At 40.7% G+C, this 144179-nt stretch overlaps 3 protein-coding genes, 1 long non-coding RNA gene and 1 other non-coding gene across 7 annotated transcripts in view; 2 read left to right on the forward strand and 3 right to left on the reverse strand.

The window, feature by feature from the left end:
• Window positions 1–24423: 24423 nt before the first annotated feature.
• Window positions 24424–24495, forward strand: trnaa-ugc (transfer RNA alanine (anticodon UGC)). The gene has a single exon. It is a non-coding gene; the product is annotated as a tRNA-Ala (tRNA).
• A 3693-nt stretch (window positions 24496–28188) lies between these two features.
• smarca2 (SWI/SNF related, matrix associated, actin dependent regulator of chromatin, subfamily a, member 2) lies at window positions 28189–69003 on the reverse strand. 2 transcript variants are annotated; one of them, XM_067520862.1, is made up of 34 exons: window positions 68847–69003; window positions 66866–67123; window positions 66455–66584; window positions 65706–66116; window positions 65089–65190; window positions 64074–64323; window positions 62374–62500; window positions 62058–62231; window positions 61659–61832; window positions 60973–61143; window positions 59820–59870; window positions 59226–59356; window positions 58106–58163; window positions 57732–57826; window positions 57380–57527; window positions 55644–55807; window positions 52938–53004; window positions 52739–52849; window positions 49999–50241; window positions 48362–48475; window positions 47638–47742; window positions 46724–46810; window positions 46401–46447; window positions 45282–45448; window positions 43770–43933; window positions 42622–42849; window positions 42202–42279; window positions 41509–41727; window positions 39964–40187; window positions 34836–34941; window positions 33122–33223; window positions 32271–32397; window positions 31620–31753; window positions 28189–30243 (listed from the first exon to the last, which is right to left on the reverse strand). In XM_067520862.1, the coding sequence occupies exons 2-34, from the start codon at window positions 67091–67093 to the stop codon at window positions 30208–30210; spliced, it is 4773 nt and encodes a 1590-aa protein (XP_067376963.1). In that variant the 5' UTR covers window positions 67094–67123; window positions 68847–69003; the 3' UTR covers window positions 28189–30207. The 2 variants fall into 2 exon arrangements, with proteins under 2 accessions (XP_067376963.1, XP_067376964.1); XM_067520863.1 differs by lacking the exon at window positions 68847–69003 and adding an exon at window positions 68421–68607.
• Window positions 69004–73764: 4761 nt separating this feature from the next.
• Window positions 73765–84903, forward strand: LOC137136802 (uncharacterized). Of its 2 annotated transcripts, XR_010915625.1 has the most exons (4): window positions 73765–74139; window positions 75701–75738; window positions 75843–75988; window positions 77541–84903. It is a non-coding gene; the product is annotated as an uncharacterized lncRNA (long non-coding RNA). The 2 variants fall into 2 exon arrangements; XR_010915624.1 differs by having other exon boundaries at window positions 75843–84903.
• Window positions 84904–132960: 48057 nt separating this feature from the next.
• dmrt2a (doublesex and mab-3 related transcription factor 2a) lies at window positions 132961–137598 on the reverse strand. The gene is made up of 4 exons (XM_067521950.1): window positions 137422–137598; window positions 136386–136794; window positions 134731–134833; window positions 132961–134304 (listed from the first exon to the last, which is right to left on the reverse strand). The coding sequence occupies exons 2-4, from the start codon at window positions 136758–136760 to the stop codon at window positions 133214–133216; spliced, it is 1569 nt and encodes a 522-aa protein (XP_067378051.1). The 5' UTR covers window positions 136761–136794; window positions 137422–137598; the 3' UTR covers window positions 132961–133213.
• A 6553-nt stretch (window positions 137599–144151) lies between these two features.
• Window positions 144152–144179, reverse strand: part of dmrt3a (doublesex and mab-3 related transcription factor 3a) — a 3966-nt gene continuing 3938 nt past the window's right edge. The window contains exon 2 of the mRNA XM_067521951.1: window positions 144152–144179. This exon is cut by the window's right edge and continues 1962 nt beyond it. The gene's annotated coding sequence lies outside the window, so the exon portion shown is untranslated.

Here is a 144179-nt window from a genome sequence, read left to right on the forward strand (position 1 = left end):
TTTTTAGGCGCACACACACACACACACACACACACACACACACACACACACACACAGCAGACACCTCCTGCTGTCAATCAATGTTTCTTTTCTCAAAGCACAGCCATCACTTTCTTCCTCTACTGTATCAAACTACTGAAACAAGGGAGAATAATTGGAGAGGTACACACACACACACACACACACCACATTAACTTCTGCTTTGATGAGTCTCAGTTCAACAGAAGTGAGACTCGTGCCCAGTGGAAACAGCTTTAAACTGTGCCCAAATCGTAAAGGAGCTAAATTAGTGGGCCCCACGCAGAGTTACAAGTAGGTCACGTCTGATCATTTTACATGTCACCTTGTAAACAGAAGATGAAAAAGCGATGCTACCACATAGGCAAGTCATCGTTCTGGACTGCTGTGCTGTGCATTTCCTTTCATATTGTAAAACCCGACTACAGGCAACGTTGACAAGGCAGTTAGATGTTGTTCTGTCATGGTGTTCAGTTTAGTGTGTTTGACTAGTCTTGCTGCACACGTGGACTGTGGCAGAATAGTCAACGCAATAATCCCCTCAAAGTGTCAGGGCCAAAGCAACACTGCAAGAGGGATGTGAAATGCGAGTAAGTTGTATTTTGTAAGAAGCAACAAAAGGAGGAAATACAAATTTAAACAGGGACTAAGCTGAATAACAGTGAACGCAAAAGCCAAACTAGGCACATGAACCAAGGAATTAACATACCAAACTCTGAACACAACAACTGACGGTGAACTAGAGCTCATGAAAACTGAGGCAGAATATCAAGGTGCATACTTATACAAAAACTGAGAGGAGGTAGACAAGGGGCGAGGAAAAGGAAACGGGACAGGGAACAATCTAGAAAATGAGCGTGTGCACAGCAAAGCAGGGTGGGAATCGACGGGAAGCAACCGGGTGAGATTTAACAAGAAAAAAAAAAAAACAAAGCTACAAATAGGACAAAAAACTACAACCAAAACTCAGATTACAGAAATCCACACGAACAAGAGTCAGGAGTCCAAAAACCACGCGCTACATAAACAGGAAGACATGGTGACGCGTGGATAACGATGACAATGATCCGACAGGGGAGAGCTGGGTTTAAAGAGGGAGGGGAACAGGTGAAAACAATTGACAACGTTGACAAGTGGTAAAGGTGGAGAAACGAACTGGGAACAGGAAGTGGAGAAAAGGGCTACAAAATAAAAATCCAAGACACAGGAAGTGAATGTGAGGGACAGATCATGACACGAAGCCTATTCTACTGTGAATTTACGGCAAGAAATATTCCCCAACGAAGACTTAAATGGACTTGTCAGCGTTGCCGAATGAAAACAAGTAATATCATATCAAAATCAATGGCTTCCACCTTGTCCCTTTTCAGGGGTTGCTATGGCGGAATGTGTCCCCCCGCGTTGATTTGGTATGAGGTTTTACGGAAGATGTCCATCTTGACGCAACCTTCCCCAGTTTCTATCAGGGTCAGGACCAGCACTGCACGGATGGGGGTGGGAATCCTGACACTTTGTCACGTGGTCAGTAAGAGCGGGGCGGGGACCTCTGACCCTATGGTCGGTAGGAAGCCACTCTACCAACTGAGCTACTGCTCAGTGTAATGTGACGTATCCTTTCAGCGAGCAAAAAGAGCAATACACCTGTAGATATAATCAAACCACGGAAAGTAAGTTCCCGTAGGTGAACTCTAAGCATTTAACGGATGCAAAAACATGTTTGTTTGTGAGGGTAAAAGAGTCAGGAAGCAAACGACTTTCAACAGGTGGCATTGGGGGCAGCTAAAGGCAGAGAAAGAAATTAGGTTGAGGAAAACAGCTCATAGTCAATCAGGAGATAGTTAACCAGACCAGATGGTAAGTTTTTTTTTTTTTTTCTTTTTTGACTGAGCTGGATGTAAAAGAGTGGAGGCTAATGCTGGCAGTAAAAACATGGCTGATGCCGTAGCCAGCTTCAGTCAGAGGGTGGTGGTTAGAAGAAATGTGTGTGACTAAGATCTTGTTGATTAGCCTTATTTCTACAGTAACGTAGACTCGCTGGATTCCAGACACTCAGATTTAACCCCAACCTCATTTAATTTTCCCAAAGATGAACTCAACTTTAGAATGTTTGCAGCAAAGAAAACATGGCTGTTAGGGGAACTTCATTCAAGAATACAGTCTTAGGCATCTTCAAATCTACCTCACTTACAGTGGGAAGCTTTCTGGCAGGTACAGGACCAGTAGTCGGGCAAGAGAACATCGTTTCCTGGTCACCCAAGTCCTTCTCTGGTGTAAACAACATTTGACGCGGGTCTCAAGTCAGCAGAGAACATTGCTCGGAATCAACGGCCCTGCTTCTCATGTGGATTGATTGCTGTGCTTCGTGGAGGCTGGTTCACACACACACACACACACACACACACACACACACACACACACCTACACACACACACACACACACACACACATTAAACATGGCCTAAAAAGCTGCTTTAAAATTTGCATCAGTAGCTCGCTCGCTTGGTCAAGCAAAAGGTACCATGAATTTTAATTTGACTGTAGCACTACATGCCATGACCTTAAAAACAAAGCACAGGCTTCCTCTGCACAAGCTGCTGACTGACGTGGGCAGAAATGTTGGAAACGTGCTGCTTGAGCAGCGGCAGCGGCAGCCAGCCGTCACAGCGGTTCCCTTGTCAGCTAGAGAGAGAGAGAGACGTCTACTTTATCGGACTCTGATAAAGCAGCTGGAACGTGTGAATGCTTTAGGAAGGGAAATGTATTATTTCTAAGGGCAGCACCTCTTCGAATTTAAGGTTTAATGTTTTACAAGTATGACGAATTTTTATTATTCTTGTGCAAAATATAAAAAAAATCCATGCACCTGAGGGGCAAGCTGTAAGACGCATCAACCCTACATCTTCATTTAAAGGCCCTTCCCCTCCTGCTTGAGGACGACTGTGACGACACGTCACGAAGACTGATGACTGAAACCGCTGGGGCATGGATTGCTTAACTTTAAAGCAGCAGGACGTCTCAAATGCTGCTGGAGGCTACCTGGTGTTGTCCCGGTGCCGTCACAAAACAGCAGCAAGAAGTCAAAGCAGCCCTTCTGCACTTCTTGATCCCCTTGGAGCAGTGTGTGTATCAAGAAGACATAAGAGCAGTGCAGACTTTGCCTAGGGCCCAGCCACAGATAACCATCCATACGTGATCTTTTACTGCTCGTCCTGTTCAGGGTCGCAGGGGTCGACAGTGGCCAAGAGGCAGGGTACACCCTGCACAGATCTGTCGCTGGGCTCATGCACACAATCATTCACGCCAATCTGCAGTTTAGAGTAACCAGTTACCTCCACATCTTTGGATTGTGGGAGGAAACAGGAGTAACCACAGAAAACCCACACAGGCCTGCAGGCGGCGGCATATAAAAAAAAAAAACAGAGGGTCAGGGCAGTAGGCGGGTTTCAGCCCCTGCTGTGAGGAGAGAGTGATAGTCGCTGCTTACCAAGCCAGTAAATGTGGAGCATGAAGAGCAATATTATATATTTTTTTTCCTTCCAAGCTGATAATGATACCTTAGTGATCCTGGTACCAGCGTTGCTGCAGGGAGGTTTTTTGTTTTCCTCAACAGCTGGTGATTTAGTAACTGCACAGCTTTGAAAAGGAGTCTTCCTCTCCACTGTGGCCTAGCGCTTGCTCAAGGGATGATTTGTTGAGTTTGTGTAAGGTCCCGACCCGACTAAGTAAAGTGCCTCGGGAGGACTGTTGTTGTGAATTGGCACTAAATCACACCGAACTAAACCGCTGTACTCTACCTGAATGCCCCCAGTGCAGCAATATGCCGTTGCAATATTGAGAAAAACGACGGCTTAAGAACCAGAAGAAGTGCTTCCCAGCCGGGATTCGTGTCTTTCTTCAAGTGCATTACGCGTTTGCAAATGGTAGAAAGGGGCCGATCTAATATTGTCCTTTGTGTGGGCTCGGTCGTCCTTATTTAGCCCTCCCCAGACCACTATCTGACCTTTGAGAAGTAGCCTCATGAGGACGGAATGGTCACCTCCTTTCCCAAATTGTATATTTACCTAAAGCAAGGAACATTTTTACATATTACTCACCCAGGGCGGTGCTGTATACTTAGACAAGTGTTTCTGCATAAATTAATAATGTTCGAGAAACAAGGGCTTTATTAATTCCTGGAAGTGGGAGGCAGTGAAAATGTCAAGCAAGGCTTCTTTTATAAAAGCCTTTTTCTGTCTACGATGAAAACGCGACGTGAAATGTGTTTGGACAGGGGCTGGAAACGCAGTGCAACAACCGACTTTCACGTTAGGTTTGACACGGTGTCACTGGGGTGTTGATACAATTACTAGTGCAAATAATTTCAGTACAAAAAAGGATGGAAATATTTCCATTTTGCTCATTACTCTAGACTCCAAAACCCAGAATCACAAAGTGAAAACATGTTTTTAAAGAACCGAATTCTCCCATTTACCAAACTATTCCCACTGATTGCTGTGACATTGCCCAAATTGGGGTCAGGTGGGTCCTGTTTGCTTTCATTATCCTAGAGATGAGTCCACCTGTGACAAGCTGAACTGATTGGACCGTTTAGAAAGATGCGCTTGTTCATAGAAGGTCCCACAATTCGTACTGCGTGTCAGGACAGGAACCAAGTCCAAGGAAACTCTCTGACCTCCTGGTGAGGAATAGATCAGGGCTTTTCTGAAGCTGGCTGTTTCCAGCAGTCTGAATAATTTTAGGCTAAGAGGGAAAAAAAAAAAAAATTCTCTTATGTTCCAAAATTAAACACTTTGGACAGAGCACTATGTCTGGCAAACACAAGACCCTGCTCATCCCCTGCTAACAGGGATGGAGAGGCTGGTCATAACTAAAGGAAGACTAAATGTGCTCCTAGTGCCCCCACTGAGGCGAAGCAGGTGTCCATCATTATCGTTGCTTCGTAGGATTTTTTTTCTTTTTTTTTTTTTTTGATTTTTAACAACATTTTAAACATTTAATATAATAATTATGGACATTGATTTCACATCTATCGGCACAAACATTAGTTGTCTCTCTTTAAATCCAAACCTGCAGTACATCACAGTGAATACAAAAAGTAAAGTCAGACCAGGGTCGAATTAATTTCGTGTGGAAGAAGTTTGTAATGAGTCACCTTATGTCATCTGGATCATATTCAAATTGCAATGAGTTATAAGGGAACAGGGAAAATATTTCATTGCTCACCTCCCACTGCAGTAATTATCTTGTGCGGATGTGGTTCACAAATTGACGTGTGGAGCTTAGGTTGGCCACAGTCTCTTTGGCTGCCTTCCCATAGCAGGACGTCCCTGTTTGGATAATGACACCTAAAACCTGGTGGACGGTTTCAAAAAGGAGACGTGGAGAAGCTGAGAAACAAATTCAGGTCAGGTGAAGCCTCTCTGATCATGGAGGGAGGGAGTTTTTTTTCTTTGTCTTTATCAGCACAGTGGTAAAAATGTGAATATTTCACTCCCTCCACCTCCACCTCACCTCTGACGTCATACATCCTCTCGCCCTCTTTATGATCTCCGGTGACTTTAATCACGCAACCCTCTCCAAGACCCTCCCCACCTTCACACAGTATGTGGATTGTCCCCCCAGCTGGGCAGCTCTTCTTCTCATAGCACAGCAAACTGAGAAAACACAAGCAAATTCAAAAGAAGGCTTAATTAGTTTGACAACACAGGCGCAGCACTTTTTAGTGTCCCCCACCATAGTTTTAGATGTGTAGATGTATTTTGAGTTGCTCCCAGACACATTTCCGTTGTGTTGTAGCTTTTTGCAACACGTTTCTCAATTTGAATGTGTTGTGGCTTAATGCTGCGCCTGTGTTGTCTGTTTGCGTGCGTTTTCTCACGTTGCAGTGCAGTGAGCTCCCAGGGACCATCATATTAATGCTGACGTTTCCAATTACGTTTAAATGTTTCCGATTTACATGTAGCACAAAGAAAAGTTTCTCTATAGTTACTTAGAATCTCGACAGTTAGACCAATGTCGCTGCGGGGGAGGAGTGTGTATCAGCGTCAGGGTTACATGAACTTCCAAGGCGGATAATAACGGTCATAAAAAAACCATTAGCGCTTAAGATTTGTTGAGCAAAACTTGACCTAACTTGCCAGAAGACAGATCGTACAATTTCATGAAATTGGGTGGATGGATATGTTGTGTTATTCAAGTAACTGAGTTCATGTCAGCGCTTGGTAAACGGTTTTTGACAGGCACTCGCAGCGATTACGGCCTATCAGGTTTGGTACTAGATAACACTATGCTCCCCTGTTTATTTTGTACTTGTTTACAGCCCAGTCTTGACTGATCAATATGGAAGCGAAGTTGACATATTGCAGCAACGGCTGCCAAAACATGCAACATTTGTGGTTGGCATCCTCAGCAATTACGATTAATCATAACCCTGTTTGACAAGTGAGACAAAGGTCATATTCGTGCTTTATTATCTGTACTTTAGGAGAGTATGTGTCATTTTTAACCTTACCAGAAAAAAAACAGAGGAGGAGAAGATTAACAAATAGAATAAAATGTAGCTCATGCTAGATACAGGCTGCTCTGGCTCCGTGTGTTGCTCCCAAAGGAGAACTTCCCCTGACTCCATCTTTGGACCCGACATCTAACAGGAGACAGACAGGCTGGAAGCAGGGATCGAGGGGCTCGGTGTAGCTTGTCCTAGTTCTTGTTCAGCTGCAATAACAGCAGACAAAAGTCGAAGAGGAAAACTGAAGGCACGACTCAAGCAGATAATACACGATTCTCCGTAACAGCTACATTGTGCCACTGTAAATAAGTTGTTGATTGGATTAAACAGCTTTGTGTAAATGTGCAAATGCGGGCGATTAGTGGAAACCGCATCAGAAAATCTCTGAGGTTCAACTCTCACATTTTCTTCAATTTCTCAAGTTGTTAAGGGGTTTTCACTGGCAAGAAGGCAAACGCGTGAGTGGGTTTTCTGAGGAAAGACGATGAAGAAACCAATCCCACGTGGAGCCAGAGTTGTGCACACGGTGCCAAAAAACATCCTCTCACTTACAATGATAACAGCATCTCTGACAGGGAGTCGTGGATTTGCATTTGTGAGCCTCTGCTGAAAATCTCAGTCTTCACATTGAGGTTGCTTCTGAATCGCAAACACAGACTCACCGCAGACTGGGCAACGCGTCTCGCTGCCCCCTTTCCCTTTGTGCTGATGTTGGCACAGGACGGCCGTCGGCAAAGCAGCTTTGCAGGAAAGTCCAATATTTGAATATTTCACTCTTACTCGACAGCAGTGTGGAGCGGCTGAGCAAGCAGACAGACGGGACTGTAGACAGCTTGTGCAGAGAGACGGCACACAAGCTGTCAGCGTTAAACTAATGCTCCACGTCTTGCTGTGGGAAGCACGAGTTTTAGAGGTAGTTACACAAAAGTGTTGCATTTGTATTTGTCATTGCACTGTAAAACTCTTAAATTATTTTTTGCTTTCTTTGGGTAAAAGAAGACATGAAATAAAGACAAATGTCATGAGGACGTACAAGAGGCGCAATTTAGATGAGGATTCTTCTTCTTCTTTTCCTTTCGGCTGCTCCCTTTCAGGGGTCGCCACAGCGAATCATGTGCCTCCATCTAACTCTGTCCTCTGCATCCTGTTCACTCACACCAACTAACTTCATGTCCTCCCTCACTACATCCATAAATCTCCTCTTTGGTCTTCCTCTAGACCTCCTGCCTGGCAGCTCCAACCTCAGCATCCTTCTACCGATATATTCACAGTTTCTCCTCTGAACATGTCCAAACCACCTCAATCTGGCCTCTCTGACTTTATCTCCAAAACATCTAACATGAGCTGTCCCTCTGATGTACTCATTCCTGATCCTGTCCATCCTCGTCACTCCCAAAGAGAACCTCAACATCTTAAGCTCTGCTACCTCCAGCTCTGCCTCCTGTCTTTTCTTCAGTGCCACTGTCTCTAAGCCGAACAACATTGCTGGTCTCACCACCGTCTTGAACACCTTTCCTTTCATTCTCGCTGATACTCTTTTATCACACAACACACCTGACACTTTTCTCCACCCGTTCCAACCTGCCTGCACTCGCCTCTTCACCTCTTTTCCACACTCACCGTTGCTCTGAACCGTTGACCCTAAATACTTAAAGTCCTGCACCTTCTTCACCTCTGCTCCCTGTAACCTCACCGTTCCACCTGGGTCCCTCTCATTCACACACATGTATTCTGTCTTGCTGCGGCTAAGCTTCATTCCTCTGTTTTCCAGAGCAGACCTCCACTTCTCTAGATTTTCCTCCACCTGCTCCCTGCTCTCACTACAAATAACAATGTCATCTGCAAACATCATAGTCCAGGGAGATTCTTGTCTAACCTCATCTGTCAGTCTGTCCATCACCAGAGCAAACAAGAAGGGGCTCAAAGCCGATCCTTGATGCAGACCCACCTCCACCTTGAACTCCTCTGTCACACCTACAGCACACCTCACCACTGTCTTACAGCTCTCATACATGTCCTGCACCACTCTAACATACTTCTCTGCCACTCCAGACGTCCTCATACAATACCACAGCTCCTCTCTCGGCACCCTGTCATACGCTTTTTCTAAATCTACGAAGACACAATGCAACTCCCTATGACCCTCTCTGTACTTCTCCATCAGCGTCCTCAAAGCAAATACTGCATCTGTTGTACTCTTTCTAGGCATGAAACCATATTGCTGCTCACAAATGTTCACCTCTGCCCTTAGCCGAGCTTCCACTACTCTTTCCCACAACTTCATTGTGTGACTCATCAGCTTTATTCCTCTGTAGTTGCCACAGCTCTGCGCATCTCCCTTGTTCTTAAAAATTGGTACCAGTATGTGGTACCACCAGGATGTGGTGAATTATTTGAATTCACTACTTCCAGCTGAAAAACGATGACATCACTCGGAGGAACCTTTTAGCTCAGATTATGTCATCTTGTTGCTCACGCTATAGAGTTTGTGATCAATGTCAACCCGTTTTTCCAGAGCTCCTTGACATCATCTGAACTCCTAATGATGAAAAACTCCTCCGGGTGACGTCATCTGGAGGAGTTTTCCAGCGAGATGCAGAGAAATCTTCTACTATAAGGAAGTCAGAGGGATGTTTTAAAGCATTTAATGTACATTTACACCCTAAACTAAAGCCGTACAAAGCAAGTAAAAAATGGATGCAGTTGCCCTTTGTTACCCACTTAATCAGCTAGGTTTTAATGTTATGGCTGATCTGAGCTGATTCATAATTCAACATGAGGCTTTTCTTCTTGAGGGAGCTGTTACATAACCACACATCTTGTCATGTAAGACTTATCGGTGCTTGCAGCAGCTGCTCATAGTGACAGTGCTGATTGCTGAAGGGAGATTATGCCCCCCCCTGCCTGTCTACAAGAAAGACATTACAATGGACAGAAATAGGGAAGTGCAGCTGAAGAATGAAGTCTTTGATTAAAATATTGAGGGAAAAAAAAAATCATCCTTTGCAGTTTAATTAATGCATTGAAGTAGATGTTTCGGGCTTTGATACCTCAGTTTATTGTGAACTTGGTGAGAGGAAATGAAGCTGTATAAATCGGGCAGAAATAAGGCAGTTTCTGTCTTAATAATTTGATTAGATCACGACTTGTAGAGAAAACTCAGGTGCCACAGCAGAAGAGCAATAATGATGACATCAGAAGTAAAAGTGCTCGAAAAGAATTAACCTAGAGTACAAATACTGAGTCGAATTTCAGTCTAGTCTGTTGGTTTCCTACCAATGTTGAGACAGAACCAAACTGAATCTTCTGAAGCTTCGACCTTTACCTAACTGTACTGCAGACGCCATAACATAAAGATAAAGAAAGATGTGTCAGTGAATGCTTTGAGAAAAGTGCTCTGCTTTGAGTGAGCTTAGAGGTTGCAGTGCAAAAAAGAAAAAAGAAAAGAAACACATGCTTAAAGCTCACTGCACGTGAGCAACTGTTTTCCAGTGCAAAGATTAAGTGATTGGTTGATGATTACACAGCTTAAAGCACCTGTGAATCTGGTAATTAGGAAGGTAAAGGGAGGCAAGTACACCAGTCATTATTATTAGTAGCTAACGTGGTTGGACAAGTGACGGTCCCTGTCTGAGCACCTCTTCCCTCCTTCAGTGCTATGAATACCAGGACGAGGCCACAGAAATCCAGGCAGCTGCATGCATTTTTGATGTGGATGGGTCAATAATGCTGCTGGTTTCCATTCCCACAGCTTCCGTGACCCACCGCCGAAGCTGTGGCGGAGGGACTGGAACTATTCAGTGCTCTTGTATTGCAGAGTTTTTTGGTTTTTTTTGGTGCCGTATCTACCACTAACACAAAGCGACGTGGATAAAATCCCGACATTTGGTCTGCGGAGAGCAGGAAATAAAGGAAAGGGAGTCCGCTGAAAAACCATGCTTGAAGTTTGGACTGACTGTACTCGTATAATCTAGAAAAGCTATATTTTCCTATGTGCAAATAAACTACACCTGAATTTCATAACATGACTGGTTGGAGATGAAGTTGATTTGTCCAACGGCTGAGACAAAGTTTCCCTTTGCTGTCACATTTATTGTTTATTGGAAAAGTATGCACTTTGTCTGCTGAAACACTCTGGAGGGGACGTTTCTTCTAGGAACAGTCCCTAGAAACGTCCCAATTCCATGGCCTTGAATCCCAGGCGCCTAAATGTGAGACAATCCCATCCACCCACCACCACCTGTACTCTGTCCTGTAATGTCACTAAACAAACGCAGATATAATTCCTGAAGATGCAGAGCTGGTATCAAACACTATTATTTGTCATATCACACCTTTCTATGACAAACCAACCATGTGTTTCCTTAAGAAACAGGTTCACAAAAGCCCAAAATGTGCTAAAGAATATCATTACATCTTGCATGTCCCTCAGCCACTAAAAAAAAAAATAAATAAAAAAAATCCAACCTTTGATTAGTACATTTTTCTGTCTCATCAAAACAAGTCATTGAAATGATACAGTGACACGATTTTATCTACATCTACAGATTTTATGTCTCTGATGGGAATTAACGTGACGTTTGGTTCATGCACCTGAAGAGAACAGGGATTCGGGAATACATTTAACTTTAGGGACGTCCGTGTCCCCAGAGTATCTGATGCTGTCTGTATGAAGTAGCTTGCATGAGAACAATCGCAATTCATTATGCATACTCGAGTGTGTGTGTGTGTGGGGGGGGGAGGCTTTTGACAGATCCTTGCTGCATGTCTTTTCATTTTAGCTTCAAGTGTTTGTCTAATTGTCTTCTGCAGAGGGACGCACGGTGCACTGCTGGAATACAAATATGTAGATTAAACCCAAGACAACAAAGAGAACTATAGTGCTGGGAATAGTCTACATCATTTCAGTAATAATGGCAATTGAAACGAAAGTTAAAAACATGAATTTGTCCCCGCATTTAAAAACTTGAGACATGTCAAACTTTAGACAATACGTACACACACAATGTATATTTAATGGTGTGTGTCAGTCAGGAGACTCTTTATGTTCAATTTTAGCAGAGGTGACGGCGAGAATGGAGATGTGTGAAGAAACTTTGTAACTTTACCTAAAACAAAAAGCAGTCAAACAGTATTTACCCGAGTACGTCCCCTTTGGACAACTTCATGTTTAAACTCAACTACATTAAGTAGTGTTAAGTATTACTTTATGAAATGCACCATAAACCACAATGTTAAAAAAAACAAAACAAAAAAAAAAAAAAACAACAACCATACCCAATTAAAAGTGATGCATTTATTTGTTTTTTTTAATATTCCTTTAATTAGTATGCATGTTCCAAACCGTTTCCTGTGAATCACTGAAGCCCTTCGAACCCTTTAGTTCCACCAGGAACAGCTGCAGTCTGCGCTTGAAAATCCAACAGGTGCATCGCAGCATGTTCCCGAAGCATCTCCAGAGTGGCTCATCACTCCGCTGAAGATACGAGCCCGTCTGGTTCTCTATTTTTGATAGAGGCCACTTGAATTTTATAAATCATTTAAGTCGTTTGAAAAAAATAAAATAAAAAATAAAAATATAAAAAAATAAATATATATAGATAGATATAGATGCTAAAATAAAAATTTTAGCATCCTTGAATTTTAGCATAGCAGCAGAAAAAAAAAAAGCATAATTAAATAATTAAAGTAAAAATCCTTGCAATAGTATTTGGATAAAGTACTTAGTAATATCACGCTAACACCTGATACCTAGTTGACATCCACTAAAAGATTAGTATCTCTTTTCCTCAGTTTGTTATCTTGGTTTGTTCATTTTAAGTTTGGAAACATGAGTCAAATGTAAAGATCATGTTAATCGGTGTTGGCTTAGTCTCCGAGAAGATACTTTGTAGTATCTGCATTTTTTTGCAGATATTTGTATTTTTTTCTTTCATTTGCTTCATTGTCAAATATTACAGAATACTGCACAGCTGTTGTGGCTGATCGGTGTATGTAGAAGTTGAAGTGATACCAGTTACATCTAGATGCCTTCATAGGGTTTTCTTTAAATGGCGCAGAGATATTGCTTGTTGCCAAAAAGTGTTAAAATGAAAAAAAAAAAATCAATTTTTCTGAATCTCCCCTGTGCTGTTGGATGATATTGAGAAGATTTCCTGCTTTGCCTCCACCTGCACACAGTTCTCCATCAAATCCTGGTTACGGGGCTTACTGACAAACAGAATTTAAGATTCAGAGAGAAAAGGAGATGGTAATGTTTCTCAGATATGTCCCATTATTCAACATGGACAGTGACTTATGAGTGAGACGTTTGATTTCAGTCTCTGAAAGTGAAGCTCACTGATGCAAAAAGAAAACAGGAAGGTAAAGTATCATGTTTTTTACTACTTGTGTGAAGCTATGTGTTATTTGTTTATCTTATGTCTTTGATATTTGTTATTTTAAAGTTTCAAATTTTTCATCCATTTTCTAAATGGCATTATGCTCCATAACTTCTATGGGGAATATTGCTCCTGAGCGAGGCTCATCCTACTGACCAATGAGAGTAGAGGAATGATTTCTGATTGATTTGTAGGTTTATTATCTATATCTATATATTTTTTTGTTGTTATTTAATAACTCTGACCCCCTAAAAGCAGGACAGAGTGTAGTCGACAATCCTTTGTGGATGTCAGTTTATGTGATGCTGTCTCATTCTACTGAGGCAACATGGCTAGAAAAACCAAAGACCTCGTCCTTTGAAGGATGCAGCCCCCGGAATGAGACAGCTTTTTGCGTCTAGCCGAAGAACATTTTATACATAACAAATGGGAAATTCCTCAGAGTTTGCAATGACAGTGTCAGATTTTATTTGAGGTTTGTGTGAGCTGTAAACATGTAGGCACTTTTGCAAAAAAAATTCATTTCTGGCATTTGAATTATTATATTTAAAGTTCATATCACATGATTAACTGAAGTAGCTTTTCTAACCCTGCTCTGTAGGGATGGTATTGCTCAGGTGGTGAGCGGTGCCTGGTTTCCTCCAGACATGACACTTGGCAGTCAGGCCAAAGCATCTTTGAATTGTCAGACCAGAGACTTTTGTTTCTCATTGTCTGAGACTCCTTCAGCTGTCACGTGTCTTTTACTGAGTGATTTCTGTCTGACCACTCTGCCATACAGGCCTGATAGGTGGACTGCTGCAGAGATGGTTGTTCTTCTGGAAGGTTCTCCTCTCTCCACAGAGAAATGCTGGACCTCTTTCAGACTGACCATCGGGTTCTTGGTCACCTCCCTGACTAAGGCCCTTCTCTCGATCGCTCAGCTTGGCCGGTCGCTCTAGGAAGAATCCTGGTGGTTCCGAACGTCTTCCATTTGCAGATGATGGAGACCACTGTGCTCATTGGGACCTTCAGTGCTGCAGAACTTTTTCTGTACCCTTCCCCAGATTTGTGCGTCGATACAACCCTGTCTCAGTGGTTCTACAGACGATTCCTTGGACCACATGTCTTGGTTTGTGCTCTGACATGCACTGTTAACTGTGGGACCTTATACAGACAGGTGTATACTTTTCCTAATCATGTCCAATCAGCTCAATAACACGTGGACTCAAATCAAGTTGCAGAAACATCTCAAGTATGATCAGTGAAAACAAAATTTGTTTTCCCCCCCCATTTATTATTTTTAACAAATGTGCAAAGATTTCAAACAAACCTCTTTCACATCGTCATTGTGGGGTATTGTTTATAGAAATGAGAGGAAAATAACTAATTTGATCCATTTTGGAATAAGGCTATAACATAAAAGGTGGAAAAAAAGCGCAGTGAATACTTTCCAGATGCACTGTATGTGCTGCAAAACATGCTGCAAATTATTTCTAGCTGGGGTTTGTCTGGCACATTTCGAACTGACACAATGCACCTGAGCATAGAGCTTCTGGATGTCTGACAGCACCGACGGAACCTACTGAGCAACACGTAGTGGAAAAGCTCTAATTTTGCCCTGTTGTTTTGCTCAAGTTGAACACTGCTATAAGCCTTTTCCTTTAAGGGCTCACAACTGCATGGAGGGTGCACTGGACAATGAGCTTGATGTATTCGCTTCTAGACCAGAGCGCCTTTCAAAATAAACTTGGTTAGTTTGTTAGTTGTGGTTTTCATGTGGAGCAGCATTTGCTTTCAGAGTCTTCTTTCACAGTCCTCATGTGATCTCCGTGAAAATCGTGTTTCTGCAGACCCCAGAGGATTACAGGAATGCAGATAGATGGTTTGCCTACATGCCTGGTGAATATTTGGTCAGCAGCAAATGTGTGGCCAGGCTGCAAAATGGACCTCAGTCTTCTGCTTACAGGCAGTTCAGCTCCTGTGAGCCAGTCAGAAACTCCTTTTAGCACTTTCTCTCACTGCTTCTTTCCACATGGATCTTTTCCTGAAGTGTTGTGTGATAAATATCTGTTTGTTTACTCTAAGACAGAGTAAAAATACTTGGGAAAAGCTTGTACTTGGCACATTGTTGCCCCTTTCAAAAGGAGACATTTGTGATGGGACCGTTTTGTTTTTTTTGTTTTTTCACAAAACATTTCCACTGATTAAAATTGTCTCTTCAGCCTGTGCAGACTGAAGACATTTCCACAGTTTCCACACAAAAACATAAATGTGATTTGTTTTTGTCAGATCAAAAGCTTTTTTTCCCCTTTTCAGTGTCACTTCCAAAATATAGAAGTATTTTTATTCTAGCATAGGATTTTACAATGAACATGCAATAAGCTCGTCAGTAAAACATTTTTTTTTTCCCCCCTTAAGTCTTTTGCCATATTTTCATCTTTTTTTCCCACCCATCCAATATTTGTAACTACTTATCCTGCTAAGGGTTGGGAGGGGCTGGAGCCATTGGGTGAGATGTGGAGTCCACCCTGGACAAACCGGAGTATCCAGAAGAAAACCCACACAAGCACAGGGGAAAACATGCAAACTCCAAACACGAAAGGCCTCGGTTGGCTGGGGATTCGAACTAGGGACCTTCTAGCTGTGAGGCGGCAGCACTAACCACCCCACCACCTCTTTTCATTCCTTTCACCATCTCTGTCCTATTTATATTACTTCGCTGGTAAAATGATTTACTCGATGCCAGACTTGCAAAAACTGCACATAGTACAAAAAATTCTCAGCAATGTTGCCAGATCAGGTATTTTTGTCCAACATCCCGTTTTACTGCAGCGTTCACAAATTTTTAAGTTTAGGTTCGGACGCCGCACATGGTTAAGGTTACAGAAAGATTTTCATCCGGCTTAATAGGGGTAGATTCAGTGCCTTTTACACACAATGTGTTTGTGAACCCAACTTCATTTATGGCCTCAAAAACCGCTGGTCTTGGTCTTTACCTCCTTCTAATGTTATTATTCAGGCCTTGTGAGCAGCTTTGACTCTTAACACACATGGGCACCTAATGCAGACCAATTATCGCTCTGCGGCATCACTTAAGATGAATTATGTTCTCGCTTAGTTTGGCTGGAAAATGTCACTGTGCCCAAACACAAAAGGAACCTTAATGCTTTTCACCTTCCTCACTTCATGTTCTGTGCTACAGTTGAGCGAGTTAAGTGCAAGGACCCAAGTAAGGAGACTGCAAGAGGAGGTATAAAGAAAAGGGGTATTTGAGGAATTTGGGGGGGTGAACACAACTACAAAAAAAAACAACACTCCACAAGGAGGCTAAACAACTTACAGACAGACTGAGAGAACAAAAGGGAACAAAAACTACATCCATCCTAAAGTAACATAAACACCCAAAAGGGGAGGACAACTTAGGTTGGGACTGTGCCAGGGGAACAGGGAAATAAACGATACACAAACAAGGGGAACGTCAGGCAAAACGGCAACAGGGTGCACACATACAGGACAGACAGGACACAGACTAGACAGAACAGGGAAAAACTAAACCACTGACCAAAACTTGACAGAGTCCAAAAACGGGGGAACCGGCAGAGCAGGGAGGTGAGCGTCCAAACGGGGGCCGACCCAGGAGCGTGAGCAGAATACAAACTGCTGGGTATGAAAGGACAGGGGTGAAACAGGTGAAACAAATCAGGACAAACGAACCCAAACAGACTGACAGGAAGCGGAGCAGGAGGAGCAACAAAATAAAAGCACGAGACAGGAAATGAAGCTGGAACAGGACCGTAACAGTTCTGTGGATGAAGCTTTTCCAATTCTGTTTCCCAGATGCCGTGACTGTCTGTGACATGCACTAAAGGTCTTGAATTAAATAACGCCTCTTTCTTTGTATGTCGGCGTTGACTCACCATTGATCTGCTAGAGGTAAAACTCAGCGCCCTCAATTAGGCCTTTTGCCTCACACTGAACATGCTTCTCTTTAACAAGTATACAATTTGATAAAGGAAAGACTAAAGCAGTTTTAGGTAATTGTGTGTGTGTGTGTGTCCCATTTTAGAGTCATAAACACACTGCGTCTGTACTGTGGAGAGGTTTTCTGCACACGCTACTAACGATGGTTCTGGCTTGAGCATTGTGAGCATTTGGGGCACGAGGAGCCAGAAATCGAACCACAAAAAAACCCTGTGATTAACTGGGGTTTTCTTCTACTTGCCTTTCATATAGTAGCTTACATCTGTCCAGGAAGTAAATATAAAGATAATAAATTTGAGTACAGTAGTACACACAATCATAAATATGCCATTGTGAGTCTTGCAGTGAAATCGGAGTGCAAAGCTAAATTGATGCAATATTCTAGTATTCTGATAGTAAAAGCTAAAACCCGACTCAATACGTTTCGCCGTCACTGAAATGTCATGCGCCGATTTTTTAAGAAGGCTGCAATTTGTTTGAACAGCGAGGGCTTACTGGGACAGTTGTCTCAGCTCTGCTAACAAAGTCCAATCAAAACTCATCTTCATTACATCAAAGCTCAGATGGTACAGCTGCAGGAGAAATTGTTATCAGAGCGTTGAACCACTGAGCCAACAGGCTCCGATCGTCTCTTTGAACAACCCAGCCACCTGCTTCGGCTGCCATGTCTTAATCCCGCTTCCCTTTCAGACTCCTGAATTCCTCTTGAGCACATCAGGGTCAAATGGTTGAATGAAGAGATGACTTGAACAGCGTCCACACGCCAAACTTCCTTCTCACTTTTTTTTCCGTGCCGTCTTTCCTAGCAGCTCTCTCTTTGAACCCGCTGCTCTCTTTAAGGTGAGCGGAACTGAGGCTGCAACACGGGAGACGAGTGATGTTTTAGCTTTTCTATTCGCCAGACACGGGGCCTTTTGCAGTACATGTCATTTATTTCTAACAGGGTCAAAGCAGGCAGTTACTTTTTTGGTTTGACAGCTTCCACACTCAACCGTTGTAGCGACAGGAAATGAACAAATGTCATTTTAAAACCACTGATGCAATCATCCAGACAGGCCCAGGATAAACTCACATAATCCCCTGAGTAGATGCTGCACGACATGAAATGATCAAGGTGGAGAAACAGTACCATCTTGGTTCTCAACCATAAAAGTGAAAAGAATCTCACACACACACACACACACAATTAACACCTGCACATCAGCAACAATAAGCTGCTAATAGCATTTTACAGCAGTTGCCTCAGGTCTAAAGGTAATGGAACATTACAGAAATGTACCGGTAAGAAAATTAGCCGTGATCCATTTTTCATCTTCCTTGTACCGAGATTTTGTAGCTGCCACAGTTGACTTAGTCAGGACATCGTGATGCTGCGGTAGATGCCACACAATTTCACAAAGACACTTCCCTGCTGATTTCCCCCCCTGCTGCATGTTTATGACGTTGCTCTCGTGTCCCTGACCAAATGTCATTCCCCTCGGACATAATTATCTAATTATCTTCCACACATGGTCGTCTCATCCCACGCTGCTGATAGAAACGACGTGTTCCCGTGCTCCTAGACACCTGCTGGCGGTTGGCACAAGTTGATGTACGAGCCTGATGTACTTTACTGCTCCAGTGGCTTGTCAGAAAAAAAAAATAAATAAAAAAAAGGTAGGGGGGAGTGTGGTGGGCATGTTTAAGGGGAAATTTTTTCTCTCCCTGTCACTTGCAGCAGCTGTGTCCCACCTGCAGCCGCCATCGCTGCCGTTTTACCTCATTACGCTTTGCTTCAAGGCCACAGCTACTGCAGCAGCATCTCAGCAGCTGCTTTTGTGCCGCTTTCTTTTCGTGAAAGGCTGATAAGGAGCCTGTTGATACCCGATTGTCTAAAATGTCCTTCATTTTCCCGTGTTGGTTGTTGTCAGTCCCATTTCACCCAGGGCCACATCTTCTGTTTGAAAAAAAAATGCATGAATCAAATGTCTCAGCATCCGTGAAGGACAAACAACCTGTTACGCTTGTATTTTACAGGAGAACAAGGTCAATTGCCAGAATATTATTTCTTTTTTCTTCCATATGGATGAGATGGATGCGAGCAATGAGGAAAAATCTCACAAATTTCTGCCAGCAAAAAATTAATCTTACACACTGTAGCTCTTCATATGTGGCAAATGTGAACATTTTCACACTTGGACTGATTGGAGAGTTTCCCAGAACCTTCAGGAACAGTTGGTGAAGTGCAAGAGGTGCTGTGCAGACAGGGGTGTGAGGAGATATTTCAGACCCCCCCCAACCCCCCCCCCCCCCCCCCCCCCTTTCTACAGCTTAAACTGTCACGAAACTCCCTCAGTTTAGGCAACAGTCCAAAACATTACCAATAGTAATCTTGGCTCATTCAATTCAATTCAACTTTATTTATAAAGTGCCACTTCACAACAAACTCATGACAATGCACTTTACATAATAAAGTCAAGTCTATAAAGATACGTAGAGAAAGCCCAGCAAATCCCCAAACACACGGCTCCAAAGCCGGGGACACCTGCAGCGAGGGACGGAGACGGAGAAAGTATCCTGGGAGAACTACTTGAAAAAAACCTGGTTGCTGCTCTGGCTGTTTTTAAAACTTGCAAATATCAGCAAAGAGTATCATCGGCATAAAACATCAGAAAAAAAATACGCAGAGTGTTCGGCCGCATTATGTTCGGAGTGATGAAACTTGTATCATTTTAATTTGATAGAGTGATGCAGCCCCCCACAAATTGCAATCTTGGGCAAATACTGCGAGACTTGGCCGAGTGATGGAGGACAGAGAGTATTGCATCTGCTAAATGACTAAATGTAAACCAAAACTCAACAAACCGGGAAAAACTATGCTTGGCGTTTTGCTAGTGGGGAACTAGCAGCGAACAACTAGTTCCTCAAAAATCATAACTCCCCCCCCCCCCTTTTTCACCCCAGTATGGTACAGCCCAATTTCCTCCTGTTATGAAGAGCTTTCAAACCTCCCAGTTCCTGGATGCGCAATCATCTGAACAATGAACTATTCCCAATCACAATCCAAATGTTTTCCGATTTAGAAGTCAAAAAACTAAGAACTACATAAATCAGTTATCCTGTAAGTCCGGAGACAAAAGAAATCCACTTCAAAATTCTTAACAGCATTTATCCATCCAGTGAACTGCCAAGACAGAGATGTAACATCGACCACAGTAACTGTAGCGTCTGTGATACTGAAATCGAGACAACAGAACACGTACTTTTTTTTAACTGCATGTACTCTGAAGCGTTTTGGGAAGATTTCCAACACTGGATTTCTGGCAAAAGTGAACTTCCTGCTCCTCTTAAAAGGGAAAATACTATTTTTGGTATTAATCTGAAGCACATGAAAAGACATATGGTACTTAACGATCTGATGTTGATGACAAAGTTTTTCATACATGCATCCAAACGGAGGGAACGAAAGCTTCTCTTCTCAGTTTTTAAAAAGGACCATGTGGACAATCATCTCCGTTCTTTAAAACTGATGAAGAAAAAAAACAAGTTGTTTATTTTCTCTGTTGGTTTACATTTACCATAAGTTAAATATAATTAGTCTTTTCTCCACCTTATCTGAGTTGAGTTATCAGATATTAATCTTTCCATTGTGCCCTAAATGTAAAGAAACGTTTTACTGTGATGCCTTCATGTTCATAAATTGTTCTGCATCCAATTTAAGGAAAAAACAAAAAAACAAACTCCCACTTCCTGTATGATGGATTCTCATTTCAGGTTCTTGCCCCGGGACACTTCGACGTGTATCCAGGAGGACTGGGAGTCAAACCACGAACACCCTGTGGTTTGTGGACAGCTGCTCTACCAACTGAGCTCAAGCGGGTCCAGATTGGACAGTTGGAGAGAAGCTGAAGATCTCACCTGTCTCATTTATGGTATAATGGGCGAATGCGGTAAGAACAGGTTGTGTGTAAAACATTTACGGACGTTTTACATTAGTTCATGAATTAGTTTGAGAAGGGTCAGTGTCTTCTTGCTCTGCACAGATTTGCAGTTTTCACTTCTTCGTGGCAGCTCCGGTGGACGTTTAAGTCCACGTATGTCATTACTGTGTTTACAGCATCTTGTTTTTATTCATACACCACCAGGCATTTGAAGGGAAGGCACTTAATGACTTGTGTGCACAGTACACACACATCTTACCTGCCTCCATCTTACTTTACATATTGCCGTTGATATGAAAGTCGAACTGATGATACAAACTGTCCCCAGGTATTTGTGAATGTCAAACTCCAATCTGGACAATATGGCACAAGTTCAACACACCTGCTTTTTCTCATAATAAAAAGGTCCAATAAAAACAGACACACACTGACTCACTGTTCTGATTTAATTATAGAAAAACAGAATAACTCAAGTCTGAGACAGCAGACACCAAAACAATCCACGAACGGTTCTTATTGAGTAATTCGACAACGTTCGAGCGGCCGTTTTTCACAGACCTCGATGAACCTGCCGAGCACCTGCCAGGTTCACCTTTACTGCTCATCATTTCTGAGACACGCGGTGCTGTCAGATTAACTGATCACTGCCTGCACATCCCCGCTGCACCAAAGGTCGTCTGGGTTCAGGGCAGAAAAATAGGCCTGCAGTCCTGCTTTAAACTAACTCATTTGATGTTTTTTTTGCTTGGACATTTTCTGTTGTTGTATTTCGGTCTTTTAGTTTTTTTTCTGGTTTTTCTTTTCTGGTCAGTTGAAGCTGGCCAATCTTTTTGATGGTGTTAAGCATCTTTCAATCCAGTTGAAATGTTTTGAAGCACAGATACTTAAAAATGCCACATACGTAAAGTTTTAACAGCAGCTTTTGGAGTTAGTGCTGTGTGGCAGTTTGAAAGAACATACATCGCCTCTCACAACCAACCCCGCTGTTAGTGAATGACCTGTTCTAGCTCCTGAGCCACAGTCCTCAAACTGTTTGAACACTTTTGAGTGTAAGCCAGTAACAGAAAGAACCTGAAAGGGGAGGGGGGGGAACGAAGTGCAAAACATTTTCTCCAGCTCTGGAAATCATTTTTCTACTACAGTAGTAAAAAAACAAAAACAAAATGTGTTTGGTCCCGGACAGAAACATCTGTCATCTGATCTGGGAGGAAAAAGAGAACAGCCGTTGTTGTCTTCTTCACGGCGACTTTTAGGAAGTTCCTGTTTGCTGGGTGTCAGGGGAGGGAAGGCTCCCGGCTTGGGGATCAGCTGATTTATACAAATAAAGTGGCAGAACTGCTACTGGAACCGGCTAGTGGGTTCATTTGGCAATGTAAAGAAATCGGTGATAGAAGTAGCTGGAACAAAATAAATCCAAAAGAGTCAAAGGGCATGTGGTTGGTGGAGATTTGACGCTCTGAAGACGCCACAGCACGATGCCACATCAGCCCTCAAACATCCACATATTCAAATAGATTTTCTATGATGAAAAGAAAATAAGTTTAGTCATGCGTTTGATTGGTTTGGAGCTCTTCAGAACAAATGAAGTAACTTCTTTAATCAAATACCATGGTTAACTGTGTGCGTCTGCTCATTCAAATATTAACTGACTCATATCAGATGTTTAAACTGTGGCTAAACAGAAATGCGTTTCAGGGATTTATTCTCTGCCTTAATTGATGAGACCGTTTAAAGATGTTATGAAATTTGCTCTTCTCTCGATGCAAATTAGCTCAACCGCTGCCAGTGTTCAAGCCTCTCCTGATTCAAACTCCAAGGCGAGGCTCATGTGGTTACGCTAACCCCAGCGCCTGAAGTGGCAGCAACGCTTTCACCATTTCTTATTTTCTATTCACTTCATCACTTTAACTGAGGGAATCTTCGACATCATGGGAGCTGAGCGAAATTTCACTTTGCATTTCATTTTTACTGCACAGTTTACCAATTTATCAAACATGAAATGTATCCTCAATCCACTCAGACAACATTTTGGGTTAGTTTCTACTGAGACATTCAGTTCACAGTTTGGTAATTCAGTCATTTGTCTTTCCGTCAGTAAAAAATGACAGTGCCATACAATACAACAATAGCTCGTCCCTTCAGGCGTCGCCACAGCAGAACGAGTTCGGAACATTCATTTGGCATTGGGTTTACGCCTGTTGCCCTTCCTGCCGCAAACCTCGCATTTTATCTGGGCTGTCTCTGAAATATCGCCTAGATTATTAGTGTTTTTGCACAATCTAGAGACACTTTCAACAGTGTTGGTAAAACTCCAAAAGGTCATTCAGAAACATTTGCGCTTTTATTACATTATCAACTGTATGCTAACACAGTTAGTACTGAGTGGGAATTTCTCAAATGCTTTAAAAAAAAAAAACAAGAAAAAAAAGGAAGCATTGTGAAAGTTTATGTTTCTAATGGACTGTGTCTACAGTCCAAACCCTGCAAATTTGGACAGTTGCCCTATGTTTTAAGGCTTTGTACTTCACTACATTAATTTTGACGCTTACATTATTGGATCATACAGGATCATAAACTGCATAAATTGCAAGGATTTTAAAGTAATTGGACTCTTACCTGTTAATGTTTCGTGTGCAGCTGTGTGTTTTATAAACCAGAGCTTGCACTTGGCTCAGAGTTGGCATTTTAGGCGAAGGCCTAGTTGTCTCTCAGTAAGATTAAGGACATTGCCATAGAAGTGAAGAAGATGATACTTAAGCCCAAAAAAAAAAGCAAAAATGATGAATGTGATAAATGTAGTTGCTTTTCTACAATCAAAAACAGGAAGCCCAAGTTGTATTTCACAAAAAACATACAAAATTCACCGTTTTACTTGTTTAAAAAGACGTTGACTTAAATCTGCCAGTCGAGACACTTTTCAACAAATTAAATATTATGATTGTTTTACTTTGTATGTGTTCACCCATTTTCTAATGAACCACTAAACAACAGTAGCTGTCATGAGACATTATCCCACACATTTATTCTCCGCACTGACGTAAACCTGCTCAAATTGAACCTGTAACTTCTTTTTCGTCCTGTTTATGACTTAATGTGCTAAAGCGCAGAGCTTCTGCGGGAAAAAAACAAACAAACAAACTGCAATTGCTGCTGCTTTAGGGAAATTTCAGCTTAGGTTGGAAAATTTTTGTGTTTTGTTTTTTGTTTTTTTAATCATTTCAGGGATGATAATTCTCCCTGCTCAGAAGAACCTAAACACCTTCTGAACCAACGGCACCATCAAATTAAGACCAGCCCCTCAACAGTGTTGTGCTGCTTCTTCTCCAAACAACGCTGATGTCGACCTACACTTTTATGTTTTAGCTCGGTAAATTTCTGGTGTCTGTGCCCTCAGAAAAGTTATACATTAAGAGATTTTCACTGTGTTATATAATCTTCTCAAAATATCAGTTTCACCGTCTTATAGAACACCGTGACCCATGATCAACGTAAAATATTTACAGTGTTTCTACTCCCCAATGTTGGAGTAAGTATTCACATCCTCTGTTTAAGTAAAAGTGTTCTGTTACACCTAAAAGTCCAGCATTAAAAATGTTTCGAATATGACAAAAATGTGATCAACATGGTTTCAGTAGGGGATGTAGCTCAGTGGTAGAGCGTATGCTTTGCATGTATAAGGCCCCGGGTTCAATCCCCGGCATCTCCACTCGTTTTGGAGATAAAGTCAGAGAGGAGAGAAGATTAAAATGTATCGGCCTCAAAAGATTTAGCTGTTGGATGAGGTGGAGCTCCTGTGAACTATTTTGTATCCAAATGCCGCAAACGATTAACGATTTAATGATGGATTAATCTGCAGATGAGTATATCGATGTAATTGAGTGATTATGTAATTCGATATAAATTCTTACCACAGGCTCTTACTAATTATGAAAGCCGCTGCTTGTTTACCAGGTGCAGCCTGCCTGATCCAGTATGCACCATTTGTATAGGCGTTTTGTACTATTTACTTTGAAGAAAGGTGAAGATCATTGACCCAAAGATTTATTAACCTACTATTAGCTGTAGGTGTCCCCAATAATCAAGGGGAATCTCCCCCTGCATAGCAACAGAGGAGGGCTCGCGCTTGTGGACAGAAAAAAAAAAAAAGATTGTGGCTCTTCTCTCTCCTGCAATATGACTTTTAAATAATTGATTTATCCAAATAGTTGCTGGGTTTTTCTGTCGAGACGAGTCGGTTGACTAATCACTAAAGCTATAATTTAATATTAGTTAAAAACTATTCAAGTCTTTCGCAAAGTAGGAAAGAGGGAAACTTTTTTTTTTTTTTTTTTTTTTAAACAACTGAGTCACTGATTGATAATTTTAACAATGTTCTGGTATGTTATCGACCAACAAACACTGTACTGCTGAATCAGTGGTAAAAGTACAAAATTTTGCTGGATCGTTAATCAAAACTTCGAGAAACCGGACACACCAGCCTTTAGCGTAAATGTCTCGTTGGTACTGAAACCCCATGTCTTCCTCGTGCCTGTGATGTAACCCTCCAGCTTGCCAGAACTCGGCACTGCAAAGAAAAATGAGCCTTTTCCCCGATCATGCGTTAAACTGATAGTGAACCCCGGAATCCCCTTTTCCCGCTCTTCCTTTTAAGCTGTGCAAGAGTTAGCATCGATAAGGCCCGTTTGCCCACCTTGAATGCGGACGGGTTATATTGCCAGATAAACTGGGCTCTCGCATAATAGAGTGCACCTGGCCCTTTCACATCAGCATTCGTGAGTCATGCTGAAGGAAAATTCCCTGAATTAGTTTGGGAGGACGTGCATCTGCTGCTCGGAGAACGTGATGGTGGTGGAGCCTCGGACAAAAGCTACAGAGGACCAGCAGAAATCGCACCGGCACCTGACTTTTTCCAGCTGACATCTCTGGCACTCCGAATGGGATTAACATCCAATTTCTCCCCCCCCCCCCCCCCCCCTCTCCCCTCTCCCCTCTCCCCGGCCCCCTCTCCCCTTGGCTCAAGTCTATCACAACACCTCAGCACTTCAAAGAGGCAGATAAAAAGGGGCGATGTATGGTCATTCTTCAGGGGGTAATTGGCTTTAGTGCGGCTGTGTTTAAAATGGCAGGAATACAAAAAGCAAAGCTGTTTTGATGTGCTGCGGGCTGTGAGCGTCCAGCCGGCTGTACAGTACGACGGCCCCTTCGTGTGCCCTCCAGTGTCTGAGCTGCACAATACAGTCATGATGCTATGAAATGCAGTATGGCCCAGACAGAGAGATCACTGCGGTGGTTCAGACAAGTGTGTGGACATGTCACACGGGGTAAAACTCCTGGGGCCGTATCCTCCAAGGTGCCATGATGTTCACTTTCACTGACAGGTGACAGCAGCCCGTTAGTGAAAGTGAAATAATAAACGCTGTAATGATGCTGTACAGCTGCTTTGGCCAAAGGATTCAGCATCAACATTTTAGGCGTTTAAAAGTAAAGTGAAATGCTAAATGCTAAATGCTCTACACCTGTGTAGTTTTTTTATTTCGACCCATTCACACTCTCACACACTCCCACACCGATGGGGAAGCTGGCCAACACGCACCGGGATTTTTTTGGAGAATTCCTGGTTATTCGTTGTCTATTGTAATTCATTTTCGGAAGCTGATATGTCATAAATGATTGTCATAACCCTCACCACAGCGAATCATGTGCCTCCATCTAACTCTGTCCTCTGCATCCTCTTCTCTCACACCAACTAACTTCATATCCTCTCTCACTACATCCATAAATGTCCTCTTTGGTCTTCCTCTAGACCTCCTGCCTGGCAGCTCCAACCTCAGCATCCTACCGATATATTCACTTTCTCCTCTGAACATGTCCAAACCACCTCAATCTGGCCTCTCTGACTTTATCTCCAAAACACCTAACATGATCTGTCCCTCTGATGTCCTCATTCCTGATCCTGTCCATCCTCGTCCCTCCCAAAGAGAACCTCAACATCTTAAGCTCTGCTACCTCCAGCTCTGCCTCCTGTCTTTTCTTCAGTGCCACTGTCTCTAAGCCGAACAACATCTCTGGTCTCACCACCGTCTTGAACATCTTTCCTTTCATTCTCGCTGATACTCTTTTATCACACAACACACCTGACACTTTTCTCCACCTGGTCTCCTGGACACACAGTATATCCACCTTCCTTCTCTGGATCATGTCAATCAACTTTCTAGCCTTCCCTGTCATAGTCCCAACATTCAGGGGCCTACTATCAGTCCTACACTATTAGCTTTCCTCTTATTTTCACTGTTTTCCACTGTTTTGCCTGCATTCAGTAGAATATGTTTGTAATTAACTATATGGTTGTACACAGTAGTATTATCAGTCTGCAGTGTTAGCAGTGCACGAGAAGATTACAATTTGTTTCCTTTGTGCCGACAGATATGAAGCAAAATAACTGACACATCTGTGAGTAGAAGTAGAGGGTTTAATTTAGGTCATAGTTTAAAAAAAGCCTTTAATTCAGTTTCCAAAACAAAAGCCTTTAAGGTTTAAAAACCTTAAATCTAAAGCAAAGCGCTACATTTTCTCTCTCTCTTATTTTGCACGCTGTCAAAAGACATTAAAACTGAAAGTGGGTTGTTGCAGTGGATTGTGCTGCCGTCTTTTGAATCCTTTTATTGTACTTTTACTCATTGCACCATCTGATCTGCAGCAAACGCTCTGCTGCAACTTTTATTGTTTCATTATGGGAAGTAAATAATGGTTATATTGTTAAAGTAGTGGTGCACAGACACAGACTCCACCTCACCAACACAAATACAAGGATTCTCCCAACACGGATGCATAAACTCAACTTAAAACCCTCTATGGTCTTTAGTGGTTTTCCATCATGGGTTTGTGCATTGTCCAATATAATAAAAAGCTATTTTCTGTAACCAGGGTTTCGGGGGACTGAAGCCCATCCCAGCTGTCACTGGGCGGAAGTAGAGTTATCATCAATCTGACAGTTTCAACCTAAAAACGGAGAAATTATAACCTTGCAAAAGTACAATTCATGGCCGAGTCGGTGCTTGGATTGCAATAAATTGCAGTGATTAATCTGATTGTTTTCATATTCCTGTGCTCAAGGTGACGCCTTCACAATGTTTCTGACTAAGATCAGAGCAAAAGGAGAAAATCATCAGATTTGAGATATGATGAAACGATTACGTTTAAGTAACCTTTTGCAGAATAGCAAACTGTGGCATCTTGTAATTGGGAAAATCGTGGTAATCACAAGTGCTTAATACAATTTTGTAAATAATTAAAGCTGTCAGATAAATGTAGTGGTGTAAAGTACATACTTTATGCAGGGTCCACCGAGGGAAACGGACGGACTGATTCAGAGAGAGAGAGAGAATCCAGAAACTGTTGGTTTTGCTGACAATCTGAGATTTTATTTGCCCTGGGCTATGAGATACAACCACAAAGACACTGTGCAAAAGAAAGCAAAGATTAAGTCACACTTTTAGTTGGCAAGCACAAATTACACAAAACAAAAAAGGTCATCTGCATGTACACAGTATATTGCAGGAGGAGTTCATGCTACAAACAACATATTAACCCATGAAATGAAACTATTACACAGTACACACCTCAGTCCAATTTCATGAATCGGTATGCTGTTTAAAAAATACTTTTATATTGTATTCAATTCAAATCAGATGCTTAAACCCATGACACTGCTTCCTTTGTAATATTTATCTACCGCCTTTTTAATAGTTTTCAAAACTCCAGCAAAGATTACGTTCTGTCACGGTGCATGTGCAGTGCTCCCGCTTTAAAAAAAGCTACATTTACTGCTATAATGGATGCTGGTTTTATTCAACAACACAAGATGTTTACCCACAAATCTGCTGCCTAACGTCAGATATTGCTCTGAAGGCCAGTTTCTCAATCAAAAATAGCCCAAACTACAAAGTTCAAAGTCACAGCTGGAAAGCAAAAGGAAAGGTGCATGAAATGCATGGACTTGACTAAATGATGTGCTGCCTCTATAATGTAAGGTTACATTTTATTTCATATAAGCACTTTCAAAAAAACAAAACAAAAGCATTTAGTATGGCAATGTGTAAGTTGACTTCCATTTTCGTGTGTTTGCTGAACAACAGACTCCAGAAAGCTACAAACCCAATTGGTGGCAGATTTGCCTTTGAAATTCGTAGTATGTTTGGCTCCGTCTGAATGCGTATTATTAAAAAGCGGGTCTAGATCATAACCAGTGATTTATGTTGGCTGAAATGACCACTGTCAACGTTTATCAGTTGTATTGACTTGGCAACCAAACTTACGTCATATTCATTGGCAGGTTATTAAAATCCCTTTCAGGTGACTCGTCATTGTCTCCAGCTACAATTAAATCATCTATTAGTTAATAAACAATAAATTAATTCATAAATTATATTTTCTTTTATTATAAATGACTTTGCTTGTTGTGGCTTGTAACTAGGAGTTAATGATTAGTGGAGAATGATTGATTGGTTACAAAAAAAGATTTCAAGACATCTCTTCATGTTCTGGCAGTGTGGAAGCTAATTATCTTCTTTGATTCGTCTGCAGCTTCACATTTTCAGTTCAGCACTGCAACTTGTCACACATGCTTAGTACAATAGCGATCAGTGCAAAGTTTTAGCCGTGTTTGGCCAAAAATCCAACAGCCCACAATATTTGTATTTAAAGTACAAAAGCTGCGAAACTGAGTCTGATGTCAGAATAGTCGGCATTGTTTTTTTTTTTGCTGTAACGAGACTGAGACGAATCTCTAAATAGTTACTGTAATAAACTGATCGCATCACTGGAGTTGCCACCTTTCGCATTCGGTAAACAATGTGGTGCATTTTAGAGCTCGACAAACCTGCTGGGCCTGGTTTTGGCTGCTAAGCTATGATTGGGTGGTCGCAGGTTTTCAAACTGTTTCTCTAATGCTTTAAACATTTGGCACTGCACAAAGTGAAATGATAAATTCAACAATTAAAACCTTCTGGTGCCAGTGGCTCTAAAACCTAACTTATCCGTGGCCATATAAGATTATTTTCATTACACGTTTATAAAATTTGGATATTATTTCATTTACTAAAAGTGCAAGCAAGTAGAAATAAAGCAAAGTTGCATATACTGTGACCTTTTTTCCCCCTATAGAATCATGTTTTTAAAGCACTGAGTTAAAAATATACTACAAAAGTGTCTTAAAAAAGGATTATAAGCAGACGGTATTGCTGTAGCTTATCGATTAGTAATACATTTTCAAGCTGGTGAGAAATGGGACAACGATATGCACTACACAGACAAATAGTAGGTAAAAAGAAATGCAGAGTATGAACCTGACCAACAGTAATGGAAGATTTTGTTCTTTATGTTTTTAAGTGCCATAAACAATATCCTTGCGTCCCCTTCCTCACTCGTCATCGCTCTTGCTCTTGTCCGAGTGATCCTGCAGATGAGAGAGAAAGATTGAACTGAGGGAGATTTAAAGGTAGAGAAAGAGGCAGTGAAGAGTGTGATTATGCAGTGCTATGGTTTGTTGTCTGTTGAGCATCAGCCAGAATGGGTTCGGGTCATCACAAGCTGAAAAAACCAAGAGTAAGAAATAAAAAATATCTCCAGAGTAAACGGGTCTGAACGTGAAAGTAGGTCCCTTTTCTTCTCTTCTGTTTGGATTTGGCTTCTGAGCTGAAGGTTAAAAAAAACGTGTCAAGGAGAGCGGAGGACCTATAGTGATTAGAACTTGGACGGTTCAGGTTTAAATCTGCAGTGAAGACCAGCTTTTTCCTCTGTATGCTCCCCACCATGACTGACAGCTGAGGGAGCCACTCGCTACATTTACATTGTCATGGCTTTTGGCAATGCTCTGGTTTAGGCCTTGTTTTTGTTGGGCTGCTGACATTAACCTCCAATACTCGGCGGTTCAGTGTTAAGAAGTGGAGAAAAAAAAAAAAAGATTGGTGCACCACAGCAGCAAAGGTTCAGCCTCCAGCTGCCCACTCAAACTGAGAATGGACTGAAAGCCAATGGAGAGGAAACACTAGTGGCTCCTATAGCTTTAGATTCAAGCTGGTGCTCTCAGCCATTTCTAATGACATCCAAATGTATCTTTTAGGCTTCTCTTTACTTCTCTTAGGGCTACTGGTTTGATTTGTTTTTGAATATTATTTTACTTTGACTTCTAACGACTTACATGTCTGAATGTGAAGAGTAAAAAAAAACAAGAGAAAGTGTTCTGGATAGCTGCGGTTCACAGTGACCCTGGTTAGGGGTTCAGTGTCGTTTCCAAGGACAGAAGAAACTTTTATCTTGTCTATAAAAAAAATTACTGCAGAGTTGTTTGTTTGGGAGGCTCAGCAAAGACGAATGCTGTGTTGTTAGAAAATGTCACTTCTGTTGTAAGTTGAATTTGAACAAAACAACTTAAATGAAATTTATTTCCTGTACCTGCCATTCCAGGTGTGAAACGGCTACTGATTGGACATTTCAGGGAAACCAGTAAATTGTGGTCATCAGGGTAAGAAAATTTTAATATTCTTTCTCAAACCGCACTGTTCTTTCTCCATATTCCGAAAGATTAGCGGAGCAAAGGCTGTGACTGAACTTTCCTAAAATAATTCTATAGATTCGTTTCTTACTTTCCCCATTCAGAATTACATGTAAGTAGTTGAGACCTGCTGATTTTGAAACTTTGAAATTGAAAGACTACAAAGAACAGTTTAGCTAAATCATGGATCATCAAAGTGTGTTGTGTGTTAATTTGGTTTTTTTAAAGGAGCAAAACGTGCTCAAGACGGCGTAATGCAGCGGAGGAGTGTGACCTACAATATCATCCAGATCCTCGTCACTGTCGTCGTCGCTGACCACCGGCTTGGCCTTCACTCTGCTCTGCCTCTTCTTGCCTTTGTCGTGGCTGCGTGCTTCCTTACTCAGCTTGATCTTAACCCGCACAGACTTGGCTGAGAAAGAACAAGAGGAAAACAGGAGAAACACATTGTCTTACTTAGCTTTGGTTGTCATGGTTTGGGTTCTTGTATGAAGATTTTCAACAAGGCTTAACTTCCTCTAGGGCCCTGGGGTAACACCCCCTTCTGTCTCACTGTAATAATACTTCAGCATAACTGAAATATTTATTAAACCTCTGTTCCTTCATCCACTTTACCTCTGCACTAATTGAAGCCTCCGAAACTAACTATGAAGTGAAACTTAAGTTAAATTTACAGTTTCAAAGATCAACATTGAATTCAAATGCCCAATTAAAATAAATTCTCCCCCTCAAATTGTATTTTTCATTTGTTGTTTACGTTATGGTTTTTCTTTGTGCTACAGGCAACAGTGCACACGGCTCCCAGAAGGATGACAGCCAAATGAATTTTAAACCGGAGCAGCATTCACTGGTGTTTACACGGTAGAATTATACAGTAATTATGAGTGACTTTGTCTTTGTAGGCAGTTCCTGAAAATGGTGCATCTTACCCTCGGCCTCCGAGTCGTCGTCATCCTCATCATCGTCATCACTGTCATCTTCGCTGTCTTCATCCTTGGCAATCTTTTGCCTGGCACTCTTAAACACAGACTGAAGTACAATGGAGTCCTCATATATCTGCAGGGGGGGGGGGGGGGGACAAAAGACCAGCAGGTAGAATCAGTGCTTTGAATAGCATGATCGACATGTATTACTGGAAACATAAGAGCCTTCTGGACAAAAGGTTAACGAGGGGGGGGGGGGGGGGGGGGAGCTGAAGCATCGGTGGAGAGAACACTTGATACAGAAATGTGAGAAGAGAAGAACTGGCAGATAAATGCTGCAAACAATCATTTGATGGCTGCAGGCAGAGGGAACGAGAGGTTTGGAGAAAAAAATACACATTTTCCTAAACACTTAATGAAACACTGGTGTCCACTAAAAAGCCAAACTCTTTTTGGGTTAGTAAAACTCATTACAGTGCAACAGGTACCTGTAGAGAAATGACTGTTTGGCACTACTTAAAGGTGTTTCCAGACTTTTGTTCTTTAATAATGTGAAATAAGTCTAGAAATGACTGAATGATAAAGGAGTGTATAATAAATATTCCGTGGGGTTTAAATGAAGAATTTTCTTTACGGGAAAATAAAGCAGAATGCAAATACAGTGAGATGAATTAAATAACTCTGAACGTCTTCAGTCTCTGTTTTTCCTGTAATTAGTGAAACAATGTGGTTATTTCCAGGAAAAGACATTTTGGAATAAATTAAGTGGCCAATTAAATTGTTTTTTCTCCCTCCATCCTCAAAATTCTGTCAGCAAATATATGATGACTTATCAGAATTATCAGAGGGTTTCTGACCTGAGATCCTTCCAGGTTGAAGGTCTGGGCATTGTGACAAAGCAGCATCACGTCCTTCTCCAGGTCTCCCACACTTCTGTATTTATGGTTTCTCACACGTTCCTGTCGCCAGGGGGAAAAAACAGCATGATGCACTCATCGTTTCCCTTACTGTCACCATATATTTTCACCATCCTGATAAAACTGAACATGGGCTGCTGTAGTTTTTCTCTTCATACGCAGGAGTTTGTGTTCAGATCGCAGTAACTTTCTCAAACTGCAAAAGTTATATTGCATTTGATTTGCTAATGTTGCATCTCTCCAGACATAATTGATTTATTGCCTAATTAAAACTAAATGTAAATCAAACCAGACGTTCTCTCTGCAAGCTGCATCCCTAAGCACACAGAATTTTTAGTGGAATTAAAACTTTATCTGAAAGCAATTTGCTGAAGCTCGACAGAAAAGAATCTGATCTTTACTACAAATCACATCACTCCTGTTCTCTCCACTGGCTTTGTGTACACACACACACACACAACACATTTCAAAGGCCTTTTACCCTTTAATGCACTTGAGCCCACCATAAAGTACAGTATACTACATGCCACTTATGTTCAGCTTGTTCTTGTCACTTAGCTGTTCTCAGCTTTCACAAAAGTCAGCTGTTACATTCTTTTCACACCATCCATTGGTCTTAAGAAAAAAATCTGAACAGCTTCTTTAACACGGGGATTGTTGAAAACATGATTAATTTAGAACATCAAGTGTTTCTTTAAGGCCAGAGCTGTTCTTCATCTTAAAAAATATGACTTGTGGCTTTTGCTTTGCCACAGATGGTTTCATCATTGCTTCTAACACATTGTCACGGAGATTTACTTGTTTTTATTTCCTCTAAAGCTACAGTGTGCAACATAAGCTAGTGCTAATCTGAGACAATCAGTTCTCCTTGCTTTGCTTCTTGTACTCCGCCACGCTCTGGACTACTTAGCTGAAAAGTAAGTAGTTGAAGTTATCAAATGGCAAATTGAATAAGAAGCTAATAAATATATTAATCGAGCAAAAATGGTCGCTCTTCTCTGATTGGTCAGCAGGCCGAACCTCAAACAAAATGCGTCTGCACCACTGCCAGTGCTGTTCAATAAGTGTGTGTCACTGGAGGCTTCAACAGCATTTCTATACATAAAGATTATGGTCGGAGCATATTTCTATTAAAAACATAATGAAAACACAATAAAACATGTGATAATGCACTTAAAATTCTGATTTGACTGAAACAAGAAATGTTCTGAAACACCGAATCGTAAAAATCATCAATAAAACACCCTTTTCTGTCTTTGACTAAGACCAGAGGACAAAATTATTTGAGACAAAGACACAAAGCTGATAAAACTGAATTGTTACTACTTCTACATGACTAAGCACTTGCTAAATTTAATATTTTTTGTATTTACAAAATAGCATTTGCTTCACCGACCATAGGGTCGGTGGTACACGCCTCGCTGAGAAACACACTGAACCCCTAACTGCCCATCCCCATCCCCAGGGTGTGCAGCGCCGGTCCCAAGCCCGGTAGAAACTGGGGTGGGTTGCATCAGGAAGGGCGTCTGGCATTTAAAAAAAAAAAAAAAAAACGGTGCCTAATCAACATGCGGACGAATGATTCGCAGTGGCGAACCTGGACTATGACAGGATTGTCAGCCATACTGTATGTTTTTGTTCTTGTTCATCATACCTTGATCTTTTTGAAGTCCACAGGTTTCCTGATCAGCTCATAATATTCGGGAAGCTCCTTCCTGGATGGTAGTTGAACAAAGACCTCGCTTAGTTGTCTTCCTGACCTGGAGATGAGAAGGAAAGAGGAGAAAGTCGTTCAGCATCATTAAAACCCCCATTTTAACGTTCGCACAAATGTTAATAGTTGGGGGTGTCTGTGGTGCAGTGGGTTAGAACAGTTGTCCATTAATCACAGGGTCGGTGGGTTATATTAGCATATTCAAATCTTGACATAATCTGTAGATCTAGAATGACAAAACATTTCCAGTACACTACAGTAGAACACTACTACTATAAGGGTCACGACTTCTGATACATTTTTAGACGCTCACTCTGAAAAGTGGAATATCAATGCACAGCTTATTATAGGACGTTTGGACATGAGAGGGCAGAAGCTCCACAGCCTGCAATTATTAGACCTGTACACTTCCATAGCCTCAGGCAGCCACCGGGAAAATAAACAGGTTTAAATGTGTATGTGATATATGCAAATTTATTCATAATCCTTAAATGAGAGGGTGAGTACTAAATATAATGATAACATTTTATCTTAAAGAATAGAAATTACACAATAAAAGTAAAATAAAATATGCCACTTGTCCTGTTTTATGTATGAAACTCTGCTGAGGCATATTAAATCAGACTTTGAACTCTTTAACTGCACTATAATGTTGTAGTATCTCTTTTATAATATGAATAATGCAGCTCAATAAATAATAAATGAAATGTTTGCGCTTGGGGCCAACTTGGCCATTTGTAAGTTAGCAAAGAAAACAAGCAACTGAGTACATGTGAAGAAAACTGTGATAATTCAGAAACAACAGAGAGGCTGTTGAGTGTTGAGCCTCCATCGACAGTGCGGGTTAGATTTATGAGGGGCTCTGTGTAATCAGCTGCATTTCCAGGCCTTTTTAGCCCAGACTCTACGGTTCCTTTAGTAAGTTTAAAGAAATCTGTCAGGGCTCCGGAGGAACATTTAGAAAGAGCAACCTGGAAGCTGGAGAACCAGGTTGCAGGCCTCTAATTTTCAAATGACACTTAAAATTCTGGACCAGTTGGCAAAAGTGAAGAACCTTTTTTTCCTACTCGACAATCACTGCCGTTTCACATATGAGCTCCGAACATTATTTACAGATTCAGCTCCAGTATCAGCTTCTATCTGCACACAGCCTTGTACACATCATCTGGACTTTGTACTAGGGGGCTCACAGGATAAAGTTCGGCTAAGCTCCGGACCACCTCCCTTGGTCATTTGCATTCTCACACACACCACCTCTGGATAAAGCCCGGAGAAGACCATCACGTGAGTGAATGGCTTTGATAAAGTAGGTCTATAAAGAGAAAAACAAACTAGATGCAGAACACGTACGGTACTAGACGACTAAAGTTCTTTCTTTACTCATTCAACAGCAGCACCAACAGCACTCAGGTCTCTTCACCGACCCCCCCATTTGTCAGACCACAGAGACCATCACACTGCTTCTTGTCTACAGATTTCTCAGTGGCTTAGGATCCGGACACATCTGTGGTTGTTTTCACCAGATGAACCCTCTTGACCTTGCGGGCCGAGCAGCTGCTAACTGTTCCAAGAGTGCAAACTAAACATGAAGAAGTAGTATTTACTTAAGAGTGCAACATATTAGACCTCCTTTAAATCCCTGTTAAAAACACCGTTTCTGTTCTTGCTTCTTTCAACAACAAAATGGTTTCTACTCTTTTTACTTGTCTAACATTATGTAAGTCACAGTTTGTACAGCACTTACACAGTACTTGTCCTTGTCAAAAAGATGTGCTAAAGAAATCAACTTGACCGTTGACGGTCTGTTTACCATGTCTAAAAACCATCGAGGAGGACAAGATCAAGCATCTAAACTGAAACACAGACCTTCTCAAAACAGACAGCTTGTCTATTTGTATTGTATACATATAAAATTTGTACTATGAGGATGCACTGAATCAGTTTGCAGGAGTCGTTCAGGCACACTGGTGGTCCACAAATGCCATCATGAGTCATCAGCAACAGGCTTTTTACCTTTAGACCTTCGTTCTAAAGACTCTTCCTTCTCAAACTCAACTGAGTGTTGAGTCTGCTAACAAATACAAACACTGCTAACACAACATTAACAGAAAAGGCTCTTGGATCATTTCCCAGGGGATTTTGTGGGGAAACTTCCAAAGTTGTTTCTACTGGGAGAAGATACGGATCAAAGTAGTTTAAGATTCACTTGTGACGAACGTAGCCGAGAGAAAAATTCTGTCAATAAAAGTGAAAAGAATCAGAGGCATATGGATTACATTATGCCATAGTCTTTATGACATTTACCTCATCTCTGTGCAAATTTATCTATTGATCTACTCAATATGAAGGACCTGTGGTGTACTGTGGGTATGAAGTTTGTATCCATACAAATACTTTAAACCATGTTCTAGGGAGTTAGTGTTCCCTCATTAATAATTGTTTTAGAGCAGCTTATTTATGAGGAAAGTGCTCCAGCTCATCTACTCCACACGGAATAACTTTGTCATATAAAGTATCAAGTTTCTAGTCTGTATTGTTCCTGTTAATTTGTTCACTCGAAAGAGTCCCAAACACCAGCACTACAACCAAAATGTTCAGCTTACTGGTAACTATGGTTGCCAGACAGAAAAATATATATAAAAAAATAAATAAAAGTATGAACTGCCCACAGAATTTATTAAAATAAATAAATAAAAAATTCCTAATCTTAAAGGTTTAAGATTCAGTCTGATGTAAAAGCTGCAGATCTCATAAGTTAAAATAAGCTTTAACACCTTTGATGTGTGATGCCTCTCTGCAGATTTATGGCAATCAGGTTTTCTGGGAACAGACCCAAATGCAGACTTCAGCGCAGATACATATTCGAATGAATAAAGAAAGTGATCATGAAGGGGTGTGTGAGCATGTTTGTCTTCTTATGACATGTAATAGCAAGATGATAAAACTGCTGCTGATTTCAATACAAACGGCGTGATATATAATGCTTTCATCCCATGTTTATCAGTGATCTCCAAACCATGACACACTAATCAGGCTGCTGGAGAATTGTTAAATTCCACGGTACTCTAAATGAAATGAAGTCGCACTCACATGCTCTTTATGCAGTCTGGAGCTGCACTTTGTTTTATGGGAAAACAGCACTGCACCATAGGAATCCAAAGTTCTGCAGCGGAAATTCCAAACTTTGTCCCAGTCTGGTTAAGAAAGAGGAGCGCCAATATGATGATTGAGATGCTCTGGGAAGAACAACCATCAGCTGGGAGAGGAAAGAATTCATCTTCTGGAAAAGCAGGTAGCACTTTCCTGGAAAAGCTCCGGCACAGTAGCCAGCCGTTGCATACTTGAGTATCGGGAAGACAAATGCACATGTTCTGCCGTGCATGCGAGGCACATGTCATTCCACACACTACTGGAAAGTCTGTACACACAAATACGCCCCGACACTTAACACATGACTTTATGTCTGTTTATATTGACCCCACAGACTGATGCCATAGGAATGTATGCCATAATACTTCCCCTATGATTTTATATAAGGAACCACTTATGGCATTGAGTTACATGTACAACCCAAACTGGAGCCAAAAGATGCCAGTTCAATGTCAGTGAATGCGTCTTTTAAGGAAACATGTAAAAGTCACAATTTTCTGCACCAAGAAAAAAATCTAATTCACTTCAATAAACTGCCAATAAATCCTGATGTTTACAACTCATTCCATGTGCCATGCCAACAAAGGGATAAACCGCTTCCAACAGTCCTATGGTAAATCCCTTTCTGTGCTCACGTTTACTGGCTTATTCCACTTACACGTTTCCATTTTTTTAATAATATGATGCATTTTTTTGTGATTAGAAGGCAAAAAATCATGGCGTTTATTGAGTTACACCTTAAGCGAGTATGTAATTCCTGCTATTTTCTTCATGCAGCACTTCACAAAGCACGGCTTTGTGAACCAAACAAACAAAGACATGCTGCTTCTGTCTGGCCTCAATGGTCAGTTATAATTCCTGGAAGTCATGTTGGATTGACTGATTGTGTGTTTTGATGTAATGTGCCAAGGGGACTGCAGATAGAAATTAGCTTTAACTCTGGTGTAATGCATCAAATGGAATAATGTAGGTTTAAATCTATTTAAAGTTTCTTAGGCAATGATACAGCTCAGGGCCCACTTCAGTAACTACCTACCTCTTTGTACCATGTACCTATGGCTAATGCAGGAGTTAATCTTCAACTATACCAGCATCATAGCAACAAAGGCATGTTTAGTCCTTATAGTAGTTTCTCCACAGATGTGTTCAAAAACAAGCATTTTGACCGTCCTCCTTATGGATGTGGAATTTGGAGCAATGGATAAAAGACGGAAAGTGATTCAAATTCTTATCTTAAAAAGTCAATTTGGGATGCTTACAAAAAAAAGTATTCACCATTCTCTAAATTTTGCAATGATTTTCTCTGACAGAAACCGTTTTTATGTCAATGTACATGATGTGAACAGCACAGAAGTTGCAATACCACTGTTGGCCACTGCGCCAAATTCTCTCAGCTGCCCGGAAATGATCCTGGGGGCTTGATCCTCACAGGCCAAAACAAAGGCTAAAATCAGTTAGGCATTAAAGTGTAAGGAAATAGATTTCATGTCTTTGCAGTTACATGTGTCAGGCTATTCTGCAGCTGATGAAAGCTGCACTGATACTGAAAAGCATCTGTTCAGTCAGACAGATAACTGAAGATGTCACAGCTGATGAACATCCTGTGCAGGCAAAGTGTGAGGGATCTAAAATAACACTTTGGAAAACAAACTTGGTTTTCTCAGAGCCTGTTAAATACTGTGGGGTTGTGTGAAAAGCCAGAGATCTGTCCTCCCACACCAGGTGGCAGTTGTTGATTTACAGTGATGGGGATGAGGGCATAAATATTCTCTTATAAATAAAAATTATCTTGTAAAAATTATCTTATTTGGTCATTCGGAAAACTAACAGAGCGTAATGCAACAGGTGAGTGTAAATCCTAGTATTATGAAAGTTGTGTTGGATTTTTCCAGAAACACACAGACACAAATCTTCTTACCCATCTCTGTAGTTGATCACAGTATCGATGATTGTGTTCATTTGCTTAGTGAGTCTAGGGGGATTGGGGGACAGTTTCTCAGCTGGTGGGCGTCCACGCCTCTTTTTAGTCTTGGTGCCGCCGTCGTCTCGAATGGACAGGTCCTTGTCCTGACGACGCTTACGTTTTCGCTTCTTCAGCCGGATCTCCTCTTCCATCTCTTCCAGATTTCCATCCTCAATGGCCTGGAGTTGGAAGGAGTCAGAGCAGACATGAGGTCTATGTCAATATGTCAATGTCTATGACTTGATTACTTTTTGTTTTACTTTCTTTATGGCTTAAATATGCACATTTTTCCCATGTCTGAAAATTGATTGTTTCTAAACATTTTAATTATTTAAAACAGAATGTGGTCATTCTCTAAATTAATGGCATTTTTTGAAATTAATTTAACAATCCCCACACAGTCTAAAACTAATAATGAATTGCCTCTACTTTTGGCTAATGTAGTATGTTGTGTGTGTGCAAACCCTGGACATGTCTCCAGTCTATCTCAGAGCTAACACAGAGAGAGACATTCACAGACAGACAACCATTCACACGCACATTCACATTAGAGTGACCAATTAGCCTGAAATACATGTCTTTGAAATGTGGAAGGATACTGTGAGGCCACGAGAGGCAGCAGCAACACCAAACTGACAGGTGCCTTTCACCTGAGCAGTCAGACAGTCATCCAGGTCACTTGAGTTTACTGGGAGTGATGGCACCAAAGTTAATTACTAAAATTCAATGGCAGAAGAAACAATGGATCAGCAGGATGAAGCCGCTTCATTTGCCTGTGTCTGCAGCTGGAAACTCTCCAATTACAAGTGAGCCAGGACTTAATTCAGCCATGTATTAGTCTGTTCCTTGATCAGTGCCAATGACTTGCTATTTTATTAGATGGATTATGGTTTGTCACCAGTTTTCAAAGGTTTATGCGTTTGGAAACAAATTGGCTTCAGACTGGGAGCCACAGGGTAGCAGAGTTACAATACTTTGAGAGAGAGAGACTAACACTGTTGGTCCTTCCATGGGATTGGAAGGTAGAAAGAGAAATTTAACAAGCTACTTGTGTGGAACCTGTATTGTAATTGGCAGCGTGAGCAGAAATATTGCAAATTCAAAAGAAAATGCTTCCTCATTTCAGACAAAAGAAATTAAACTGCAGGTGCCACTGCAGTCATAAACATTACAAGAATACGCATCAACATTAATAATGTACACCGACTAAACATTTGTGGCATTTCAACAGGTGCAGATCGCAGAGAGCACTTATATCTTTAATTACCCAAATTAGCTTTGTGCAAATCAAATCCGTCAGTATGTTAAACAAGACTGCTGTAATTAACTGCAGAGGTGTCGCGTGAACTTTGTTCAACAGCTCTGCTGTGGGTTCTACTCGTGAATGTTTTCTATTAGTGTCAACAAATACTACGAGTGCGGCTGAAGAAATGAATGAAAACAACTGAGTTTTATATTTAGTCACATTTTATCACCATTAATATCTGAGGTATACTTTACCCGGAGCCACTGTTTCTCGGTCAGTGTGTCACTGTAGTCCACGTCCCGGCGACAGCGTGACCCTCGACCGAACATCTTCTCTTCCTCCTCTTCATACGTGAGACGCTCCACCTCAGCATCATCTTTGATGATCCAAGAAGGAAGTTCGTCCTCCTCCATCAGGCGTGGCTTACGTTTTGGGTTCCTGGCATCTTCCCGGCGTCGGTCCATGTCCATGCGCTTCGGAGGAGAAAAGATGGTAAAGCACCAACATCATCAGGTAACACGTTGCCGTTATACGGCACAAACATGGGTAAATAAAATGCCGAGCTGATGTCACACCATGTTAACTGGGAACGCAGGCGCCATCTTGTGCGATTTCCCCTGCCTTTCTGTTGCCGATTTGAGAGTCTGTTTAGACTTTCTCTTATGATTAGTGTGAATGACATGATAACTCTGAGTCCTGTATCCAGGGCAATTCAGTCGTTTACTACTAAGAAACATTCTGCCTCGGAACAGTTGTTACTAAGTCTGAAGGTGCATGAGAAGAATATGACGCTTAACACGGATACGGATACCTACAATTATTTTAGGACAGATGTGGTAGAACCAGCTGTAGTTTGGCAGTTTCACATTTAAAGACCAGTCATTTGAAGAGTTTACTCCACAATTTCAATGTGAATCAGATCTAACAAAAATGGCCATATTTCTTACCATGAAAAGCTCAAATTCATCTTCATTGCGCGCTATCATCTGGTTAAGGGTTTCATCATCGGGTACCTCATCTTCCTCCTAAAATGACATTACAGAAAACCATATTCACAACACAGAAATCCCTTCCAATATCAGTTTCTGTTGTTTCAGGAAAACAGGTGGTTAGTTTGAAACAAACCATTTAAATATCGAGTAGCTGTGATTGCATTACAAATGCTTGTATTATTATAAGTGGAGGATCATTGAGGGAGCCTCTGGGCCAGCAGTAATTCATTTAAAACCAGCGTAAATAACTTAACTGCGGGAGAAAAAAGAAAATCAACCTCTAACATTCATTATATAAAAATGCTTCATAAGGCATTGATACCTCAACTTCCTTCTGAAATGTTTTTACTTTAAGGCAAATAATAAAGACCTTACCTCATTCTGCTCCTCATGCTCTAAAATAGCCTGCAGGAAGGCGCGGCGCTCATGACTTGATGACTTCTGGTCAAACATGCCTGCCTGGATAACCTTTTGGTCCACGTTAAGTTTGTATTTGGCAGCCGCCAAGATTTTCTCCTCCACGCTGTTGACAGTGCAGAGACGGAGCACGCGCACCTCATTTTGCTGACCAATGCGGTGAGCGCGGTCCTGAGCCTGAAGGTCCTGGAATGAGCAGATACAAGATAAGAATTTATGTCAATTTAAAAGGATTTTACCAAAAGTGACAGGTCAGAAAGACTGTACAGTGTAGTTACTAAAATAAGGGCTAAAAAGCACCAAAGACAATCTCCAAGCTTTGTATCAGTAAATATAATCTAAATAGGAAGCTCTGTATTAAACGCCATCCTGCAACCTGTTTAAGCACTGAAACATCGAGCACATTGTGTCGAAAAACAAAAAACTAACTACTAGCTAACCACATTTATGTTACTGTGAATCAATCCCGGCATATTTACTGACAGTAAAAATACAAAATAAAGTGTGATAACAAGTTGCCATCTTTGTTTGGTATTGTATGACATTACATAGTAATATTTTGTGTCTGGAGAACAAAAAGAAAAACAAGAGAAAATGGTAAATGCTAAATAAAAACGTAAAACTGATGGTTGGCCACAGAAACTCCATGACCACCCAGCTAACGCTAAAGCTTTCACTTGACCGTTAAGAGCCCCAACATTTGACAAATTTCAGTTTATCAGTCTAGTGTCCACAGGCACTTTGGAGTATCCGTTCAAAAGATTGATGTTTTTGGAACTGCAAGCATATGTTCAGAGAGAAAAGAGTTTTCATTGTAAAAGATCAATGACTTAATAAAAGTGGTAGATACAGTTTTTATGGAAAACAATGCTTTAAATTCCTAAACCATTTACTTCTGAAAGTAAAAAATAAAATAAGATCAACTAACTAAGTTATTACTGGTTGTTGTTTTCATGTCACATTGAACCGAAACCTTAAGAAATAAGACATGAGTCTAAGTTTTAATGTAGTTAACTTCACCAGTGGCATCCGCCATGAACACTAAACCAGCCAACACAAAAATGTTCGCACTAGGTTAGAATGACACAATCTTTTGCACGACAGACCTGATGGGGGTTCCAGTCACTGTCAAAGATAACAACAGTGTCGGCAGCCTGCAGGTTGAGGCCAAGGCCACCCGCTCTGGTGCTGAGCAGGAAGATAAAGTATTGAGATCCTTCCTCATTAAATTTCTTCAGCAGTGCTGCTCGGTCCTCAGACTTAGTGGTTCCTGAAACATTAAACACGAGCATTTTTTTTTCTTTCTGCAGTCTGTCAAGTTAACTTTAAAAAGTCAGCTCGTTCTTCTGATCAAAAGGTCATTGTTTTCGGGAAAGCAAAAATGGCACATATATACTGCACCTCATATTTGCCCAATTAAACTGTTTCAGAGGTGTCGAAAAAGGGCATGTGGTGTCAACATATGATAAAACTAAAACTACCAGTTTGTCTTTAAATTAAATTATGCTAATGCACCTTTTCACCCCAAAATAGAAGTACTATAAATGTTTGAATGCTGCTCAATCCAGAGTTTATATCAGATTCTGAATTTCTGCCCAACAACGGTACAGCGAAAAACTGTGAGTTGGTGAAGGTCTCAATGATCAATGCTTTTGTTATGGATCCACTTATCTGAAGATTGAAGACCACAAAATTACAGCACTTTTTGGTCCAACCTTTAAAGCTTTTTGTGTCTGAAATGTCTGGTATGTCTGCAACCTGGTTTCACCACTCGCACACAGTAGTCAATGGAAAATGGAGTCAGAGACGGATTCAATGTCATGTTGCACCTCTTATTTAGTCTGAAAAGAGGCCCAAAATGAATAGAAGACATTTCCTTGGTGAACTCGGATCTTTGTTGCCAGACCTTGTGGCTAAAAGCATTCTCTGAGTGTGGGTTTCTGCGGAGTGGTGCTAATGGGAACTGCCACACCAGTTTGACAAAATATTATTTACTTTTAACTATTATAAGTCAACCTAAACGAGAAAGGAGACATTCATCATTCTATTACAGTAAATGCATGAGGGGATAAAAAGGATTTAAAGATTTTAAAATCAGACTTAACCTTGGATTATGACCGTGTGTCTTGAGGCAGGGACTGGTTGGGAAATGTAGTACTTCTTTGCTAGGCACATGAAACCCTGAAAGATCTTTAAATTTTGAAGCATAGTCTGGATGTTGGGCTTTGATTTAAGGTTGATTTATACATCTGTGGTGATGTGGTGTCTATGCCATCTCTGTCTCCTTACATACACAAACTGAAGCTCACAGTTTTAGGCAGGACACTGTTTTCCACAGAACTGCACAAACTTGATATTCTGTGTGATACACGTCTGATATTTCTAAGTTAAGATCTTTGAAATTCCTTCTATTACCCTTTTCATACATTAAGTGATAAAATACTGCAAGATGTCCTGATTACAAAAAAACACAGTGGATGCAATGGACAATAACAGTCTGTTTCTTTGCTGAGGCAATTATTTTATGCTGAATAACCTCTAAGAGTGTTTAAACAATTGGACATTCCCGCGAAATAAATGCAATCATCACTAAAGCGCGAGTAAAGGTGACATCTTACCATCAAGACGTAAATATTGAAAGTTGCGGTAGCTGAAGTAGTCCTCCATTATTGTCATAAGAGATGTCATTTGACAAAAAAGCAGGACTCTGTGGTTCGTGGCCTGGAGTTTCGGAAGGATGCGGTCTAGGAGCTCAAACTTGCCCGAAGCTCGATAGAGATCAGGCCTGGGCAAAGTAAAACATATTAAGACGTGAGTTTCAATACATATTGCGTAGAACCTATTTATTAAATTGAATTCAGCCTCTAGTTTGACAGGTCTATGGCTCTATGATTTAGATTTCGTGACATTTACCAGCAGCCTTGAACTTCGTAATACTGTTTCTCTACAGAACCGTTATTGATGAATGTAAAGTAACATTTGCCTTGTTGTCATAATGCAGACAGAGGTTTCAATATAATGCTTTGACTATTCTTGCTCTGTCACAGAATATGGGGGCAGGACTCTCCAAAGGTGATTATATTTAGCATTTTTAACCACTCTGGATCACAGCCATTTGATCTGTGGTTTACCTGCAGCTTGTGTTTGACCCACATCCTGTATACCTGTACTTCTGCTAACCCTTCTGCCCCAGTTTCTTTTTTCCTTCTTCGACCACTTCTCTCTTCCTTGTCTGTATTTGTCTCTTAAGTTTGGGCGAAAAACGTTAATATCTTTGGCTGAGCATCCTCTAGTTTCTTTTTCTTAGGTTGTGCAATATTTACATTAACAGCAGGCAAGTAACTTACATTTACTTACGTATCTTATGTTTATGATTAATTAGTGATCAATTATGTTGTTAAACTAAATGATAACTCATTACTGCCACATATTAACATTGAATGACAATGCAGTATGACACACAGGTTTAATAATAATACACATTACAATACAGCTTGATAAGAGAATTTATACATGTTAATATATACAGTACAGTTGAAAAGCCCTTAAAAATCCTTCCTAGAACACATGTAAACACATGTGGAATCCTGATCTGGTGTCAGGCTGGTTTGCCAGTTAGGTTACCAGCAATGCAAAAATCCAGCTTATTTTTTTGAATGTAATCATGATGGATGATAAAAATACAGTGAAATGAGGCGCATAACTGTGAAAGGCACAATAAATTGTGTGTGACTCACCCGTTAATGATGCCGTTTGGAAAGCCCAAGTGTTCAGCAAAAGACTCCTAAAAGAGAGAACATGTACCGTTTCAAATAAGGAGGAGCGATCAAGCTAAACAGGTAGACTTCAGAACAAGCAAATCCTGCAGATTTCACAGAAATCTGTGGTTGGAACCTGCTGATCTATAAACTACAGCGCTGGCTGAGGATTGTAATACGCAAAAGTGGAAAACATGTCAATATCTACAAGTTTTAACAGTCAATACGTTTCCAAACAAATGATGTTCAAAATCTGCAAAAGACAAAGTTGATTATACATCTGTACGTTCTGCAACACTCACCTCAATGTGCTGGAACATGTATGGGTGGTTGCAAATCTTCTTTAGCTGCATGATGGTATTCATCAGGGTCTTTGCCCCTCCTTTGCCCTGAAAACATTTATTACATAGGTAAGAAAATTCAATTTTTGTTTAAAACAGCATCTCTTGCCTTCATGTGTGCAACCTGCAATAAAACTGATTTCACTATTAATGTGTTTGGGCCTAAAAAGCCCAAAGAAAGAATGTTGACTAACCACATAATTACTTTAGATAGCAGGGCTTTGGCCTGTAGTACTACCTGTGATGAATCTTTGATTTATTTCTGAGCAGAATGGGCTTTTTTTTTTTAACTCGCATAAAACCAATCTCTAATCTCCAGTGCCATCTTTGCAACTGCAGAATATTGCCACAATTAGGAGGATCCTTTCCAAAGTGATGCTAAAAAACAAATCCACGCATCTGTTACTTCTAGACTGGACTTCTGTAAGCCCCTACTATTAGGATGTTACAGTAAATCCCTAAAAAGCCTCCAATTTATACAAAACGCTGCAGCAAGAGTAATGACTGGAATTAGCAAGAGAGATCATATTTCTCCTTTATTAGCTTCTTTAGAGAGGCAGAAACCCACTCTACTTCCAAGATTGGTCTTCAAACATTCCTTTTTGATAAAGCTCATACTTGGAGCTCAGCTGATAATTCTCTGTACATTAAGGTTTCTTTTGTACTGTTCAAAACCTCAAAAGCTTTCAGAAACTCTGTTTCTTACAAAGTCATGAAATGGACTGTGAGTGATCAGCTCTGCCAGACACCTCTGAGCAATGTACCTGCACTTGTGTAACAAAATAGCTGATACAGCTCTGTCTGACAGCATGAGACACAATGATAAGACAAAGCACAGACCTACAGTGAAGCCACAGGGATCTTGGTATATTTACCTTCTTGTCTTTCTCTGAGCCGTCGGTGAGGAGGATGCCTTTCTGCATGTGGCGGTACAGCACCTTCTGTATGGCCGACATGTCACATTTAATCACATACTCCACCTGTGTGAATGACGACAACAATGATTCTTTGGTGAAAAAGGAGCATATTTTCAAAGCTGATCACAGTCACCTCATTCTTGTGATACCTTGTGACAAAATATGCCACAAGACAGGAAAAACACTCCATTATGTTAACAGACCTTTGTCATAATATATATACAAAGAAGTTTTTATAAGGGTGAAATTTTGTCTAGACAAGTCACTATTTTCATAAACTTATTCAAGTCAGGTTTCTAGGTACTGTAAATATGGGTCTAGGAAAGTAAACACTGACATATTCAGCTGCTGATTTATCTTATATTAAACTATACGCCAAGCTTTTTGAATTAAATTTGCTGTATGAATGCATGTGGTTAAGAAAATAAAAACCCCAGAAAAAAAGAGCAGACAGAACATTAATATATATAATCTGGAAAAGTTCATTTTGACCACTGAAAAACCAAATATTTCAGATGTAAAAAAGATGCCTTGTTTTACATTTAAAAAATTGCTTAGTTGGAATATGCTAGCAAGTTAACCAAAAATATTTAGTGCAGGTTTATTGCAATAGCAGCTGTACAGCAAATAATAATATCTTGCTATATCCAGTCCAAATTGCAGCGCTTGGTGCGGATCTCACCTTCTCTGGCAGCTGAGACTCCACCTCTTTCTTTAGTCGACGCAGCAGGAACGGGCGGAGCACCTTATGTAAACGCCGAATAATCAGGATGGTCTCCTCCTCATTGAGATCCACCTAAAGAAATCACAAACTATATGAGACGATATAACGCAGACACACAGCTGCCTACACAACTGATTGCATGTCCTTAAAGCTGCAGTAAAAAACATGTAACAATTGTAAAAAAAAAAAAAAAAAACACCATTTATCACACGCATACAATGTTTGTGACTTTATGTAAATAATCCTGGTTCAGTGAGAATGGATTTTTGATAACATCTTAGGTGTTTTCATCTAGTGGTGATGAAGCCTATTACAGCCACCATGTTAAGTTTTGAGTGATGGTAGGAGTTTGAACAAATGTGACTCTCAATTTGTTCGAGTTGTACATGAGCAGAGGATGTATATATTTGTAGGCATTATGATAAAAGTGCCACCACCAGATTAATTTGTCTTACTCCACTGGTTGACAGTCAGTGGAGGTAAAATGAAAGTTATAACAGTATACTGGAGTGTGGAATGGACTGACATAAACATTGTACAATTTTGAATACTTAAAAATTAATCTGTGCACGTTATATTGTGTCTACAGAGTCTTGTGTGAATCTTGCATGAAACCCGTGTCTGTGCCAGAGGAGCATGTTTTCTTTTTTTAGAACATCGAGAGAGGTGTATAGGTAGACAATCAAAAGGAAAAAATTTACCATTAAAATTTTTGACAGCAATGTAAGATATCTTTCTGTTTTTATCTGTCTGGTCAAAATAAAAAATAAAATATGAAAATTAACATGTAGTAAACCTTTTGCATGGCTTGCCAAAAAGCAAAGACAGCCTGACAACATATAACAGAGAACTGGTCTGAACAGTTAATATCATTTTACTCACTCCTGACTCAGTTCTCCTCTATGCCCTCTCATCCCTTTGTTTCACTTACTACTGGTTTAAACAACAACAACAACAACAACAACAACAACAACGCTGATTTACTTCTTTCGTAGGAACCCGTCAGTGAGAGTCTACAATGAAATAATTCTGTAGACTGAACTGATGTAGCAGACTGAATATGTGCGGTGGGATACATCTTACTGTGAAGAGACTGGCGGCTTTTTTTGCCTCTTTTCTTATGGCAGCTGGTTTGACTCGTGGTTTGAAAACATAAGCATTTGTTTTGTTTCATTTTCAGCAAATTTTATTTCTAAATCTCAGCACTGGGCTCGATGTTATCTGAAGATGGACAGTTCAACCTAGTGTGACCTTCATTGAGCCACAAGAACAGCACTGCTAGCACTCATTGAAAACTTTTTTTCATATTGTAACACCCCCGGATCACTAATAAAGATTGTAGTTTGAGCTTATCTCTTTTTCCCCGGAGGTGAGAAAACAATCTCTCTATGGTGAATAATAATAATCTTCATTTTTATTCAGAACAAGTTAATTTTATGCCAACAAATTTAATAGTTTTTCCTTATGCCTTTAAGTAAACTGTGGAGAAAGTGCTTTGTTCAACACCTCACGTACCAAAGGAGACAGAAGAATTCAGAGCATCTGCAGACAGGAGAGAAATGCAGACAAATCCAGCTGTTTCTATCAGTATTTACCCTTTCTCCCGTCATGGCGAACGGCGCATTGAACCATTGCTCAAAGGTGCTGCAGCTCTTGAAGATGGTGGGCAGTAGAAAGTTGAGCAGGGCCCACAGCTCGGGCAGCTTGTTCTGCAGTGGTGTACCGGTGAGGAGGAGGCGGCGGGGAGCCACATAGTGGGTGTTCAACACCTGGGTCAGCTTACAGTGGTGGTTCTTCATGCGGTGACCCTCATCCACAATCATGTACTTCCAACGAATCTGGACATGCAAGAAATCTTATTGAACACCCTATTTCCACACTCCACAATCATTAAAAAAAAAAAAAGCCCCAATACTTCATGCCCAAATTAGCATTTCAAATATTTGTACTCTCTGTGAGGCTCAGGAGTGGATGCAGAGAATTACTGAATAATAAAATATTGATTTCCTACCCGACTCTCCTCGGGGTACACCAGATTACTGCTTCTAAGCTTCTTAGAATAATGGTTTGTGCTCACAGTTTTCAAAATATTAAATTAACATGTAGTCCTTTTTTAATCAAACAGCACGCTTTTTATTTACTCTCCGAATTATTTTAACTCCCTGCCAACAAATGTGCATTAAATGTGCTGCAGCTTAGAAATGAAAATTTAGATTCAATGAAAATTAAATCCAAACAATGACTTCTAGCGATTAACTGTAATTTAAGACTGTATAGATGATTGTACAGCATAGCACACTGATGTTGAAGCCTTTTCAGCTGATCTCTTCCTTTGCTTCTTACCCTCAGTACCATACAAGACTCTCTACCGGGCAGCCTGGAATATATAATTATGGACATCCACTCATCAAGTTGCTGGTTCCAGTGAAGATGATTCAGGACCACGTTTATATAATGTTTATGTTCCGGCAGATTCTTAAATTATCCATTTATTTTGCAAACCTTCTGTTCCTTCCAGTATTTAAGTGTAGGTTCTCCGTTTTTCTACTCTGTCTTTTAACAAAAGTCAGGTAGACATTAGAACAATGAAACAGGTCCTGTTCATACTGCCCTTCCAGTGGAAGTGATGGGGGCCAATATCCAACAGTCCTTTTTGCACAATCCTGTGCAAAAAATTGATTCCAATATGTATCTAAAGCCAATAAGAGGCTTAAGCAGTTTATTAAATCATGTGAAAGGCTTTTCCCTCTTTGTGTTTTTTCTTTAAAATCAATTCCCTGCCAATTTGCATTGGAAGAACAATTGTAAAAAGAGGAAACCGTACTAAAAAAAGCAGCAACTTTGGAGAGCTATCCATTGAATGTGACAAATGTGAAAGGTTCAAGGCACACACCGTCTTCAAATGATACACTTTTGCACCAATGAAAGATCTGGTGCAGAGGAAGCATCCTTTGGACGAATCTCTAGAAGGCTTGAAATGACTCTAATGGGAGGAATGTTTACAGCAAATAACACCGGCTTCAGTTTTTATACTATGGGTACCTGACTATTGTTTCAAGACAGAACTGAAACACTGCAAACCCGTCCTTCAAGTTGACACCTACATATGCGAGATCCTTAAAGTCAATAGCATTTCCATATAGCTATGGAGAGTGCTACAATTTTAAATATGATATTTAAAAAAATAATAGTCTAAAATAAAGGACAGGCTGGGATCGACTGCAAAATTACTACATATATTTACTGCCCATCAGTTGTGTATTTTTAGTAGGCCCTCATACCTCTTGTCCACTTTTTTCAGAACTTACACCTCCAGGCTTGAAACAGTCTATGAAATTGTATTATTCATTCATCCTAATTCAGAAGCGTTTACCTTAAATGTTTGATGCCTACATCTAAACTTGTTTAGCCTTCATGCTAGCCCAAAGTATCAGGAGAAGGCTTACAATGGCCACAAAGGTCTTCATTGAGTCGTACCTGTGGACTGCTAAATGCGTCTATGTGAGAGTTTGACATAAACAAAACTGTTCTGTGTTCCATGTTTGCCTCTCCGCCAGTACCCACACATGCGAAGCTGAATGATTTTCTAGCCTGTGTAAGACTTTGAAATGTACTGTGTTTACAAAAAAACCCACATTGTGCATTCAAGAGACAATGCTTACGGCCTCGAAAACAACTCAGCTAAATTGACCAAGACATTTGCTGAGTCCAGCACTTGAACACTTTCCATTTTCTACATCTGATTTAAACTGCCAGTCACAATAGTCACTGTAGCAAAAGATCTAGGACAAAGCTCACCCAAATAATCCCACATAACTTGTTGATTACTGATTACTAATTAAAGTGTAGAGAAAGTTTTGTGAAATTTATAATGATTAAATTACACGTATCTGTAAAATACGAAATATATTGTGTAAGACAGTGTGGGGGCAAAATAACACTATCTGGTTGTGCTGGAAATAAAGAAGGTGAAGTGTCCCATACAAAGATCTACTTTTGGGAGAGCCTGAAATATATTACTGTAGTTTTAGGTTTTCAACAAATTTACGTCATGTTTATTTTGTGCCTGGGGTTTGACCGATCGACTTTAAATTTTATCATCTCATTCTTCTTTGATGGTCTGATGGCACCTGACAGGTGAACTGAACTAATTAAATATTCTCACAGTAGTGGCAGATAGAAACACACCTACCAATCCGGTTTAAACTTGCACTACTTCTGGATGGAAACTTTATTTGAGAGAGTATGAAAGAAAGCAAATCATAGGCAAGAGTGCAAGTAAGAGAGTGTACTACACAAAAGGTACAGAGCTTTGATATTTTTGATCTTTCTCACCTTGGCCAGTATGTGCTTGTCTTTGATGATGTATTCATAGGTAGTCAGCAAGACATTGAACTTCCCGCTGCGGAGCTGAGGCACGAGCCCACGGCGCAAAGCCGGAGTGCCCTGCCATGTGGGAGATACAAAAAGGAAAACTGTCTGTTGTAAAACACTCAATTTCCTAAATTAAAAAGGACAAAAGTTATTTCCTCACCTTGTAAGCAATCTTGACCACGGAGGGGGCCCACTTGTCAAGTTCATAAACCCAGTTAGACAAGGTTCTGGAAGAAATAAAATGCCAATTATTACATATCTAGGAGGCCACATGTATAGTAAAAACGTGGAGTGAATCATTGCTGAATTTAGCTGAGACATGAGAAGGAGACGCAAGAGCAACGGGAGGAATCATGCATTAACAGACTAATGCTCATTAAGGTTCAGACATAATTTTAAAGATAAACTTTAAAAGAATAAATCCCTTGCAGCAGTAAAGTAAAATAGCTTCACTATGGTTCAAAAAGATTACAGCTTTTCTTAGAAATGGTATTGTTTAAAAGTGGGCTCCCTGAGCATATCAGTCTTTGCCCGTTAATTTTAATTACCTAACACACAACTAGAGCCGAATTAGGGCTCCACACTTGTTCACACTGAATACTAAACAGCACATTTAACACAGTGGTCCTAACCTGAAATTTAGGCTTCTGCTGTTCTCAGTTTGACTCCAAAAGGCAGCAGAGTCCTCAATAATCATGATAAAAATTGGAATTGCAGAAATGAATCTTTTGTTCACTGTAATCCTTTAACACCAGTGGACGTAAATAATCACTAATTAGGTGAACTGGGAAAAAGGAAGTTACAACAGAGAGTTTCCTGAACTTTAAATCTATTAAAGGCAAATATGTGATTGCTAAATGTGCTTTCACCTGTTTTGTTTAAAGTAACTGAAAAGGGCCATGGAGCATTAACTGACTTTATAGTTTTCTACAGAGTCCAAAAACTCCAAACAGCTGCACTCTGGTAAACTATAGAGAGATGGTCTCCTGCTATTCGCAAGCAGTTTATGTGCATGAAAGGGATTAATAGTGGAGAAAAGCAAGGGAAATAACATGTTTTGTGAAGCTGAACAAATGATTGAAGAGAGTCCAATACTTTTGGATAAAAGTGCTATACAAGCAGGCCACTATCAGAGAATACCAAAATGATACGAGCAGGTTAAGGAACATTTGCATGAAAATACTTTACACATGAAAATAAGCTGCATCATAATGGGTTTTGCTATATACATATATATATTTGCTTGGTGTCTTCTGTGCGGTGCTGGGATCACCACACGTTATATATATGTATATATGTATATATGTGTGTGTGTGTGTGTGTGTGTGTGTGTGTGTGTGTGTGTGTGTGTATTAAAGACAATATATGCAAAATAATAAAAGAGAAATTAGATTTTTTTTTTTAAATATTTGCTCTTTTTCACTTTAATGCCACAATTTTCAAAACAATTGGGCGCTGAGAGGACCAATTTCTTTTCCTTGTTCACACTTGATATATGAATATGAACAAATGTTTTTCATGGATGACAGGTCAGGATTGGAGGTAGTTCAGTTTAGCACTCTTTCATAACAGAGTCATGTTGTTGTACAACATGTAGAACGTGGTACTGAGTTGCTGAAAAAAAGAAATGCCTTCACTGGAATAAAGAGCCATCTGGATGGAAGCCTATATTGCACCCAACCTGTATATTTTATATTACTATATTAGTATTAATTAGAGGATGCAGCATCCCTGATTTGCAAAACAAATGTCAAATTATGAATCTTTTGACCACAAAACTGTTCTCCACTTAGTCTCAGTTCATTTACAATAAGCTTGTTTCTGGATCTTATTCATATAAAGGGTGTTGCTTTGCATCTTAGAATTGCAAATAGCATTTGCATGTGCAGTGACAAACTATTCACTGACAGTAATTTTTAGAGATGTTCCTGAGCCCAAGCAGTGATTTTCACGACAGAATAATGTCTGTTTTTAATGGAGTAATGCCTGAGGGCCCAAAGATCACGGCCATTCAATATTTGTTTTGTTCTGGTTTCGTCCCTTGTGTACCAGATTTCTCCAGATTCTCTGTGTTTAATGATTTTATGTTCTGTAGATGATAAAATATATTTTAATTTTACTTAGCCAGCCCTAAAATTCCTGCTGGGAGTTGCTGATGACTTGTGTGATATGTTAATATATCGCTAAATGTCAAAGTGAAGAGCTCAAACAGTCAGTGAAAAATAATTGACTGCTTTTAGGAGAATGGGAATATGGTAATGTGACTGACCACCTAACAATGCTTTTAAAACATAAAAATGTTATTTTTCTCTCTCTCTCTCTCACTCTGGCTCTTTCCTTAGACTAATACTACCTAGGGAGAAATTCCCCAACAGGACAATTTTCCAGTTACTTTTCATCAAAAGGTGGCGAGTAGGATTTTTACGATTCCTTATGAATAAACTTCATATTTAATTCCCACCAACACAATACTATACTGCAGATAACTCCTTAAATTTTTTTATGTTGCATAAATGGGACATTTAAGTGTAGCACTGCTATATCCAGTGTTGTCTGAGCACACATGCATTGCTGCAATTTTAGAAACTCATCACTTCCTGCAGGCAGATGAGTGGACACTTGACACCTGAATTTCTTTTGAACAAACAGATACATCAGTGTTTTAATCAGGAATGGGACGTCTCACTGCTGTGCTCTGTATTACAGCCCCATCTTCTAGACAAATGAGGATAGTGTATTTCAATCTAAAATTACTTCCTTAAGTACTTTTAAGCAGTATGCTCTATGGCCCTTGGTTAAAACTAATTTGAGTATTACAGCACTGCATGGTAAGAGCCACGATGGATGGCAGCTGAGGAGTACTCACGAGAGGGGAACGATGATAAGGTAGGGACCATTGAGCCTCTTGTGCTCCATCAGGTAGGTGATAAGGGCAATGGTTTGGATGGTTTTGCCAAGGCCCATCTCATCAGCCAGGATTCCGTTTAGATTGTTGTTGTACAGGGACACCATCCACTCTAGGCCCTGGATCTAGAAAACACAGAGAAATAAAAGCATGCCTAAAAATAAACTTGCAGAGAAAACATACCAAAAAAAACAAAAAAAACAAATGGCATTCAGCATTGATGTGCCGTATCAGGGAAAAGTGTGTGAATGTTGCATGTCAGTGTGACAAATCATTTAAAGTGGTAACAATTGACTTTGTTTTAAAGAGCAGGTAAGACAATGTGAATATCAAAAGGGAAAACTAAAGCTCTCTTGATGGCGCAAATGGATAAGATTCATAATACATCATGGCTAGAATAAATAATGTGTTGTTACCTGAGTGCCACCTGTTCTTTTTTAGGCGTAACAGTCTGGAAGACTGGCCATTTAAATGTTTTTTCTGTCTCTGTACATGTATTAGAACATACCTTTAGATACATCTTGAGAAATTAAGTTAATATTTTTCATAGTGGTCCTTGTAATTTAGTCAACAAACAAGCAGTCAACAGGATAAAATTGCATTTCCAACTCCAATTAAAAAAAAAAAAAAAAAAAAACGATGTTGAAACAGACATTTCCTGGAAAATATCAGCTCATTTTGAATTTGATGGCAGCAACACATCTCAAAAAAGTTGGGAGAGGGTGATGTTTACCATTATGTAGCATCCTCTCTTCTTTTAACAACTATCTGTACACATCGAGGAAGTGAGGAGACCAGTTGCTGGAGTTTAGGAGAGGAGTGTTGACCCATTCTTGTCTGATGCAGGATTCTAGCTGCTCAACAGTCCTGGGCATTTGTTGCTGGATTCTTTTTCACTAACATTTCTCAGATGTTTAAACATCTGAGAAACCATTGTTTCTGTTTTAATTTGTTTTACACATCGTCTCCAACTTTTTTTTGAATTGGGGTTGTATCTACTTGTAGAAAAATAAGCAAGTTGTGGCAAAAATTTACTGAACTGAACTGAAAATTGAACTATATTAAGGTGTAGCTTCTGTAATTTTCTATTAACAGTTCAGGTTTGATACACGATTGGCACTGCAGGCGAAGCAATTACTGTACAGCTGAAATCTCTCCAATCTCCCCAAGGAGCTGAAACCTTATCTCATTTAAAGTCTGACACACTATAAATCAGAGGAGTGCTAGGACTACCTGATTGAAAGAAAGAAAAAAAATGTTAGCAGCACCCAATTACCTGATCCCTATCTCTGGTAATAAACCATTTCCCTCTAGCATCTGAGGGCTACTGTGGTTCTCTTTGTTTTCTCCCTTTATCTAAAATGTACATGTATTTTAAATGGTAACTGGGCTGTTTCCATTGGGTTCATTCTTTCAAATAGTCACGTCTACAGTTTTTTGTTTGTTTTTTCAAATGCAGCTACACAAGTCATTGTGCGAGATTTGAGAAAGGGCTCCAAGACACATTATTGCATTTATGAGTCATGTTGGTAAAAGAATAAGAAATAATATGTAAAATAAAAGATGTGAATGTGCTTGGTTCTTGTGTTAAAAAGGCTGCCTGCCATAAAGGAAATCCCATATAACAAACACCAGTGAGCATAACAACTTCACATAAAGCTGTTACAAAGGAAAGCAGGTAACTGTGTGGAAAATACCTGGTACTGTTTGAGCATGCCGTTGATCAGAAGTGTCGACTGCTTCTCCACCTTCTCAATAACGGCATGGGCCACACCATAGTAAGACTGGGAGCTAGTTTGTCCAGTAGGGACGCTGTACTCATCATCCACATCCTGCTTTGCCGACCTGAATGTGTGTTCAATGTAAAAAGACAGCGGAAGCATCAAACTAAGCTGTGTTCTTTACACCTGAATTGCTTGATTAGTTTCTTAGGTGGGTCTGGCTCAAGAACTGCTTGACACTTGTTTGACATCTTTTAAATTCATTATCTTATGCATTTTCTGCAAAACAGAGTTAATCAGAAATAGTGAGTGGAACAGAATATAGTACTCAATGACGTTCTTGGCAGCCTTCACAGGCACTCTCTCTCCATTGGCATCGGTTAGCTTCTCCTCTGTCTCTGCCTTGGCCACCTCCTCTTCTTCCTTATAAGGCAAAGTTGATAATGCACAATTTAGTGGAATAATAACAGCAAAAATAGATCATAGTAGTAGCACTGCTGGAAAAAACAAAAAAATGTAATGTGAGCATTACTGATGTGCATTCATCTACAGCCCCCTAGTGGATTTTAATATAGTTAGTGTGTGTACGTTCATGTAGAGTTACTGTGACTGATCCAGTTTAATAAAATTTGCATGATTTACAGGCGAGGGGCTGATCTCACATTCTCCACTGTGGGAGCTACGTAAAACAAAGTCACTGACCTCCTCCTCAAACTCGGAGCCGCTCTCCTCGCTGTCTGACCGAGGGGCCACTTCATACCTAGTTTTTGAAGGTGGATCAACGAGAAAAGAAATGGGCAAATACAAATTACAGGTACAATATGCTTTGTCAATCACACAGAAACATAAAGTACACCTTCACAGTATTTCTCCCATAATAAGCAGCTGTCCCTAATAGAGTGATGGAAAGGTTTTTTTACTTCTTTAGATATGGGATTAAATCCTCACTCAACTTTAGTAACATTACGCACTTTAGGCAAGGATTTGTTTCTCAATATATGTGAAACATTGTGATATGAAACACTGTGCAAGATTAAAAAAAAAAAAAAGACTCCAAAACGATGTAGCACTTACAGGAGAAAGTCATTTCTTTTCACTTAATATCAGGTCATCGTGACCAAAAGCTGCATTACTACAATTGCTCTAGGAAAACCCTCTGAAGTGATTTTCAAACCAGTGGTTTCTTCATTTTTCATTTTAAAATAATTCCTCAAAATGTGTGGTATTTATTTGATGGTAACCAGAAGATAGTGGGGGAGCAGGACTGGCAGCTGCCTGTGTGTCTTTCAAGTGAGCGAGCTTGTGTTGAAGAACACACATGGGGAGCTGCTCTGGTATCAGACTTACTCACTTTTGCTCCTCTCAATCAACCACCTATTGTGCGGGAAGCTCTTTTATTAGTCTAACAACTGACATTTAAGTCATTACATGTAAATATCAAAAAACATCTATAGAACCATATTATTCATCGTTTCTTTCCAACAACTGCACTGTACAAACTCATCTATCAAACTTCATAAAACTAGTGTTGTTGGTTGTAGTTTTCAACTTGCTCCTAATTATGTACAGTTTTGTAAAAACCTATAAATGGGCTGCCCTTACGTAGCCCCTTTCTACTTTAATAAACAAAGTCCTTTTAAATTTTCATTTCATTCGCCCAATTATACACAAACACATTGTAAATAAACCATAAGAGAAACTAGCGTAATCGGTAGTAAGCAGCACAGAAAAGCGCCACCAGCAGAAAGACAGGGATCTCTATCTTTTCAAACAGATGTGCCTGATGTTGACAACAGTACTGGGAAATAATGTGTCTCCTCACCCAGGGTTCATCTCAAGCCAGGCCTCCAGCTGACTAGATTTGGGAGCATCCGTTCCCTGCAAAACCTTCCCAGTCTCAGTCTGGATCACTTTGACTGGCAGTTCACTCATTTGGCTGCTTTCATCTATGGGCTGCAGGAAAAAATATATGCAAAAATGAAACTAAGCTAACTTTGTTTCAATTTAAAGAATGTTAATGCTTTACCGCTGTCAACAGAACACTCATTAAATTTTAAAAATGCTGTTCCCCATTTAAGATCACATGCTGGAGAAGAATTAGTAAAATGCTGTTGTAGTCATTGAAACATCAAATCCACAAATCAGAATATCTAGATTAAATCACTGACAGTAGATTTGTTGCTGTTTTCATTGCTAAAACTAAAATAGAATATAATATATGGGCCGTTGGGGTTTCAGTGTCTTGCCCAGGGACACTTCAGCACTTAGAGAGCGGGGCGTGAACCTCCGACCTTATGGTCAGTAGGCGTCCATTCTACCAACTGATATAAAAATCATTAGTGTAACTGCTCTGAATAGATATCCCAGACTGTTACAATAAAAGGAACATAATATCAAACACCAAAATGCTGCTTACCTCTCCATCAGGTCCAATGGCGCTGGTGCCTTCACCGTCTCCATCTACCTTCTAGATATTAACACACAAACCCATTCATATCATATCAGTAAAAAGTAACACAGTATGTGGTTACACAAAAAAGCTTTTCAGCTTTTGATTAAGATGGTGTCAAAAAGAGCTGAGATTCTGCAGATATCTTTTCTAGTCAACAATGGCACCAGATAAGCTTACTGACATTATGTGGGGTAGGATGTACTCTAAGAACATCATGTCACTGAGTGTGAGGCTCTGTTAGGTGATATCAACAACTATCACTCTGGAAGACAGATCAAAAACACAAAACCCACAAACCATGAGATTAAGGTGATTATAAAGAGTAATTGAAGTCACCGTACCAGCCAGCAGCAGCTGTCCATTCATTGTCTATGGAAAGCCAGCTGTGCTGCTGATTAAAACCCGCTGTGTTGAAAAAAGCTGAACATTATGCAAATACACTTTGAGGAACTTCAGCCGCAGTCAGGCAAGAGCCAATCGGGAGCATTTAGATTTTAGTAGAAAGTCCACTTTTACGACCCCACATGGTGAAATGATGAATTAAAAATGGTTTCTCGTTTTTATTACATTATGTATAAAACATGCTGTTATAGTAACCTAGGTTATCAGGAGTGGAAACAAAAGCAAAAAGTCTGTTTACTACCCAATGTGCAGAAATTACGACCCAAAAGGAGGAAAGGTGATCGTCACGGTTTCCCAATTATTAATGATTTGTGTTTGACACACCCTGCAAAGCAGTGAGAGGTCTTAAAATAACCACACCTCTGAAAATCAATTTGCCACCATTGCTGGCTTTGTTGTTTGGCGATAGCATCTAGTCAACGGCCGCCCAGTCGGAGTAGAGCAGATAAATAACATGCCTCATCTACAGGCAAGTAGACTGTAATTGAACTGAACGCACAGTAACTGTGTCTAAAGTTATACACCGAGCACCATGGCAGGACTGATAGCAGCAACGACATTATAATTTGCTGGCCTATATTTAGATCAAACGATTTAGCTTGTTTAGTTTGTTTTGTTGAATCTCCAACGAAAATGTAACTTTTTTTGACCCTGGTTATAAAGACTTGTGTCTTATATAGGAAAAACATAAAGCAAGATTTCTCTGAATAATCACCTTCTTTCTCTTCTTTCTTCTCTTCTTCTCCTTGGCAGCTTGGGCAGCTTTGTGTTGGTACACCAGCGAGGTGAGGTTTGCCACATACTCATCTGTCTGCTGCAGCAGGTAAGCCAGACGCTTGTCTTTCTTTTGGTCAATTAGTTTTCGGTAGCCCTCCTCATCTTCTGCCTGAATGAAAGATGGTGACAGTAGGTTAATGGTGGAAGAGGACCAGAGCTTTTTCAGGATCTACAGCTTGATATTTCTTCAAAGCCAATCAGTGTAGGCTTTTATATTTCTAACTAGGTTAGTGTTATCACGCTATCCATACGAAAAGCTGCATCCTAGTGACAGTCGTTACTGATTAGCCACGCACAACACAAATCTCCAGAACTCCAACATCAAGCATAAACTCTCACTGCTATAGAACCCCAAGAATGCACTCTATGACTTTTGCAACTTTCTGGTTCTTGGATCAAATTGAAAAAATAAATAAATAAATAAAAAAACACATTGGTGACACATTGCTGAAAACATGTATAATTGGTTAATCTAGGTGCAAACTGTGACATAAAACTGCAGCTGTAAATTTATTACATGTAAAAACCGGAAATAAATAAAACCTTGTTTCTGATTTGGATTAGTGTGAAATCTATTTTAATAAGGAGAAACAGACATTTCATTTTGATTTACCGGGTCCCTACCATAAGTCTTCTCATACGCTCTTTTTCAATTCTCTCAGTCTCCTTCTTCTGTTCGCGCTCTGTGTTTGTGTGCCAGGTGGCGATGGCTCTGGTGAGTTTCTGCATTTTGCCAGACACTGAGCGGTGATAGTCTTTGAAGTCCTTAGCATGCTGAAGGATACTGTTGAGATATTCCTGAAAAACATGCAATGAAACTCATTGAAGTACAGAAACCATTTTAACTTCTGTGAACATTTTTAGTCATTCAGGTCATGATTAATCACGTTAATCGACGTTATTAAGTTGCAATTTGTGTTGAGAAAAACATTTCTAAACATAAGAACAAAGTATATGCATATTACAACTGTTTTAGTTTTGTTCATCAATAACTGTTTCTGAGCGTGTTTCTAACAGGAATACCTGATGTTTCTGTCTGCGCTTCTTCTCCTGTTCAAGTTTCTGCTGCTTTTCCAGCTTCTCAGTCATGCGTGCCTCCCTCAGTGTCTGTCGCTTGCTGCGTCTGTAAGCCTTTGAGTTGAGGGCCGTCTCCAAGGTTGTGTCTCTCCTCATACATGCCACCACGTCCTGCCTCAGCTTGAGATATGCACAAGTGCACGTCAAAACCAGATTTATTAATACTGTTATCGTACAATTTTACTATTTAAGTGATATTTTCTACTTCTCTTTTACAAATATGCAGTTACAAGGAATAGTCAAATGGAAAGATTTTGTGTACCTGCCGCTGGAAGTTGAGCAGACGTAGTGCTTTGAGTTCCACTGTAGCTTTAGTCCTCAGGTCGGGAGGCAAGGAGCCTGGTAGACTTTCCAGTTCCTGGATCCTATGTGCAATGCGAGCCTGCAATCTGAAGAACATTGTGTGAAAATTAAGCAAAACTGCATCTAAGTGAATGAAATCATATGTTCCAAAAATAACTTCCTCAGAAAACGTACTGCACCCTTTGGACTATGTGGTCTCAACCTAAACTTTCTCAGTGTCAGTGTAATGCTTTCTGCACATCCGTGGATAAGATAATTTTTTAATATTAAATTTTATATTGTGGGAAACAAATATTGCAATGTCTTTTCCCCCCCAATATCGTGGAGCCCTAGTTACAGTCTTTTCGGTCTGCCTGTTGTGTATGTTGGACTTGTCATGGTCGTCTTCTGAACACTTTTAAAATGTCACTTACTAATGAGCCCCAGGAGTTGACCTTTAAAATTCTAGGCAGCATAGATGGGTAAAAAAAAAAAAGAAAAAAAAAAAAGAGTCCGTTACCAAAATTAAACATGTCGAACATCCATAAAAATGTATATACTGATTCGGTACAAAAGTAAACACCCACAGAAAGGAGAAAGGAAAGGAAATGTTAGTTTGCTTAATGGCTTATTCAACAAATATTCTTAATATCTTAATCTAATGTACCTATATTTACATTTACTAATCTACAGATGCCACGTTACACAAAAACTACGTTTTAGTTTTTCATGAGTGCTTTAAACAATGTGGTTAATTTAAAACCCCCGTTCCCAAAAATTTGGAATGATGTATAAAACCAAAAAAACAAACAAACAAACAAACAAAAAAACGGAATGCAATGATTTGCAAATCTCATAAACCCATATTTTTAATAACAATAGAACATAAACAACATATGAGATGTTGAAACTGTGACATTTTCCCATTTCATGGAAAATAATCATTTTGAATTTGATGGCAGCAACACATGTCAAAAAAGTTGGTACAGGGGCAACAAAAGGCTGGAAAAGTAATTGCTGCTAATCGAAAATAAATGGAGGAGCATTTGACAGCTTACTAGGTGAATCAGCAACAGGTCAGTAACATGACCGGGTATAAAAGGAGCATTTCAGAGGTTCACCAATATGTGACAAAATCCACTGATGTAAGTCAAAGCTGTATCACGCAAAGAAGCCATATGTGAACACGATCCAGAAACGCTGCTGTGTTCTCTGGGCCAAAGTTCATTTAAAACGGTCTGAGGCAAAATGGAAACTGTTCTATGATCAAATAAATCAAAACTTGAAATTGTTTTTGGAAATCATGGATGCAATATCCTGTAGAGGGGATGCCACACGATTAGTAAACACTGCCCTGTTCCAACTTTTTTTGTGATGTGTTGCCATTACATCAAAAGAAGCCCATCAAATGTAAAATGTATCAGTTTCAACATCTGATATGTTATTTAAAATATGGGTTGATGAGATTTGCAAATCATTGCATTCTGTTTTGATATGTTGTAGAAACAGAATAGGAAAATAAAATGATGATGATGAATGATTTTGATGAATGATTTTAAAATTACATTTAATAATTCAATCTCCACTGTAACAGTTTATGATTTATAAAGCTGTTTCAGTAAGCAATGTCTGATGAGACCAGTGTTAAATGACAATTGACAAATGATAAATGATAAATACCTGTACTCTCTCTCCTGCAGGATCCCCACTGGGTCCAAGCCCTGGGGCTTCTGAACTGGCGTGATGCGGTTCTGCTTCTGCTGCATCTGAAGCATAAGCATAGGGGACACCTGCTGTCCAGGGGCCTGAGGGGTCACTGCATTGCCTGTCATGGGCCCGGCTGCTGGCACAGGTGGTGCAGGGGATGGGCGTCCACTGGCAGCAGGAGTGAGGTGCTTCTGGGTGCTGGCTTGATTTTCCATGCCCTGACCTTGAGACCAAATATTGGGTCAATTCACAGTAAGGTGGGTTGACACAGCCACTGGAAACTCAGTGAACTCATACAAATGATCAGGATTCAATAAAAGGTAGCTGATTATGTAAGATACAATGTCAATCTAACTAACCAAGATAATACCAATTGTAAATAAAGCAGAGACCTATTAAAAGAGTATGTTTGCAGCGTTTTGTGTGTAGGAGAGCACTGTGGTTATTTATTTATTTCACACTAACATTCATACACCATAGTATTTTGCCCATATTTCCCATATTACTCTCTGTGTTACAATAATATATTTCTGTCACTGATGATATGTCTTTTTCATAACTTGTTTTTTGTGTTTTGAGAGAAAATCACTGCGGTTCAGACAGAGCTCCCTAGATGACCACCAACATATGCACATTATGTTTTAGGCTAGATTTTCCCCTCTGTGCACCAGAAAATAATACATCATCTTCAAAGCTCACCCTTACAGTATATTTTAGGTCAGCTCTGGATTGCAGCTTCAAATAATTCACCTTAATGTCCTTTCAAAGAGAGCCTGATGTTAGACTACACATATAACAGCTGGGGCACATCCTGGTTAGTCTCAAGCTTTTCACTTTTGTTCACATATTGAATTATCATATGTAGACTAAAACAAGTGTCAATGCTAGTGTAAGTTACTCACTTTGGCTCCAGTCTAAAACCCCAAACGTTCTTACAGTTCAACTACTATAATTTATACACAACAAAATACACTTGCACAGTACTTACCATCAGACCAAGGCTTGGGTCCTGTGCTTTGACTGTGTCCTTGCAATGCTGGAGTTGTGCAAGGACTTGACTGAGGTCCACCCATGGGAGCCATTGGTATACCTTTTTAACAAAATAAGTTGTTTTGTTTTTTATTATTCCTCCATTTAAATGTTAATTTGCATTTTGCTAACGTAACGTGATTCTCACACACAAATCTTAAATATAATGATTGTTGACTCAACTGTATTTTTATTTGGATTAGAGATTTTTAATGAATCACATCTCGGGCCATTGTTAATGTGTCTTGTAGGTCAATCTGACACACTGTTTTTGCCAGGTGATATCAGCTGGCATGGTGCCACAGGTCAAATCTTGGCCATGCGGAGATTATGATACATTCAAAGTTTGAAGGAGCCTTGCACAAATTTCAGGGTGGACAGGGAGCTTATACTGAAGCAGTTAGTGTGTTCAAATCTGCTGCATTGGATCACAAAGTCAGAAAATACACAGACAATGCCATCCTACATCCTAGAAATTGTGATCTTAAGATAGCACTCGTTTAACCAAAACATCCGAGACAATGTGGGATCAAATTTTTTTTTTTTTTTAACTATTATCAAACTGTATGTTCTTACCAGGAGGTCTGCTGTAGGGACTAGCACCAGGTGTCTGCTGCGGCTGCTGTTGCTGCTGCTGCTGCTGCTGCTGTTGTGGCTGCGGCTGCGGCTGCTGCTGCATTGTGGGTAAGCTCCTCTTGCCTTGAACAGCAAGCTGGAGGTTTTCAGGCAGGGGCTGCCCACGACCTAGGATCTTATAGGCCAGGATCTGAGCCCTGAGCTGTTGCAGCTGGACCGGACTGAAAGCAGAAGGTCCACGCGCCATGTTGGACATGCCTCCTTGGGGATCCATGGTCATCATGGGCCCTGACTGTGATGGAGGCATGTGGGGTGGTGTGGGTCCCCCACCACCTCCACCTCCACCTCCTGACATGGGACTAGAAGCATGCTCATGGACACCCATAGGGGATGGATGGGGGGACATGTATCCTGCAGTGGACATAAAAAAGTTGTATGATTTTTTTTTTCTAGCACAAACTACGATATTTTTTTTAAGCTTAACTTTTAATAATAAATAATAATAAATTATTATTTTACCTCTTCAAATCTCTGAGCATTAATTAGAACTGTCTGGTTGATCTGGTTAGAATCTATACACATGTGCTACATGTGGAGAGAGATTCCTTAAATACTTATGAGACAGTTGTTCTGAACCACTGTATTAAAATGATCACATTTCTGATACTACTGACAAAAAACATTGCTATATCACAAATTTAAGTTAATAAAGCACTGATATTCTTGCCTTCATAGAGATAGCAAGATACCTTGGCTGTGCTGGTCCATAGGGCTCTGGGGGGGGCCCATACCAGTATGCAGCGATCTCATCCCTACACCTTTCATGTGACCATAGTGCATCGCCTCTGCCATGGTCTTGTCACTCATACCATCCATAGGCTGTAAACAGATAATTATTTTACATTAAGAGTCATTCTTCAATTGTATGTTATGCATGTTGATATTCAAAGCAAATGACACATCTCATGTCTTGCAAAAAACAAAACCATATCTCTTCCACACATTTGATTGTGGGTTTAGAGAACTTTGGATCTTCGCTGATTTTTCTGTTACAAGTGCTTCATTTATTCAAATGTTTGTAATATCATTAATTGAAAGGTGACTATGTCAAGTATAACATAATATATTTAAAATCAATAGAAAAAAAGACACACATTTACCTTGTGCATAGGATACATGCTGTCCTGAGAGTAGTCACTTTGCCCTTGCATGCCGTGAGGTGCATTAGGTGTTCCAGGTCCAGGACTGGGTCCCAACATACTATGAACAGAACCTGGTGAGGGGTCCGGTCCAGGACTAGGGCCTAAGATGGGACCTGGGGACAATCCTGCCCCCGGAGAAGGGCCAGGATGGGACATAGCACCTGATGGGTCTGAAGGTGTGGACATCTACTGAACTGCTGGAAGGATACCAGACAGCTTTAGGAGGAAATATAGAATATAAAGTTAGCACCATGCGACAAGTCCAACATCACCATATAATTTAAAGTGGTATTTTATTATAAAACTATTATTTTACGTTTTTTTTTTAAGTTTCTTTTCTTTTTTAAGATTATTTTATAACAGTGTTGATAGAAAGTCATTACCCTCCAAAAAACACACTCTTTATTGCAGTTGATTAACTGGGCAGAATTAAATTACAGTATTTAAATTCTGACCTCTGTAATTTACCAACTAATTAAATTAGTTTTGTTCTATCTAAAGAAAACATAAATTAGTGCATGTTACAAACATGTAACATATATCAACTGACATTTGTTGAAGGCCATCCCCCCTTCTACCATCACTCTCAATCTTTTACTTTCCTGTGGGAAGAAATCTAACTTTATAAAGAACAAGAGCCGTAGCAAAGAGTAGCAAGCGCAGCAGAAACATGAACTCAGCCATAATGTAGTGCTGTGCAAACGTTTCGGGCGCTATACAAAAAGCGATATCATCAGGAAGGAATCTCACCAGGCCCAAATCTGCAGCCTTACAACCTCCAACACGCAGTCAGAGAAAAACCGGATAAAAAGCAAAAGAACTATCTTCATCAAGAAGATGATGAGACAGTCATGCAACAGATGGCATGGCCCCAGAAAGAACCCTCATCTCAGCATTATTAAGTGAGCCTGGGATTACATGGAAGAGGCAAAAGCAACTGAGAATCCCTAGAGACACAGAAGAACTGAACCTTGCAGTACTCTCAGAAATGTGTGCATTGTGCGAGTTGCCTGCACTTTCACGGCATCGTTTTTTAAAGCATCCCGAAGTTTCGTTTGGATGCCTGAAGCAATTCCACAATACTGTCGTTACATTACAGACACCGCTGCACTAAGTAGGTGTAATATACTGCTAAACCCGACGTAAACAAAATGTCTGGGGGGCGGTTAACGCTGCCACTGTGGCATCAGTCGAACTGACCACTTTTACTTTCACAAGCTATAAACTGTCAGGTCTCGGATCTAACGCTAACGGCAAACCTGTGCCTGCAGGCAAAACCCAGTGACTCGTGTCTGAAATTATACAGCCACGTTACGGCTATAAACACGGGAATTACGATTGTTGTCTATGCTGTCAACACGTCTCCATCGAAAGTAACGTTTGAAATAAACAGCGTAGAAACCAAATGAATCCAACAATGAGATGCACACTACAGACACATTACACTGTATTTTTATTCCATTTCTAGCATCCTGCACGCGTTGTAGGGTTGTCTCCCCAGTTTTCACTTAACCTGGCCGGGCAACCATCACTCCGTTAGAACGTTAGAGCCAACTCTGATTGGATCATGGCTTCCCCCAAAAACTGGTGGCCATCACGGATATGCAGGCAGAAATCAAAAGTTTAGAGCAAAGTCAAGCTCCTGGCACCGACTTAGCGACATCTTCTTTGACGAACACAAACTTCAACACTAAATACAGATGCTAAGTAGTTCAAACAACGAAAAACTGCCGCGTTTTAGGCGGCCTGCTTCGCTCGGTCGAAGGGGGAAGTCGGCTAATAGCTAGCTGACGTTAGCTAGCGTTAGCCTGTTAGCTAGCCTGGTTGGCGCTAGCTCCAGTTACGGTCTCTTCATTTCAGAAAGTTTGAACAGTTAACTGTAGGCTGAGTAGTTACGTGTCAGTATAAGCAAATAATAAAACATCGTTAGCGGATTTACCTTTCAGATGAACTGCAACAACACACAATTAAGTGTACATATAATAATGTTTCTTCAAAATATGACTGCTGTCCATAAGTTCACTCCCCCTCGATGTTGTTTTGGTGACATATTAAAGTTTTTCTAATGCCGCCATTACTGATTTGTCAATGTCACCGGAAATCCCACCTATTGCTAATGTGATTGGCTAGATCACACGTCAATCATCGCGCTTCCTTACTTGGGTGTATATCTACCGCTGCTGTAACTTTATGGTAGAGTGGGCGTCACTGCAAGGAAGACTATTAATGTTAATGTTAATCTTTTTTAACATTCCTCAAACGTGGTGAAATGAAAATAATATTAAAGAGACGTATATTCTCTGTTCCTGCTGAGAGTACTATTACAATACAATATCGAAATGTTCTGATCCACTGTTAGTGTAAAAATCCTCTTCCTACTTTTACCAGTAAAGAAATAAATCTTATTTATTTTGTAACCTTCACTTTTGAGCTAATATTATAGTTATCTAAAGTTACAATACATACATATGGAAGTGGTGGAATTTAATGTTATTTATAATATTATTTATAGTACAGTCAATTATAAATAGTTTTTTTTGAGGTATTGTGCGTGATCATGTTAACTCTGGAAACCTTAAACTTGTACTTCTGTAAAATAATGTATGCAATTCAAAAGGGCATTAGAGTAGTGCTACTTTTATTTCAATAATAATTTAAAGTATTTCTTCTACCTATGCATCTTCTACACATTTTGCACCATAAAGCAAAAAAAAAAACTACCCAGTTTATGCAAAAGCAGGTGGACAACTGCAGATATAAGAAACAAATAATACAATACTATTAATACAATTAATAGAGAGCCTACTTGCATTCTTACAGACTGGCTACATTAAATTTTGGAGAATTAAGGACAATGTTAAAAGCATCTGTTCCATTGTAATTCTAAAACCAGGAAAACATGTCATCCTGTACCCAGTGTCAGGATCAAGTAGGGCTACATGGAAAACTAGTTAGAAGCAAAGCCAAAGAGTAAAATGGCACAAAACCTTTGTACTCACTGTACAGTCCTAAAATTGAACACAAGATGGCAGAAGTGACTAGCAGGTGTTAACGTGAATTGGCAGCTCTGTGCAGTAACACAGTAGCCGCTGACAAGTAATGAACTACCATAGACATCTGAGATGTAAATAAATAAATATGTCAAGTCCAGAGTGATTGACTACTACAGCCCTAATTTACATACACATACTTACATACTTAGTAAGTGTGATGATAGCATTGTAAAGTTTTAAAAGCAGGCCAAGCAAATAAGCCACACATCTAGTCAAGCTACATTTTCATCCTTCTGTTATTAGAAACGTTGTTTTCATAATGAAAGGATAAACCAGTCTGCTGGACGTTTGTTTGTTTAAGGTCAAATGAACAATTATTCTTTGTTCTACATAGCACAGTTCATAATTTGTCTGCATTTACATGAAGTGTATTTTATGCAAAGACATTACAATATGTATGACAACCTGTTTTATGCATAAGATATGTGACTTTTCTCAATGTTTCCTAGACATTATTTCTGAAAGTACTTTTTTTTTACTGGCAGATTTTTAAAACCGCAGACAGAAATAAAACAAATTCTCTGTTGGCTTTTCTCTTGCTCTCTCTCACGTTCCACTGGACATGTAGAACCAGTCCTGGCAGACTCAAACGTGCATGTGCCAGTAAAAATAATGACATCTTTTTCAATTCACAAATAATATAACTAATGTAAATTAACTTTACAATTATGATGAGCATGTGCTCAGATTTATCCTACTGAATTTTAAATAATCGGCAAAGCATAAGTATCAATTATCAATACCGTTCAAAATTAGACCGAATTTAAGACTCCTTGCCATCCGTTTATAAATGAGCAATGACATTTTGATGACCTTATATTCAAAGTAAATCTCACCATTTGAATATCTGACAGATCTATAAACAAAGCTGTGTATTTAAACTTTGATCTTAACTTCCCCTCTTTAACAATTCTGCCCTTCTTTCACATCTCCATAAAGGATGTGCACAGGGTTCCTGAATGTAAATTTTACCCAAATAAACAAACTTAATTAAGTTTGTGGTAAAAACCGCCGCCCCCTTCAGATTCACCGATCCAGGAAAGGGCCCTGCCGCAGTCATTTGGCAGTGAAAGGACTAGTGGTTGTGGCTTCCATTCACCTTGAAACCCTCGGTAAAAAGCTCCGGTGAATCAGTGGCATGACATTTTATTCAAAGTCTACAGTTTATAAATGCGTGAACTTAAACAATGGAATATTTTTTTAACAGATGCAAAGAAGCTCCCTGATTTCATTCATTTTTCATCCTTGTCCTTCTATATTTTTTCCTTCACTTCAATTTAAAAAGGTGACATGAAACGGCTCGACTAGATTAACTGAACTGCTTTGCTTTCAAAAAGCAAACCCTGATTTTGAGACATTCAAAAGAAATAATACTGTAACCAATATTGTTTTTCTTGGAAGTCTATCATTTGCATTTTGTTGTTATTTTAGTTTTCACACACAGCAAAAACAATTGGGCTAATTATTATTTTGGTAGTTTTAAAAGTTTGACCTTACTGATTTCTGGTATATATATTTTTACTACTGAAATAAATGCAACAAATACTTATTTAAGACATTTATTTCTCTGAGTGAGAAATAGTGCATCTGTGTGTGATGAGTGCTCTGTGTGACGTTTCTTGTGATACATTGTGCAAATAATTTATTCTCTGTTAAACTCTAAGATGATAAATGAAGCTTGGACTATCCAGTTCATTAGAAATTTGGATTTTAATGGGTAATAAATGCACATTCAGCTGAAAAAACTACTGAAAAAAAGCAGTTTTCCACAACTTCCTATGTAATTAAATCTTATTAAAATCTTTCAAAAATAAGTAAAAACTTAAAACACTATCTGTTCTATCTTGCATTTGCATCCCATGAAACCGAAACACTTCTTCTCATTGAACTTTGCTTTACTGTTCTCCGCTTGACTTCTATTTTTGGCTGCTTTTAACCTCACTTGTGCTGTAAGTAAGCGTCTACAAAATGACTAAATGTGAATGCAAATGTAATGATAATTATGACAAAATTGTTTCTTTAAGGAACAACGATAAAGTGGCAATGTTAAATGGAGTTTCTGCATCTCATGTCATGAAAACTGCTCATGTTGATGCATCATTAGTGTTGCATTTGATTTGTGTATTTGACAGGCATATAGTAAAAGAACTTTAAAAGAGCCAGAGTTAACCAAAAAGGTTTTAACTATTGACACTATCCACATCTAAAAATATAATTATCTTATTAATTTCAAACACATTGGATAACACATATGAAATAGTACAGTACATGACGGCCAACACACCAGGCCACATTGTTGGTGGTTAGTTACAATAAACGCTGCATGGACAGCAATAGCAGAGCACTTGAAGAGATCAAAAAGTGAAAAAGATTTTGGAAAATATCTCTAATACTCTTCTTTTCTCCCCTTTCCCACCAATTTGCGCTAAACCTTAAAATGAACCACCAGTTACACTGAAGAATAAGAAAACAATGAGGAATTTGGAAATATGAATACATTACTAAAAAATAGGGTTCACTTCAAACAATTTGTACAAATGAAACACATTATTTAGAATATGATCTTCCAGGACAGCATTGTATTAATCTTACTTTATTATTACTACTACTACTTTGTAAGACGCTCTGGGTACCGATGAGGTATTATTGCACAAAGTGTTACCATTTACACACCCAAATATACTTGTACTCATCCACATGCACACTGTGTTGTTGTCGTTCACAGGTGTGTGCAAACAAGGTGTGTGTTATAATTAGTTTTACATGTGCCACATTTGGCAGCGAGCTGTTTGCTTTTTCTCTTTGTTATCTGAGAGACTTATTTGAATAACCAATGCTTAGATTGTGGTGCACTTATTTTTTTTGTGACGATGGGGTGATGGAGTGGCTGTTTAAACGCAGGCGAGAGGTGGTGTCAGAATAATAAAGAAGCCATTTTCGCGCTGAGCATATGGGCTTGTTTCATTTGTTACAGTTTACAATTGAAATTTAATTTCTCACATAAGGGAATCCAACAGGTTAAGTAGGTCAGGTTGGCTGATGGGAGGAGCTGAACTGATCAAACGGCCAAGATCTAATCAGTTCATCCGTGAATCTGAGGGGATGTTTGTGGCAATTTTGATGAAATTCCCTCAAAGCATTTCTGGGATATTATATTCACAATAATGGGAAGGACAGATGGGACAGTTGTGTCTCTTACAGTAACTTTGATCTTTGATCTCTGACAAAACTCAAATCTCCCCAGTTCACCCTCGAGTTTGAATAGAAATTTGTGACAAATTCGTAGAATCTCCCTCAAGCCCAAAATGACTTTGACAAGAGTGGGGCGGTTGCAAGGTCACCACTGTTGCCTGTGTGGACTATGCAAACCTAGTTTCCTCCATTTTGGAATTTCCAGTTTAACATGACAGTTTTGTCAACTTTTGTAATATTTTATTATCATCATTAATAATAGGCAAAGCAGTAAAAATAATTCTGTCATCTGTTATCTGTTACAACTGTAGTGCTTTAAGGATATGATGTCTTTCTTTGTTAATGTTTTAATAGTATTTGTTTAGCAGTTGGATATACCATAACAAGAGCAATCGACATTGAGACAGACTGTTGGACAAAATAGGCGGATTGCAGAGTTGACTTCTGGATCTTGAAGCTGGCTGTCAAATTGTTTTAGTAAAAAATTCCAAAACAACATTCTTGGCCAACTGGTTGCTGTCTCTCTCTCTCTCTCTCTCTCTCTCTCTCTCTCTCTCTCTCTCTCTCTCTCTCGGCCTTATCCCAGGGTCTTTCAAACCGTGTTAGTGTTACTTCTCTCTTCAAGTGCTTCTCATGAAAAGTAAACTCTATCTAGATTTACGGGCAGGTGCACCGTGCCCTCCGCCATCACTCCACCTTCAGTTTCTGCTGGCCGGTGCTCTGTTTGCGGGAGCTGCTTTTGAGCACCCTCGGGGGACCGACGTCTGGTCCAGAGCAATTTCGCTGAGATCTTTTTCCAAGATGGTGCGGGGGTCATGTAGGAGGCTGAGAAGAGAGGAAATGCTGTCAGAGGGATTCTCTTTGTAGTTGCCTTTGTTGCAGGTGTTCTGCCATTCATTTTTAAAGCAATATTACAACCTGCCTGACATCTGGTTTGCCGGGGCCCGACTGAAGAAGCACGATGATCACCGGAGATAACTCTGCCTGGTAATATCTTCTGACAGATTACAGATAAGCACAGATGTTGATTATTAGTAGATGGTGTCTCAGCATTCTGCGCACACTGTTCAGTTTTCTTACGGAGGTTTCTTAGAGAAGCAACAGTAGCAGCCTCTGTTTTTGATTAACAGATGTTTTGCACAAATTTCTCCTATTAAAAGAGCTGGATATGATGCCGTAAGACTGTTAGCATAAGGTCAGTTATTAGTCATTGCATTTTGAATCTGTTCATGTAGAGATATAGCAGCTCCAAAGCTTCTTTCACTGTGAAGTGAAAGTCTGTTGAGACATTGTCTGTTGAGACATTGTGTTGGAGCTTGTGTCCGCTGATGAACACCATGTGAGTGATGATGTCCAAACTACATTATGTGATGGACGCACATTAGTGGAATAAGAAGATGAGACAATAATTGAGATATGATGTATGGTTGTGTTTTTTTTGTTTTTGTTTACTGTAACCTGCTGAACAATTCCACGTGTAATGCAGCGTTTGAAGCATGCAGAAAGTGTTAAAGGTTTATTAATAATATGTGCTTCGAAAAGTATTTACATCGGCAAGATGTTTTACTGCTTTGACCCCAAGCACCGCCCCAAGTTCTGCAGGCCACCAGATGTGCTTTTTAAGTCCGAATAACTCACTTTTTGAAAAAAAAAAAAACTCTATGGCATGTTATGATTTTATTAATGATGTTTTGAATTGCACTGTTAATTCATATTTGGGATTGCAGCACTGCCAATTCCTGGAGGAACCGCTTTATGTTTGTAGAACCTTTCCAGGGCCTGCGAAAGCAAATTCAAGTTGTGCCGCGTAGTCCCGGTGAAACAGAGACAAACAGAAGTAGCAGTGCCCACTTCTTCTTCTCCGGACAACACATTTGGGTCCATGTTGTGTTACAATAATCATTACAGTCCACGACGTCTCACACTAGAGTTGAACCCTGGTCACCTGTGAAAAACTCCTCTGTCTTGTTTCCTCCACCCCTTCGTCCACCTCGTCCACCTCGCTATGAGACATTTTCACTGTATATTTTACGTCATTTCTAAGCATCAGTATGTAATTCAGAAGGGACTGGACAATGTGAGGTTTTTTGAAGTCTTGGGAATGAGAACGGTCTACTTCAGATTAAGTAGTTCAGACAAAGCACTGAAATCAGACTTGCATTGGCTCGCTGGCTTTAGTTGCTCCATTCCTGCTTCATGCTCAGTTCCTGCACACGCTCTCTATCAGATGCATCATCACCATGCTCATCATACAGTGCAGCCACTAAACCCTAACACTTTTTCCTGTAGATTATATGTTCAAGTCATTGTTGTTCGCTGCTGCAGCTCTTTCCACCATGTTCTGTATGAATAAACTTCTTCAAATGAAAAAAGAACAGCTTTGCCTCAGTGATCTAGAAAAAATCGAAAAGACATTTCAAAGTCAGCAGCAGCAAAAAGCCATTCAACATTTTACTATAACTTGTTGAACTATAAAAAAGAAACTGCTTATGATACACGTGTGTTAATGACATCTGTAATTGAGTTGTGTCCTCTTCTTTCACCACAGGCTGGAATTGGATGAAACAGATGAAGCAGGACAAAATGGTTAGTTTGGCTCCTTTTACCCAAATGTGTTTCCAGCTTCTTCAACTTGTAGCAGATGTAAAGCCCAAAGTGCAAAGCCAGCATGTGTTTTGAACTTGTCACAGTGAATCGCTGCAGCTCAGTGGGGGATGAAGTCAGCCCTGAATACCTGCCCACCATCAGCGCTCGTGAGCATCTGTGAGCGGTTAGGACCACTTCATCTTAAGCACTTCCACAGGAGTGGGGTTAGTGGTGTTAAGGTGTAAAAAAGGTACAATATGTCCGTCTGTATTTGTAAAGGAATGTGTCTGTGGACATATGACAAAATCGTTAAAGAAGAATGTGCATTATACATCATGCTGCAAAACAATGACACAACATTAGGAGCGGTATGCCATGAAATGTGTGGCATGCTGACACTAATCCCTTGATTCACAATCAAAATAAGATGGGTAAATAAATGGGTACCTGAATCTGTACAACTCAAACAGACGGGTGAATCTGATCTGACTGGGAGGTAAATAAAATAAATGGTCCTAGTCCTGCAGTGATTTGAAAGTGGAACGTCAAAAGATCAGCATGTCTCGTGGATCTTCAGTGGCCTAGCTCTGTCTCCAAAGACATCTCAGGAGTCATCTTTATTTCTCTACCGTTCCAATCTTTATATTCATTTTCTCCACAGCCCTTCAAATGTGTGGCTGCCACGTATGAAAAGTATTTGTTCATTTAAACTGAACATTTTGACATCTTTTATTACAGGGCTTTGTTCTCAAGGCACTGTGTTAAACCTGTTTGCTCTTAAACATCTCAAATTCCATTTCCATTCAAGGGTAATGAACATTTCATGGAACGTTTTCTCCAGTCGGAACCCAAATTATGGAAACCCATGTGCACAAAGTGATGGATATGTAACTTTTATCTTTGTTTGTGTGCATTTTTCTGCTTCTGTTCTCGATGTCTCCCCTGAAGTGTGAACAACATTTAGTCATGATTTATTTACTGGATCAGTCTTTGGACAAAAAGGAGTGGTGCAACATTCAACATTGCTAAAAGTAAGCTTAAAATATATTTAGAATCTACCGAGCCATGTCGATCAGGGCACTGATGTTTGATTTGAATATTAGATTTTACTTTTAGTTCAAAAACCTCTGAACAAAGTGTCAAAGGGCTGCAGTGGCTAATGAGTAAAAACCCTGATTGGGAAGCCCTACAATACACCAGGGAGCGTGTTATGTAGAACAACCTACCATGTTTGGTATGATGATGATGATGGACACAAAATACACAAAAAAGGCCGTGTGGACAGTGTTTAAAAGTGGATGAGCACCTTTGTGGAATGATCCATGTAATGCAGACAGAGTCACACTCTGAGTTCATCGGTCTGGCACTTTGTAAAGATTTGGGATCCTCTGCTTGACCATCCTGACAGAAATGATATATTGTGGCATAATGGGGTGTATTTTCCACATAAACTCAACTTGTGTGTGTGTGCTGAGCAGTCCATCATCTTCTGTTGTCTGTCTGTGTGGCCGCGGGTTTGTTTGTTTCAGGTTACAGTGTTCAGTTTTGAACCTCCAAATGTCATAGATTTTACTTTTAGTTGCTTTTTCTTTGTGAACTGAAAAGAACAAAAGACATTCCTATACTCGCAAATGTACATTTTATTGCGTATTGGTACTATTCCTACAGGTCATCACTTGCTGTAACGCACACCATTCTTATCAGAGTCAGATGATGTATGTTTTGTCAGCCCTGCACCATGTGACCGGTTTCTGTGCTTAAGTCATTACTGAGGTAATGACAGACATGTTTCTGACACACAGGATCAGGCGCTGCATTCAGATGCCTTCATGTCTTCGAGACTCGGGGAGACACAAGAGTTTGGCTGTCGACTTCAAACCTGTGGTATTTCACCTGGCACCGCAGCCCTTTGACATTGACAGTGATGGCAGCCGCCCTGCGCTGCAATTAATAAGCGATTCCTCTGCTCACAAAGAGCTTGTCAACGTGCCCCACCTCTCTGCTCTCAGGCCTTTCATGAAGCAAATCCCCTCGCCATTCTCAGGTCTGCAGTTAAAGGCCTTCGCTGTGTATTCAAAAGCCATTTTTCCCTTCTTTCTCTTGCAGCAGATGTGTGTGTAACTTTTTCACCCTGGATGAGAATCTTGTGATGACTTGTCGCTCATAAACAGGCAGCACAGTCACGTTCATCAGGCTCGTGCTTTGTGATGGTGTTAAGCAGGGAGACGATTCACTGGGTGATCTGAGCAGTGTCACTGTTTATTGATCGGCTCTAGTAGTAGCTGTGCCATTGTCTACTCCTTAAGTGTTTCGAATAGACCGTGTTGGAAACATCGTACTGTAAATTAAGGAGACTTGTGGCCTTAAACCCCGGCTAATTACTCTATACAGCTGAAAGTTATAGGTGCAGCTATGCTCGGACTAATTTCACCAGATTGACACAAAGGTGAGGGAGAAATCAGGACTATTGTCGTTGCACCTGAGAGGACACTTTATGTCGAACATACACAATTTATAGTACGTAATAAGACAAATGTTTTCATTAGATTATGAAACTAGAAGTAAAAGTTCTCCACCATTTGGTGAAACGATCAGCAAAAAGAGTGAAACACCATTAGCCATAACAACGGCTCCTTCATCAGAAATTGAATACATCTTTAGTTAATTATAGCAAACTTTTGCACTGACATAATTTAGATTCTTTCACTATAACTGTTTAAAATAAACTCCTTGATTGTTTTGTAATAGTTGAATGCAAATTATTACAAGTTAGGTTCGGGGTTGAGTTTGCATCCCCTTATATGCCCTTTCAGTGTAAGGGGGGGCCAACTTAACCCTAAACCTAACATAATAATAATAATAATAATAACAACAATAATAAATTAAAAACAACCAAATGAAGAAATATCTTTGAAGAATTGAGCTCAAGGTTCAGTTAAGCTGTTGATCCATTTGTACACACAGTAGCTCTTTGTGTTGCTTGATGCAATAATTGCCGGTTTTCACATAAAAACGTGTGTGTTGCCAAAAAATCTTGACCTGGCACCAAATCAGCAGAGTCACAGCTGAACGATGATGAATTTCATGCTGGAAGACATGTTGCTGGCAGGCTTGCAGCATTGAACGCACTGACTTTTAAAGAAAACCATTAGTTTTTTTGCAAACCCTGACCATGTTCCTTTAGCGCCTGCACCTAACGGCGACGGCTTTGCGCCTAAGCCCAGCCAATCCACTGTGTTTGCACAGTTGTAATCCAGTCTTTTTTTGACTGGCTAGCGTGAAGAATAGTGTTATAACAGCCATTTTGGTGCCATAGTGACGGCTCTGAGGATCTCATGAGAGAGAGGAGCGACCTGTGGAGGTTGTATGTGATCCCAAAAAGTGACAAAAATGGTTCGGAACCCAATATCCTCTCCGCCAGGTTTGCATCCCCGAGGCCTATAGCTGAACCTGGCAGCTACATAAAGTAGCTACAAAAAGTGAGAAAGCAGCGGAGCTTGACAACAATCAGCTGCAAAAAAAAAAGCAGCTTCTCGATAAAAAACATCTTGGGATCCAACTGGGCTCCATTTGGCCTCGACTGCTTCCTTTCCCAGTCCACTACGTTGTCCCATGCTGCAGTAATTAACCTCAAAGTAAATCAGATCAGACACCAGCAGGTCGGGACATTTCCATACTGCTGTTTTTAGCTGCCAAACATAGTCAGACTTCTTTTCAAGGTATCCAGCGGAGATTAAATTATTGCCATTTTAATGGTGTAGAATTTATGATGCAAGCCTCCTTTTCCAGATTGTGGAGTGTTGTCCTTCAGATATTTGCAGACATGTTTCCTCAAACAGATTTTAAACTGTGTATCCAGAGGAAAAAAAAAACTTCAAAAGCAGAGGTCTCTGTTCTGTTTTATGGAAAAGTTATTTATGACGGTGTCATTTGTAATACTTTCAAAGCCCGTATTACCCTGCTATTCATTTCCTGAAAGGTTTTTGCTGCCTTCAGTGTTACACTTCAGAAGCTCACACAAGAAGAGGTGTGTGACATAAGTCAATTTGATTCTATTTTTATTCGGACTCAAATAACACGAGTTACAGGAAGGAACATTGCTGAAAATCCATTTGAAAAGTCCAACGTGCCTGAAATTGTCACAGTGATGCGTTTTCCAGAGGTTTTTCAGTCGTGCAGCTGGGATAAGTTTGTTCAGGCAAATTGCTGCGAGAGTCCATCAGTGAAATGTAGACAGGACTGGCTCAGAGCCAGAGCATAGCAGGCCCACTGCAGTCATCAAGAGGAATTCACGCTGCAGTCAAAGCAGGGAGGAGGGAATAATGATGTGACCAGTAGAAACCTGTTAATGAAGGATGGTGAAACAGTGCGAACGCTGTTATTAAAGCCCAGCACCCTCCTGCCATTTTCGCACTGCAAAGAAACATTTGAAATTCAGTTTTTAGTCGTTAACGTCACAAATGTTAACGCAACAGTGTTTTTTTTTTGGGATAGTTTGGCTTTACACCGAATGGCAGAAACAGCATGAACACTAGCACCACAGCGTAGCTGGAGTTTCCACTCACATTGGCTGATTTAAAAAAAAAATAAAATTGTTATTATATTCGTCACTTTTATGGAAATTAGTTTTCTTTAGCCTCTTGGCGAGACGCAAGCTATTACTTTACAACAAGATGTCACATATGTTCATGTATCTCAATCTGAGCATCACAGACTCTCTGCTATATTTTTCAATGCACGGTGTTCATACCTGCGAAGGAAGAAATAGCAGATTATGAGCATCATTTGATGGCTATTTCAAGGCACCATCTATTTATTTATAGACAAAACACTGTCTGTGTTTTTTAGGATGTCTCTATGTTGTGATTTTAAGGATTAAGTGAATAAATAGCTGAAATCTGCGTGTTATGTGAATATGCACAAACGAGCTAATGCAGCATGTCGAGCACCAGATGCATGAATACCATGTTTTTGGTTTTCATATTTTCTCCTTTCACCTGCGTTGAAAGGTTTTCAGTTACTGCAACAACATGGCGTGTACAGGACCCCCCCAACCACCGTCAAAGCACTGCAAATGCTTTGCATGTCCAAGCTCCCTGCCGTTTATCATCTTCACATGAATGAATCAAAAGGCTCCAAATGTGGTGGAGCTTCTCAGTCGATTCATCCTCCTTGATCGGACGTCGCCTTCAATGGCGCTCGCGATGTTTTTCGGCCCGTTCCGACCAAAGCTGACCGGAGCAGACTCGCTGACAGGACGGATTTTTGCATTTCTTCATGTTACTTTGAAAATATTCCCAGTTAACAGTAACACGGTGTGACCTGACGGGGAACAGGTGGACGTCCTTAAGCTGTAAGAAAATAGCAAAAGCATAACAAGGCCCCTGTGGTTTCCTAAGTGTGCCCTCATTTACCATATATACCCGCACATATCAGGGTTATAATCATTAACAACCAGTTCAGAGGGAGTTCAATGTGCACGTTGAGCCTGTGGAAGCCTGTTCTCCATGGGATATTTTGGTTTTCCCTGAAATCACACCAGAGAGACTGACCAAATGTTATGGTTTACTTGTTTCACAGAGCTCAATGGGAACTATTTGCTTTCACTGCAGAGAGAAATCAAACGAGATAGAGTTGCAAATAATGGCTTATTTCTCGGACGACTCCTCATGCGGCTAATGCTCGGTGCTGAAAATGTCGCTCAATAGCAAACGATTTAACACGCGTGACGCATGTTTGACTTTTAAGGCAAAAAAAAAAAAAAAACGGAGAAAGAAAAAGGAACTCAATCTGATGCCACTGTCCCGCTTTGCCCCAAAATAACGATTAGGACTTCTATCATGTGTCACTGGGGATTTTTTTTAGGGGCTCTGTGGCGTCATATTGTCTTTTGCACGCCTCACCTCGGCGAAGAAACGTGATCGTGCCAGGCTAAGCTCTGCTGGGGGAAAAAACAAAGTGCAAGCGTACATGCGATTGAACACTTTCAGACGGTAACCATTAGACTTTGGAAAACATACAGTAACCTTTCCACGAAGTGATTCCCTGGCATATCTCTGAGATCACTTCAAACCTCAAAGGCCCCCTCAAGACTTTTACAGGCAGCCCATGCTAATGAATGACACCACTTTTTTTAAAAAAAAAAATTGTCTCTGAACAAACACTCTTAAAAAGTTGAGTGCCCAGGGCTTCAGACAGCTTTAAGAGTCCCCTACAATTACCCCTTTTAGGATTGGCTAATCCTGAAATATGGTCCTGTGACTAATGGCGGAATTTAGCAAGAAATCAGCTCCAGTTTCACCAGGCTTTATTGACTCTAATGCACGATGCAGATACCTATGGCTATGATGAATGAGCGTGGGGATCCTGTCAGGTTTTCCCCTCCTCTGCTGCCTCACCTCCTCCTCCTCCTCCTCCCCCTCCCCCCTCGTCTTTCACTGTTGCTTTTGTGCAGGTGATAATGAAAAGTGTCAGAGAAGCATGTAACAGGCGCTTTTCACTTGCCAAAAGAATAAGCTGTCGTGTCAACAGTGATGCTGAATGGGAACATTCAAGCTGTTTTATTTGGTGTTGTTTAATAGGGCGAGGTGCCTCAGAAAAGTCCTTTTTTTGTGTGTGTGTGTGTGTGTGTGTGTGTGTTAAATATCCCCACCTTTAATAAACTGCTGTGTTTTTGAGCGTGTGCCAGCCTGCTTTGACATTTTGCTACAGGGGGATTGAGCACAAAGCCACAGGAGCAGGGTTTAGTGTACTTTGCTGCACAAACAATGTATCAATCATGCTGTGATGTGGGTTTGTGAAGCATCAACTATAATATGGACATGTGAAGCGCTTTTATTTGACAGTGACAGATACTGTGCTGATAAATTGGTGCAGATTGCTCGATAAAGCAACCTTAGAGTTTCCATACTCATGAATATACTTTGAAGTCAATATTTGCATGTTTGCACCTGTGAAGTAAAAAAATTAAAAAAAAGTTGTAGATCCTGAAATGAGATGTATTTAAACACAAACAGTATTACTTATTTCATAAAGAACAGTTTTTGAAAATATGTTGCAAGAATAAAGTACACAGATGCAAGTAAAACCACATACTATAAGTATACTATACTAATACTGTATACTGAATAACATGCAACACTGTGAGTTATTCACCAAGTGACCTCACCAATTTTCTACATGCTTTCTGTGGCTTTAGTTTAGGGCGTAAATGTACATTAATCCTTTTCGGACTCTCAGAAAAGGAAACTCTCTCCAGATGACATCACCCAGAGGAGTTTTCATCATGAGGAGTTCAGACGATGTCATCCAGGGGATCTCTGGAAAAGCAGGTTGACCATGATTACAAACAGGATCACATGGTTAGTGTGAGCAACAAGATGATATATTCTAAAGTGAAGGTTCCTTTCAAGTGATGTCATCTGGGGAGGTAGAGAGATATTTTAATATAGAGATGTCAAAGGTCATTGGCATTTATGTACATGTACTACCAAAACTCCAACAACTTGGAGGGAACTTTCTTTGCAGCCAAGCATCACAACACAGCAATAACAAACAACATTACAAAACCAAACTAAAGAAAATTAAATCAAGCCAAGAAGCCTCTAAAGTTCCGAAGGCAAGGATAGACATGCAATCAGTGCAATCACAATCAAAAAACTACAAAAACAGTATAGCACATGTTGGAACCAAGTTCCTAAGTGCGGAACATAAAAGATTCAATCTCTCCACAGCGACGGCCAGAAGGACAGATACCGACGAACCTTACGAAGCAGGTGATCGGAACAATACAATAAGCAAGACTGAAAAAACAAAGTCATATGAACCTTAGACACATTCAAATAAGTTTATCTGGACTGATGCGTGTCTCTAAATATTCAGTTACATCGATATCAGTGTCAGCAATGCAAGGCTGCAGAATCACAACATATGAGTCAGCGCTTAAAATATCATCAAAGCTCCATGTTCTGAAATCTTTCTGCATCACCGTCTCACAGTCTCCTTTGTCACGTTTAGATTGCACAGAATTGCAAAATAGGTCATAAAGAGTAATTTGAACAAGAAATTAAGTGATATACTGCAAAAACATGGACAAAATATGGAACAGGTAAAAAAATGCAGATACATGCGGAGAATGTTTCGCAAGCAAAACACATACATGTGTACTGAATGCATATGCTGTCTTGTAAGTATTTTTTTTACATTTTCTTGTATTGTCCTCTACTACAGCTGCAGCTTCTGTTATTAGAAACATTAGACTGAATATACAGAATCATATAAACGTATTAAATGTCTGTTTGTTTGTCGACGAAAACTCTAAATACACCATCTGCTGTCTGGTGTCCTGTTCTGTGTCCAAGTGAGCTACAGGGCTTATTTAAATACAGACTGGGGATACGTTTTGTGGTAATTATATTGTAGTTTTTTTTTTTTTTTTTTAAGTTTTGTGTTGGGTTCTTTTAGTTTTGTTTTATTTTGATTTGGTCCTTCCTTTGTACAGTATGTGTGGATCAATTCTGTGGCAGTTTTTAGCTATTTTGTGTCTATTTGTCGGGAAACTTGATGCTGTTAGCCCTTGGAATTGAGATTAAACATAATAAACAATTTATTATAAACATTATAAAACTTCATAGCATGCATCCTTATTTTTTGTTTTTTTTGAAAAGCTGTTGTGAAAACACGCATTTACTTTTTGTCGTTGCTCTAATGATAATAAACAACCTAAGTAATGAATTTAGGTGTTGTCTTGCAGATTGGGACTAGAAAAACCAATAACAATAAAATACTACATGTATTTGGACATTTAAAAATGATTTCATTAAACAAGCTTACTTGCCACTTACACTGTGAGTTGGGATGGTGATTGAATTGCACAACATTTGTGTTTTGCTACTAAGATGTAAATGTATTTATTGTTTTTACAATAGATGTTTTCAATTTTAACTCTGTTTCTTTGAAATCGAGATTGTTTTTCTCTGGTGTAAATCAAGTAGCTCCAAACTTTTTATGTCAACTTTACGTGTGTGTTTTTATGTGTTGTTACTTCCATGTTTGCATGCTGTGATCACTCAACTCACAATATGCTGTGAATGTAACTCACTGGGCAGTTCATCACACGTATATTCCTGAAAAGCTTGAATATATATTTACATAACACACAGACAGCGTTTGACCACAACAGCCGCCGCTGTCCCTTGTTTGATGTCAAATAGGAATTTCTGATGAAAGAAACGGTTCCTCTTTATAAAAAAGCTGTTTTATAAATAAAGTGAAAGCTGGATTTTTATTTTGTGAATAAACAAAAAATAAGAATAAAAACCGCAGAAACCGCTAGGAAAAAAAATCCAATAGTTGACTGCAAACAGATTGAATTGAATGTATTTATGTTGTATGTTGGAGCTTGATGCAGGAGCGGAGCCCTCGAACGATGACGGACTTTAAACAGTAAAGCGATACTGAGTTTATTGAGTACTAGCAAACAGCACACGTTGAGTATTCTTCTGGATACTTCTCCATACCGTGAGGAGAGAGAGAGAGAGAGAGATTACATCTCGGCAGTTGCAAAACCCAACTGACTGTCTGACATGACAAAAAAACAACAGGCAGAGACAACAGCAATAAGTCACGCTCGTGAACCCAGAAGGCAAATATGATCAGGTGTTACTTTAAAAGCAATGCAAATCGAGACAAAGTGATACATGTGGAAAAGGCCGAGAAGCTGTTTAATCAGCGGGGAGCACGGGAGACTGGAACAGAAAAGATCAACCTCCGCCTCTGCATTTTAGTGTTAACCTCCTTTACGCTGCAAAGTAAAGTGATTTCGAAAAATCTGATTGCAGCATTCACACATTAACAGTCTGGATTAACCCCCCCCCTCCTGTTTGACTCCATCAGCAGCCTCCTCTGCTCAGACACAGTGAAGAATCGGCATTGCTCTTTAATGACACTGGATCCCCCCTTTATTTGTGATGTTAAGTACTGATACGAAGTCAGGAGCCCAGTAATGACCCCCCTGGGGAAAGAAACACTTTGGTGAACGGGAGGATCATAAAGTCCAGAGTATTAAAGTGCTCCAGCAGCTGCAGAGGGCTCCTGACAAATGCTCCTCTGACGCTGTCTGAGCAGCCACTTTTCATTGTGTTGGACTGTTGTCTTTTAAAAGGAACAAGTACGACAAAAGCCTGCAGTATTTTACCTCATGTAAAATGCTCTTTTTGCTCTTGACCCGCGATGTAGTTAAAAATACACACACGCACAATATACGAGTCAAGTGTTCAATTGTAGTTTGAATTACAAAAAATAATAATTTACGTTGTTACTCACTGCTGTTGAGTTGGTGCAACAGGAAAAAGGCTTAATCCACTGTTTGGTAAACTACTGCAGAAGAGGATGCAACAATTTCATTTGTCACACGGTTTAGCCATTCAGCAACTATCTATTGTGTGTTTGTTCCATCAAGGTTTTCTTGTGATACTGAATTTTAAAAAAACGGACAAAGGTGAGGTTGATGTGACCTCCAAAATCTAATCAGCTCATCCTCTAGTCAAAGTTGGATGGTTGTACCAAATCTATTGAGGCATTGCCAAGATGCGGTGGTACAGATGGACGGAAATCCCGAAAACGTATTGCCAATAAAAATGTACTGTGGAAAATGTTTTTAGATAAATGTGAAACAAAAAAACATGAAGATATGAAGCTAAATTCCATAATTTACCTCCTGCCACAGCCTCAATGCTGTTTAAGTGTATGTTATTGCCCTTCTGCATAGAGAAGAAAATGATGAGTTTGATTTTAGCTTGAAAACAACTTTAACTTTGTTTTTTTTTAACAAAAGTGAAATCTGCATTATTTTTGATTTTTTTTTGTTTTCTGCTAAAAATTAGCTTTAGGTGTTGCTGCTCAGTTTCAAGCCCTCTCCCTTCAACATGTCTGCAGTTGCTGCACACGACACTAGAAAATATCCAACGCTATCTCCTACAAATTATGTTCTTATACAACTAGATTGTAAATGTGATTATGTTACTGTATAATGAGTTAGTCATTTTGTTACAATGCAACATATTTTTAAATGAATCAAACAGTACTTTTATTAAGGAAAAGGGAGTCGCAAGGAGGTGGCTGGGGAGGGGGGTGGGACCTAAGATTGATTCCTGAGTCCTGTGTCCGGTAAATCCAGGCAAGAAAACCGCTGATGTTAGGGTTAGAGAAAGAGGGTGAATGTGTTTAAAAGTGATAAAAGACGTTTTGTGTGAAATGACTATTGCATTTTTTCTGTATTACACCAGCCCTCAATCTTCTTCTGACCCTAGTCAGCTGCTGTACCTGCTTAATCACAACCACCGGAATAACGCCACAGTCACAGAAAGCTGGACATTGTACCGCAGGATCACACATTACGGCAGAAAGTGGACATACAAAAGTGGATATTTTGCTGCAACGTCGTGAACATATTCTCATTAAGTTAAATGGAAACGTAATGAGGTCGACATTACGTTTCTCTGGAAAATGTGATTGTGCTTGGTGTTTAGTTAGTACGGGTACGTTTTTTGAAGTATTTCATCATTGCTCACTATTTTGCGTTCACAAACAATTTCAACCGTTGTTGTATTGCTTTTAAACTACTAAGTTACACAGGGAAATATGGACATTACAGCATTTGATGTCTGCCTTGAATTCAACACCAAAAATGCCCGATGAGATAAGGACAAGGAGAGAATCACTGATGAAGTTTTAAAGTTTAACATTCTGTCTAGAATAGAGACGAAGATGCCTTTCATCCCGAAAATGACTCCGTTTCCAGCTTGAGAGTCTCACGATGATCTTTATATATTATCAGCTGAACACATCTCACTCTCAGATTTTCTCAACATAGATTGTGACTCTCCTGGGTGCGTTTTTTTCCCACAGGCTTGTTGCTCATTTATTTTGAAGGCGGACCCTGGCAGTCTATCAGCACTCGTGTTGATAGGCCGCCAATGAAGCGCGGCCAAACAACATGGACGCAGGTGTTGGTGCTGTACATCTGAGATCTGAGGAGCCATCTTGCTGAGGCTGTGATCAAAGTGAAGACCCTGGCTGGGGGGGAATTTTCCCATGTGCAAATCAACGAGCCGGTTTATCGTGCATGCTAAAATTGATAGGATGATGGCATAGTTTGAAAGTCAAATAAAGATTATGGCCATCCATCAAAATGTTAACACAGTTCTACTCATGTAAGCATGTAAAATAAAGAATTGTATCTCCAAAAAACTGATTCTATCTCCGCTATCTCCTCTATCAGAGCTGGGTCTTTTGTCGCGGGGGGGTTATCAGCCTGATCACAGTCAACCATTCTTCTTGTCACCTCAATCACACCTGTATTGGTGGTGGTTCATGATGATCGTTTATCATAAAAAAAATCTAAACACCTGCATGCCCGTAGTGAGGAGTGTTGCAGCACAAAGAGGACTGACGTCGGGACTTTAGTTAGTTCAGCAGGTTCAAAGAAAACAGATGCAAAGAAACAGATGCAACTTTGCAAGGATATCGTCTTTGAACTTGGAGAAATAAACAGAGGCACATGCTAAGGAGAAAACATTTGTCAAGGTATTAAAAGTAAGATTGTCTCATGTGTGTTTATACACAATTCACTTCTAATAAACAGGAATATATTTGGCTGTAGTTTACAAGATATGTAGGTGATGCGATTCTACATTTGTTGTAAACACGTCGCATTAAATGAGCAAAATAATACTAACACACACTAACCGTTGCATTCTATGAGTGATACATCTTAGGCAATGTTCCTAATACATGATGCTGAAGTGGTCTGGACAACCCCCCCGCCCCCCCCAAACAATTTATATACAGTGATGGCTAGAAATATAGGCAGCCTTGCAATTCTGTCAGAAGATGCAACCCCTTCCCTCAGAAAATTGTTCCAATGGAAAATGTTTTGGTATTCACGGGTTTTCAGGTGGAACAACACAAAATAAAACAGAGGAGAAACGTCAAACTTGCTAAAACGTCACACCGAACTCCAAAAAGGGCTGCACAAAATTACTGGCACCTAGTCAAAATTGTGAGAAACAATTGCTTTTTACGCATGTGATGCTCCTGTAATTTGTATTTAGAAAAATAAATGTCACTTATGAACGAGTAACCCTTTCACAAAAAAAGGAGAATCTGAATCGATCACTGAGGTCTGTATTGTGAAAGTATTTCTCTGTGTCATAGAACTCGATTAGGATGAGCAGAAAGGGTATAATCATAAGGGAAACGACAGTTGGGATGGAGATGGGAAAGTACAGGGTACGAGTACACATATACATATATTACAATACATATACATATATAAAAATAAAAGGATGATATATTATAATTTTTATAGAACACACACAAAAGAGGAAAAAAGGGGAAAAGGAAAGTACTACTACTGCTACTACTACTAATAATAATAATATTGACAATAATAATCATAATCATAATCAATTACTACTGCTAATAATAATGATGGATATTAATAAGGGTGATGGTATTTATTCATCTGTGTGCTTTACCGTAACACCCAGCTGTCTTTCTACATCCCCTCATGGAACGTTTTTGACTTAGCAACCACCACCCAGCTGCTCGATGTGCAGTTCCGAGTCAGAAGAGCAGCTGAGTTAGAAAAGTGAACTTTGTTTAAAAGATAGAACACCAAGGTTAAATATGATTTATTATCAGCACAGAACCCTTCCAATCAGACACATTTTGAACACACATGTTCGCGGGAGTATGTTGAAGAGTCCGCCAAGTTGACCCCACCGCCTGCTGTGTGACGGATAGTTTGGTATTTCTACATGTGAAAGACATACACTTTATTGATGGGTCGGGTCTGTTCTCACTCCTCTGCAGTGCAAGACTGTGCCATGTGGAGACGCCTCGCTCCCCACATGGCCACCCAAACGATTTCAGGGTTTCTTGTTCGGCATCTTTAACAAGTTACGAGATGTTTGGTTTGGGAAAGACCAAACAAACAAGTGACACCGAAAGACAAAGCTTGACCCATGGGAGCAGAGCAGTATTGGTGCAGAACAACCCGGTGACTGTCAAGCAAAGGGCGTGTGTGTGTTCTAACAGCACTTCTGGCCATTAAATGGGAGGTCAAAGGTCAAAGGGCCACTTAGATGAAGCCCGGCGGCACTTTACTGTTTACATTTTGCATAATGGGTCACAGCAGGAGAAGCTAATCACTCGGAGACATTTGCATAAATGCTTTCATCAAATTTCCTCATCTGTCATGAAAGTTGTGCCAAATAGCCTCAAAACAAGAGAATAAAAAAAAAGAAAAAAGAAAACTACATAACAAGGGCCATCAAACGAGGGCAAGAAGAGACTATAAGACAGTGAGACAAATGCACACAAATAAAAGATTAAAGATAAAAGTAAACAAAAAAATTGACATGAATGAACAATGATACAAATCAACTGATAGATAAAAAAAAAATCCCTATGTTGCCTTGTATTGTGCACTGTATTTTAAGTAGACACTATGAGGCCCCTTGAGGCAGATTTTTGTGAATCTGACTTGACCTTAGGAGGAAAAGGGAGAAAAGAAATGGGAGGTGATAACACCTCCTTCCCCTCCTTTGTCCAGCTCGGAGGTTGTGCTCCAATAAAAAGCCACTGTAAAACCGGACACGGGCACGCAAGACCTAATCCACCTGATCCTGAAGTGTCCCATCTTCTCTGAAGTCGCTGCCAAAAGCTCCCCTTCAAAGCGCGGCTATATCCTCCCCCACACCTCCCCCACACCGCGCTCAAGCCTGCTGGTGTCTCAGCCCGTCACCTTTAGGATTTTGGACACACATGTGCTGCTCACTATGCAGCTTGTGCATGTTTCCAGATAATGTGAGACTCCTCCGGACCAGTTCTCGTCTTACAAGAACCAATCTATGAAATTTAAATGGCGTGATGTGAGGCTGTCAAGTGCACACCAGCAGGCGTCTCTGTTGGTGGGAGAGAAAAAACACACACACACACACACACACACAAAAAGAGCTTCTAGGATGAGAAAGAAGAGCAACCGTCTCCAGGGAGTGATCTGTCTTGTCCTGAGGTTCTTGTGAAGTGTTTTTTAGTATCAGGTGCGTCGTCTTGAGAACACATCTGAACACATTCCTGCCTGAATTAGTTTAAACTTCCCACATAAAGGAAATAAACCCAGCAGAGCCAGGTGGACGTGTGTTATGTGTGCACGCTGGTGTAGAACTAAAAGAGTTTGCACGTCTCTGTAGGAGGAACGTTAATGGTAATGGTCATTTCAAATGGGAGGTGATTTTATTCTCACTGTCACATCATTTTACTGGAGCTTTCAACACTCACCCTCATCTTTGTCTTTATCTTCATTAGAAATACGAGAAGCAGCTTTTCACGAGATTTTAAAGTCGACTGTAGTTCAGATGTTAACTATTCCTTCCCCAAGTTTCACCTTTTAGCCTCAAATGTTATTAAGTTTAGATTGAAGTTAACATTCTTTTCACAAGAATTCAAATCATGTGCCTTTACATTTCACAAACACGTCTCATATACTTTGCATCCAGAAAGTTTTCCCAGCACTTTTTCTTCATTTTGGGATTTTACAGCCTTATTCCAAGATGGATCAAATTAATTCTACAAACAATACCCCGTAATGACAATGTGAAAGAAGTTTGTTTGAAATCTTTGCAAATTTATCAAAAAGAAAAAAAACAAAAATCACATTTACAAAAGTATTCATGGCCTTTGCCATGACACTCAAAATGGAGCTCTGGTCCATCCTGTTTCATCCTTGAGATGTTTCTACAACTTGATTTGAGTCCACGTGTTATTGAGCTGATTGGACATGATTAGGAAAAGTATACACCTGTCTGTATAAGGTCCCACAGTTAACAGTGCATGTCAGAGCACAAACCAACACATAAGGTCCAAGGAATCATCTGTAGAACCACTGAGACAGAGTTGTATCGACGCACAGATCTGGGTACAGGAAAAGTTCTGCAGCACTGAAGGTCCCAATGAGCACAGTGGTCTCCATCATCTCCACCAGGATTCTTCCTAGAGCGACCGACCAAGCTGAGCGATTGAGAGAGAGAAGGGCCTTAGTCAGGGAGGTGACCAAGAACCCGATGGTCAGTCCGAAAGAGGTCCAGCATTTCTCTGTGGAGAGAGGAGAACCTTCCAGAAGAACAACCATCTCTGCAGCAGTCCACCTATCAGGCCTGTATGGCAGAGTGGTCAGACAGAAACCACTCAGTAAAAGACACGTCACAGCTGAAGGAGTCTCAGACCACGAGAAACAAAAAATACGTGTGTCAAGCTTGTAGCATCATACTGCAAAAGACTTGATGCTGGAAATGGTTCTAAAGCTGCTTCAATAAAGTACTTATGCACATGTGATTTTTTACATTTCTTATTTCTAATAAATTTGCAAATTACGTTGTCATTATGAAGTACTGTTTGTAGAACTTTGAGGAATTATGAATTGAATCCATTTTGAAATAAGGCTGTAACATAATAAAATGTGGAAAAAGTTAAGTGCTGGGAAAACTTTCTGGATGCACTGTAAATCATCCGGAAATCTACTTGAGAAAAACCTCAACAATCCATTTTGGCATCTTTTCTATGAGAAATAAATAAAAGTATCAAACCCTGTGATGTTGAAACCGAGGGTGTTTGGATCTGAAGTGTTTGGAAAAATTCCAGCATACTGGAGCTTCGTAAAGTCGCAAGAAGTTATGGAAATTTGCAATTTCCTTGTTTTCTGCAGAAATCAGTAATAAAATGTGACCTCTTTTTCTGTTTAGAGTCGTGGAGGGGGGCTGGAGTTCGTTCCAGCTGCCAGTGGGTGAGAGCACACTCACAATTTAGAGTCACCATTTAACCTAACATGCACGTCTTTGGACGGTGGGAGGAACGAAACCATTTAAAATACAAAGTGATGATGGAAAAAGTAACAGTAAACATTAAGTGGAGTCAGGTGTTACTGTAGGAATCCTGAAGTCCAGTCAGTGAAACAAGAATGGAAGTGTGGTTTAAAACTACGTCGATTTATAAAAGCTCTCAAACTGGGTCACAAGCAGCATCAGATCCCGTGCTTTAAAGGGGAACTAAATACCACCTTAAAACCAGCATCCCAACAGTGAAGTACGGTGGGCGGAGCGTCGTGTTTTGGGGTAGCTTTGCTGCTTCTGGACCTGGACGACCTGGATCAAATCCCAAGTTCATCAAGGGGTCCTACAGGGTAATGTCAGGGTGGCTTTTTGCGAGCTGAAGCTGGGGGATGTAGCAGGACCATGACCGTAAACACTGAATTAATTACTACAAAATGGCTTCAGAGACACAAAGTCCCCCGTTTGGAGCTCAGACCTCAACCCAAGAGAGATACTGTGCATTGACCTCATGAGAGTCATTCACACTAGACGTCATGAGATTATGGCAAAGTCAAAGAAGTTGTTCTGTAATGAAAGATCTGCAATTCTCCTGAATGACTGAATGACTTTGGTGAAGATCGGATCCCACTTCATAACCAATTCATAAAACATTTCACACCGTGCAATTGCTTTTTCTCGCAGTCTATAACCATATTAGAGCAGTTGAAAGACAGGCTCATGGGCCCGAGTCACAAGAGTTACTTCTGGATTACCCCCAAAAATATCACTAAAACAAATACAAAATGAGCAAAAATACACACAAAAAGACTGACAAGACACAAATTGACGCAAAACAGACACAAAGTCAGAAAAATAGACACCAAATTCCAGAAACAAGTACTGGACTGTCAAGCCAAAGGCAATTTATGTCAGTCCTATGTATGTGTGGTTAGGTTTAGGCAAGAAAATCACCGACGTTAGGGTTAGACCAAGATGGTGGATGTGTGATAAAGTGATAAAACATGTTTTGCGTAAATCTTTCCTGCGCCACAGCAGCTTTCGATCGTGCTCGGACCGCAACCAGCTGCCGTAATAACGTAAACACACAACCGAATGTGTCCTGCTGCGTTCGTCATTCACATTCACGAGCCAAAGACCGTTAAGTTTCAGTGATGACGCCCAAATTTCCAAAGATGAAAAAAACAAAAAAACAACAACATCAGGGCTTCAATCAAAAATGGGAGCAAGCTGATGCAGAGAAAGCAAGTGACAGACAATGAGGAACAAGATCAATAGGATTTGAATCTTTGAATCATGGTTCATAACCCTTGCTGCTGTTTCCAGGATTGTAAGTGTCCACGTGTTGTTGTTCAACGTGACTTGCGGCTCGAAAGCTCGCGGCAGCCGCTCCTCCTTCGGTGCATATGGTTTGACTTGGTTACAGCGTTGTTAAAATGTGGTGTGTGTCCTCTTCAGGGGCGGATATGAAACCTTCTTAACGGAGGGTTTCGCTACAATAAGGTCGTAACATCTTGGAAAATGAGAATTGTGTCACTTAGTGTGGACAGATTCTACTGTCCTGACTATAAAACAGGGTTTTTAATCAACATTTGCAACAACTTAATGAGTAATAGTGAAAAGATTCGTATTTGATGGAGAGAAGCCATTAAATTAAGATATTTTACCGTTTGTTTTACGGTTTCTCTTTAAATCCTTGGTGAAAAATCGACTCTGTTTCCTGTTTGACATCATCATACTGGAGCGATGTGACAGAGTTCTTATACGAGCTCTTCCCAGATTTGGATCCACAAACAATTTAATCGGATCTGTCTGCGCAAAACATCTGAGTTTCCCATTTGTGCAGATCTTTGGCACGGTGCATCCTTATTGGCCTGCGGAGACTAATTGTTCGGGCCGTAGCGTTTTTCTTCTTCTCACTTATAACATCATCTGGGACACAAACACACTGGGGGAAACCTACTGGCCCTGCTCGCTCTGATCACTCCTGAAGGGCTGACACCCAGATCGAATCGCATCATTCCGTAAAAAGAGTAATTTATGATCCATTACCAATGTTTTCTTTCTTTTCTCTCTCTCCCACCCCCCCCCTCCGCCTCTCAAGCTTCACATCGACTCATAATATCCTAACAAAGTCATTCTTTGATGGCGGCATTTCTCATGACTCCCGTAAAGTGGCTCTGCGGCGAGGGGAAAGAAAGCGTGAAGGCCAAATGCGAGGAGGCCGAGATGGAAACCGAAGAACTCATCAAGCTCATTCATCTTGTGGGATGTGAAGGCCAAGAACGCCAAGCGGAGAACAATTCACACTTGCTCATCTTTCTCGATGCACTCTATGAATCATATCAGATAACAGGTTGAAATTTGGAGACATTAAGAAACTGAAACACATTTGGGACTTCTCAATAATTATCGCCCTTCCTTCTCTATTTAATCTGGAACAGTTTGTGTTTAAGCCTCCTTGTGAGATAGAAGCCACTTCCCCTCTTTGGCTTGGCAGCGGCGAGCGGATGCCTCTGGCTCACCAGCAAACAGGTAGTTGTGTCTCTTTGTTGCCCTCGCCGCACGGCAAACGGCATGGGAACGAAGACAGCGCAAGAGTGAAAGGCGACACCGTGCCGAAGACAACGTCTTGCAGAAAACTTGGCCAAAATATGCCAAGCTGTCTGGACAGGCAGCCAAGTCAGCAAGTGGCCCGAACTGCTGCTGCTGCTGCTGCTGCTGCTGTTGCTGCACTGTATGTGGCTCCAGGCAACAGATGAAAGACAAGTGTATTCACTGAGAACGCTTCACAGCTGACAGGGGATGGATGAGGTCGGGCCGTGATCATGTGCACGTGTTACATTTGTCTTGTTTAGGGCAAAACGAGAAAAGGAGTGAAGCTGAGAGACTTTTAGTTTGATACCTATGGTTATACTTCATAACACAGTGCAGCCTCCAATTTACAGGACACTCTGATAGAAGAAACAAGAGACGACACGTTTATTTTAAGCTGATTCCAACTCTTGTAAATAAATGCAAATGACTCACTAATTTGGTAATTGAAGATTTTGTGTGTGTGTGTGTTGTGTCGTTCTCTTCCTGCCTTCTCTTTTTAAAGTTCTCCGAATCGTGACTGTGATGTGTGGACACTATAGCTCCATGCACGTATCTATATTGTATTCACATACTATTGTGCTTTGCAGCGGCTCCTAACGTACATGCTGAAGGAGAAGAAGGTTCTATTGTCACTTAAGGACAGAACACGTGACGGTGTGCGTGAATCCGTCTTTAACAGTTAATAAGGAAGCTAGATTTGTCTATTTGATAAGTTTGTGCTTTACTTTCTGCTTCTCTGCGTGTTGTGTTGCTTTTTGCAGTTGTTATCAATCAGTTCCAGAAAAAAGATCATTTGGCCCAGTTCTATCTGGTTACGTGCGCGTTTGAAAATATTTGAAAACAACTTATTTATATAAATCACTTATTAATATATGTATACTCAACTCTGTACGTAGTTTTTAAATTACTCGGGCAATGTGTGTGTGTGTGTGTGTGTGTGTGTGTGTGCGTGTGTGTATATGGGCTTCTAGTGTTACTTAAGTTTAAGAAATGCTAAATACATAATTTGTGTATTTAATGTAATCATTTTGATTACTTCAAATATTCATTGTCAAATATAATTGAACAATTTTAAATCATTAAATACAATATTTATATTTATTCATTCATAAAACTCTATTATCTGTGAGGATGACTTACATATGTGGTTAGTTTTACTTGTACTAAAAGTTCCACAGCAGGTCCTTATCACCTCCTTAGTCTTGGCAGAGGGTGGCACCTGGGGTCCATGCCCCACCTGGGGTCCATGCCCCACCTGGGGTCCATGCCCCACCTGGGGTCCATGCCCCACCTGGGGTCCATGCCCCACCTGGGGTCCATGCCCCACCTGGGGTCCATGCCACACCTGGGGTCCATGCTACACCTGGGGTCCATGCTACACCTGGGGTCCATGCCACACCTGGGGTCCCGTACACTCGTCATTTCAGAAGACGCTCCTGAAGGTGGTACCTGTTGTTGTAGCACACTACAGTCTGATGGCTACAGGCTTTTGTTTTTTTCTCCAGCACGGCCCGACTCATGTAATGTCCTTTTATCTAATCCACCCAAAGAAGTTATAAATCAGTAACAACTGATTCAGGACCCAGTTGCCCGAGTGTTGACCAGCAGGATAAAACACATCACAGCTGTTTTTAAGTCCCTACATTGGCCGCCTGTCAGTGTCCATATTGAATTTTAAATTATTTCACTTGTCTTTAAATCACTCCGTGATCTCGCAGCAGCCTGAACATCTGAAATATTTCTAGTGTATGAACGAGCAGTGCAGAGCGAAAACTAACCGAAATATAAATCTTCTCTCTTTTAACATGCTTTTAATTAGAATATTATACGGCCATTTTTTAATCTTCATTATTTATCTTTTTTTTTTTTTTTGGGGTCCTCTATTTTTTATTCGTTCTATTTTCTCTTCCATTTTATTTGCCATTGCATTTTATCTATTTGAACAATTTTCTGTTGTTTAGTTCATTATACCTTTTTTTGTTTTGTTTCAACAAATTTTGTTTCATTAAAAAAAAAATGTCTGTTTTGGTCTCTTGGTGTTAAATGTTTACTCTTCACATTCTCGTTATCAGCTTTGTCAATCTGTGCTGTAAATTGAATTTGAACTAACCTAGGATTTAAAATATAAAAAAAAAAAAGATGCAGTACGAATAGAGTTTGGAAGCACCGGATGCTTGAGTAAATAATAGAGTGACAGTGATGTAAGGAGCGATGTTTTTCTCCAAAGACCCATTTAGACAAAGTCATGATAGAAGATAAAGTGGTGTAAATGCAACACAGGTGGTTCGGAGTCTTTCTCCGTGGCGTGTACTGCCGTCCTCGGCCCTGTTATCTCCTGGGGCTCGTAGTAACAGTCCATCTCTTTCATGGATGAGCAAATCAATCTGCTGCTGTCATTTGGAGGATTCCACAGCAGAGGGGATCGCTGGTGTGAAGCAACACCTTGAGCCGAGAGGGAGAAAAACACTGTGGCTCTGATGTGTTTCACCTCCCTCACAGCAGTTGTTCCGAGGTTTCAACACACACACACACACACACACACACACACACACGCTGTTCCCCCTTTCATGACCACATCATGACCTCATTCCAGTCACCTGCTGCTGAGACCGTGGCTAACCTGCCCTCCTAACCGGAAAATCAGCCGCCTTTTTTACAAACGCTCCCTGAAACGGCACAGGTCAACTACAGATGCATACCTTAACTTTGTGATATGTTTGTGCACAGAGGAGACAGTGGGTGTGGAAACGGTTTTGTCTTTAAAAAAAAAAAAGAAAGAAAGAAAGAAAGAAAAAGAAATGATACATTGTTGCATGCAAGAGTTAAGACTCTTGAAAAGCAGCTTGCAAAGTTACATCCCGTGCAAGAAAACAAAGAGTGATGCCGAACGAGGCCCTCGGGATTCCCCGGCCACTCTTAAACATTTCGAACATTTACGCTGCTTCGAATTCCTTTTCTTCCATCTTTCCCTCCATGTTTGGCCGGTGGCATGAATTTTGTTTGCCAGAGCAGTTCGACTCTCTATCGTCCACATGGGGATTTTGTGGTGGCAGTTTTATGTTTCTAGATGCATTTTATTAGGCTACAGAAACAAAGAGGATGCATGAAATAGTAGGTCACTTCGGTGCTGGCATGACTTGTGCTCACACCAGCCTTTTTTAAAGGATCGCAGTGTAATTGTTATGTTTCCATCTGCTGTTTATATGTGAATGGGGAGTTATGGCTTCAGTGTGATGATGAAAACTTTACGTTCCCGATGCTTCCAAATGCTGCAGCAGAACAACATCCGCTGGAACCGTCTGTCAAATTGATCTCTTTGTGTAGTTGGAATAGGGAATAAGTTAACTGCGTAAGTTCTCACCAGCTCCTTTAGCTGCTAATAGCAATAGTGGGCAGTTCAGGGCGTAGTAGCAATTCCCATGAAATCTCCCGATATTTCTTTCATTTGTTCTCCGTCCACAATTAGTCACGGTCAGGCTGATCAAAGGCAGCGGTCGGGCGGTTGCATGTGAACCGGCGTCCGCTTGCAATGACATCCACAAACCAGAATGAAATATGAAATATCAAGTTTCCTTGGATGTATGGACTTGTAAAAAAGAATCCGAGGAATAGGAGGCTTTTCACACTGGGTAATGTGAAACATTTGGTGAGGATTGTAGGCCCTCGGCAGAGCGAAGACAAGGGCCAAAATCTGTCTGGCAGTAAAACCAGAAGCAGGCAGAGGTTAAAACAAACCGCAGTCGTGTTCATTTAGACATCATTACGCTCCTTGCTGCACAACATCATTTGCCACGAGTCAAAGTTTAAGATGTTGAAATTAAGTGAGTTTAAGTTATTTTTTTTTGTCCTCTCAAAGATGAGAGGAGCAGAATAAAAATCATTTATTTAACCTGGCACACTTTTGCAATGCAAAAAAAAAGGGTCGATCTTTTATGCTCATTTATGGATTATTAACTTTTTCAGCACCCAGGAGCATGTTGAGGGAATATTTTATAATCGTGAGACGCTTCCTCTGCGTCGCTTGCACATTTAAGAAAACAAAACGCGGCATTTTACTTTGAAAGTCCCCTAAAAATCGAATATCGTTGTCTGTCGGGATGTGCTGTAATTCCAGAGTCCACAGCTGCTGTGAGGGCAATGTCCACACAGGCTAAAACTGCCTGCACATTGTCACGGTCCGGAGATGTGCAGTGAATATGATCTCAAGCGGTGGTGGAAGGAGGACTCCTGCATTTATTCACGTGCTTCTTAGTGTGCGACGCCTCAGAAAATACTTTTCTCTGGCATCACTCTGTAGCACCACCTATTTAAAGAATGTTTAAAATTTGTTTAAGTATTCGAATTCATTTGATATTTTAGAGCATAACAGAACTGCTAGTCGGATGGTTGAACAGTTTGAAAAAACCATAACCAAACGCACCGTCGGAATGATTTTGAATTCCAGCACCGTGCTGATAAATGCCACTGGACGCATCACCATGAGGGGAATGTTTGGCTGACTGCTGTTATCCATGATGGATCTGCACGCCCACAGACCAAAGCATGCCGTGGACAAATTGTGTATCTGAACCAAATGGGCCACTTCATCATTCCACAGCAATTGGTAGTAAATGTGGTGTCGGGTTTCCACGCGATGACCCACCTCATTTTGCCATAAATACTGCACAAAAGTCGGCAGGCTGCGTGTGTGTGTGTAGAAGAAGAGGAAGAAGAAGAAGAAGAAGAAGAAGGATAACTGTCCCAAAACAAAGAAGCAGACTTTGTTCCAATTACTGTTGAATGAGACAGGTGTTGCGTGGTTATTGATCTTTAGGGACTGAACGGGTCATTGGAAAGCTGTGTAAGCAAATAAATAGCCATCAGTTAAGAGGGGTCGCTGGGGGGGAGGGGTCTGTGTAACAGAAGCTGCAGGAACAGAAGCTTTATCTGTTTAGCAGGCGTCCTCCTGCTCCTGAAGTGTCAGGATGAGAAGCTTTAATTACTTCTTCTGTTTTCTTTTTTTTTCATGTGAACTGGGGGGGAAGTCAAAAAAATAAACCAAAACACTTTTTCGTTGTTTGCGCACACGTCACTGTTTCACTTTGAAAAGCTGAAATCCCTTTTTCCTGCACCGCACTTCTCAGCGATCACCTGTCACTCACACAATTTGTTCTGCACGGATCCTTTACCCCGTTCTGCAGATGGTGCTTGTTTTTCTCTCTGCCTGATGTGCTGCATCTTCCAGAGGCCACTAGTTGGTGCTTCCAACTCAAATTTGAAACACTTCCCTTTCTCTTTTGCAAGAAAACGGATAAAAGTTTGCAGTTAGTGTCTCAGATTGACTCTGAAAGTTCAGCTGAGGCAACTTTACATCGTAGTTCTTACAACAGCCACTTGATGGTTTTTCCTTAATTAGAAAAAATGATGTTCGTTGAACAAATGTTCCTTCGGCAGAAATTAAATTCATTTAAGTTGTATTTAATTTATCAAGGTTATTTCCCTTTTTTAACTGTAACCTTTCTTATATAAACTCTACCAGGTGATGGGTTAAGTTTACACCCCCCTACATGTAGTTTCAGAGTAAGGGGACGCAAACTTAAATTTCAAATAAACTGAAAAACAACGCACATTCAACTAGTCCAAAAGAAAAGGTTGCTCGCTCTCTGATTGGTCAGTAAGGTGAGCCTCGCTCCGATACTTTCAGAGTTGTGTACGTCATCTCTACACGGCTGCCAGTGCTGTTCATCACAATATGAAACTTTGTAAGTGAGGCATTCAGGGAAAAAACGAATGAAAATAAAAAATGACTAATGCAGTTTTAATGAAGAGTGAAAGACAACTGCTTTCCTCATCACCGTATCCACAGCCAGGCTTCTTTGTACATTCAGGATTCCTAATTGTTTACATATTGCCATTTATTAGAAGTCAAAAGTTTTATTTATATAGTTTTTTTGGGGGGCAGTATGATTGTACACCACACATCTTTAGGGAAGGGAGTTCACAGGGTTTCATACATTCACGCTTACTTTTAAGTGAATTCAGTGGTGGAACCGACCCCAGAACAATCTGCTTCTACACGCCCACGTCCACATACTGCTAACATGTTCAGAGAAGGAGTTTGCACTGCTGCTCCTCACAGAGGCTGACGAAGCTCATTAAAATGGTCAAACTGAGTGTTAGAATCTACACCTGGACTGAAAAACCGCTCAGAAATTCTTTACATGCTAAAACGATACGTGCTAATCTCACGCTTTGCGCCCAATGTAAAAGCCTTTGCCAATGTGCAACACTAGTTTCTGCAAAGTGACATCATTTATCACAAGGGCTCTTCATGCTGAGTAAATCTGTTACTATGGTTTCACCACTTAGGAAGTCATTACACGCTATTGGCTCATAAAAGTGCAAAATGGCAGTTTTGCAGAATGAAGGCTCACGTTCCAACTTCACTTCCCCTTTTCTGAGGCTCTTTACCGATCTGAATATTTTACTGGAGGTTCAGTCATGAAGAGAGCAGCGTTTTTAGATCAAAGAGACCTTGAGGTTTTTATGATTTCATCTTAAGAGCAGACCCCGCGAGCAAACTCCAACGGTTCCCTGCTGAGAATTGACTCCATCCCAAAAATCATTACTCAGTCTGCAGGAAAACACTCAGTCAGGTGCAGAGTGGGGGAAATAAGTAGAATTGGAAGAAAAAAAAAAGTGATGCAATCATGAATTTGGTTGGGACTTGTTGTGGTGGGAATCGCTCAGACCCTAAACGCTAATAGTTGTCAATTCCGATGTAGCAGGTAATCACACTAATCCATCCCTTGCATGTCTGCTCTTGTGTTTCTAATGTAGGAAAGACAAAAAAAAAAAAAAGACCCAATCTCCCAAACTCAGCTCCGTGCGCTCCACCGTGGCAACAGTCACGGCTGACTGATGCTCTGTAACTTTACACTGAACGTTTATTACAAGGATCTTGCTGATTCCTGTCCAGACAATGAAACTTTGCTTTCTTCAGAGATGCAGTTCACTTGTTGCAGTTTTAACGACTCCATTAACTGGTCTCTTCCTGCCCCATTGCTGCCTGGGAAAACGCGTAAGAAGGATCCAAACTGCGTGTTTCATCTGTTTCGAGCATCGAATGAAATACCTGCGTCACCGTGGGCTGTGTTGATGCTTATTGTGGATGTTCAGGGTTGTGATTTGACTTGCACTTTATTCTTTTCTGATTGACGTTGCAATATGCAAACAGACATTCTGTATCATCATCATCATAAACACTGCTTCTCTTTTTTATGCACATTCACTTTGCAGAAAAAAATTAGAGTGGAAAAACGATTAAAGGAAACTCAAATCATAGCAATTTGTTTTTGTTTTTTTTACACTTTGCTTTTTGGAAACTGTTGCTGTTAACTGTTTTGACAATACATTAAGCAGGTGTGTGTGTATGTGTGTGTTTTTTCAGATCTGTGACATTATTACAGAAACATAAACACCATATTTACATCCTGTTTTTTGTGTTGTCCTATTTTTTATTTTTATTTTTTAAATAAAGAGAAGCAGCTCTAAAGTCTGGACTGAAGTGGAGACAAATTGGCTGCAAATAACGTTTGTGTTTGTTTTGTGCTTTGGTTGATGTGTTGTTTTTTTTTACATGGCGTATTTATATGTGTCACATGAGTTTTTGGTTCTTTTCTAACTTTTTTTAGTCGCTTTGTTCCCTGATCATTTGTCACGTGTTTGTTTTGTATCTATCTGTGGCTGCCATGCGTCACTTGTTAGAAAAGATTTTTTTATATGTGTATTTTTTAGCTCTGTTGATCCTATTATTATTTTTGGTCCTTACACGTCCCTGTTTGTGGTCATTGTGTGTCTAATTTGGTCTATTACACGTGTCAAAGGTAAAATACCTGCTGCATGCAGCCAAACAGATTCTGCAGTTCTTCTGAGCTGCCACCACAGGACACTTATCGACCCTGTACACACACACACAAACACACACTCTCCTCAGTAACTAACCATTCCGTCACATCGTTTAACGCCTCCGCTGCACCTTGGGTCACCAGACATCGCCTTGTCACGATGGGTTGGTTGGGTCACTCCAATCCACAAGTGCTCTGAAACCACTTAGGTGCTTTACCTCCTTCTTCCTCTTTGATTCAGCATCTCAAACCCAAGTGGAAATCAACCGGAATGACTTCGGCAGGTGATCACGATCATTCTGTACAAAACAATCGTAAATGTCACATTAAAAACAGGCTTGTTTTTCAGAATTCGAATGCTGGATGTCCTTAAATCATCTCCAAAGAAATTACAACTCATTCATCACTTATTGTGTTTTTTGTTTCGGTTTGAACACTATGTTCAGGCTGGTACAACAATTTACTTGTGGGCGAACAAATCTGTATCTTCTTCATCTTTCTTTGGGTTTAATGTGTTGTGGCAGGTTTTCACTTGTTTTTCACCGTAATATAACTATGTAGATTTTTTTTGTTGTTTTCATACTGTAATGTTTTGGCACATTTTGCTGCTGTACGTTGGAGATTTCCCCACCGTGTGACAAATAAAGGTTTATCTTAGCTCTTATCTCGTGACATTCTGTGTAGCAAAACCATTTTTTGCTGTGCCAACTTTGTACTGTGGTTATTATTTGAATATTCTGAGAGTGCAGTTTTCTAGTGTTTTCATGTAGTGGAGTAGCAGAAAACAAAAATATTCAAATAGAAATATTCCGAATATTCAATAATACAAGATTCAGTAATAAAATGCCTTTTTATAAACTGAGTGAGGGACTGAGAGAGTCTTGTTTGGAAAATGATGAAATCGTTCCTCATATGTGTCTTTTGAACTTGTTTGTAACCTTGATGAGTCAGGCTGCTTTTCACACAGACAGAAAGTGGAAAGTGTGAAACTAATATGCTTTAAATGTTTTCAGGTTCACTTTTTTTAATCCCCTGGAGTCTGTCCACTCATCTGAAAACACACTGAACAAGTTTTATTTATGGTAACATAATTCTGTTTATATATCATGAGGACACAAGCTGGGAAAAACTGTAGAAAGTGCTGATGTGGAGCTTTCACACGAGGCTCATTCCTGCCAGCACTTTTGCTGCATTTGTGATTTTAGAACAGCTTTATTATAGGAATATAATTACTAATATATAATTATACTTTTAAGGCACTTGTTTTATGTAATTTAGGTTCTTGTAAGTTTAGTTATGTTATGCAAGTTATGGAGTTTTTTTAATTGATAAAATGCTCCAACTTAAATATTTCTGCACATATGAAAACAAAAAAGATTAGGTTTTATTTTAATCGTCTACGTGTCCAAAATTAGGATAATAATATGAGCGTGTATATAAAGAAATGTGGGTTTTCAGTTGTCCCGGTGAGGTTCCCACTTGTTAATTTACCTGTAATACTCATATTTGTGTTTTGTCTCCTGAGGGATTTTTTTATTTAAATATTGTGTTTATATGCACACACGGTTATATATCACCCTGCAGGTAAAGGTGCTTTGGAAATAAACTTCACAGCCGAACAGCCTGCTCTCATGCAACCAGCAGCATAGTGGCCTCGTCTAATATGACACATGCTGTTTGAAATACCAACACAGCTTTTTCAATTTTTCCACTGTAGCAAGAATGCTTGTCTCATGGAAACAAGTCTGAAAGTAGCCAAATTCATGGAAAGTCCCCACATGCCGCCTCCACTCCGCCATACGCACCATCACTTTCTGTTTTGCACCAAACACTAGGGTGTCAGCTGCAAAAAAAAAAAAAAAACGTGCATAGAGACGAGCCGCATCAGTCTCGCGAGACGAGAGAGGCTCCATGGACTCAATCAAAAGTATTAAAAAACTTGTGTGTGTGTGTGTGTGTGTGTGTGTGTATATGTGTGTGTGATCTTAACACCTTCACCTCCTGCAGTGCTGTTAGTCTGTAGTTCCCATTCATGGTTCAGACTAATCTCTCAAATGAATGGATCACACTCAGCATCTGTTTCACACCACACACAGGGAGGCCAAAGGAATCGGCCTGAAGTCAGTTAGCCCATCCTTGTTATTGTTGACATCAGCGTTCAGTAATGTGTCAAACTCCACTTCATCTCAAATATTTACTCACTGGCCTGACGTCTTTAATAGATGTTTCACAAATCAACAAAGCTGTCATGCAGCGGCCGTTCGTCCGCACGCCCACTTTGCATCGAATTACAAGCCATAAAATCGGCTGTTTGCGGCTTTATTTTGGGTCAGTTAACCGAAAATGTCAGCAGTAAACTGCTGAAGGTGAGTGTGTGGCTTTTTGAAAAGGGGGGTGCGAACAAGTGGATTTCACAATCCCCAAAAGTAGGCGATAGATTTGTCCCATAGTTGACTTGTAAATAATAGAGTAAAGCAACAGAATGGAAATGTAGAAGTATCACTGCTCATCGATAATCACCGATTGAGGCAAAGAAAGGGTGCTGTCATTGTTGAGGGCACAAGATTCAAAGTGGTTCCAGGAGTTATTTGTGTTTCCTGCCACATAATCATCCGAATTTCCACAGAACATAATTGTCTAAATACCTGGATAATAAAACCACTATGTGCTTATTCTTCTAATATTACAGAACAGCTTTAGGCTCCATCAGTCACCAAATGAAGAACTCTTCATTAACAGCATCTCAGACAGACACAACTGTTAGTCGAGTCAGCAGACAGGGAGGAGCAACTGAGAACTTCTGATGGATTTCAGGACTTTGCAGAAATGGGGAATGTGTGCAGTCTTGTAAATCCCTCTCTTGCCTTAATCCCACCAAGATGGACTGATGTCTCTTTTCATGGCTCGCTGGTTTATGATTTGCTGTTTGCTTTATTATGGTTATTTTATTTTTACACTGAATGAGATTTTAAACTCGTCTAAGACGGTACAGCAACAGTTAGTCCCTTTTTGTTGGACGTAGAAACCTTCATCCCTGGAAACCTGTGTTTCCCACAGCACAATCTAACCTACTTAAGGTTTGGTGGATAGATTTAGAGCTGAATATAGAGGAGTGAGAGATCGACACATTGGAAACAAGAAGCCCATTTATCTGTCAGGGCTGGCAGAGACTCATAGTGACCCTCAGGTTTCTACCGACCCTGTGAGATTGGGCCAAACTCTGCTGAAGCTCCCTTTGAGTTGAGGGATTTACTCACAAACCATGATGCTTTCCCACAGCAATCTCACTCCCCGCGCTTTCTTTGACCTGCAAAGCGATTCGGCATCTTATTTTTGTCGAAGGTTCGGCTTTATTAGTCGCGGTGCAAAGTCCCAGTTTAACTCTTCAACCAGTTTTACAGTGTAATGGAAAATCCTAACAGACATTTCTGGTTTCGGTTTAGATAATATGGTCAACCTGTGGGCTTGTTTACAACTTCATTTATCATTGGCTGACCGCTGGTGTTTGTTACCCTCATGGAATCGCCTCATCTCCACAGATCAGCAATTATCTTAGTGACTAAAATGTTATCAAAACAGTTTTGTGTGATGGCCAGAGCCACAAAAATAAGACCCGGGTTGTAACAAAACACAGCTTTTCTTTAAAGCTCCACACAGTTTCCAGGAACGAACACACAAATGTTTTTAAACTAAATTTGAAAGTGGGCTAGACACGGGCAAAAACCGTTGACTTTTTCCACCCGTAGGAAATGAGTCAAGTTTACGTGTGATGTCCAAACTGTTTCTTTCCACTTGTTGGAAAAAAACAAATTTTTTTCTGTTGTGTTGCTATTAAGCCAAACAGAAGCGTATCTGGTCCGAATTTCTAGGTATTGCAGCTCAAGTTGTTAAAACACTCAACTGTTGGGTTCAGCTGAAGCAGAACAAGCGCACAGTCAACGAAGAGATGAATGGAATTGATGCCGTAGAGGATTTTTTAAATTTCTGTTAATGGATAAATTACTTTAGTCATTTTCATCGGCTTGTTTTAAAGAACTTGTTTTCTTTATTGATTTTGTATTGTTGTAAACTGAATATCTTTTGCTTTGGGGTTGAAAAAATGACTATGACTTATCGCGTAGCTATTTTTGTTTATTAATCAGTTAATGGAGAATATAATTTTCAAATAAATCAAAGAATAAAATAACGTTTAGTTGCAGTTTTAGTGAGACTGCAGCACTATGTCACATCGGTCTTTTGGTCTTTGGGTCCATCTTCCCCACCGAGTCACTTTATAGTAAGACCTTTGACTCCATTTATTCATTACGAAAATATCTTTATTAACCCCAGGAAGATTGTCGAACAAACCTTTTTTACTTTCTACTTTCATTTGAGTAAAAAATTTGAAGTAGTACCTTGCAAGATTGAAGATTCAAAGAATTTTATTGATCCCTTGGGGAAATTGCGTTGCCTTACAGCTGCTGTCGGCAGGAAAAGCAGAAACAAAAGGAAAAGTACTGCAAACATTTTATTAGCAATCAATACTCACAGGGCAAATACTCGTACTTTTACCACCTCTGCACGTTTCTGGTCAACAGTTTCCAACACTCACACAAAACAGAAGCATTGCCAAAAGCGGCGAAGAGGAAACGGACCGTAAACGAGTGAGCATGGACGTAAACAACACAAAGTTTTGTTTCTCAAGTCACTTTTTCAAATATGTTATGGAGAAGATTATGTTTTATTTTAGATACAGATGGTGTGTTTCTTGCACAGTGCTCCTGAATAGGCAGATTTCCTAATTGTCCTGTCAATTGAAAACATGGAGCCGGATTTCGCCCTGGTAGATTTCTGCGTTAATATGTTTGTATTCAGCTGTTTGCAAAAGTACATACGTGTGAAAAAAGGCTGCAGACGGGGAAAGCAGGGGAGCGGGCGTTGGAATACAAGCAGATGAAGGATTCCTCTCATTTAAAAACAAGAACATTCCAAGTCCAGTTGAACCTGAAGTGACTCAAAGTGACCTGTAGAAGTTAGTGAATTAATTTATTACATATTAGACATTCTGTAATGTGAAAGGGGGCCCTTTTCAGTTTGGGGGCCCGGAAGAGGATTGGAACCAGCCCCTCTGTTGTGCTGTACATGAAATATTTTCTCTTGTAGTATCTGTTTTCTTTATGGATCATCACGCCACACACTCCCAGTAAAAAGCTACTGAGGTTTAGGACACCGTCCCCCTCCCATCCCGTCTATCTGTGCTAGTGTTAAATGACAACACGATGTCCACTTATTTGAAGGTTTTCTTTTCTCCTGTGTCCATAACTTCGATTACAGTCTCTGGAGCTGGAAGCCACAGAACATCTGTGAGCCAGCGGAAATACCAAAACCTTGCATGCCTTTTTGATTGTTACATTCAAGATATCATGTGGGCTACCAGCTCTGCTGCTGCAAACCATTAGGCTCAGTAACTGGTGGCTTGTAAAATAAGTTTGGAAATCCTACAGACAAGGCAAAAAGGGGGGAAGATGAGATGAGGATTCCACATGGTTATCCAAGGAGATGCTAAACAAAGGGAGAAGGTGATACAGTCTAAGTGATATATTGGGCACATGTGGGATCTTGGAACAAAAAGAGACGATGAAAAAAGACTGTAGAGGGAGTGGGGGGGGGGGGGGGGGGGGGGGGGGGGGGGGGGCAGAGGGGAGTTTCTTCTGATTTATCGGAGCTTCATGCCATGTGTATGTGAGAACAAGATTAGTTCAGTAGATCACATCACCCTACATCCTTTATAGATTTTCATCCTGGCCTGACTTGACCAGTGGTGGAAAGTACAACCATGTACGTGTACTTGCGTTTCTTCTCCTGCCACTTCAGTCTTCAATTGCGCAACAATTCCGAGAGGACACTGCAGTGTTGCTGCTTTACATTGTAGTTATTGGTTACTCTGGTTGAATTATGATAAAGTGGACCACTCACAGAGAAAGACCCCCCCCCCCCCCATCTTTCCTTTGGGTTATGTTCAGTCTGTTTGTGATACCATTGCAGTTGCTTTTGGAAGTTTTGTGTGTTTTTTGTGACTGTTTGTTTTGGTTGTTGTGTCTTGATTTTTGGATGTTGGGGGATGAAGTGCTGTACTTAAAGATCTGATGCTTTTACTACTCCTATCATTGACAAGAAGAGTTAGGCAAGGCCAAGTTTAAATTCAGCAGGTGTGGCCCTGCCCAGCCACCAAGGACCACCTTGGTGCCGGTCCCGAGCACGGATAAAAATGGGAGGGCATCCGACGTAATAGCACATGCCAAATCCTCACGTTCCGCTGTGGCGTTCCCTGAAGGGACAGGCCAAAAGCCGCTGATCTTTTGATTGAATAAATAACCAGAGTTTACACACACCTGGCAAAAAAAGCTCATTAATGTACATTTTTAGAATTGGAAAATGTTGTTTTTTTTTTTTGAAGATGGGGTTTTTTGGAAAAAATGCAGAAACGACAAAAGGACAGAAAAGCTCTCGATGTGTTTATATGGGTCACATCATGTCATGACCCCTCGGATCAATCTGCGCAGCGTCACGACTTTTCTGTGTGACACTGTAACTTCAGTTTTAAGGCTGCTTAGATGCAGAGGTCAACTCCAGCTGTTATTCTGCAGAAAGGAAAGACTTCCAGAGCACTTAAGTGAAACTTCCAGCAAAGACTGATGCACAGATTTATATGCTCCGATCTAGATTCCAGATCCCATCTTCTTACTTTATGGCTTTGGGAGCATTCCTGTTTCTATTGTAACCTGCGTGCACGGCAAAAGCGGCGTCATAGTTGCCGAGGCTGATGATTTGAAGAAGCCGTAGGAGCAGCTGGCCTCTGCCAAAGGACCAGATCTGGGCAGGTCATCAGCTGAAGCAATTCACAATCCTGTGTTAACTTTTATGGGAAGTGTTTATGCAAGGTCATGCACATTGACTTACACCTTTCTTTTATGCAGGGCTGAAGGGAAATGTATCGTGTTTGGTCCCGTCCGATCTGTTTTCCTGAAGAATTCGTTTCAATTGTTTTAACAACCTGAAGATGTTTTTTACTCGGCCTTCTGACTATTGCCACTGTGCAGGAAAACTCCACGCTCTTGGCTAAAACCAAGCTCTGATTCCATTGCACAGGCTGCCAAACGGTAACAGGAAGTACAACTTTCAAGCACATGTGAAGATTCTCCATCATACTGGTTTTCCAAAAATTGTACAGCTGGTTTGACAAGTTGTCCAACATTAATGCCCATAAAAGTCGCCTATCCAAAGCCTCTCAAACTGAACCGTTTATGGAAAGAGCCAATGGCACCAAAATAATGGCCAATTTCACACAATTTTTCCTGTAAAAATGCAGAATTGTGTAAAAATAGCAGTTTGCTTAGAATTAGACATAAAGACATCAGGGTAAGTTTAGTGTCATGATTTATGACACTAACATTACTGCATGAATAGATTATCCAGAGACTAGTATGACATGGAACTTAACCTGGAAAACCTGGATCTCGCCACTTAACATGACTATGGGAATTTAACATGGGAAACCTGGAGCTAACCTAGATGGCTAACATGAAATTTCTTAAAGGAAACAAAAAGCATTGAGCACAGAACGAGGGAGACAGTGGAGACTTAAACATGATCAGGCAATTTATAAAACAGTTTGATTGACTTAACACACCTGATCCAGGTAAATCAGCAGTGATAACTTTTTAATAAAGCATATAGTTAGTTATAGTTATGCTTCCATAGGCTTAGACTGCTGGGGGACCCACCCCCCAATGCACTGAGCTCCTTTCCTCCTCTTGACCATCTCTCCTCTCCTCTCATCCCGCAATTGTCACCACTGTATGTCATTAACTCTGTGTGTTCTCTCCCGTAGTTGTCTTTGTCCTTCTCTGTCCCCCTCTCTCTGTCCCTTTCTGCAGGTGTCCCCCGGCTTTGAAGCTGTGTGTTTCCAGCGTGCAGCTACTGATCCTACCAATCTGCCCGATGTTTTGTTGTTGCTTTTTGTTGCTCTGTTCTTTTCTCTCTCCCCTTTCCACTCACCCCAACCGGTCGAGGCAGATGGCCGTCCACCCTGAGCCTGGTTCTGCTGGAGGTTTCTTCCGTTAAAGGGAGTTTTTCCTCTCCACTGTTGCCTATGGCTTGCTCCAGGGGGAATTGTTGGGTTCTCTTTATATATCTTTATAATCTTGGCTTTATTCTGTAAAGTGCCCTGAGATGACTTTGTTGTGAATTGGCGCTATATAAATAAAGTTGAATTGAATTGAATTGAAAATTGAATAACCTGAGTGATAATCAGAGACAGTGTGTGTGAGGACTGTACATGCTGTCATACACTATGACCTGAGGCCAGAGACGACCAGAATCAAAACAAAAACAAAGTCCAGGATGTGGATCATGACAGGTTCGGTTAGGGTTAGGTATTAAATAAATATGGTCGCGTGTTGTTAAAGTGTTGTGCTTTTGTTTCAGTTCACTGATTCGTCACGTGCCTTGTCGACCTATCCATCCACCCCGACCACATTCTGGCAAAGTGTTCCGTGTCTAAATACCGATACCTTTAGGTTGGTGACTGGTGGCTGATTTAAAGTATTTATTGCAGGACTGTTTTGTAAGAACATAGATGTGCCTAGTAAACTGGGGGCCATTCTTCCTGGGGGTCTTCACAGTTTAGAAAGTACCAAGACACAAAGATACATTCAACGTGACATTGTGTCATAATGCATAATGTCATCTCACAAAAATACATATACTGCATTCGTTTGCTATTTAATAAAAGTTGGAAGTGAGTTCCATTCATGCAGCACTTGATGGTTTTGGATCCTGGTAAAATAAAGCAACATTCAGCGTCCGTCTTATTAAAGGATGATTTACCCAAAACAATGTCCGGATTGTTGTTGCCATAAGTATTTGTTAGTATTGTTAAAGTTAGAAAAAAACTAGCACATCCATATTTCTTTTGTACTAATAACATTTCTTGTACTGAAGACCCTGATTGAGGTAAAGCTTCGGTTTGGTCGCCCGTCTGCAGCAGGATGCACTCAGGTCTGCATGTGTCCGGTCAGTCGTGTTTACACAGCAGCTTGAAGGACCTGCAGAGTAACAGATCAGCAGGAGCGTTTGTGGCTGATGGGAGGACGTCTTCCTCTGTCCTCCAGGGCCGAGAGGTGCTGAGACAATCAGCGGCACACCAGGGAGGCACACACACACACACACACACACACACACACACACACACACACACACGTCAAGCTCAGAGGCTCAGAGTGATACATGACACAGCTATAGTGGAGGACGGTGGGTGAAAGAAAACTGCCAGGTCAAACGATGACGCAGCCACAGTTACTTAAATCTTAGCGTTTCATTCCGTTTTTGTGAATGAAAAAAACATTACACTCAGAGAAACATAAGGCAAGGATGCCAAACACATGACAGATATGAGTTTAAACTCTGAGCAGTCTGTAGCCACACAGCCCAAAAAGGTGGTGCACTGTTTGGAGAAGTGGTGCAAGTACACAAATGTGATGCAAGTAAAGAAAAACTATGGGCCTAAAAAAAATCTCCACTACAAATACAACTTTAAATGTTTCACTCAAGTAAAACTACTACGCAGATTTTGATCAGTACAAGAACAAAAGTATAAGTACTCCGCTATAAAAAATGAAGTACGGAGGTCGGAGGTCACTGCAGGTAAGTTTAAGCATTTTATGTGCCGACAGCTGGTTAAAACACAATGATACATCAGCATTTATTTGTTTAGAATATTTTTTATATTTAAAACCACTAGGTGGTATCAATGTTATGGTTAATTGGTGTAAATTCTCTGCACTTAGTGAGTCATGGAGGCATCGAATCAAGCCCCCTCAAAGAGTCTCTGAGAGACTCTTTGTGCAGAGATAAAAGGTGGAAAAAGAGCAAGGATGAGCAGGGACAAAGAGAAAAGGACGAGAAAGGGAAAGAGACACTGGAGGTCTGGTTGCCATTAGTTCATGTTATTGAAGTGTGTGTGTGTGTGTGTGTGTGTGTGTGTGTGTGTCTGTGTGTGTTGGACACCCTGCTGGGTGCCTGGAAAGTATGTAAGCGAAAGGATAAGACATTACTGTCTTCCTGGGAGGAAAGAGGAAGGAAGGATATCTGAGACTTTGCATACGTTCTGATGTACTCAAACAGCGAGAGATACTAGAACGTTCGATTCTCCTCCCGCTAAAAATTCGTTGAAGACTGACAATCGAGTCAGCCTCGTAAAATAAACAAAGGAGAATCATCGAGAGCAGACTGCACGAATCCAGATTACGGTTCTACACGAACAAGCGCAGTCAAATTGCCACAACCTGTTTATTTTCACCAGACTCACGCTTACACCGTCCAGCCAAAACGCAGACAGGAAGAAGCGATTACACATCTATCTGGCTTAATGTAGACGTGGTTTAAATGCTGGATTATACTTTTCGCGTAGCTTTAGACTCGTGCTGAGGACGTATGAACTTATGAATTTGTAGGTCTTAACGTCGCACAGTCAAAACATTGCTGACTTTCTGTCTTCTCTCGATCTCCTCAACAGTCAGTCTCACCCTCAGTCAGGGTAAATATATATTCACCTCACAAAAGAATCTTGAATGTGTTATGATATGAGGAGCTGCTCCAGTAGAAGACCAGCGGTAAAGTTTCCAGATGTGAATGTGAGCTGTCTTTCAGCACACTGACAGCTGGAGTGTACGTTGTTTGTTGTGTGGCTTCACCCTGAGGACACTTGCTCCTTAAACGACTAGAAACGGGCGCAAATCGACGTCGACTCTCCAAGATCGCCACCAACTTTGAGCAGTGTTTTTTACCAAAACCCCAATTCGCGTTAACACCTGCAGCTCCGTGAATTAGCTCCGAAACTGTGCTGTAAAAGGCAATATTCACTCTCTCTGCATTCCGTGGAAGTAAATGTTAACACGGTGAGTTTTGGGAGTTGCAGCTCCAGCTGGAGGGGTCATCAGGCCCCAGCAGACCCAGAGAGGGCACCAAACAGATGGGGAGGTCCTCGTCTTTACAAGCACTTGGCCCTTAGGAGACCACCCTGCCACTGCTCTATCAAGTCTTGTCACTAACACACTTTACAGGAGTTGAAGCTCATCATCCGCCTCATTTAATTGTTACACCCCGGTGGGAAAGAGGGGAGTGAGGAGGGGCACGCAGCACGAGAGGAAGACTGAAAGAGGACCAGAGGAGCAATCTCTCTTCCAGACAGCTCCAGAAGCACCCTGTAATTAGGCTGCACACATTCACATAGTTTTGTGAAATGTGTCTAAAATGCACCTCTAACAAATGGCTTCGGTTTCAGAGGACGACAGGCCGTTTGAGAGCGAAGACCCCACAGTGATCTTCGTGACATCAGTAGACAGTGAGCCTGAGGAAAACTCTTGGTTTGCATTGGCTTTGTCAGCCCGTGGGACATCACATGGGGACATGTATCTCTCGTACTTTATATCAATAAAAATATGTATTTAATCATTTATTTAAGCAGGCAATCTCACTGGAGGTCATTAAGATTATTGCACTTAACGTTTTTCCTGTCTCAGTCAACCCAAACTATAACCCGAGCAGGTCCAGTACAAGGTTCATCAAAGGTTACAGCCAAGTCTCATCATTTTAATGCTTATTTCTGAGACTCGGACGGTGCTTTGAAAACTTGGTTAAAAAATATGGCCTTAAAGGGCAAAGGGCATTTCTGAAAGTACTTCGGACTTAGACACTGCATGAAGTCCGGAATTAGTGAGACATTTGAAAATCCAGTTGTGAATTTTTTGAAGACTTACATAGATTGAAATTTGCTTCGGGAAAAAAAGATTGAAGAAGAGATTTTGCTGGAGAGGAGCGGCCAAAGAGTGGGTCACACTACGTAAAGTCAGGGAGGCAAGGGGAAAATTCACAGGATACAAAATATTACACAGATATTATCACACTCCAGGATGAAACTGCCACATGATACATCCCTACACTGCATATGGGAACGGTCATTAGTGAGACCATTCTGGATGGGGAGGGCCTTTTTCTGGTCACTGGCTTGGATCAACAATTTCTTGGAATCGTGCCTTGTGTTATTGGGACGTAGATCCTTAATGCTCGATGGATCCAAAAGTACTTATTGTGTTATTATTTGATGCAGCAAAAGAAAATGCTTCCAATGCGGCGGCTTTATTACAAGCTCTCAAAGTGAAGCGTGACGGGGCTCGAAGCACTTAACCGTCCTCTTTGAACATGTGGGCTCTTTTAGAAGCAGTCCAAGCTGTTACACATGCTTCGCTTTTCTCGTTTGATGGGACGCCCGGTTAAATCACTTTGTAGGAAGTGACTGGCTTTGTCATTCTCCCCGGTCCTGTATTGTTCTTTGCCTTTTTCCAAACGGTGCCACAGAATAAACCGTTGTACTGTAAAAGCGGCTCAAATTGGGCCATTAAAACCCTCTCACCTCAGCTCCAACCTTCTGTCACTGAAGGGAGCTCTGAGGAGGATAGTTAGCAGTAATGGTGAAAGAATGTGGATAGCTCTGCTTTAAATGGAGCCATCGGCGTGGCAGGAAAAGGAAAGGGCTTTTACGATTTCCTTTTGAAAAAAAAAAAGATTCCTATTTAGAAGCCGAGCTGCAAGGGCGTCGTGTACGGTCCCCCTTTTAATCCTCAATCTTTCAGGCAGAAGCTTTTAAAACTTCAAATGCAGCTAGATCTGCTTACCTGTGTCGTGCTACAGCCCATGCCGGTCTCTTTCCTGTTCAAATGCAAAAGTGCGTTTCTTATTTTTTTTTTTTTTTTAAATCAGTAAAGACCAAAGTAGCAGCTCACGGTAAAACACTTCATATGCTGTCTGGCTTTCCCATCAATCCCGTGGACAGGACAGGACACGACTCAGGTGGCTCAAATCTGCATCCGTATAAACCCTTGTAAGATGCTACACTCAATGTTATTGTGAGTGTTGGTGCTGCAGCACATCATGAGCGAGCACTGGTGCATCGCAGCTCCTGACTAGGGGGCCGGCTGTATCAAACTCTGCGTAGACTCACGCCTAAAAATGTGTACACACAAAACAGGAACGTGGACGTTTTTGCTTTCTAAATCTCAAATGGCGTGGAAATGATGCACAAATGCACGAGCTTCATTTTTAAGTACTAGAAACGGCCTTATGCATCAGTTTGCGTATCAATCACTTTTGTCCATTACATCTCACACACACACACACACACAAAAAAAAGGGAGATCGATTATGCGCGGCTGTGGCCAACTGTAGCAACATTCATTAAATATCTGAAAGTTCAAAGGGTTTAAATATCAGAATACACATCATATTCAATCCCCTGATCATTCCCCTAGAAAACTGTACGTCTGCATCGTTCCTACATCTGGCCTCAGGTGTGTCGGACTGAAGAAACCTGTGATCCAGTGGTCTAATGGGTTTTAGTGGAAAACATCTACAGCAAAAACAAATAAGCTAACCCAGGTTGCAGGCAGACTGGCGAGGCCTATGAGTAGAGACCCTTCACTGTTTGTTTCAGAATCTGGATAAAGAATTATTTTTGAAAGTGATGAGTGCTAGTGACAGGTTATTAAAACACTCGAGGTGCCTGAACGCATCTCGCTGTGGGACACGTACTGTCCTTGTGACAATCAACAAAACATAATTCAATCAAAGTATTGCAGGACTGCACTGAATGACATTAAACGGCAAAGTGAAAGTTCACTTTTACAGAGCAGTTTTCCGATGATTGGCGATATCACCTGACTCTGAAGCTACATACCTCTGGCTTTAAAGACCTTTATAGTTAAATCCAGGTTATTTCCCTTCATACTTCTACGGCAGACTAATATTAATACCAATACTACTGCATTTCTAATCCGGATAAATCGCTGTGGTTCCACATTGTGGGTCTTTATTGCACTGATGGGGATTTTCCCAGTGCTGGTCAGATCAGATTATTTTCCATTTTTATTATGTGAAACCAGCAGCTGTTGAGATGGCTGTGGAGCCGAGCTCAGCTCACCTGCGGTCAGAAGGAAAAGTCCGCAGTGTGTTAATGGTTATAGAGGAGAAAACGTGAATAAAGAAATCAGAGCTCAGCCTTACACTGGTCCCGTGGAGCCATGTTCCTGAATTATGTTGAACTCTTTACGTCTCATGTAGCATTAGAAACACGGAACCTGTTATTGAGGAAGCTGCAGGTACAGATATCACGGTGCTTGATTCTAATTTTCTACGCATAAGGAGGATACGTGTATAATGGGACTGCTGTTTGTTCAGGCGAGTAGTTTAGTTTAAAATGCAGCACGAACAGGGTCCTGCCGCCCAGTTAGATTCCGAAATCAGTTGGACTCGACTAGACCAGGGCCGAAATTTCAGTGTCGGCTTAAGGCCTTGATCCTGCAGAGAGCGTTCAGCAGCATGGGACTCTGAGCACTTTGTGTTTTTCCCCGGAGCACCCTGAACGCCTCGAATCTCAATAACTTCTGTGTCGCATTCACTGTCCAATCACAATACAAACAATTTAAAAAATGCAAAAAAATAAATGCTGCAGCTAGCTACAATCAAAAAGATGCGGCAGCTAGCTTCTTCTGCTAAAGAAGCTTTGAAAATATTTGAGTGAATAAAAAAATCCAGTGTTTGCCAATATTACCTATTCACAATGAGGCAGTGCCCTAAATGCTGCTTTTAAAAACTCCCCTCTGGAAGTAAAAGCACTAAAACGTCTACTTACATGAGGACTGGGAGCAGCGGTGGAGACTTCAGCTGTCGACACTTCCCTCTCAGGCCCAGAGGAAGTGGATAGTTTCCCTGCCCGAGTTCGTTCTACCACTCAGGTCATTCTTTGCACACATTACTTATGATGGAGGACAAGTAAAAGCAGCGAAATTCCACCCAAGTGGCAGGTTTCTGAGAGACGCTACCTGAGACGCTTAGGACTTTGGGAAGTTGTGCCACATGCAAACCGCAGATATATATATATATATATATGCAGTTACATCACAGAATGTAATACACCTCTTGGAAATGGAGCAATAATCACCTGGTGGAAAACATGGGGAAGGAGTTAAAATCTCTTTCTTTCTCTTCGCCTTGTCACCTCTGAAAAGCAGAGCTGGGCTATAAGTGGAGGAGCTGAGAAGCACATGTTTAAAGACCTCCTGCCGCCTTCCAAAGACCCTCTGGATAAATTTCCTGCAGCTGGAGCAGTTTACCGTGCACTTGCATGCATAAACATACACTATATGATATTTCAGTGTGCAAACATTAACATTGACCTCTGTGCGTTTCCAAGCTTGGCGTATTTGGGGCAAATTGTAGGTCATTTTCATTTTCTTTGTTAGGTTTTCTTCTTTCATCTCTGCACATTGGTTTTTACAGAGGTCATATAAGATTTCACTGAAAAGGGGGAAAAGTGACTGGTCAAGGCACTGACACCTTTTCTTTTTTTCCTGCAGGTAGAAATATTTTAAGCCTCATTGGTTCTTAATAATGAGTTCTGCAGTGTAAAACCGATCTGGGACAGGAAACTGAAGATCCTGTTTCGCTGTTAATATTCAGCACGGTGGTGATTCTTCTCAGCAGCAGCAGTGAGATGGTCTGAGATTAAACCGGGAACAGGCAGAGGGGAACATGCAGGCTTTGTCCTTTTTCGTTTTTTCATAGATAAAAAGAACTCGGCAACACTGGCTGACAAATGTTAATTAATTAATTAATAATTTATGATTAATAGATTAATTATAATTTATTATTAATGTATTTATTAATTTATTTATTAATATAAGAAATATTCTTTGTTATTACTACAGTAAATGCATATTCTCAACTTTTGCTTTCAGCTATAATTTCAGGGATATAAATATTTCTATATCATTCTACTTCTGCGCCTACTTTACTATTTGGTAAAGTAACTATTTAACGTTTTACAATATTTCGTTAGAATTGAAACTTCAAACTGTAAAATACAGCTTACATGATGCATTAATAATAGTAATGACCTATAACATATCTACAGTATAAGATCATGTTTGAAACAATTTTTCATTGTGTGCAAAAGAATAATCTGCTCATTGGGAACTTTTGTACCTTTCGAGTTGAAACACTTGTACTTTGTTGAATTAGTACTTTGTTTCCTAAGTACTGTTTGTCGTCCAGCATTTAGCTTTCACAAAGGTAGATAAAACGTCAAATCACAAAACACGACAAAACATATTCCCATGCAACATTTAGCATAAAACCAAATACCGTGAACAGAATGAATAAATCTAAAATACTTTTAAGTTATGCTTGATGTCTATGGACACAGACATTTACCAATGGTTAGTCTCTTTTGTATCTACAAATATACAGTATATCCATATTACTGAATCCAGGTTGTGTTGTTGTATGTTGCTATTGAATATCCTCATATATTTTACCTTTGTTCTCTAATTTATGCTGTAAGTGAGTTCAGTAACACAGCATTTCAGAAAAACTGAGAAAGTAAAAACATTAACGCTCATGTTTAAAATACTGTTACATTTAAAAATCTTCCAAATCCCTCAACGTCTTGTCAGTGACCTAAAGATTGAGAGCACTTTAAATGTGAACTAAAACATACACGATAAGGCCATACTTGGATTAACATGTAACACATGTGATTTGTATTGTACAGTGTGGAGTAACCTCCACCCCTCTGAAACCAGAGGCAGAGAGACGACTCTACGATCTTCCTGATCAAAGGCAGGTTGTCTGTCTTTCCCAAAGATACACTTACAGGTGATGAATAGGATGAGTCGAGGGTCCAAACTCTACTTCAGAGGTGGTATCCCCATGTGTCACGCAGATTCCCCATAAAACACTTTCATGTGGCTCAGTAAAAAAAATAAAAAAAATAAAAAAAAATTTTAAAGTCCTGTAAAAACTTTAAGGTGGAGTCAAATACATGTGTGTCATTTTTCATCTCTGGGCTTTGGATTTCATTTCTTCCTCGGAGTGTGACATGCTCAGTTTTCTCTTACTGGGACAAACTGGACGGCAGGTATCACTGACTGGAACTTTAACTGTGTAACAATTCACTTCAGTGACCTGCAACATGTGGATAACATATGGATCCCACTTCAACTTCCCTTTGATTATCAAGTTGTAGCAGCACTTTATACAGTTTGATGCGTGCGGAGGAGCAGGTGGAGCAGCCTGTCCTGATGCCCAGTGTCACGTAAAGCAGCCAAACCATTTCACAGAAAACAGTCAGCTTCTATATCTATGCACAAATTATAATATTAAAGGATTATATTTTTGTTATTTTATAAACCATCTATACACAGACTAAAACGAGCAGTCCACACCCATGTATGGAGCTCATAACTTCATTTATCTGTCTGTGCCTTGGACCCTTAAAAACACATCAGTGAGCTACATCACGGCACAAGGTCACAAACAAAAAATGTGGAGTCTGTCTTTCGTTGAAAAAGGTGTCTGTTGTTAATCCTTTGAAGATGCTCGCTCAGATAGGAATAGTCCACGTAGCATCCAACACTCTCTTTAGACTCTGTCCCAGACACTGAAAGTTTGTCAAACATCTGTTTTAAAAGAACAGTGGAGCAGAGATCATGCATATGTTCACTCAACACGTTCTCATCCCACAGCTTCCATTTTACCTTCCTTTTTGCATCCTGTAGCATATCATAGTGACACCCTTTCGTGTCAGGGTAGGACGCTCAGTTGCTGCCTGTGTCTTTACTGGGTCCTTCTCTAAACATCACTGACACTTTTCTGTCCAAATGGTGCTTCTGTGTTGTGTTGGAAAATGCCTGTTGATTAATATGCAGATGATGTGAATCTATATATTCTGATAAAGTCTTTTATCACCAATGTGGTCTTTAATATGTCCTATTCATGCTCGGCTTTATTAAACCTAAGAATGACATCACCAGAACACCCCTGCAGTTTATTGAAATTGACTACTTGTCTTATCTGGTTGTCTTGTCTCATGATGGTTAAAAAGGAGGTGCATAACCGAGGTGTAATTTATGACTCACACGTTCAAAGTTTCGCAGTTCTTCTACGTCCATCTGAGAGACTTTAACCACGATCAGATTGTAACTTTCTCAGATCTAAAAAAAGGACATCCAAGCCTTTATTTCATCCAGATTTGACTAATGCAAAACATTATATTCTGGTGCCAGCAGGTGAAACATCCAAAGACTACAACAGATGTTTTTCTTTTTTTTTTCATTTTTAATATTTTGTACACCAGATAAACACTGTCTCTGTCTGAAATAAAGAACAAGTTTTGTAGGCCATCAAATAAGAGAAACATGTTTCTTTTTTCTATGACAAATGTACTATTTGACTCATCAAAACATGCAAATGTGAGTAGACAACAAGTGAATCTTTAGGTATATTTTAGGCATGCAGGCTCTTGTTATTGGATGACAGGAAGTGACCCTGACTTAAACCAGAAACATTGCAGTTGATGGTAGGTTTACACCCAAGGTCACCAAAAATATTTAATTTTCACTTTACTTTCCCTGTTAATAACATGTTACAAAAATCGGAACCATGCAAAGAACCAGCTTTTATTGAAAATGACCCCTCGTCGTTGAAACTCACAAGGAAGCTTGTGTTTAGGTTTGCACAAAGGCCGAGACAGAATTAAGGATGTTGTTTCTTTTTGTAAAGTTTTGGGGTAAGCAGATTATGTCTTGTTCAGGTGTCAGATAAGCAAAAGCTCAGCAGGAAAATGACAAATAGATTAATCAGATAGGAGCGTTCCAGCATCTCAAGCACTAAAGTCTGACAGCCAAAGATGCCTGTCGGTGCACTTGTGTGACAAAAAATCCATGTGCGGCGGCGTAAGCAGCCTCTTCAAACACCCGGGCTGATAATGGAAACCAGTTTCTTCACCACTGTATTGTACAGGAAACAAAATGTGTTGATGCGAAAACAGTGAGAATAGCACAGGCAGTGTTGACTAAACAGCGCCAAAGTGTCACAGTGGCAACGGGTTTTGCCAGGCCAACTCCAAGGTTAGAGCTTCGCCCTGCAGCCTTCCAGTGACGTACAGTCGTATTTTGATAACAGTCAGCCAAAAAAAAACAAGACCATGTGCCAACTGGGTGAAAACTGTTATAAAATAACATGAACTGGAAGAAGGTGTGTTCACATATACATCGCTTTTAATGATGTAGCAAACAGAACAAGAGAAGTTCAATGACTTCAGTACTGTATGTGTTGGCTTGCTGCAACCATGCGTCTTCACTTGTTTTCACACCCAGTTTCGTTTTTTTTTTTAGTCGCCGTATATTGAACACGTCTCTATTTTTTCTGAATGGGTCCGTGTTTTTTTTTGCTGTTGTTCCTGTTTACGAGCATGTGGGTGGTGCAATACACATTCATGCTACTGGTGTGAAAGTACAGCCAGATCTGTGGGAGGTGGTAACGGGTCAAGGTATGCAACAAAGACAAGGACGAAGGCGCCAAACAGGGGCTCAAAACATGGAAATGATTGATTTTTGCAAAGGATTTCTGGGGCTAATATGGAGGCTCTGGTATGTTCACCAGCTAACTGTTATGTTTTAAGAGCTTTTTTCGCATGATTGGGCCGAGTGGGAGAGTGAACAGAAACATTAAAGCTGCAGACTGTCCGACCAAAACAATGAGCTGAAAGCAGCAATGACCTATGAACTGAGGGGAACTGCAGACTTCATTGGTCATTTTCGCTGGGTTAATGACTATGACCTCGATATTTGACAGTTAAAGCAGTGACAGAGTGTATAAAGTACACAGGACCTTCCTCCAAAAGACCGGGGGTTCGACTCCAGTGTCAGGCGAGTGAGACATTAAGCACATGCTAGTAATATTAAGTATGAGGATTATTAGGGGAGGTCCTAGGGCTTCCAATAGTGTTGCCAAAGGACATAAAAAGCGCCAATGCTTGATGCTTTGCTGAAACTTTGGTGAAGTCCTATCCAGTGACAGCTGGAACAGGCTGCAGCCCCCAACCCCTCTGATTATGGAGTGTCCTGGTGGTTGAATGGTTGTATTTAGGCCATTGTTTCCTGATGTTGATTGAGTTTCCAAATGTTGATTTTTGTTCACCAGAGTAATGTGAATTCACACGTGAGCACCATCAGCTCCTATCAAATAAGTGGACTGTGATGGACCGGTAAACGTCTCCCACTCCCTGACACAGGACGTTCCAGTCTGGGGTTTGACTCTTGGTTTGCGGACAGATTATTAAATCCATCTTTCACTGTGGAAATGCACACTGCAGAGTCCGCTGACGAGACAAAATCTCACGTTATTCTACTGTCAGTTCATATAATTAAGAATAAATACATTTAATCTCCGAAGAGAAGTTTTTGGTCGGCCAATCAAATGCTGGCATCAAACAAAAGATGCCAATAATAAAAGAACAAACTTTGACAAACGGCGACACAAACAGCTGACACCTGCAAGTTCCCCCCGGTATCGACCATGTAACTGATATCGACCTTGCTTTTTGTTGGTTCTAGTTCGGGTCGTACATGTACGTAAATGCCATTAAACGTCCCTTTGACTTCCCTACATTAAAATGTTTCTCTGCTTCTAGCTGAAAAATGCCTCCAGATGACATCACTTGGAGAAACCTTCAGTTCAGATTATGTCATCTTGTTGCTCACACTATGTTTGTGATCATGGTCAACCTGCTTTTCCAGATGTCCCCCAGATGACATCATCTAAACATCTAACGATGAAAAACTGGAAGCAGAGACATATTTTAATATAGGGAAGTCAGAGGGAAGTTTAAAACTACTAATTATTGTATTTCAAGTATGTTTTAATTGTTTCACACTTGTAAAGAAGTCACTAGAAACAAAAGATGTGACACATGGCTCCTTTCATATTATTTAGCTGTTCTTACAAAGCTTTGTTTACTCCTTCTCTTCCTGGATTTTCTCATTATTTCCCTATCTTTTCATGCAAGGACGTACTGGAAGAACAGGCATTAGAGTGAACTGCAACCTCCAGACCTTTGTTGAGGTTTTTCATTCTGGTCTGTCCACTTCTGCTCCATTCAGTCATTGCAAATTTACGCGCTTAAATGAAGGATTTTTCTCCTCTTTTTTTTCGGTCTCATTTAGACATGGACGTGAAGGGACAAAGGTACTAAATGGCCAAAAATGTCCATTGCATTGCAGTTATCTGTGGAAGGTTTCATCTTATGAACGCAGCAATGTTAAAATGCAAATACTTCATTAATGTACTTTTCAGAACCAACAGTAAAAGACAACAGCGTGGCTCAGTCTAAACATAGATGTTCTGTTTGCCTGGGAGGAGGCCGTATATAGCATCCACTCATATGTCCATGCAAATCATAGATTCTAAGTGTTAATCTTGGCAATTGTGGTGTTTACTCTAGTTAGCGTAAGCCAGGTGCTGTGGTCATTTAGCTGCACCACCTGCACAGCCCTCTACGGTGCTGCAGTGCAACCGCAACTGATCTCGTTTTTATACTGCTGCTGCGAATAAAGTCAGAGGCGGCAAAGACAACAACAAGCTGCACAGAAATAACATGACACAGGCCAGTGTGACAGCACATTGAAAAGGATGTATTTTCTTTGGGTGACAATGCAACACGGAGCATTTTTCCATAGCATTTACATGAATGTTTAGACTGGCAAATTCCCTGCAAAAGCTCAGCAGGTGGAGAAGGATGGAGATGTTTTTTTTATAAGTCACGAAATGAAGACACATTTCTTTAATGAATATTGTGTAAATCAGTGAAATCTTGAACAAGGACACGACAGAAAACATACACGCGTCATCAAATTGAAACGATGGCTTGTGCAAATAGATGCCAGGTGACGTCTAAGACGGTTTCTTCTTATTCTCTTAAGGTTCCCCTTTCCAAACACTGGCGGCGCAATTATTTACAATTATTTGCATAAACTTGCAAATGTGACTATCATCTGGATTGCAAGTGGCCTAATTTGCCTTTCTCCTTGATCCTTGCGTGAATGTTTCAAAATTATTTCAGAGAAGACGAGACACACCTTCAGCTTGCAAATTTGTCGTGGACTCTCAGGGCACACTTTGCCCTTACAACGAAAGCTGGAAGAAACGAAGGCGAGAGCCGTACAGAGAGGTGATGTAACCTCCTCTCGTGCGACACAGAAATCTCTTTTGTTGGCTGAAGAGGCCGATTCCTTCATGGAGTCAAGACACAGTTTACTGTTTACCTTGAGATAGACTTCAGTTCAGTTGTCAGTTGTTTTGGGCTCCGAACGTCAGTTTGCCTTGGAAAAACACCTTTTCCCACTGTGAGCAGAAGTGCAGCGTGATGCTGGAGGCTACTGAAACAACAAAACCAGGAACACAGGTGTCAGTGGGGGACATAATCGTTTCCAACCCTCGGGTCGCAACAGGACACGGCACAATGGACAGATTGTACATGTCGTGTACACGGGGCAGATTGAGAGGCTGAAGCTTCCACTGAGGCTTTAAAACAGACGAAGCTTAACTGTGGCTTCCAGCATCAGAGGTGTTTTCCTATTTACAGCATGTGTCAGTATGAACACAAGAAGCAAACAGTACGTGGGCAAATTAAAGTTATTACCAAAAAAAAAAAAAATACGACCCAACTACCAACAGAGTGCCTACGATTTGATGAGGGCACATTGTCGTCAAACACACAGTCCTCCACACACACAGTGTCCTCACACCACGGACCCATGGAAATAACACAACGCTCCTGAACGTCTGCTGTGGGAAGATTTAAATATGAGAGCAAAAACAAACACTGACTCAGCAGATCTTTGGTTCAAAACCAAACGTTCAGCTTTCAGTGATGCTTAAGCTCGATGCTCCCATGGCAACAATCCATGCCGCTGGCATTGGTGTAGGTGCTGTGTAGCACCATGATGCATTTCTATTCGCGAGACACAGAATACATTCAGTGACAGCATTCGACTGGTGCCGACGCTTTTGAAATGTTTCTCCCACGATATTATAACCAGGGGACACATAAACGATGGCCGTGGTTGATATGTAAGGGCGATTTAGACCCACTTGGTCGCTGTTAGGGACGAGGCAGTAAAAGGTTGAGGACAGGAGGCAGGAAACAGAGGTACAACACGCCCATCCACCAAGGCCTCCCCACCCACTTCCACTATGGAAGAAGACGTGCCTCTACTCATGCTACAGTTGAGTATGTGTACACAGACACATTCATCCCATGTCCACTACAAAACATGGCGTTGACGCCTGACAGCAAGCGGCGGAGAGAATAGGGGCTCCTTTGTTTATCGTGTTGGGTTGAACAACATGAACATGAGTGAAAAAAATAGAACTGTATTTGTAACCGCTCCACAAAAACAGTATCAGGCCTGGTAAAATAAACCATTCATTCCCACCGGGGGTCCTGTGCAAAGTTGGTGCAAAATTTTTTCCCTCTGCTCATGGACGTAACTAAGGGCAGGCCTAGATTTTTTTGGGCGGCCCGACTTAGGCATACGCTCATAGATGTTAGGAGCACGAAAAAAATTACAATAATATACAGTTTGCAACAATTTGCAACAACTCAAATAGTCAAATAGTCATAAACAAAAAGAAATAGACAGCTGTCTGGAGGTGATATCCATACAGTGCAGGGATGATCGGCCTGGTTGCAACTCCGACAAAACATTAGTGTGACAGAAATATGAACAGTCCCCGACTTTAAATAAGGACGATCAGAACACAACATGTAATGTAATTTAATGTAGTTTATCTTGTAACGTAATCTTACCCTGAAGTTGTTTAAGCCCAACACTGTTTTCGTGTTTCTATTAGGACATTCCCGTGGCGTCAAATGGTGATACACTAAAGACCGGAACGCATCATTACCGGATGAAGTACAACAATAAGCAGTTTTCCCTCCTGAAACCACTTTATGACCAGATTTTGATGCATTCAGTCCATTACCGTTATATAGTCTGGATGATCCAACTAGTGTTCGACTAGCGAGCGACTTTCGTGGGAATAAACAGGGTTTGGTCCAGTTCTCCTTAAAACCTCTGTGGTAAGGAGGAGCAGGAGACAGCCCTTTAATGAGGATTCAAACGTTATCCTTTTCACACTGTACCGAACACAACCACCACTCTTGGTACAATTTCCGACACGTCTGCCGACCTGCACTATTGTAACGGTGATGAGGTGCACATTGGATTTGCTGCCATTATTGTGAGGATAAGTCGTCCCGTGAAAATGATGAAAAGTTCCCTATTTTGTGTCTTGCCCTCATTTTCAGGCTCGTCTGCAGCAAACAGTCTATCTACAGTAGATCACCACTTTAATCTGCTGTCATCTCCTTTTGGTCCTTTTTTTTTAAGTTAACACTGGTGACTGAGGTTAAACTCAACCACCGAGATCACATTCTGCCACCACAGCGTAACAAAGAAATAACAAAAAGTCAGGTCGTACATTGGAAGTGTGTTTGTCAGGATGTTCCCAGCCATCTTTGGTGGTAACCCACCAGACTTTTGCCCGTATCTGCCCCCAGGCCTGTCAGCCCTGAGAACATAGTAATTAAGTGGTTGAGCTACTTGTCAAAAGAAATCTGCAGTGCTACACATTTCTTATTGGATTACAAGCTTGCTGAGAAAGAATGCAGGAACCGGTTGGCGTTCCCTCTCCCTGCTGCTGGTAAAGATGGAGAGAAACAACCTGGGCGAAAATGAAAAGAGATCCTACCCTTTCTGTCACGCCCTCTGGTTACCAGTGCAAAATACAGCATGTGCCATTTATTCCCAGAGTCATAACAACCCACCGTGTGTGTGTGTGTCTGTGTGTGTGTGTGTGTGTTTGACTTTGTGGTGCTTAATAGTTTCTTAATGTGCAAAAGATTGTAGCGTATCAGATAGGCTGGGAGTTACTGGCGTGACAACAGCAACAGTGGAACGGATGACTTGCCTCAACACCTGGACAAGGGCTTGTGTGTGTGTGTGTTTGTGTGTGTGTGTGTGTGTGTGTGTGTGTGAGCTGAGACAGCTTGAGTAGTGATAAAGTAATAAACCAACCACACATTCATTGGCACAGGAGCCAAATACTATGTGGGCAGAAGGGCCGTAGAAGAATGGAGCAGTTGTGTGGTGGTGAGGATTTCAATCAGCTTTTGAGTTTCATTTTGTTTCGGCAATGACAATGACGAGGCCAATGCACTGATTGGAGTAGCTGTGTTGCTTGCTATGCTTTCCATCTTACTTCTGCAGGTTGCTCGACTAATACTTAATACTTTTCACAGCGATGTTACTGAATCGCCATCTTCATGAACAAATCCGTGGCTTTGTGACAGTGAAACGTCAGTTGGCCAAAAAAACCTTATTTGGCTTTACATTTACATTTACGTTTAGTCATTTAGCAGACACTTTTATCCAAAGCGACTTACAAGTGAGGTAAATTGGCTTTAATTGAACAATACTTGCATGCAGTGGCGATCCTAAACTTTACGAGGCCTGGGGGAAAGAAGCCCCTCTCCTTCATTTCTGGTAATAATAGCAACAATAATATCAACAAGTCGCTTGCTGAAGTGTCCAGTGCCTTTATGGGAGATTTCTGGGGCTTTAGAGTTGTCATTGCAAAATGTGTTTGTGTGTGTGTGTGTGTGTGTGTGTGGGGGGGGGGGGGGGGGGGGTGCTTTACCTGAGCTTGGACTAGAAGCGGCAGAATGGATGCATGTGTGAACTGACAACACTGGGTGTCACAGCTGAGCAGGTTGGTTGGTGTGAACTGCGACGCCTTCACTTTCTTACTCAAGTGCGTTCAAACTGTGTGAAAAACAATAAATAAGCTACTGGTCGGTGATTATTTATACTTGATCTGCATGAAGTGATTCCAATTAGCAAAGTTATGTTTATGTAGTTAGATAGATGTCTTTTGCATAGAAATACAACCTTAACATTTAAATGAAGTGTCCAGAAATACATGGAAATCAATAACTTGAAATTCAACTTGATTATTTTTGGATTTTTTTCGCATTGCTTTGTGATAGTAGTGCATCTCTGTGTAGGCATTTGCAGCTCTATCAAACAAAACATATACAGAATACGGTAACATCAGATGCTGTGAGTGGGGGTCCCCTGACCTCCCTCAGGTCAAAAGGCCCATTCAGCGATTTGACAAACTTCACATCAGAGTGAGATAAAACCTGTCACATCAGTCTGTATAAGTAAAAAAAAAAAAAAGACACCAAGTGACCTCTGTTCTGTTGTCTTTGGGCGTCTTGAAACAAGAGCCACAAAAGAGAAAATTCCCAGACTGTGTGTGTGTGTGTGTGTGTGTGTCTGTCTTTCTTTTCCTAACGTCACAGCATGAAGGAAAGTGACTGAAGTCTCTAAATGGCAAACGACACCTGTGTACTCCAAACAAAATGCTACTGTGTTAACTACAACTGTTGATAAGAGGATCTTGAGGGTGGGGGTGGGGGTGAGGGGAGTGAGGGGGTGGGGGGTGGGGGGGGCAACAATCCAGCTCACTCTGCTGACACGCTTAAATCTCACACTTTGGGAATGAGGCCGTAAGGGCTTCAGCAGATACTTATCAGCGGCGGTTAGTGCAGACAAACACTGTCACCTTCTGCTCAGCAGCTGTCAGAGCGGCCGTGCACGAATACACACACATTGTTTTCATGTAAACACACCACGTGGTGAAGTCGTAGACACCAGAGAGTCTTGTTATGTGTCAGGATTGGATTGTTGAAGGCAATTAACATTTAAAGAGAAAAAAAAAATGGAAATGATTTCATGCATTATTAATTCATTTATTGTTATTTATAAGCGGGAAAGTATTTCAGTGCTAATTCCAATCATTCTTAGACGATTACAGTCAGTGGAATAAGGTTTAACGGCTACAACCAGATCGTCGAATATTTATTTTCCATGTTGTCCTATCAAACCACGACAGCCCTGATTTAAATGATCACCCAGGAACTTTGTCACATCCTCTTCAGCCAGCAGCTGGTTAGCATAGTGTGAAAGCAGGAGGACGTACGTATAGGCAGTAAGTACATTTACACTCACAGGGGACGAAGGACTGCGCTGCTGTTTTTACGGGTAATCGGGGGACGGTGTTAGCAGGCACTTGGGAAATCTGCGAGCTCGAGAGGAACCTGGTTTCGCCTCCAGCTCAGACTTGTTTTAAAAGCCTGGCGCACAGAGTTTAACTGTATAAATGTCCGAATTTTAAAAACCCCAAGGGGGAAAAGGACTTATTTGGACGCCTACGAGACACTTTGCGTTAGGAAAATATTCTGATATAATGAGGCGGCACCGCTCTTTTCATTCTTTCACTCAGCTGTGTGCAGCTTACTGTCTGCAGCCATTGGTCACGCACATGTGCAGTTGGAGGAAGCCGATTAGAAACCTGTTTACATGTAAACATGTCAGAGTAATCGGCGTTCACCGACAGACAGCTACCCGGGGAAACCAGGTTTCCCCCGATCCCCTAACTGGCTTTGGGAAACCAGCTTTCCCGTAAACACATGACACTTAAGAAATCCGTTTTCCCAAGGAAGCTATCTGTAATCCTGTTACCTAAGCTCGTGTAAACGCGATCGATGTCAGGATTCGTTTTCACAAGTCGCACTTTGTCTCTGTCCCGGTAACTAAAGTTAAGAAATGCAGTAAATACACGCTGGGACTTTTCATTGGGGTTGGTTTTAAAGTCTGTTTCTCACAGCAGGGTGGACGAAGCGACAATGCCGGGTTTCTGCTCAGCTGTGTTCGCACATGAGTTTTTTCTTTTAAACTTCCACGTAGGTTTGTGTGTCCGTGAGCCGCAGCGTCATGATTAACATCCCTCGATATGCTAAAAATGAAACCCATTTTCTTTAGAAACAGAAAAGGGAAATGCACATCTGAAAACACTGAGCTGGGACCCTGGTGTGTTCTGATGAAAGCGCAGCTGTTTAGTGGCAACATATGATGGAAACTCACAAAGTGAATTCGACATGTCCCTCAATTCCCTTCTCTGCATAGGTCCTCGTCGATGTTTCCCGGAATCAGTGGAGGAGTATAATTCCTCCTTTAGTCACACGCAGGAAGTAGGAAGTCCTGCAAAAAACAAAGTTACTCGGTTGACAGACACACACACACATACACACACACACACCTAAAGAAAATATAAAACCAAAACAAAATATTAAGGGCAACAATATGCTCTTCCAAAAAGGCAAATAACCCCCAAGGGAATGAATATTACTAATCAATCAACACGAAGAAGTGTTATAATCATTAGCATCGGCAATTGATTGATGATTAGAGTGAAAAAGCAACACGTGGTTTTGGCCTGGAAACGTGATACGACATCACTGGTGCCGTGGTGCTAAAGTCGGGGCTTGTTCTTCGTTTTCGGACTTTGGAAACGGTCAGACAAGCTGTTTCCAGTCTTTATGCCAATTTAAGCTCAGCTGCTGTTTGTCTTATAAGTGGCCAAACATGGGGTCAGTAATGTACAAATGTCCACACCAGGATAATTTGTAATTAAGTCTGGTCCTCACACAAACACCAATACACGTTCTTACACACAGTGTAAAAAAAAACAAAAAACATTTGATACCAGTAGCCACTTAAAGTGAAGTCATCTTTCGCTGGTGACACAAAATGTCATCATCAGCCCAAATCCAATTACATCAGCAACAAGAGGACCCTCTGAAACAATCGCACGTCCTGAGTGTCCACCTGACAAAACATGTCTCTGTGGGCTCAAGACCAAAGGAGAAAAAAGTACAGCGACAGGACAAAACAGAGCTTTGGTTCAAGAGTAAAGTGGTTCGGCTGCAGACGGAGGCTGATGAAACGTGACCATTGGTGCCAGAGAGAAGAGATTAGTGGCTCTTTTTTCCCCAACCTCTCGTCTTGTTCATTATTGCATGGATCAGTGTTCTGCAGCTCATGTGAAACCCATGTTTGGAGCTGTCTTTCAGCATTGACACACACACACACACACACACACACAGTTTTGAGAGCCCGTAACTGAGAAGGAATGAGTGGAGCAACGCATGCTAACCGGATGAGATGCTGCTGCACGCAGATTCATATCATGTTTCAAACCCCTGAAGAACAGCGTGAGTCAAATATGAAAAACATCACAAGACTCGGCAACAGTTCTTTGGCTACGGAAAACAAAATGTTTATTTGAACATTTGTTTAAACGCTTTTGCGATTTATTGTAATTAATATGTTGCCACTTACTGTCCAAATAAAATACAGACTTTGACGTTAAAAATGTTGAAAACGGGTTTCTGAGTTAATTGTGCGGCATTTATTTTAACAATTCCCACAAAAAAAAAAAAAAAAAAACTTTATTTGATCACTAAATGGGTCAACTCACTATAAACTGAGCTCCAAATAAATATTACTAATCTGTTGACCTGTATTCTACAATTCATAATTTACTTTATTATTAAATATCCACTTATATGCCAATTTCACACTGGTCCACAGCAGTTAAATGAACTAACTTGTTTTTACAATTTTACTACAATGTGTCTAACGCCAAGATTTCAGAATAAATGTTTTCAAACTCTAACTTTAGCTCTATATGTCTGTCTTACATTAGGAGGCTCAAAACATAAGTTTGAATCAAATTTGCTTTTTTAATAGTGAAACATTCACACACAAAAAAAAATTTAAATTGTAAATGGGAAAAGCTGTCTTCAAACATGATTTTATTTAAAAAAAAAACATCCACATAATAATATATAAAAGTAAATAATAGTTTTGGTGAGTTTCTGCGTGTGTGGAGGTCCGGTGGTTCATTACTCTGTGCCGACAAACTTCTGACCCGAACAAAAAAAAAAGAAACCTCTTCAAAGTTAAAATGAGTCAGAACTTGAGAATAAAGTGAAATGCAAGAGATTTTATGAATAGTGTTCAGTCTTATGAGGTTTATTCACGTGAGGGAAAACACATCAGGAAAATGTTTAAATACTCTCCATAATAAAATTAATAATCATGCACATGAAAAGTATAATATACTGTACATAAATATTACATTGGGAAAACCCATGTTTCTAGCTGGTCTGTTTCCTGATGCAGTGCTTGTGTGTTTACAACTCGATGTCCACTAACTGAGACAAATGTGCCGTTTACAGTGCAAGAAATCAAAAGGCTAATGGAATGCTCGACTCATTGCAGGTGTGGGTCTTTTCAGTATGGCTTCCACGGAAAAGGATAAGGAATCGCTGGACGGCATCTTTGTCCCGACGGGCTTGGACAGAAAGTCCCTCGCGTACCTGTCAGTCACTTTCACAGCCTGAATGTCTTTGGCGGAGCCTTCCCTGAACTTGCGGGCGGCCTCTTCTAAAAGCTCTTTGCAGTAGGGACCCCTGGGCTCCGGCCCGCCCCCGCTGCTTGCCTTTTCACTCAGCGAGTGAAAGGAGTTGAGTTTCATGGAAAGCTTAGCACTGTCTTTGCCCAGCTTGTTCAAAGCTTGGCTGGAGTTTTGTGAATGGGAGTTGTTTGAGAAGGACTGCCCAAAGCTCCTCTTAGGCAAGGAGAAGGCTGAGCACTCCCTCGGTCCGCCGTGGACAATGCCAGGAGGCTTGGGATCCGCCCGGTGAGGGTCTGGCGAGTCCTGCAGTACGGCAGCTCGGGATCCTTCCAGCTTGGAAGCGACGGTGGCCGCGGCCTCCTGCTCGGGGGGTTGGCTCTCAGCAGGCATCATCTTGGGCTCCCACACGGCACCCGGCTTCATGTTCTGCACCGCCGTGGCGTTGAACAGGCATTGCTGGTAGAGCAGGGCGTCACCCAAGTTGGCCGCGCCACGGGGCCACATCATGAAGCTGCCTCGCGTCGGCTGCAGCGGGTAGTGGCGGTACGTTGCGGCCACGCTGACGTTGGAGGAGATTAGCTCGACGTTGGCCGAGCCGCTGGGGTACTGCATGGACAGGTCCAGGCAGTTGGGGCCGAGGAAGTTGCACAGCTCTTTGGGCTGCGGCTCGACCTGAGCCGCAGCCGAGTAGGCCGTCTTGTAGGAGTTGTACTCAGCAGCGTGGTGGACCATGCTGTTAGGGAAGAGGACGGAGGCCGCGGCCGGCTGGCTGTTCTCAATCAGCTCTCGTTCTTTGTACTCCCGCTCCAGCATGACGGTTTCCAGCTCCTTGTCGGCAAAGGCTCTTCTCTTCCTCATTCGATCGCTCAGCGGTGGGGGCAGAGACGGGTTGGCCGCCAGGAAGGGATCAGACTGCACTGGGCGATACCCTGTCATCAAGAGAAGCCCCCGTTTCAATTAAAGGTTTATGAGATTCAGTGTGTCTTGAATTAGATCTGATGTCAAACATGCATGTAGAAATGTCCACAATGCTGACAACCATGCAGAACTGCAGCAAGAGAGAGTTTATGACTCAATATGCAGTCATGAAACCATCTTTGTATGCTGTGATCGTGCTGGGGATGGTAAATAGCGTAGTACTGCATGCCAAGAAGTTAAACAAGTTACCGAGTCCTTATCACTGCTCTGCTGTCATAAAAAAAAAAAAAAAAATGTAAAAAACAAAAAAAAAAAGATAGAAACAGAGTCAAGCTACAGGGAAAAAAAAGCAGGTTAGAAGTGGAGACAGAAGCAGACAAAGTTGAGAAAGTGCTAATTCAAACATATAATTACTGTCAGATTTGCCGCCCGGTTACCTTCGAGAATGCTTTTGGCAAGCATGGTGGATGGTCGGATGTGTCGTTGATAGATCGTCCGCCTCTCTGTGGCAATCTGTTTCCCAGATATTCCTTTCTTGTCCTGAGAATTTAAGAAAACAAAAATGATTAAAGACGCGGTTTCAAGAGGTTTTTCCCTGAGCCTTAGATAATCCCTGATTTGTCTCAGCTATGATCCACGTCAAGTCTGTGTTTGGCTAATATAAGCTCCAAGATATATGGGCAATAACATGGTTGTTGTTTTTTTTTTTAAATGCATGACATTTTTAAATGGCGTTAGAAAGAGAGTTTTAGCATTTGTAAAAATACAGTTTAAAATATACCCGAAATGTTTGAAGGGTTTTGCAACTCAATCTGGGGTCATTACTTTAGACAAGACTTTGTAATGAAAGTGGGGGATTTACCCCAACAAGGCAAGAAGCGAGCAGAAACACAGACACACACCGCACACACACAAACACTTTCAGAAAAAGTGGCTCTGGTATCATCTTTAAAATACAGCTGCTGAGGTGGTTCGTTGTTTTACTGCAGACAAATATTTGCATGTTACAGACCTCTTAACACACACATAATATGCCCACATACCCCCACACACACACACTTTAACTGAAATGTGTGTCGTTCACAAATAAAGACATAACCGTCTGAGAGATGACATATTTTCTCGTCCCAGGAACAACCACAACTGTTTTTAATCAGTCAGTTGGATTAAAATGAAGCCTTGTTCGCTTCACACAGTGATGTACAGTCACGTGTAAACAGCCAAACGTGACTAAGCGTTGAAACCACATCTAAAAACTGGCCTCAGTCGATTCTAAAAAGGTGAATTTTGATTAGATAAATAAAAACACGTAGGTATGTTTCTCTGCTTTACTTTGGAAAATTAGCACCGAATTGCACAGAAGAAAATCCACATAAACATTCCCGCATGTGTGTTTGATCATTCATATTCTGGAAGCAAAATATTAGACACAGGTAGAATTTCCTCAGTTTTTTTTTTTAATGTAAAAATGCCGTTTGAAGAACCCAAATTTGCATTTCAGCCTAATTAAAATTTGCATCTGTGATGTTTCAGTGCAGCTCAACTAAATAAAAAAAGGGCAATTCAACCTGAGTTTGCCTGGAAACTAAAGCTTATAGAATTTCGTTGTGAGGATCAATTTAAACAAATTGCTTCGTTATTTGTTAGTTTCACAGCTCTTCCAACACAAGTGTGGCTGATTGAGCTGCTCCTCATAAATAAACCCATGAAAGTGGACAATCTTCTACTTCACCTACTACTGCACTTCACTTTCAGCAGATCTTTATTTTACAATGTGACATGCGGATTTTCACCTCCATGGCCTCGGTGTGCGTCCTGTGTCTGGACAGCAGTGAGTGAGCCACTGGTTTTGCACAATGATATAACGCAATGAGCCCAGATCCACATGAAAATCTCAAAGTCTGAGATGTGAACTCCAGTTTGCAGGTTTCCTGGATTGTACATGTCAGAACACTTGACTGGAAGCTGCTGTGTGATCATCACAAAGTGGAGTTGCCTGGTGAATTAAGGCGAACTGACTTTTGCTGACGATTCTCAGCACTTGAATGCATCACAACGACGTTAATAGAGGACTTGAAGGCAACAGGCTTACCTCCGTGGCTTGCTGCCTCCTCAGCGCCACCTGAGCCGCCATCACCCGCTGTCTCTCCACCACCAGCAGGCAGTTTGCGCACTGACAGTCCCTCCAGCGGCAGAAGCGCTTGTGTCCCTTCAGGCAGGACACGACGCCGTGGTTGCGGCAGCGAGCGCACTTCGGCGTCCGGCTCAGCTTCCTCTGGTCCCCGGCACACAGGCCGTTGGGGCCCGGCTTGTCCTCGTCACCCTTGCTGCCGTCTCCATCGTCCTCGGCGACGCCCGGACCTGGTGGAGCCGAGCCCGGGCGGCTGGAGGAGTCCGCCAGGTCGTCGCTCTCCGTCTCCAGACTTTCCACGTCGATTTCAAACTCGCAGCCAGCGCTGTCTGACATTTCTCCAGCGGCTGTTGGTCCAGGCAGTTTTTATCTGGAGACGCATTTGAGGATGATTTTAGGCCCGTGTCATTTTTATTATAATAACCATAAAGTTATTATTAATGCACATGGTGAAGGAAGCAAAAATCAATGTTGTCACCTTGATTGTCAGCCTATTTTTAAAAAAGATTATAAATTATGAAATTATAAAACTGAATCCACACGGACACGATATGAACATTTCGCGCAATTTCTTGAAACGACGCTCGAATATGTTTAAATTTGGTTTCTGACGTTTGGGGCGTTTTATGGCACCATTATAAGCTTCTGTGTATTTTTATATACAAAGAAAAAAATAAATCAGGCCAAGAGATGCATCCAGACTTTGGCTTAGAAATATATATTTGTATATATGTGAAAAAAAATGTAAATAAGAAAATGATAAAAGCCTACGTTCTTCCCTATAAGCCTATGATTGCTAAAAAAACAAAAACACATGTATGACATAGGTAATTCTATTCTGACATAGGAGCAAACACACTTTTTTAAAGCCTAAAATAAAATAGAAAAACACAGAACCCAGGTTGATTGTTAACTCCGCGCGGAAATGAGAACATAAACTAATAACACACAGCTAAAAGCTTCACTAAATACTAATCCTGGCAGCGCTTGATTTTACCTGCGGTCCTGCGGGGTTACACACAGCAGTGTGGGGAAAGCGAGCTGTGAATCACCCACAGACAAACACACACACGCTCCAGGCTCCACAATCAAGGCGTAATAATTCTCTGTAAACTCAGGTGGATGAGTGCGCGTCCCCCTCTGAACACGTCCGAACTTCCTCTGAAGTGGACGCACCGGGCTCCGCTCCTATGAGCTGCGTCAGTCTGCGCCTTCTGTCCTCTGATTGGCTGCTCTTCAGCACCCGCCGCCCAATCGGATTAGGAGCAGTTATACGGGCGGGGCGGGCGGGGGAGACAGTAAAGTAGGAAATGTAAAAGTTTATTACTTTTTCCGAGTAACGAGTTCAGTTTTCTGTAGGTATGAGGGTGGGAACAAAGTTTCATAAATGAAAACCTACTTGTCACTGTGGGAGGACAACACACTGCACTGTTATATAGCTTGTAAAAATCACATAAAATATAGAAAGTTAAAACAGTTAATTGTGTCTTGTTAAAGTAAATCATGGCTTAATAACAGGACAGAGGGTCAAGAGGTCAGTGGATCCTGAGCCAGAGCCTCTGTATCAAGTGTTATTTTTTTATTTTTTTGAAAGTCACAGAGCTAAGTAAAGAGATGCTAACCTTAAAGAGAGCAATGCATGACCCCTAAAATAACTACACAAAGAGATCATAGAGATGCAAAATGAAAAAACAGACACAAAACAAACCAATCAGTTCAAAAAAATAAATAAAAAATTACACGAGAAACAAAAATGACAGCAGAAAGACACTATAAAGAGGTGAGAGGACCATAAAGTGGTGAGAAACTACAAACTCACAATAGCTACAAACAATGTCAGGGCCTCATTTGCAGTTACCCTGTGTTTCTTTAATTCTCTGTGTGCGTGTGTGTGTGTGTGTGTGTTTAAACAGTTTAGGCAAAAACTCTTCAGAGCCTTTTTGCAGTTTTAAAAATATCCAATGTTGGAACTTTTTGGATGTTACAATTTGTTATGCTTGTTCGTAAGCTAATAGTAATAAAAATGATGCCAACGCTGATGAAGAATCTCTGAATTCAATCCCAGTATCCTCAGACACTTATTGGAGGCTTTAACTCGTCCACAGGGAGCCGCCCCAGTCACTCTGCCGCTTCCAGTCACTCTGCTACAAAATGGCTTCAACATTTGCAGCCTTCATGTCAAGAAGTTAACTGACAATTAATAAATAATAATAAAATAATCAAACTTGTGCAAGTCAATGAGGGCTGCATCCAACCATCAGTCTTTAATAATTAGCTTATTTTTATTTATTTTATTTTGAGGGTAAAAAGGGCCGTCATTCTTTCCTGAAGGCCACGTTTCCACTTTATTGTTTTGGTCTGTTTGTTTTGTGAAAAATACAAAAGACGCTGACCTCTGCCATCACAGTAAACTATTTCCGACCAGCGATATTTTGGCATTTTTCTTCATTCATTTCTGTAATTGACTTATCAATCAATCGACTTCCTTCCACTAGATGACTCTAGGTGAGGAAATAAGGCCTCAACACCCCAGTCTTTCCCTGGGGCCCCCTAGCAGGTTTATCTGGTTGTGCAGAGGAAACTTTTTCCTAAGCCGTGAATTGTTATCTGTGAAGGTCGTGCAGCAAAGACGCCCAATTACAGGCGACAAATGTAATAATGAATCTTTTAAACCTCTGTATTATCAGGCAGAATTGTTAACTTTAAATGGCTGCAGATGTGCATTCAGTGATTTAAAAGATACGTAAAAAGTTCATTTAAAACGTTCAATGGCGATTTAAACATGTGAATTACTTTAAAATTCAGTTTTATTGCAAACAAATTGGTTATCAGATGTAGGCGAGTCGACAATGTGCAGTGTTTTATTTTATTGCTGTCTGACTCATTTCGACTTATTTACAGGGCACAGTTCAAATGGCTCTGTGATGAAGCAGGTAGACGGGTAATAAATGTGACCTGCAGCTTGTTACAGTCTGTCCTCTTGGCAGTAACTGAGGGTGATTACAATGTTTTCACAACAATCAAACCTAAAAAAAAAAAAGAAAAAGTGGGGGATTCCCACACAAAACAAGCAATTAAAACCCAACGTTTCAGCTGATCCCAAATGAGCAAAGATAAATCGTTTTTATCAGAAAAACCCTTAACTTTAACTTTTAGTTCCAGTCTTACGGCCAAATATTACATTTTTAACTCACTCTCACTTATTTTAATAATATCAAGCATATGACGCACTTTCCTTTAATCTTTAATGCAGTAAACCTGGTTTTAACCTTGAGATGTCTGAGCTTGCTGTGAGGATTTGATTCTGAATAATAAAAAAAAACAAAAACACGCTCTCTCTCTTGTCTCATTGTCCTGCTTATTCTTTAAGTTTCCCTTATCAGGATAAAATAAAAAGGTTAAACAAAGCTCAGGTTGAATATGGTCGTGTTTATACAGGCAAATGCTTTATGGGTGTGACCGCTGAGTCTTGAGCTTAACAAAAGACACACAAAAAAGAATCTCTGTCACTTTCTAAGTTTAGCTCTTTGTTTGCCATTTATTGAGTGAAAGCCTGACTCCAACAAGAAAAAAGAGACTTTACAGAATTTGCTTAATGCCAACTGACTTTCATGGGAACTGACGTGAAGACAATGCAGCAGCCGACTGTCACATAGCTGAAAATGGCCTTTTCTCCTTCTACTTGTGATGTAAAATGAAAAACAAGGCAAAGCTTAAATCTTGCAATGAGGCTTATTTGTCTTTTTAACATGGAACTTAATAGAACGTTTTACCTTCTTAACGGAACGTTTGTCCAGACTCATCTTCTAATCAGTTCATCCTTGACTCCAAGTGCATGTTTCCTCCAGATGTAATTGGATTTCCTCCAGGAGTTTGAGATAACACATTGACAAGAGCGGGACAGACATGAGATCACAGTGCATTTGACCTTTAACCGCCTAAATCTAACATCTATTAATCTAAGTGGATGCTTGAGCCACATTTGAAGACGTTCCCTCAGGGCATTCCATGACCCATCATGGTCAGACAAACAGGACATGCGTGAGGTCACAGTGACCTTTGACCTTTTACAACCCAATCAGTTCATCCTTGAGGACATTCAAAAGAACGGACAGAATCTTTCTGGGTATATGATGTGATTCCCCTTTTCCTTAAACTGATACTAAATTATTGTAGCATTAGAGTTTTTGAAAACATCTTCTTTCACCTTATAAAAAAACCACTTGTCCCCTTTTTCTTGTTTCTCCAGAAGATGACACCACCTCTGAACGGTTCCTCCGTGTGGTTAAGGTGATGTTAGGCCCGCAGGTGCAGCTTTAGTTGCCATGTCATCTTAATTTATTACGAAGGTTACGAGCGACCCCAGGTCGTCATTTCCACGTCAGGAATGCTTTGATGTTGACAGCAGCCTGGACGGTCCAACAGGAGGTTACCAGGCATTTCTGCAGGACTTGCAGTGTATCTCAGGGTCTTGGAGTTTTGGGGGTCTTTAAAGGGGTCTTATGTGTGCTTGGAAATGCAGTTTCCTAAAGAGATTCCAGGCTTTGTTAAATTAGTTGAGGGGCCATTGCAGAGTAGGGGATCCTCAAGGTGGCTTTGGTACGAGTCCCCAAATCTTTTAGAAGCTGAAGAAGAGTGTCTTGCTTTTTAAAAGAACTTTGGAAGGTTTGGGTTACTACCCAAAATAAGTGAAGTGATTCCAGGCATTAAAGAAACATCAGCGATCTGGGATAATCTGAAGATTTTGCAGAGATTTGTAGAATTATTTTAGGCCCTGCTGAAGGAATTGCAGCAGTCTTTGATGAGGTCGAGGTACTGTATCCATCAGCAGGTCTACGAGGATCCCTTGTGTTATTGGAGGAGTCCAGAAAACCATGAAGGGATTCCAGATTTCATTGAAAGAAAGGGTTGTTGCAGCAGCAGTCTGAGAGTCTTTTTTTTTTTCATGGTCTTTGAGGAGGTTTTAGGAGTCCTCAAGAGTTTTAATGCTCGAGAGATCTTTACAGGCTGCTGGTGCTTCTGAATTGATTTGAGGTGTTACTAAAGTAATTTCAGGGTGGTTTTTGGACATACTTGAGATCCAGGCATCATTCGAGGGGGTTCCAGGCATTACTGAAGAATATAGAGCAAGATGGGTCAAAATATTCCAAAAAAGATAAATATGTCATGGTATGTTTATAGGAGCAGCATGATTTTATTCAGGCCTTGACATATTAAAAGGCTGATTTTTTGTAATGGGCTCAAACCTGCAGGAAGACACAGACACATAATGACACTTTCTCACAAGTTGACTGAAACAACAGCATCTTGTTGGAAGTGTCCCGCTGTGCAGGCTGTAAAGTGTAACAGGAGCCGTGGAAAGACAGACCCGCGGTGTGAGACCACTGGGGACCCTGTTATGTTAATTAGCCTCTGATAGACCCACAACAGATGCAGCTGAATACAACACCAGGCGGGACGACATTTGTCTCTGTCTGAAGGGGTCTGACATTTCGACCTCTACCGGCTAATGTGCAACAATCAGGAGGACCTGTCCTTCAGCTGTGGACATTTATCTGCACTTGTGCAGACTTGACTTGGTCGTAACGGGCGTGTCATTGTTTTCATTCATCCGATCATCTGCACCATTTGAGATTCTTCTGTTAACATTTTATTCACACTGGCTCCTTTTCGAACTTGTGTGTATAAAATATTTGGTGGAAACTTTTCTGAAACTACTTCAACACAAATAATGTTAATGTTATTTGTTGTCTCCGCTTCTTAAAGTGTTTGTAGGCAAAGCTGAAAAAATTCAATGAAGGTACTTGAAGATTTTGGGGCCAGATGGAAAGTACACTGGGAAAACACACTCCTGCTTCAAATTCTGATCACACCACTGTACACAATTTGCTATTGGCTGATTAAATTGTATTTAAGTCTTAAGAAATGTAAAATAACGTAAGAAGAAGGTCAGTGGTTCAATACAGAGACAGGCAGGACGGAGTCTAAAAAGCAGCGAGGCTCAGTGGCCACAGGTCAGAGTGTGTGTGTTGTACTGGGCAGACTTCAGCTGTGAATTAGGATAAGGACGTTCCTGCAAAAGAAAGGCCGCTTCTACCCGGAATTAAGAAGAGTTAGAGGCTGTTCAAATAAACTCAAACATGAGAATCTGAAGGGCAATAAGTGTTCTAAATAAAAGACAGTCTAAAAAAAATCTAAGAAAGTCTAAGAAGTTTAAAAGCACTAAACTAAAGGCGGAAGTTTTTGCCTAGACACTTGTGGTTCAGTTATTGGACCTTGGCTGTGTTCAATTATAAATATAATGTAGATCGATTTTCACCACTAGATGGCAGCATTCGCAAAGGTTCGACAACAGAACAAGCCAGAGAGAGACAGGGGTCATTGGCGCTGCAGTAAAATCAATGTCCCATTTCTGTCTTCATGAAAACACGACTTTTAGATGTGGAATATACTTTCACCACACGTTTAATACTGGAAAAGATGTTTCTATGAAACTGTAGTAAAACAAAGCAGCTCAAATGTGGTGTTTAACACACAAAACCAAATGCACGACTGTGCTGCTTTGTAGTGTTGTGATGCAAAGCAGCAGGGGGCGGCTGGAGACTTAACGACCTCCCGTTTTTCATGCTTTAAACAACCACCGAATGATAACTTAAACATTATGTTCACGTTTTATAGTCCATCTTCCAAATGTCCCCAGTGAGATACATATTCTTTCTCATATTCTCTGTTGCATTCACGCTTGCAATTTGTTGGCGTGTGCAGTGTGTGCGCGGATTAGAGATTAGATAAATCAGTAACAACTGAACTTAATTCAATGCCACTGCATGGTATGAGTCGTCATCACCAAAAAAAAATAAAAATAAAGATTAATGAGCCCCCCACCCCACCCCACCCCCTCTTTTTTTCCCTACAGCATCTGGAATCAAAGGAAAAAGGATCCTGAACTATTTCATGTCGAACATTGATATTAGCCATAAAAACGGTGCCTAGATTCTAATTTCAATTTGTGGTCAAATTAGCGTCACACGGTGTGACAGAAAAGCAGCCAATCAGCTGCTTGTGTTCACCCTCAACGACACAATTATTTCCATCATCCATGTCCTCGCAGTCTCATTTGTGAGCATCGAATTCATCTTTACCCAGTCCATGTTCTGTCCACTTTGGCACCCAAATATTACTAATCGCTATTTAACACACGATCTGTGCATAGAATCAGCTGACTTTCCACGCGGCAGCTGGTTTGTACTTGGTAACTGCAGCCATAAGGACATTTTCTACATGTTTTGTTATATTGACTTTTCTGTCACTTAATAAAAAAGGTGGATGCTGCCTTTACGCATTTGAAGTATTACTTAAAAAAGTGACGTTTTTCACACGGTGAACCAGGTGCTACGTGGTCTTTAAGAGGCAGCAGATTAGAAATACTGTAAAGTAAAAGCCCCGCATTCAAGCAAAAATAAAAGTGTATCATGAGGGAAAAGGAAACCTTCAAGTACTAAAGTAAAGTATTCATTACGCAGAACGAGTCATTCTGCACAGTGCAGCTACTTTAAGTGACTCATTTATGTGTTGATTATATTTTATATGTATAAGAAAAGCAGAAAAACAGTGGAGCAAACATTGCAATATCACCCTCTAAAATGTGTGGAGCATAAAATGGCGATTCTCAAGTAAAACACAAGTGACTTCAATGTCTTTTTTTAATGCAGTACTGGAGTAATTGTACACATAGAACCGTCCAAAGCCAAAGCT

This window comes from Channa argus, chromosome 11 (assembly GCF_033026475.1).
Source record: "Channa argus isolate prfri chromosome 11, Channa argus male v1.0, whole genome shotgun sequence".
Lineage (NCBI taxonomy): Eukaryota > Metazoa > Chordata > Actinopteri > Anabantiformes > Channidae > Channa > Channa argus.

Coding starts and splice junctions, on each gene's coding strand:
- smarca2 (XM_067520862.1), bottom strand. CDS start 67,093: ATGTCCACACCTTCAGACCCATCAGGTGCTATGTCCCATCCTGGCCCT. Junction 58,164..59,225: donor TGGCTTGAGATGAACCCTGG/GTGAGGAGACAC, acceptor TTCAAAAACTAG/GTATGAAGTGGCCCCTCGGT. Junction 47,743..48,361: donor AGTCTCAGCTGCCAGAGAAG/GTGAGATCCGCA, acceptor TCATTCACACAG/GTGGAGTATGTGATTAAATG.
- dmrt2a (XM_067521950.1), bottom strand. CDS start 136,760: ATGTCAGACAGCGCTGGCTGCGAGTTTGAAATCGACGTGGAAAGTCTG. Junction 134,834..136,385: donor GGAGGCAGCAAGCCACGGAG/GTAAGCCTGTTG, acceptor TTAAATTCTCAG/GACAAGAAAGGAATATCTGG. Junction 134,305..134,730: donor TGCCAAAAGCATTCTCGAAG/GTAACCGGGCGG, acceptor TCTTGATGACAG/GGTATCGCCCAGTGCAGTCT.